At 33.4% G+C, this 144,179-nt stretch overlaps 11 protein-coding genes across 23 annotated transcripts in view; 5 read left to right on the forward strand and 6 right to left on the reverse strand.

Moving 5' to 3' along the window:
* Positions 1 to 280, forward strand: part of LOC120089107 — a 1,133-nt gene extending 853 nt beyond the window's left edge. The window contains exons 3-4 of the mRNA XM_039046530.1: positions 1 to 2; positions 101 to 280. The exon at positions 1 to 2 is cut by the window's left edge and continues 101 nt beyond it. Of these exons, the coding sequence (XP_038902458.1) occupies positions 1 to 2; positions 101 to 280 (182 nt within the window). The remainder of the gene's footprint in view (positions 3 to 100) is intronic.
* An 11,764-nt stretch (positions 281 to 12,044) lies between these two features.
* LOC120089496 lies at positions 12,045 to 16,766 on the forward strand. Of its 2 annotated transcripts, XM_039046984.1 has the most exons (5): positions 12,045 to 12,419; positions 12,985 to 13,116; positions 13,992 to 14,138; positions 15,459 to 15,670; positions 15,782 to 16,766. In XM_039046984.1, the coding sequence occupies exons 2-5, from the start codon at positions 12,993 to 12,995 to the stop codon at positions 16,592 to 16,594; spliced, it is 1,296 nt and encodes a 431-aa protein (XP_038902912.1). In that variant the 5' UTR covers positions 12,045 to 12,419; positions 12,985 to 12,992; the 3' UTR covers positions 16,595 to 16,766. The 2 variants fall into 2 exon arrangements, with proteins under 2 accessions (XP_038902912.1, XP_038902913.1); XM_039046985.1 differs by lacking the exons at positions 12,045 to 12,419; positions 12,985 to 13,116 and having other exon boundaries at positions 14,001 to 14,138; positions 15,259 to 15,670.
* A 3,188-nt stretch (positions 16,767 to 19,954) lies between these two features.
* Positions 19,955 to 20,618, forward strand: LOC120089108. The gene is made up of 3 exons (XM_039046531.1): positions 19,955 to 19,987; positions 20,069 to 20,179; positions 20,241 to 20,618. The coding sequence occupies exons 1-3, from the start codon at positions 19,955 to 19,957 to the stop codon at positions 20,616 to 20,618; spliced, it is 522 nt and encodes a 173-aa protein (XP_038902459.1).
* Positions 20,619 to 26,780: 6,162 nt separating this feature from the next.
* Positions 26,781 to 30,212, forward strand: LOC120087927 (pre-mRNA-splicing factor syf2). The gene is made up of 7 exons (XM_039044940.1): positions 26,781 to 26,935; positions 27,586 to 27,742; positions 28,006 to 28,217; positions 28,295 to 28,535; positions 29,026 to 29,162; positions 29,254 to 29,482; positions 29,927 to 30,212. Exons 2-6 carry the CDS (start codon positions 27,619 to 27,621, stop codon positions 29,479 to 29,481), a joined length of 942 nt encoding a protein of 313 aa, XP_038900868.1. The 5' UTR covers positions 26,781 to 26,935; positions 27,586 to 27,618; the 3' UTR covers position 29,482; positions 29,927 to 30,212.
* A 487-nt stretch (positions 30,213 to 30,699) lies between these two features.
* On the reverse strand, positions 30,700 to 36,065 carry LOC120087928 (probable aquaporin PIP2-8). The gene is given in 5 exon segments (XM_039044941.1): positions 30,700 to 31,082; positions 32,507 to 32,646; positions 32,719 to 32,988; positions 33,802 to 33,853; positions 33,855 to 36,065. Coding segments are annotated over 5 exon segments (834 nt in total). The 5' UTR covers positions 34,113 to 36,065; the 3' UTR covers positions 30,700 to 30,968.
* A 370-nt stretch (positions 36,066 to 36,435) lies between these two features.
* On the reverse strand, positions 36,436 to 43,826 carry LOC120087926 (heparan-alpha-glucosaminide N-acetyltransferase-like). 2 transcript variants are annotated; one of them, XR_005484726.1, is made up of 14 exons: positions 43,617 to 43,826; positions 43,115 to 43,252; positions 42,861 to 42,942; positions 42,266 to 42,342; positions 41,338 to 41,438; positions 40,822 to 40,948; positions 40,392 to 40,508; positions 40,221 to 40,306; positions 39,300 to 39,366; positions 39,013 to 39,091; positions 38,786 to 38,877; positions 37,960 to 38,103; positions 37,676 to 37,851; positions 36,436 to 37,335 (listed from the first exon to the last, which is right to left on the reverse strand). XR_005484726.1 is itself a non-coding variant. In XM_039044938.1 (13 exons), the coding sequence occupies exons 1-13, from the start codon at positions 43,722 to 43,724 to the stop codon at positions 37,813 to 37,815; spliced, it is 1,257 nt and encodes a 418-aa protein (XP_038900866.1). In that variant the 5' UTR covers positions 43,725 to 43,826; the 3' UTR covers positions 37,422 to 37,812. The 2 variants fall into 2 exon arrangements, 1 of the variants encoding a protein (XP_038900866.1); XM_039044938.1 differs by lacking the exon at positions 36,436 to 37,335 and having other exon boundaries at positions 37,422 to 37,851.
* Positions 43,827 to 58,301: 14,475 nt separating this feature from the next.
* Positions 58,302 to 62,804, forward strand: LOC120088271. The gene is made up of 2 exons (XM_039045451.1): positions 58,302 to 58,793; positions 61,862 to 62,804. Exons 1-2 carry the CDS (start codon positions 58,479 to 58,481, stop codon positions 62,699 to 62,701), a joined length of 1,155 nt encoding a protein of 384 aa, XP_038901379.1. The 5' UTR covers positions 58,302 to 58,478; the 3' UTR covers positions 62,702 to 62,804.
* A 437-nt stretch (positions 62,805 to 63,241) lies between these two features.
* Positions 63,242 to 67,253, reverse strand: LOC120088272 (CDP-diacylglycerol--inositol 3-phosphatidyltransferase 1). 4 transcript variants are annotated; one of them, XM_039045454.1, is made up of 13 exons: positions 67,023 to 67,253; positions 66,699 to 66,825; positions 66,423 to 66,553; positions 66,168 to 66,252; positions 66,014 to 66,063; positions 65,485 to 65,524; positions 65,269 to 65,313; positions 65,100 to 65,165; positions 64,879 to 64,993; positions 64,732 to 64,788; positions 64,549 to 64,647; positions 63,943 to 64,189; positions 63,242 to 63,512 (listed from the first exon to the last, which is right to left on the reverse strand). In XM_039045454.1, the coding sequence occupies exons 3-12, from the start codon at positions 66,487 to 66,489 to the stop codon at positions 63,959 to 63,961; spliced, it is 855 nt and encodes a 284-aa protein (XP_038901382.1). In that variant the 5' UTR covers positions 66,490 to 66,553; positions 66,699 to 66,825; positions 67,023 to 67,253; the 3' UTR covers positions 63,242 to 63,512; positions 63,943 to 63,958. The 4 variants fall into 4 exon arrangements, with proteins under 4 accessions (XP_038901382.1, XP_038901384.1, XP_038901383.1 ...); XM_039045456.1 differs by lacking the exon at positions 63,943 to 64,189 and having other exon boundaries at positions 63,330 to 63,512; positions 67,023 to 67,250; XM_039045457.1 differs by lacking the exon at positions 63,242 to 63,512 and having other exon boundaries at positions 63,990 to 64,172; positions 67,023 to 67,251.
* Positions 67,254 to 76,735: 9,482 nt separating this feature from the next.
* LOC120088701 (probable BOI-related E3 ubiquitin-protein ligase 3) lies at positions 76,736 to 78,207 on the reverse strand. Its single transcript, XM_039046124.1, has 2 exons — positions 77,650 to 78,207; positions 76,736 to 77,566 (listed from the first exon to the last, which is right to left on the reverse strand). The coding sequence occupies exons 1-2, from the start codon at positions 77,854 to 77,856 to the stop codon at positions 77,051 to 77,053; spliced, it is 723 nt and encodes a 240-aa protein (XP_038902052.1). The 5' UTR covers positions 77,857 to 78,207; the 3' UTR covers positions 76,736 to 77,050.
* A 47,712-nt stretch (positions 78,208 to 125,919) lies between these two features.
* On the reverse strand, positions 125,920 to 129,316 carry LOC120088627 (basic leucine zipper 19-like). 5 transcript variants are annotated; one of them, XR_005484992.1, is made up of 5 exons: positions 129,156 to 129,281; positions 128,855 to 128,939; positions 127,895 to 128,774; positions 126,720 to 126,852; positions 125,920 to 126,345 (listed from the first exon to the last, which is right to left on the reverse strand). XR_005484992.1 is itself a non-coding variant. In XM_039046041.1 (3 exons), exons 2-3 carry the CDS (start codon positions 128,673 to 128,675, stop codon positions 126,812 to 126,814), a joined length of 822 nt encoding a protein of 273 aa, XP_038901969.1. In that variant the 5' UTR covers positions 128,676 to 128,774; positions 129,156 to 129,316; the 3' UTR covers positions 125,920 to 126,811. The 5 variants fall into 5 exon arrangements, 2 of the variants coding, with proteins under 2 accessions (XP_038901969.1, XP_038901970.1); XR_005484990.1 differs by lacking the exon at positions 128,855 to 128,939 and having other exon boundaries at positions 129,156 to 129,316; XR_005484991.1 differs by lacking the exon at positions 129,156 to 129,281 and having other exon boundaries at positions 128,855 to 129,138.
* A 9,233-nt stretch (positions 129,317 to 138,549) lies between these two features.
* Positions 138,550 to 142,544, reverse strand: LOC120088712 (receptor-like cytosolic serine/threonine-protein kinase RBK2). 4 transcript variants are annotated; one of them, XM_039046141.1, is made up of 11 exons: positions 142,148 to 142,544; positions 141,525 to 141,838; positions 141,333 to 141,406; positions 141,125 to 141,243; positions 140,924 to 141,039; positions 140,310 to 140,810; positions 139,953 to 140,201; positions 139,709 to 139,872; positions 139,398 to 139,625; positions 139,153 to 139,302; positions 138,550 to 139,012 (listed from the first exon to the last, which is right to left on the reverse strand). In XM_039046141.1, the coding sequence occupies exons 2-11, from the start codon at positions 141,700 to 141,702 to the stop codon at positions 138,773 to 138,775; spliced, it is 2,019 nt and encodes a 672-aa protein (XP_038902069.1). In that variant the 5' UTR covers positions 141,703 to 141,838; positions 142,148 to 142,544; the 3' UTR covers positions 138,550 to 138,772. The 4 variants fall into 4 exon arrangements, with proteins under 4 accessions (XP_038902069.1, XP_038902070.1, XP_038902071.1 ...); XM_039046142.1 differs by having other exon boundaries at positions 141,525 to 141,874; XM_039046143.1 differs by lacking the exon at positions 140,310 to 140,810.
* Between the last annotated feature and the right edge of the window lie 1,635 nt (positions 142,545 to 144,179).

The raw sequence follows: 144,179 nt of genomic DNA on the forward strand, positions 1-144,179 counted from the left end.
AGGTTTACAAGTTTATTTTTCTTGCATATTTTATGGTGTTGGACATGGAGAAGGATTTTGAAATTCCTATCATGTTGGGGTGCCCATTCTTAGCCACTAGAGAGCTTTAATTGATGCCCAAAAAGGTGGATTAGCTTTGAGGGTGAATGATGAAAAGGTAGCCTTTAATATCTACAGGTCTTTGAAACACCATGATGAGGTTAGCTCTTGCAATATGATAAATGTGATTGATAGAACTGTTGAGGAACATGCTAATGTCTTACTTGCTAGAGATATTTAGAACAGAGCATTGTAGATTTTGGTTGTGATGATGCTGACATATGTTTAGATGACATTGCGTGGTATGCTAAATATTTAGATAGTCTACAAGTTTGTAGCTAAATGTATAAGCTCATGTCTCTTGAGTATTTGCATGTTGTGAGTGAGATAGAGAAATCTATTATGGATTTAAAGCAATTGCCTACTCATATGAAATATGAATTCTTAGATGGTTCTTCTTCTTTTCCTGTTATTATTTATGCTAATCTGAATGAATGTGAAGAAGAGAATTTATTAAGAGTGTTAAGGGACAATAAATCTGCTATTGGTTGGTCTATTGAGGATCTTAAGAGGGTTAGTCTATCAATATGTATGCACAGAATATTGATGGAAGATTCCTTTACTCCTTCAGTAAAACATCAAAGGAGACTAAATCCCACCATGAAGGATGTGGTTAAAAAGGAAGCTTTGAAACTTTTGAATACAGGGATTATTTGTGATATTTCTGACAGTTCTTGGGTGGGGCCTATGCAAGTTGTTCCTAAGAAAGGTGGTATGACTGTGATTAAGAATGATAAAAATGAATTCATAAATAATAGATTAGTGATATGATGACGTGTTTGTATCGATTATGGGAAGTTAAACAAAGCTACTAGAAAAGATCATGTTCCACTTCCAAGGCCCTTTGCCAAATACCTAGAGAAATGTGGAATCATCCCACAATACACTATGCGGGGCAAACTCAACATGAATGGTGTGGTAGAAAGACGAAATAGAACACTTAAGAATATGGTAAGAAGTATGATTAGCCATTCTTCTTTATCAGAATCTCTCTAAGGTGAGGCACTAAAGACTACAACATATATCCTCGATAGGGTACCTAGTAAAGCAATAGTTAACACCCTTTATGAACCGTGGACACGAAAGAAGCTTAGTATTAGGCATCTTCACATATGGGGTTGTCCAACTGAGGCTAGGCCTTACAGATCTAATAACGGAAAATTAGACTCAAGAACTATTAGCTACTATTTTGTTTAGTATTCTTAGCGCTCTCGGGGTTTCAAGTTTTATGATCCCACTTTTAGATCATTGTTTGAGACAGGAAATGCTAGATTCCTTGAGGATGTTGAGTTTGGGGGGAAGGTAACATAAGGAAAGTTGTCTTTGAAGAGGAATTAGTTTCTTTTCCTAATGTGGTTATAGATGATGCTCAGGCTCCAATTCCTGACATCACTATTGAACCAATTATAGATCAAGAAATATTGAAGTCCCCATTATTCAACTTGAGATTCAAACTCAACAACCTCAAGAAGTGTCATTAATGAAATCTACTAGAGAAAGAAGAAGTGCAATTCCAGATGATTATATTGTGTTTCTTCAAGAACATCAAGTGATGGAACACAAGACATACGCAGCGAAAAAAGGACCTAATTACACTCTAATTGCTTTTAATTAAAAGGAAATTAGTATGCAATTGAAGGAAAAAATAGTAAATTAAAAATTACCTTTGGAGCTCCCGAAAACCGCTTTTCCTCGATGAATCTCGACCCAAACTCTTCCGGACCACCACTAGAGTTGACCTACTATCCTCTGGACTCAGAACCGGATTGTAAGACCTGGTGGATGAAGAAACCGAGAGAGAGAAAGAGATGGAGAAATAAATGAAATTTTGGGTTAGGTTTGGGTTTTGAATTTGCTCCAAAGTAGTGATTTTTCCAGCCCAAATTTAGAAAACAATTTTGGAAAAATGGCCAAAAGTTTTTAATCCAAATTCAAAGCCCATATTTATAGAAAAAAGCCATGCAAAAATTGCATGAAATCAATTTATAAAAACCCAACATCTAGAATCCACTATCTAAGTGGGCTTAATGTTTCCACTATAAGCCAACACCTAACCCACTATTTTGTTAGTGGAATTATCCAGCAAAAGTTTGGATTTTCCAACTAACTTTAGTCAAAGGGCAAAATAGTCATTTTGTCAAAGTCAAACTTTGACCAAAAAGTTAACATTTTGACTTTTATGATTTTTTCTGTGTTGACTAATTTTGACCTCCTGAGCATGAATCCCCATTCATTTTCTCGAAATTCAAATCACATTTGAATATAAGATCGGTCAAAGTTTGACTTTTCAAAGTCAAAAGTCAACTCTTTGACTTTTTACATCTTTGACCATTTCCATTATTTTTGAGCTTCCGAATATAAACGTATTCATATTCTTGATATTTGAATCACATTTAAATATTAAAACTATATCTCTAAACTGAAAAACCCGACCACTATATCACATATATTTGTCGGTTTCTCTCTCTTCACCTAATTCGAATCATTCTATCATATTGTTCTAAGTTTATTCTATATGAGCTAGTAGAGGAACCTAATGGACCTATAGATCATGGACTCCAACGATTCAAGATTAGCTAGCTAAACTCTTTAGATGGAGCTAATCAACATTCATTAACTCACGGGTCATTCCATTATAGTCCCATAGTTGCATTCCCCTCACTATAGATATATTTGTATCCATATGATATAACTATGATTAATAAGTTAATCCTTCACAGGTTGTTTGTAATCTCGGCTGGTCATAAAAACTGTTTTACCCCCGAGACTACATCTTATTCCTTAAGTTCCACTAATCCTCTAATAAACAATTGGTTTAAGGTCCAACCTATAAGCCGAACCCCTCTCGGGCCAAGGAGAGGGTGGGGCCCCTTGTTTAAGACTTGGATTCAGTACTAAAGGGAACAACCTATCTACTATCCCTATAATAGGTAGGAGTGAATTCCGTCTTGCACCCTATGTTCCTAGCTATCCACCTGATCTTACCCCTGAAATAGGAGGCTTATTGAGCCAGCGATATTGAGTTGCCCTTACCTATGCAGATCTAAGGATAATTCCAAGTGAACAGGAGTTCATAGTTAGCTCAGGATTAAGATTAAGTTACCTAGGTCATCAATTAACGAAATAGCCAGTTTTATACATAAAACAGCGTTTAGAACGTAAAAAGTGACTATTTCATGGTTCAGTCTTATGTAAACTCTTTACATAGGATGCCCTCACTTTCATGTCTCCACATGAACGATTTAGGATCACATCGTTTGTACTAACTATAAAATGGGTCGCATCCATAGTGTCCCCAGAATAAGGCGTCCAACCTTATTCATATACTATAGACCATTTTGGCTATATATTTGAACTTGATTCACATTTATGTCACTACATAAAGTTCAAACTACGTTAAATAGCCTCAGGACCTTAGTTTATTGGATTCAAGATTACAATTTCAATAATAATTTTATCGAAAAACAAAACAGAATATATTTATTAATTTACAAACTACGAGTTTTAGGACATAAAATCCAACATCAGGATGATGTGGCATAATGGAAGATGATCCAATCAACTTCCAACAAGCTCTACAAAGTTCTAACTCTCAAAAGGAATAAATGTTGCGGAAGAGGAAATAAAGTCCATGAAAGACAATGACATATGGGAACTTGTCGAATTTCCATTAGGAGAGGAACTCATAGGTTGTAAATGGATATTTAAAACCAAAAGGGATTCACATGGCAAATATATAAGGCTCGTCTTGTTGCAAAGGGTTTTACTCAAAAGGAACACATTAATTACAAAGAGACCTTCTCTTCGATTTCATCGAAAGACTCTTTCAGGGTAATCATGAAACTGGTAGCTCATTTTAATTTAGAGCTACACCAAATGGATGTAAAAACTACATTTCTCAACAGGAACATTGATGAGACGATTTATATGGTGCAACCAGAGAACTTTGTGTCTGGTAATTCAAAGTCTATGGTGTGCAAATTAAAGAAATCTATCTACGGTCTCAAGCAAGCCTCTCGTCAATGGTATCAAAAATTCTATAAAGTTATTGCCTCCTTTGGTTTTGAGGTGAATATAGTGGAAGATTGTGTATATCACAAGTTCAGTGGGAGTAAATCAATCTTTCTGGTGTTATATATTTATGACATACTCATAGCAAGTAATGGTATAGGTTTATTGCATGACACTAATAGATTTCTCAAAAGAAATTTTGAGATGAAGGATCTTGGTGATGCTTCTTTTGTATTAGGAATTGAAATACTGTGAGATCATTCTCAAGGTATTTTGAGATTGTCACAAAAGAACTACATTGAAAATATTTTGAGTAGATTTGGCATGAAAGATTGTGTACCAGGAGATACCCCAGTCGCTAAAGGTGATAAATTTCATTTAGGTCAATGCCCCAAGACCAAAATCGAGACTAAGGAGATGCAGAAGGTTCCCTATGCATTGGTTGTTGGAAGTCTAATGTAAGCTCAAGTGTGTACGTGTCCAGATATTATGTTCATAGTTGGAGTGTTAGGCAGATATTTGAGCAACTTGGGGATGGATCATTGGAAAGCAGCCAAACGGGTTTTGAGGTGTTTATAGAGAACAAAAGATTATATGCTCACTTATCGGAGATCAGAAGTTTTGGAAATCATTGGATATTCTGATTTCGATTATGCAGGATGCCAAGACACTTTGTGATCCACTTCAGGTTATATCTTCATGTTGGCTAGAGGAGCTTTATCTTGGAAAAGTGTTAAACAAACACTTGTGGCTTCTTATACCATGGTTGCAGAGTTTATAGCATGTTATGAGGCATCCAATCATGGAATATGGTTGCAAAATTTTGTCACTAGGCTGCGGATAATGGTTGGCATAGAAAGACCACTAAAATTATTTTGTGATGATAAGTCGACAGTAATGTATTCCAACAACAATAGAAGCAATACAAAGTCAAAGCATGTAGACGTAAAGTTTCTGGTTGTTAAAGAAAAAGTTCAGAATGGTCAAATTTCGATAGAACATATAGGAACAAACTATATGGTGGTAGATCCATTGACAAAAAGGTTTACCATCTAAAGTTTTTCATGAGCATGTTGCTCGCATGGGTGTCAGTCACTATTCTGATTCCATGGTTTAGTGGGAGTTTGTTATTAAGGATATTCTTTGACCTTAATTTGTTTATTTTCTATATAGAATAAAGTTGATGGTTTAAGTTTTATTATCTGAACTTGTTTATTATGCATGTGATTTTGCAAATACGGTTTAGCATAAAGTTTTAAGAATGATCTCACTAAGGAATTTGAACCAGTTGCGAATAGGCATAATCTAGATCACTTTCTATGTAGTTTCCATGCTATCCATCCATATTTGATCTATGTCATTGAATATATTGGAATTGGTGATAAAGGAATGTCTAGTTACGAGGGTAGTGACAAAGTCGCCTTGATTTTTTGCTAATACAGGAGACGGGCCAGATTGAACTAAAGGAGAATTCTATTATTGAAATAACTTGTTTATGCACGCTTAATGTTTATATGATTTAATTATATTAGACACACAGACATAGTCCAAGTAGGAGATTGTTAAATATATTTAAATAATAATATGTTTAATTAAAGTATGTTCTATGTATGTGGATTAATAATTTATTATTTTATTAGATTGGGTCTAATTAATTAAGGCCCTAGATTCCTAATTGAGTATGGACTTAATGGATCTCATTCCTAGATAATTAGAATTTAATGGAAACCCTAATTAAATCCTAATTGAACTAGTATATAAATATACCTTAGACTATGGTCCCCAATATACCAAAACAATAAGCAATCAATCTTTCTTAAATCCCATCTAGAGAAATATCTAACTTAGGGCATTCAGATTTTTTGTTGAGGAAGACAATAGCCATTTAGACCCATTATCAATTTGGAGTCAATTTGGAGTCATTATCAATTCGTCAATAAAATCTGGTACAGATATATTTTTTACGCATGAATGATCCTAGAGATTATTTATTCAATATAGATATAAAGTAATTATGCTAACACAACCATCTTTAGCTCCTCCGTCGATGACCCTGCTTGAACCTCCACCCCGTCGAATTATGTGTTATCTCATCTTTCCTACACTCCATGATGATGGAGAATTTAATGTTCCTTCTGGACCTAACCATGGAGAGAATGAAAAAAAAATATTGGGTTGAGCCAATGTATAGAAAGATTTTAGCAAAATCTTTTCAAATTAAAGAATTGATTTAGATTTAAATTCGATTATTTTTGCTTAAATTAAAAATATATATATATATGAAGATAATGTGAATCTACATGTATTGGCTCTAAATTAGATATTATGGCTATCCAAATTTATCTAAATTTCTTTTAAAATTTGGTCAACATTCTAAGTTTTATCCTAAATTCAAATTATTCAATTTTAACTCTTTATCTTCATGTCAAAAATAACTTGTGAGTACAACTTCCAAATTCAAATTTTATCTCAAATTCAAATCATCTCAATTCGTTCTCGATTTAAATCAAGCAAATCAAATTGAAGATGAAATCTTAAATTTACCTCCAACCAAATTTAGCCACATTCCAATCTTTTTTAATCCAAATTCAAATCATTCATATTTTATCTTCAACAAATTCAAACTGAGGGTAAAATCTCTAGATCTATCTCAAATTAAAGTTTAGAATATAAGTTTTGGTCATAGTCCAAATTTCATCTCAATTTCAAGTCATCAAGCTTAGACTTTTGCACAATTAAAATTGAGGGTAAAATATCAATCTTATCTCAAATTAAAGTTTGGCCATAATCCAAATTTTATTCAAATTTCAAATCAAACTTATGTACTCAACTCATAGTTTGATTAATTTGATACATCAAATATAGTCAAAATCAAGAGTGAGTAAACTGTATTTTGATTCCAACTTTGTCTTTTTCGAGAGTCACTCACTCATACATGTGCATAAATCTTGAAAATAAAGCATTGGTTGAATGAGAAATTTTGGACCAATCACAAATTGCTATGTCATTTCTCAAAGTTAATGGCGAAATTATAAATAATTGAATTGAGACTAATCGAAAGTTGACATGTATTCCAAATTAAAGTTGAAGACATAGAAAAATTCTAATGATGCCATGTGTTCTCACTATGATCGTTGGATTGAATAAAATTAATTTGATCCAATATGATATTATTATTTGGGGTAAAGTCCAACTAAACTCAAAAATAGGCTTAATTTGACCCAATGGCAATTAAGACACAAAACCAACTAGTTGGGCCCAAGGGCCAGGTCCATGGACTAACCAAACCCAAGCCCACTAAAGAATCTATAAATAAAGTTCTCTTCATTTGTAGAGGCAAGAAAATTCACACTCCAGAGAGTCCAGAGAGAATTCTCTGCACACACAAGTATCCTGGAGATACAAAGTATCCAAGACTTTGGCTAAGTTTCTTCCAAGACTTTGACTTCAAGAACAACACGCGCTCCACTTCCTCAAGTCAAGCATATATATTCAACTGAGAGAAAGGATTAAGTACTAGAGATCGAACCACATTCATATCAAATCTACGTCAACACAAGTTCAACTCCACGAAACAAGTTTCTCTAAAAATCTTGTGCGAACGACTACCAAAAAGCTTGGAACAAGTCTGGTAAACCTAACAAAAGGTTGGGGATGTTTCATTTGTGGAGGCCCTCAAAGAGCCCGTGACTACCCAAATCAAGATAACAATAATAAAAGTTTCGTAAGGGAGCTGGAGCAGACAACCATAAAAACAAAGAAAATATCTTCTTTCTAAAGAGATTCTTTTCAAAACTATTATATGTCCAAGGTCCAATATTGAAAGAATTTTTTAGGTTTTCCTTAACTTTGTCCCTCAAACGAGTACCGACATAAGCATAACTATTAGATAATATATAATTAAATTAACCTTCACTCACTTGCTTAAGCTTTTGAGTCAATTGGTAATTTAAGATGACATCAGAGCAAGTAGTCCAGTGAGATCTTTTATTCAAACCCCCTGCAATTGTTGTTTTCTTCTCAATTAATATTCATTTTCACTTGTTGGATCTTCTTTGTATTTCAAATCCATAAGCGGGGAGAGTATTAGATGATATATAATTAAGTTTATTTTCACTTACTAACTTAAACTTTTGGGTCAATTGATGATTTAAGACATAACCCGACTAATATAAACTTGTACTATCAATTTAAATCCTAAATTTTCATTAGTAAACCAATTAGACATTTCAATGAGTGATTTGTATCTATTTTCATTTCATTTAAAACTACCTCAAAATCACTTAAATAATGTTGTTCTTCTCAAAAAAAATCAAAATTATTATGTAACATTTTCTTTACAAGTAGAGAAAAATAGTGGTAGTGAAGCAATGAAAAAACGTTAGCATCTATTTGATTCTCATTTTGTTTTCTAATTTATATTAATAATTGCTTCTATAGAAATCTTATATACATATGAAATTTAAACATTAATAGTTTTAAAATAAACTTCTAACTTTGAAGTTGATAGTACAAACACCATGTCAATTCATGAATTATGTTCATTTTGACATATAATCTCGAATAATAGTGGTATACTGGACTTTTTTTCCCCTAATTTCTTTTTACTGGTATATCAATTAATTAATCTTGATTAGAAAAGTGTTGCACAATAAATGTACGTTAAAAGTGAAAACTTCTTTTTTTTTCTCAACCAAATATGTAACAATCATAAATAAAAATTTGACTTTGGGACAATTATTTAATGAAGATGAATTAACACAATTGCTTGATTTCGTCACATTTCAAAAGATTAGTTAATTTTAGGGATGGGAGTAGGATGGATGCGTTGACAAATATTATATTTCGTTTTTTTAATTCAACGATTGTATGATGAGATTTGAAGTATGCTTTTTAAAATACTAATTAATATCTTATCCACTAAACTATGTTTGAATTTATTGATATTTCATCCTTTCAATCTTTTTTCATTTAGTGTTATATATCAACCTTTTTTTCCTTTCTAAATACGTTGGATTTGACACAATTTTAAATTAATTTTTTAACAATATTTTCCTATGGTTTGTTCTCTTTCAAACAAATTATCTTCTAAATCACCAACAAACCAAAATGTTTAAGTTCACAGGTTTTAATAAATTAAATTTTATAATGTGCTTCCCTTCACTCTTATAGTCCATTCATATGCATCATATGATAGTTTTCATTATTTTATTTTATTTTATAAGTTAAATTACATTATCGATCCATATAATTTGAAGTAAGTTAGAATTTAGTTTCTATAGTTTAATAAAATTCTTTTAAATAGTTTTTATTGTAAAGACTATTTATGCGGGGTTTATCAAAACCATAGAAATTATTTATAAGGTTTAACCAAATCGATTAAATTCTAACTTTTCAAATCATAGTGGACTAAATTTTAATTTTTTCTAAACTATAGGGATCAATTTTATAATTTAGTCTTTTTTTGGTTTAAAGTTTGCTTCTTGAGCTTTTTTTTTTTTTTTTTCTTTTTTAAATCTCTATGTTTGGAATTGGAGGGATTTAATATTTGTTAATAACTTTGATGTCATTTTAATTAGAGTTCTCTTTAATTTTCAAGCGGCCTTCTTGTATTTTTTGTCAAACACTAAGATAGCACCGCAATGAATTAAATGGAAGTACGTTTTTCTTTCCATATTTGCACAAAAGGTGTTCGAGTATTGAAATAGCAGCCTTTAGGTACCCATATTTTAATCTAATTACTCTTGAAGCCTTGGAGTTGGTGCACACACATAGAGGAAGTCCATAACAAAGGATAAATAGTGAATCGGAACATAATTCAAAATATATCATCGCCCAATAGATTAATTCAATCTTCAAATTTATTGAATAAAAAAAAATGATGAATTTGGTGTAAAAAACCACTTGTTGAATTTTAAGAAAAGAGTGATGAATTTAGTCGGAAAAAAATTATGAATGTAACAATCAGATTCAAAATATTAGTAGATACAATACAATATTAAAAAATTTGTAGATATAATAAAATTTAGATATAATTCCTTGAGTCTATCATTGATAGATTTTGCTATATTTGTAATTTTTTAAAAATATTATTATACACTTAACTATTAGACCTAAAAGTTCAACATGTTGCAATTTCCTAAAAAAATACTCAAAAAATTTCAAATTTATGTTTATTTGATCAATGATTTTTTTTTTTTAATATTTATAAAGTATTTAAACTTTCAATTTTATGTTTGATACATCCATAAATTTTCAATTTTATCTAATAACTTATTGACTTATTCAACATTTTTTTAAAAATAAAAATAAAAAGTGTAGGTTTCTATTAAACATCGAGTTCAATTTTAGGTCAAGTTTACCAATAAGTAATAAAAATTAATATAATTGTAATGGAACTTAATGATAGATCAATCGTCATGGGTCATAATCGCAAATGTAATTGGATTGTTTATTATCCGTTTACTTAAAATTATGAATTTTGTTATATTTACTGTTACATTTATCTTGGAGGGTAACGTAACAGTAAGGATGTCAAAATTCATATTTGCTTCTTTGGAATAGTAACAATAATGATACGACGTAATTTTTAGGCACATTTAGATTAAGTGTCCTCTGCTTGTCAATCAATTTACGTTTCTTGATTATGAGCCCTACTTCAGTATGAAGGTAGAATACAAGTAAACAACACCAAAGACAATCAAATATAACTCATTTTTTATATTACTATTGATTTATCATATTTTCATCGGATAAACGTGACCTTATATGGAAGAGATCAATTAACCTTTTAAAAAAATTGTCAAGATTTGAAATCGACTTCATGTACTTGTTACATAATTGAAAATGAGATTTCTAAAAGAACAAAAGCTTCAATTCAACCAAAGTTGACCATAACCCCACCCCACTGCAACCAATCGGAGACTATGAATAAATGGGGACAAAATTCCATTCCTGCGATGAGAATTTTCTAGAAATTGAAATTTTGAATAAGCCATCAAAAAGAAAAGGGAGAAAGAAGAAGAAACGTATAAAAAAAAAAAAAAAAAAAAAAAAGAGTTAAAATGGTAATTTCATAGGGTGATGACATCTACAAAATACCAAATTTCATTGATTTTGAAACTTAAAATCCAATTTTAAAAATTAATAGATTTTGACTCTTTGCTTACGTTAACACCATGAGAAATTATCACTTTAACTTCAATGCATATCTACATTCTTCTTTGTGTTTACAACTGCTCAATGCTCAATCTACAACAACAACAAAAATCTGCATTATTTATGCATTTGTCTTCTTCTTTCACTTATGCATTCTTGTTCTTCTCTTGCTTCTTTTTCTTCTGTTTCTTATTGGTTCTACGTCGTCATTGTCTTCTTTTTATTCTTCTTCTTCCATTTTTTTGTCTTCTTCTTTCTTCTACATCTTTTTCTTCCACTTTTTATGTGTTCTTCTTCTTCTCTTTTTATTCTTCTTCGTTCTCCAAATTTTTTTTCTCTTCCTTCTTCATTCTGTAGTTTTTTTTTTTCAAAGGAAAAATTACTCATCGCATCTGATGAGTAGCAACAGAAAGGAGCGAGAGACTAGAAGTGAACAAAGAAAAAAATTATAGTTGTGCCCGATGAGTAACAAAAAAAAGTAGGAAGTGAGAGGAATAAATGAGAAGTTAGAGCGAGAAGCATGAGCAAGAAATGAGAATTCGTTTGAGCGTCAGACTCTCAAGCACAATTTGGGGAAATGGTACTTTCACATGTGGCTGAGTAAGTAAAAAAAAATTTTTGATCAAATTTGAATCTTGAGCCAGATTTCATTTAGCTCTTAAAAAGAGCCCTTCTGTACAAAAACCCCACTTTTGGAGCCCTCTGTACAATTATTCCAAAGTTGAAGGGCATTAGTGAAAAAAATATTTCAAGAAATCAAATGGAGAAGTCAAACAATTTCCCTGAGTTGACTTCCATTATCAGACTGTACCAACAACCATATCGGAGGCGGACTAACTTTCCTCGCTTTCAATTTAATGGAGTTTCCACTTTCCACCCATAATTCCGACCAACTCTCCACAAGTGGAGGCTTCATCGCCTCTTCTTTTTGCTCTGGAAATTCTGTCGACAGACCTCATTTTCCTTTTTTTTTCCTTCTCATTATTGGATCAGATTTTCAACGGGCTACGAGAATCTCAGTGTTGGTAGGTAGGTTAGAGGAGCAAACACTTTGCGATATACAATTCCATTGGATTATAGCATCTCGAATTGTAACAATATCCCGTTGAAACAAGGAAGCCACCGCCATTCTAACAAATTTGATTAATCAGGTTCCTCGCTCTTCTCTAACCCTAAATTTTTTTTGTATTACTTACTGTTTTATTGGCTTAAGTTTTTTCTGCGTGTTGGTCTGCTCTACTGATGATTCATTTGGTTAGAAAATTATGGGAATGTCTTTTTTCTTGCGATTTTAAGGTCTTTGTTTGAAAATCTGTGGATTTTTGTACGGATGACCATTTTTTGGCCCTTTAAATGATCAGTGACACGCCTTGTATGAAATTTAACCTTTATTCTATGGATGACAATATCTATCACCATCTTCATTTTTCTCATTAGAGAAGAAAAATGAAGATTACTGTTGACATGGCTTGTGTTCAGGTTACAATATACATGGTCATCCTAAATGCAATACATTATAATAGGCAAGAGTGCACTTTAACTTAAGCATAAGGTTAGATTTCACACAGGCGATTCATTAATCATAAAAGCGCTCGTGAAAGGATCATGTGTACAAAAAACTCGATAATCTGGGAATGCAATGTTATTCAAGTCAAAGTAATGATCTAGAAATGGTCTTTTTTTTTCTTAAGATTGATCAATCTTTGGCTTCCACAGGATTTTCAATGGCTGGTAAAGGGAATGGAAGTTTAGATTGTAAACATGCTTCCAATCCTTACCATGTTTGCACTGAACACTGTCTTGAAAAGAAGGGTGAAAGCAAGAAGCAGATAGTTAGGAAGGATTCAGGTTCTTTAACTTTACTCTTTATTGATTCATTCACTGTCAGCTAATTTTCAAATATGAGTTTAAACTGTCTGGCTATGTTTCTGAACCTTGTAACATTTGACTATTGGGTTAGATTTACGTTGTTAAGAAGTCGAGACTATGTTTAATGCACGAGGACTTATTGCAGGCTGAAGATGATATAATATTAAATTTTCCTTCATCCATCAACTTAAGCTTTTAGCTCAATTTGTAGTTTAAGATGGTATCAGAGCAAATGGTATGGAAAGTCATGTGTCCAAACTTTAAATCCCTGCAATGTTATTTCCTCAATTTTCCTTCACCCATCAACTTAAGCTTTTGGGTCAATTGGTGATTTAAGATAGACTACAAAATTACTAATCCCCCAAGTTACATAACTTTGCTCACTTTCTATCTTGCATACTAACTTTTCTATATGATAAATCCACAAACCGAACTTCTGTTATTCATTTTTTGGCAATCTAAATATAGATTATTCAAACTTAGGTTTATGAATTTTTTTTTTTAAGTTCAACAACATCTAAGTGGCGAGGTTCAAACCTTTGATCATGTGGTCGAGGGTATATGCTCGGACTAGTTGAGCTTAAATCTAATATATATTAAAACTATTAGCCAAATGTTCACATATGATTTTATTTATCCATCTTTTTTAAATCAACCATTAACATCAACCGACAATTTGACTTGAAATTTTCTCGAGATGTCTCATTCCTAAATTTTGAACATATTTTGTTCTAAGAGAAATGACTTAATCATTGAGTTTCTTAAAAGATTCAATTTTAGGCGTGTTGTAAATTGATTTTCATCAAGTATGACTGAAGTGAAAATTATTTCTGTCTCAATCCCTCTTTATGAAGACGATGGTGCTCCGAAGCATGGTACAGAACGCAAAAAGACAGTTCGTTCAGATTGCACTAGTGGATCTAATCCTTACCATGACTGTGATGAATTCTGCTCCAGCATAACCACTCAATCTATTAGGCCAAAAGCAGAAAGGGATTCAGGTATTTTTCCTTGGCTTAGCTCTGTTTCTCCTAGGAAAAGGAACCTTGATAAATCATGATCATCACGAACAGTTTAGGAAAGTTATGCGGATTTGATAGGCAAGTAACAGTTCTTTTATTGTTAACTATATAAGTTTGAGAGATTAAGGTTCTATTTGGCATACTCTCTAGTTTAAGAATTTGTTCTTAAAATACTTTTAATTAAAATCTTTTAATTCTTTTATATTATAAACAGTGCTTTTACTGGCAAACTTGTTTGTTACATTACATTCAAAAGTGATTTTCTGAACTACAAATATGTTTTCTTACTACATATTTTAAAAATTTTTGGTAAATCACATTGAAAAGTCATTTTTGGATGATCATCTTGTGTTTCTTTGAAAAGAGTTTTCAAATTAGTTTATTAAGTGCTTTTTTATGTATCAACATTTCTTAAAAAGTACTTTTAGTTATCTAAAATTAATTAATAATTTATATTGTACACACTTTAAATTAGTTATTCCTCCAAAGACGCTGATACAAAAAGTGAGCCATTATAAAAGAAAAGAAAAAACCTTTTTTTAAAGCTGGTCCAGACACTCAATAACTATGAGTTGTAAGCAGATAGAAGGAAAGGAAAAGGGGGAAAAAAATTGGTCTCTAGGTTTTGGGTCTTGTTTCCATTTTGTCTCTAGGTTTCAAATGTTATACTTTTAGTCATTAAGTTTTGAGTTTGATTTCAATTTAGTCCCTAAGTTTCAACATCTTATAAATTTTACCCTTGAGGTTTGAGTTTTATTTCAATTTGATCCTTAAGTTTCAAGATTTACATATTTAACCTTGATTTTTCACTAAATACTCATTTTCAGTCTTTAGCGTTAGTGGCTATTAATTAAGTTCCACTATTTCTTCATCCCTATTAAAATTAATTTAAAAATTACACTTCATAATTATTATAAACTAATTTAATTGATAGACATTAATGTTGAAGATTGAAATGTGTATTTAGCGAAAAATTAAGGTTAAAATTGTAAATCTTGAAACTTAGGGCCCAAATTGAAATGAAATTCAAATTTTAAGAGTAAAATTGTAACATTTTAGAACTTAAGGATTAAATTGAAATCAACATTTTGAAATATAGGAACCAATCGGAAACTAACCCAAAATCTAGAGACTGAAGGTATTTTTTCCAGAAGAAAACAAGTGCACAGACCCAGTCAAATAAATAGAGGATGATCGAAATGAACTTGTTAAGATTGATGACGATGACAATAAGTAGCAGTTTGAGGTGACATCGTCAGAATGCCTGTCTATATCTGAATCTGCAGATGCATTTTTCAGCTGTAGGTTCAGGTGGAGCAAGGAAGGATTCCCAGCCAAAATCATCCCGAAAACTCGATGTTCCTTTGGCAAATGCTGTTTCATCTAAACCTCAAGCAACTAAAAAACCTGTTCTCCCAGATGAAAAAACTCGCTTCGGTGAAGACTCTTTGACGATTGAGGAGCAAAACAAGTTCTCAAAGTTGATTCTAGTTTCTGCAAATGCCTTGAAGGTCTCTTTCTGGCCCACAGATAAAAAAAACAGGAGAACACCTGGCTTTGTGCATCTTTTTCATAACGAATATATCTCCCATCTTACATATTTCCTGTATCTTTCATGGCAGGTTGAGGCTGATAATCTCCAAAAGCTCTGCAAAACCGACACTTCCTCATTTACTTCTGTGAAATCAAAAGAAGCCATTAATACAAGGCCTGAAATTTCTGAATTAGTACAAGATCCTTCAGTTCATGATGAGGAAGAAAGTGATCATAAAACTACTTCACCCAATATTACTAGCTTTCCTGTCCCCACTTTGGCTCTTAATCACAAAGGAGGTGACGAGGAAGAGGTTAAGTCTGTATCATCTGAACCCTCTGTACCTGTGGGAAAGTACTACATTAAAGCGAGTTTAGCTCCCATTCTGCAGTCAATCTTCAACAATCATGGAGACATAGCAGCTTCGTGTAAATTGGAATCGATTTCGATTCGTTCTTATTACCTCGAGTGTGTGTGCTATATCATTCATGAGTTGCAGGACACAAAATTCTCTCAGAAGGTGTCCAAGTCCAAAGTCAGAGAACTCTTGGCCATTCTCAATGATGTAGTGTCTTCAGAAATGAATGTTGGTTGGCTGCATAGTATACTCAATGATATTGCAGAAGCTGTTGAATCCAGCGGCCAACAATGGACTCTGGAGGTGGCCAAGGCTAATTGTGACCACGAGTTGGAACTGATTAAGAAAGAACTTGAATCTCGAATGCAGGATTTGACACAAAAAGAAAAGGAAATGAACGACGCAAAGGCAAAAGTTGCCGATACCAGAGCTCGGTTGAGTGAACTTGAGTTCAAATATTTTCATCTGAACAAGGAGATTTCATCTCTGCAGTTCAAGGTTAATGATTTAAAATGCAGTGATTTGATTGATAAACTTTTGTAAATTTTCTGGTACTGAATTATGATTTGCTGTCATTTAGAGATCATATGAAGCCTCTTGAGAGGCTCTTTTTAGGCAAGCTAGAAGAGAGAAATACTATCATACAGAAAGAAGTTGATGTAATGAATAAAAAGTATTAAGCTTTCATGGCAATAAATATCATTATAGTTGCATATATTTTGTTTTGCCCTATTTTCATTATACTTTTCCTTGGTTGCTCGTATTTTATTACTTTGTAGAGTTGAAAACTAGAGCATTTTCTCTAACTCTAAATTTTTTAAAATGTTATGAACTGTGCTAAATTGTTGTCTCTTTATAATCACCATTTTACTTTCTGACTATAATTTGTTAAAGTATAATGCTCATTTAAGATGAGAGTGTGAGTGGTGGTGAAAACTTGAAAGGTTTGAATGTCAATCGAACGGAACAAATCGGTTAAATTATCATTTTGATCCCTGACTTTAGGACTTGGTAAATTTAGTAACTATACTTTCAATAAATCTTAAATTTAGTGTATTAAAAAAAAATTAAAAAAATCAAAATTGGTCAAATAATAATATTAAGGCAAAAAAAATGCAATGTGTTGATGTCAAAATTCAGCCAGGAAAAACGCATTTGACCTTCACGTAGAAGAAGTGACCTGCAAAACAAGAAGAATCTGAGAATCGTTATGGTAATTGTCAGAACGTCTATAATACCTAAGTCAAGGCGTTCAAATTAAGGTTTAGGGATCAAATTAGATTAATTCTTAAGCTAAATGGGACATGCCATGCATTTAGCATGCCCTATTTATCAAGTGGGGAAGCTCGACCTTGGTCTTGGTTGAGGTCAAGAGGTCAATTTGGACTTTTGACCCAAACTCTCCTCCTGCCCAAGCCGAAATGGGTTAGTACATGCTAATAAATGCATGCGTTGTCCAACAAATGAAGGGGCTCAACCTCGATCGAGCAGGTGAGTTTGGACTTCTCTTCTCTTCTGCTCATGCTCAATTGAACTCTTGGGTATTTATCCATATCATAATATATAGACATGTTCCTAAAATTTAAAGTGAAAATACTAATAATGTAATAGGTAATAATTCTTTTAAGAAGCCAAACAATATTATTCTAGGGAAATTTGTACGGATGACCCAAAAATTGGACCCAAAATGTCAAATGATCCATTTTTTAAAAATAATGTCAATTGACCCTCTGCTGACATCATCGCCATACCAAATTACGTAAATTGCCCTTACACCGGCCTCACGAGGTAATTCTCACTCTCGTCTGATTATACGCTCTCGCTTTCACTTAAAATTCCCTAGTTTGATGTGATTGCTCGTCAGTGTAATGTTGATTTGACAATTTTCACGACGGAAGCCTCAAATCAAATCAATAATACCTAAACACAATACAATGGTGATTTTTTTAAACTCAAAACTCCATTTCAAAGGTGATTACTTCTCTGGTTTTCGACGGTGTTTTGTTGAACAAAGATTTTTTGAACGGGGATTTCCAAGACGAGACTTTCTTAGAAAGGAACAGTTTTTTCATAAAGGTGAATTATTTTGAGTCTGTTTAATTATTTTTGATGTGTTATTTCTGAAAAGGTAGCATTATGAAATTTTATATTGGGACAGAATAAGAAAGAGGAAGAGCAAGAGAGAGAGCGAGATTACGAGAGAGAGCGAGATTACGAGAGAGAGCGAGATTTTGTGAGAGTGAGATTTTGAGAGAGAGCAAGATTTTGAGATAAAGCGAGATTGAGAGAGCGAGAGCGAGATTTTGAGAAAGAGCGAGAGTATACTTCAATTGCTTGTACAACTTAATGACAAATATTCTCTTGCTTTGTAGGATGACAGAAAAGTATCTATTTATTCAATTTGGAGGTGATTGGGATGAGAATGAAAGTTCGTATATTGGGGGACAGTTGAAAGGAATTGTTGTGCCCCCTACATTGAATTATGAAGAACTTAAATCTCGCATTTACAGGGTTACAAAAGTCAGTCTTCAGAGTTTGATCTTATCCTGAAAATTAAATTTAATCTTTAATTTGAAACCCCTCCACAATACATAATAGATGATGATGATGTTCACTTCCTTCTTTTGCAAGAAGAGCTTAGTAGACTTCAGATAGCTGTAACGTTGAAGTCTAAACAGGACGAAATAGTTGGAATGGGGTTTAGAAATGTGAGTTATGATGATACAATTGTGGACAGACAATACGAGGAATCATATCAATTTCGTCAGGAAAAGGATGATATTCTATTGTCTACCAACACTGTACCATCAACATTCGATTATATGGATTGTAGTCCTTCAGTGGATGTGGATGTGAATGAGTAATCAGGAGGATTAAATAAAATAGATCGTGATCATGGAGATGTGCGTCGTTCTACAACAGCTTCAGTGGTTCCATCATCTGTGTCTTCAAGTCATAGGATAGAGTTGATTATGCCTGGCACCTCTTCATCTGGGACAGAGGATGTTAAAGTTGATCAACTATTTTTGAGCAAAAAGGACTTAAAAATGAGATTATCTATTCTGTCCATCAACAGAAATTTTGAATTTAAGGTCAGGAAATCAACCAAATCTCTGTTCACTGTCAAATGCATTGGGGAGACATGTAAGTGGAGCCTTCGTGCAGTCAAAATGGAAGGGTCTGATATATTCAAGATCACAAAGTACTGCAGTTCGCACACATGTTCCATAGGAATTTTGAATCACGACCATAGACAAGCAACTGCTATGGTTGTTGGTCAATTCATCAAAGATAAGTTCACGAGCATAGAACGTATTTATAAACCTTGTCATATCGTTGAGGATATGAGGAGAGATTATGGCGTGAACATAAGTTATGATAAAGCGTGGCGTGCAAGGGAAGCCACATATGATCTCACTAGAGGTATTCCAGAATACTCATACTCCATACTGCATGCTTATGTAGAAGCGCTAAAAATAGAGAATCCGAGTACAGTCTTTGAGATCGAACTTGAAGATGAGGTGCATTTCAAGTATATGTTTATGGCATTAGGGCCTTGTATTAGAGGTTTTACAAGCTGTCGGCCTTGTATTATTGTTGATGGGTCGCACTTGAAAGGAAAATACAAAGGCACCATGTTGGTTGCGATTTCTATGGACGGGAACAATCAATTTATACCCATCTGCATATGCACATTAGTGACAATGAAAACCGATCGATCTCATTGAACATGGTTATGTCAAACTTGAAATGTAGTATCGGAGAACTCGATAATCTGGTGTTTTTGTCTGATCGGATGGTATCTATCGGCAATTCTATTCGTCCATTTTTTCCCACAGCATTTCATGATTATGCACATGGCATATAAGAACAGATCTAGTTAGCAAACTTTAAGGATACGGCATGTTGTTGGGGATATTAGAGGATGCAGCAAGGGTATGTTCACATGACAGAGTCCCAGAAAAACTAGGACTCAACTCGTGCAGTTTATGAGATGTGTGTCATGAAATATTTTAGGAAAACATCGATCTTCAAAGGTGGAATGCGTCCATCGTTTCTACGACGGAGAAAATTACTGGGCATCGTCGAACGACAATTGCACCTCGAATTACTGTGAAACCCGAATTGGCAAGTGAGCCGATAAAGGACAGACCGATTACTCGGGTGTAAGCTTATTGATTGTTATCAGGTAACAGTGCGAGATAATCGATTGAACGGTATTGTCAATCTTCACACGAAGGAATGCACGTGTAAGGAATTCGACTCACTTGATATCTCGTGTTCCCATGCAATTGTTGCTGCAAAGGAAAGAAATATACTCATCCACAGTCTTTGCAGTCGATTTTATACAGTGGACTCTCTAATGACTGCATATGCGGAGCCTATAAATCCACTTGGCCACATATCTGAATGGAAAAAACCTTCTGGATACGTAGAAAAGATTATCTTTCCTCTGAAGTTTGTGCCACAAGTCGGGCGACGGAGAGTGAGAAGAATACCATCCATAGGAGAATTTCGTAGACAAATGAAATGTGGTCGGTGTGGGAATTATGGGCATAACCCCTAAATTGTATTGAACCGCTTACAACCATGTGACGTGCTGAAAATGCCAGAGACCGAGACATAAACACCCCTCATCCAGTTTAGTTATAAATACCATTGATCATTTTTTCATACGTCATACTTGTAACATACTTCATACTTTTTCATACTTCATACTTGTAACATTTCATACTTCATACTTTCACCTTGTAAACAAAAAACAATAACAAGCTGAAGTATTTATATAATAGTAATATTCATACTCTCTCAATCTTCATACTCTCTCCATCTTCATACTCTCTCAGTCTTCATACTTGTAACAAAAATGGATAACTTCATACTCTCTCAATCTTCATACTTGTAACAAAAATGGATAACTTCATACTCTCTCAATCTTCATATTTGTAACAAAAAACAATAACTTCATACTCTCTCAATCTTCATACTTGTAACAAAAGTAGATAACAAATACTCTCTCAATCTTCATACTTGTAACAAAAAACAATAACTTCATACTTTCTCAATCTTCATACTTGTAACAAAAATGGATAACAAGTACTCTCTCAATCTCGCCCTCTCTCATAATCTCGCTCTCTCTCACAATCTTGCTCTCTGTGAACATCTCGCTCTCTCTCACAATCTTGCTCTCTCTAAACATCTCGCTCTCTCTCACAATCTTGCTCTCTGTGAACATCTCGCTCTCTCTCACAATCTCGCTCTCTGTGAACATTTCGCTCTCTATGAATCTCACTCTCTCTCACAATCTCGCTCTCTCTCAATCTCGCTCTCTCTCACAATCTCGCTCTTTCTGATCGTAGTGGGAGCATGCGATGCTCGTCATTTAGTAGAAGGCACTAGACGATCGTTTAGTTACTACCTATGCGATCATGCGTATGCGATATGGAGGCGCTAGCTAAGCGATCGCTTAGGCGATAGTGCTTCGCGGCATCGTAGTCGCTTAGACGATCACGGAAGGCAAGCATTGTGCAGAGCGTGCTAAACGATCGTGTGCTTTAGGCTTCATTGCTTAGTAAAGGTACACGATCGTATACTAATAAATAAACGATCGTATAGTAAAGCTAAACGATCATTCAACTCTGGGAGCGCTGGTAAACGATAGAGCAAAGAGTTTGTTTTATCGTCTAGACGATCGCGGGGTGTTTTAAGGCAATTTTACCCGGTTCATCAACTCTTATTGCTTATACATGTGATGTATGGTACTTATATGCCAAAGTGTTTGTCATATAGTTAAAAATCTCTCTCTCTCACAATCTCGCTCTCTCTCACAATATCCTCTCTCTGAATCTCCATCTCTCTCACAATCTTGCTCTCTCTCAATCTCGCTCTCTCTCACAATCTCGCTCTTTCTGAATCTTGGTCTCTCTCAATCTCGCTCTCTCTCACAATCTCAATTATCCATTTTCTGATATTGAACCTTGAATCATATAATGTTCTAAGCTCAATTACGCATGTTCTAATAAAATTCTGATATTGAACTTTGAACTTGGAACTTATATAAAAAATACATGTTCAATTATACAATGAAAAGAGCAGTAGCTCCATTATACATAAAAAATGCATGTTCTGATAAAATTCTGATATTGAACTTTGAACTTTGAACTTTCATAAAAAAATATATGTTCAATTATACAATAAATGTTTTTACATAGTTAAAAAATAAATGAATGTTTTTACATACATAAAAAATAAATGAATGTTTTTACATACATAAAAAATACAATAAAAAATACATGTACTGTACATATAAAAAATATGGAGTGTTTTCCCATAGTTGACACGCTAATTGCATCCTATATTCACTCATTTTCTCATGAGTGATTACGGATGGATCAGCACCAGTCACCAGGTGTTCCAGTAGTTTGATTGTGAAGATGCCACAATCAAGCGACCCGTGTTGTATGTCAACGTTCATAGGTCGCGAGATTTTCCAACGGGCTGTGGAAAGGTCCGGCTTCGATCTATCCACGTCACAGTAGTGAAGTATGGATGATACTGTGACCGTCAATGGCTCTAGCTGATTCACCAGCTTTTTCATTGGTGTGTATGACAGAAGTGAATCAAACACGAATATGTGGCCTCTATTAATGTCCATTACAAGGACCATCCAGTGGTCACTGATATTCATCGCCGTATAAACGAATTCCACATCTACCCATTTGACATCGAATTTACTGGTGACATAGTCTTTATACGTGTCTTCGTCTTCCCATGCTAGGGCAGCCTCCAGAAATGACTTATTCTTTATTTGTTTAAATACCCCGCCACGAGCATTAAGGTGACTCTATCAAATAAAATGAGAAGTTAAGTAAAGAAGTAAAGACCAGAAAACTTAACGAAATGAGAAGTTAAGAAACGAAATATCAAAATTTACCATTACACCACTTAGCAAGATGGTGAACTTGTGCATGCACATGTCGGGCCAGATATAAAATTTATCTTTCATAAAATAAAATAAAATATTTATGGTCTGCACGAAAAATTAATATGTAAATAAAAGTACAAGATAGCCAACATGTAAAGACGTAAAGACTAGGACATTTACATCGCACTCGACCAACGAATTCGGGGTAATCAATTCCTTGAAGAATTGCTTGGCGTGTGGTTTAAAAGAGTTCTCTCGAACCTCGTTGTCCGTATTGTTGTCCGAGATCCAGTCCATCATTTTTGTCAGGATATTGTGTGGAACATCGTGTGCTACATTATATGTGACGATCGATCTGGATATTGACGTAGCTACATCTGGGAGAGGATGTTTAACCACACTTTTCTTCTTTACTTAGGCTAGGGGTGTATATTTATCAACAGGCTTTCTCTTACGACTAATTCTTCGAGATTCCTACATAAACAGATAACAAAACGTTACTCATCAAGAAATATAAAAATATAAACAAAGATTACTGATCAATAAATTACTCATTAGTGGAACTTCTTCTGTGGTCATAACAATCCCAGAAGTGTCGGCCTCTGGGATGCCAGATATGTCAGCCTCTGTATGTGGCAAGGTGAGTAAGACAGACATGTCGGGCTCTGTTTGTTTGACGTCGGCCTGTATAAGTTCGACATCAATTGGTGATGTCGTGGTAGTGGTGGTATCGGGCTGTACAATGGGGGTGGGAGTAGGTGAAATGGTGGTATCGGGCTGTAGAAGGGGGATGGGGATGGGAGTGTCAGAGGCAATCGCAGTCATATCGGGATCCCGAGATGGGATGGGTGACCTGGTCGTCTCCTTATTCACCGTGGAACCCTTCAATTAGTAAAGTAAAATGATGAGTTCACGAACATGTAAAACTAAACACATAAAGACATAAAATGATGCAAACCTTGCACATAGACTGCAATAATGACAGGATGGCCGACAATTACCCTTTTATGTCAGTCATGTTTTCCTCCATACTAGATACACGACTATATAAACCCGATATACGGACATCGAACCTAGATAGTGAGCTGTCAATGGACCGCAAGTACGAATAAATAGACTGCTTGGGATTGGCTCCCTCCCTGCGGCGAGCAGCACACTCAGGACACTCCTCATCCACATCTCGCTCTCTACCGGAGCCGCAAGATAGACATCAAGTTGGTTCAACTCGTCCTCCTCACGTACGTCCCACATCATATCATGGAACATATCATCACTAGGTGTGTATGTCCCTCCTTCTACCCTTCCATATTCAGCATCCACGTGCTTAGAATGCTCAGGTTCATCCCCTCCCTCCACCCTGACAACCTCATCATTGTCATCTCCACGATGATCATCACCGTCACTTTCACTTTCAAGACTACCCCCCTCACTCGTCGACCTATTTCCACTTTCAGAACTATCATCATCCGTACCTAGCTCAAATATAGGTCGTCGTTCCACTGGGGTATCCCGCATTTGACATGGCAGTGCTTTCTTTAACTTTTATTTGCATTAACAACCCAGTAAAGTGTTAGTGTCAATTTAACAACCAGATAAACATATTATGCATAGAGTAAACGCACATTGTTAGACTTGAATATCTCTCTCTCGAGTACTTTGAAGGACACTGAGTGGGAGCATGACCATCGTAATATGAGAGGCAAGGCCACCTTGCTCCTTCGCTTCGCAATGTTCCCAGCTATCGATGAAGCTAGAATCTCGTACGTCCATTCCTAAATAAAATTTAAAATATATTAAGAACAATAGTAATGTTAGATCAAACAATAAGATTAGTATATTAATTAAATTTACTTGGAACGCTTGTGAAAATCCACGTAAGGAGTACTTCACAACGTAGTTTTTATTTGCTTTGACCCTCATCTTGTATAGACTGCTCTTAGAAACTCAATGCGTAATCTTAGCAATCAATGTGTATTCCTGAATAATCTCATTTTTCAATTATTCAACCATTTCATTTTACCAAGTTCAATGTTACTCAGATTAGTCAACATTTAGAAGCACATATTCCGCCAGGGGGACGATTGGGGCGTGGACATAAAGGTCTTTATGACACAATCAATAATTCGCTTCATTTTCAATTAGGTCTTGCTTTAACCTCTTTCAATGCAGTCTTTAAGGCATCCAATGTCCTCTCCCAAATAATGGTACCCCAATCAAGACTATTGTAATACTCTAAGTTTTGAACGTCCTTGAAACCTTTGAGGTCGATTGCATTTTTCTGTTTATTTTTCCCCATCATTGCGACCTCAGTATAGTAAACTAGGTTGATCTTCACAGCATTATCATCATTTTCAAACTCTAAATCCTTGTATTTTTCTTCAAGTTGACGGTGGTGTAAAGTGTCCTTCATCACTCGATTACCAAAATACTTGATAGCAAGTTTATATGAGGACTGCTAGTTCCAATCAACTCGTGTTGGGGATTGCCACAAACCAGTCATCAACAAAAAGTCATCCTTCGAAAAAGTGACAACCTTCCCACAGACAGAGAATGACATTGAGTCTAATCTTGTCCTCTTCACTTCTCTAAGCAACATGTGATGGATAATTAGGCTGTTAAACACCATGTCAACGTCTACAAATCGCCCAAAAACTATTATTTTGAACATGTCCAACTGTGTTGGCATGAGCTTCTCTTTCACAATCTTGTTTGCATTAACAATGTGGGCCAAGCTGGTTACTTGACCGGAAAATCGGTCGGCTTCGACTATTCTGAAACGTGTAGCCATCTTAAATCACTCCTGCATGAAATAAAAATTCAACCAATAAGCTCCTTAAAAAAAATGTAAAACAACATTCTGTTTAAATCTCGCTGGATTCGCTCTCGCTAGACCCGTTCTCGCTAGACTCGCTCTCGCTGGTGTCGCTCTCTCCGGTGTCGCTCTCTCTGGTATCGCTCTCTCTAGTGTCGCTCTATCAGGTGTCGCTCTCACTTATCTCCTTCACATTCTCTTTTTTTACTCGTCTTCAACCACATAACACATCGAAAACCAGAAAAACAAACAAGAAAATCATAGGTTCACTTATCTCGCTCAACGCATCTCTTCGATGTCGCTCTACCGATTTCACTCTCACTTATCTCGCTCACAGGCTCTTTTTTACTCGTCTTCAAACCACATAACACATCGAAAACCAAAAAATAAACAAAAAAAAAAAACCATATCAATGTATTTCTAAACCCAGAATGACCCACAAAGCCTCATACCGATTAGTGTAAGACATTTTCAGGCACATATTGAAAGATTTACCGATCAGATTCATTTTTCGGCGGGCCAGTAGAATCGTTTGCAAAGCCATAAATAGTTTTTTTCGTTTATGAGCGATACGAAGTCTTTAGCTTTGGAAAATTTGAATGAAGAATAGTTTTTAGTTTTGGTGGGTTCTCAGTAAAAAGGTTATGAAGACGAGGAAATAAGGGCAATTTACTATAATTTGGTTATGACGATTGATGTAAGCAGATGGCCAATTGACATTATTTTTTAAAAATCGGTCATTTGACATTTTGATCCAATTTTTTGGGTCATCCATACAAATTTTCCAATATTCTATTAGATTAAATTTAAGATTTATTAAAATTTAGAAAATACAGACTAATATTGAAATGGAATTCAAATACATGGACCATACTTTTAAAAAACAATCAATATATATAATATATATAATTATAATATATATATATATATATATATAACCGACCGAAAAAAAAAAAAAAAAAAAAAGAAGAAGAAAGTAGAATTGATTTTCATTACTTTTAATATAAAGGAGTTGATAAAAGATTATAGTTATTATTTTTATTTTTGGAGAAATTTTTTGCAATTCTTCTCCGTTCTTCCCAAATCGCGAAGAGAATCTGTTCCCTTCTTCTTCGTGTTCTAACCCACGCGGAAACCTAGCTTTCAGGTTACAGTTCTGTAGCTCTCTTTTACCATCACGGGTTCTTTTATTAATTTACTCATTGGTTCGTAATGCTTTGATTTCGCTTGAATTTCGGTTTGACATCGCAAGATTTGACTGGAAGTAAGTGGTTGTTTTTCATGCTGCTGTTTATTGTTTTTTCTTGCTTTATCTCTTTTCGAGAATACGAACGAGAAAAAGGATTGTTGTTTCCCCCATTTATTGGGTGGGTTTTTTGGATGTTATAGTGGACTCAATGGTGTGTTATGTTGCTGTTCTTGGCTTTTTTTACCCAGGAATTGATTGTTATAGTTGGCGCAGGAATTGATTGTGCTTCTTGAATCACTCTTGCAACATTCAAAAGACAGATATTTAAAAAAAATCAATTTTCTGTCGATAAACTTTGCGGCTCATCGTATATCCTGAGAATGTTGAGGATTATCGTTGGCGTTGGTTTCGATAAATTCGGTTGATTTAACAAGATTCAGTTGGAAATTTGAATGTTTTTACTCGTTTGATTGATCATGTAACCTTTGTATCCAATGATAGCCTTTTACAGTTGTTTTTTGTTTATGGGTGATGAGTCCAGAATTTTTTTTTTTTTTTTTCTTTTTAAGATTTTTAAGCTCTGTTTAATTATGACTCTGTATTTGCAGTGTGTTACTGGTGTAAGAGAAGTTGTTGCAGAGATGTCTGATGAAGGAAGAGTACACCCTGATTGTAGGAATGCTTCTAATCCTTATCATGAATGTAGCGAGTACTGCTTTAAAGTAATAGCTGAAGTCAAAGCCCGGAGTCAGAAAAATGAACCAGGTCTTTTGGCATGCTACAATTTCCTTGCAATTACCTTGAGCATCATAACTTTCTCTAATTGTAGCCGACAGTTTCATCCCACTATTTATCATTTCTTCAAATTATTAATGCTCTCTTGAATTTACTTATTTCTTCTACATTGCTCACAGTTGGCTTTATAAATTGATTAATCATCATTGATTCCGTCCACCTTCCAATTTTGGATGATATCATTATGTCCCTTTGTCTTATTTAAGTTCTTTTCTTGTGAATTTCGATCACAGTTCCTACTTTATCAGAAGCTGTTCAAGCTGGTCATAGTGGTTCTTCCAATTTTGTGCCTCCTGATGAGTATGAAGATCTTCATGATGAAAAGCCTGATGAAGGGCACAGTGATGGTGATATTGACAAATTTAGTGGCGAGGAGAATGTGGAAGGAGACTTCACAAAACTCACGGGGAGGAAAAAGAAATTGTTTGAAATTAGGCTTAAGATGGTAATTTTTTACATCTTTTAAAAAGTAAACCAATTACTATCTAGTATCAGGTCATTACATATGGATGATGGATGCAGAATGAGGCACGGAAAGCTAATCAAACAGCAATTGCTGCTGAAAAAAAGAAAATGGAACCTCCATCAGAATCAAGAGGCATTTCTAAACAAAAGTGGCTTGAGGATCGAAAGAAGAAAATTGGGAAGCTTTTGGATGCAAATGGCTTGGATATGACAAAAGCATATATGTTAGATACACAAGAGGCAGCAGAGGCCAAATATAAGAAATGGGAGAAGGATCCAGCTCCCTATGGGTGGGATGGTGAGTCTATATCTGTATTCTGTACTATAAATTTTATAATTCCTATTGAGCAATTCTTGTGCACATGGGCTCTTTGAATACGTGCAGCTGACCTATGTTCCCCTGTGACATAAAATTATACTAAGCTGGTTTTAGCTTGCGTGTGTGTGTTTGTGTGTAGACAGATGCATTTTTGAATAATTTGACAAGGTTCTCTATTATGTTGGTTGATGATGGAAACATGATCTGATTCTAGGATATAAATATTATGCGGCAAGATGAGATGTGAAGGATGTTTGCATGCCCCTGCCCTTATTGTTGTGAACTCTTATCATTGCTGATATCTTCTTTCTTGTTCATGTAGTATGTTATTTTATGGCCGTAGTCTCCCGTGTTTCTCTCTGTATAGAGCCATTTAAATTGATTGTTTAATTTTGTTGTATTTCATTTATTTTTTGTTAATATGTTAACGCTTATCTTAAGAAAAGCTAAACTGCGTTGGTTTTAACAGTCTTTAACCAGAAAACATTGTATAATGCATACAAAAAGAGGACGAAGAATGTAAATGTCGACCTTGAGGAATATAATAAAATGAAAGAATCTGATCCTGAGTTCTACCGTGAGGCTTCAAGTCTTCAGTATGGAAAGGTAATGTTAGTTCCACTGTAGAATTTTGAGTCTCGACCATATCTGCAATTATTAGATTTCTGAGGATGTATCTTTTCCCATTACTTTGCAGGCACCTAAGATTTCAGAGGATAAGATTGATAACATGGTGAAAGAACTCAAGGACCGAGATGAGAAGCGAAAATCATTTAGTCGTAGGAGGAAGTTCCATGAAGACAAGGATATTGATTCTATCAACGACCGCAATGAGCATTTCAACAAAAAGATTGAGCGAGCCTTTGGTAGATACACTCTGGAGATCAAAAACAATCTTGAACGAGGAACTGCATTACCTGATTAAGGTATTGTTTAGAAGAGGCTCTGGTTCATAAGTCAAGTCATTTTCTATATGCAACTTTTCTTTTCTCTCTCCATATGCATGATGCATGTTTTCCTTTTTTTGTTGTTTGCCATTCTCTGCTAAAAATGTGCTTCTTTTGAGTAATTCTTGGGTACAACCTAAGTTACACCATCTCCATGTATCCCTTTCAATTACAAAGGAAAAAATATTTTAAAAAAGAAAAGGTTTGCCATGTGCCAACTTGTGATTAGGCATTGGATGAGATGCATAAAGATGGGTGCTATCGCATGTTTTTACCCTTCCCCCCTTTCTCTGTTGCTTGTCATGAGGAGAGAACAAAATGTGTCTTTCATGCTCATTGTTCGACTGAAATTACATTTTTCTTTCTAATCATGGCTTCTTTTGCGTGATTGAATTTTATATTCTTTTGTTCTTTTTTCTGTAGGATTCTCGGGGAAGTTTGGAATCCAAGTAGTTGGGAGTATTTAACGCTTTTCTCCTTAAATTTCGAAAAGAAGTTATCCTGTAAAAGATTTCTAGCAAAGCTACAGAATTCTCCTTTCAAGTGAGAAAAGAGATTAAAGGTCACATCTCTTAGATATGTGTAATGTACCATGTAGCAATATATTTGACAAAAGCAACTCACTTGATTGAGGTTGTTTCACTGTGAATACCTTGTTTCAACAAGTACGAATTACCCCAAATCCAAACAAAGGCTATCATTTTTTCCATTTCTTTCTCCTTCCCGAAGATGGTACAAGGACGAATTAGTTTGACTCCCAACTTTTTTAGTTTTGAAGCAATGCTTATTGGAGTTCCAAAGACCCGAATGCTGTTCTCGCAGGCCAGCAGCTGCAGCTCACAATTCCGTTTCATCAAGGTATGAGTTAGTTTTCTTTCTAAGGCAACTTGGGCTTCCACGACAGCGAAGAAATACTTCATAGATTTGGTAAGCTTGTTTATAAATCCTGTATTCACTCGCACACTCTTGAGATTAGTTAGTTATGTCGTTCATCCTTCTTGAAATTGCATTTTTGTTTGTTCTTTTCTATGTTGGTTTTTTAGGCCTTCTTGACCTCACAAGAAATACAACTAAACACAATGCTTTTGGGTACCACTACTTCATTGTTTGCAACCTATTACCGCACTTACTTTTCAAGCAAGACCACTTCACTAGTTTAAAAGTCCTTTAGAAAAAATGAAAACCCACTTTTTTTGTCCTTAAAATTTGGACAGAAAGTCAACTTCGTCTTTCAATTCTGAAGTTTTTAGGAATACTCAAAATTTGATATTTACATTTAGTTACTATTTAACTAGAATTGATGGAATAGAGAGAGAGAGAAAGAGAGAGATTGGTTTTATGCTTATGAATAGGAATGAAAACAAAGAACATCCTATCCTATTTAATCAAAACTATAGGCCACAAATAAGCAAAATTAGGAGGCTTCAAAACTTGAGAAAAAACGAAAGAAAAGGATGGACGTTTGTTAAGCAGAAGGGTTGCTGCGGAAGGATCGAAGAACCTTGACAGCCGACGCTCTGAGGACGTATTGATTGTACGCCGCCGCCGCCCCAACAAATGGCCCAACCCAAAATATCCACTGCCACAACACACACAAACACCCCATTATATTAGATAATATCCCTACGTTAAATTATTTATTTTTCAATGTTCTCATCTTTAAAAACCAAAACAAGCTGTTAAAATTAGGGATTGTTCATAAGTTAGGTTGGGTAGAGTTGAAACATTTTAAGATCCAATTCAATCATTCGGTCGGTAAGTTTCTTCATTATAAACCCCGCTTGTTAAATAACAAACTTAATTTAATTGAACCATAAAATATTTGGATTTGATTGGTTTCAGTTGTTCTAAGTCATTCATTAAATTTTTTTTATTTTATATATTGAATTAAGTTTACCAACTCAATTTCAATTTATATTATAAATTCTAAAAAATTTAAAATTAAAATACCAATTTGATCTCTGTACTTTGTCATGTACTTTCAATTGTTTAATTTTAATCTTCATATTTTCATTAAATTTTAGATTTAATTTCCACTAGTTTATTGTTGATTTTTAATTTTTTTTTTTTTGTCATCTATATTACTATAAATTTTGAAAAATATTCAACTATATTGTGGTTTATTCTTTGGATGAAATTATCATGGTGACTATTTAACTAATTTCGATAAAAATTAAATTTGAGGGATTGAATTTAAAATTTATTGAAAGCGTAGAGACAAATTGAACAATTAAAAGTACAAAAACTAAAATTGAATAAATTTTGAAATATAGAGATTGAAATAGTATTTTAACATAATTATTATGATTTTTTTCTTTTCAAAATGTTTAAAAAATTATTTTTAAGAGTCATTAAAAAATGATCATGATATAAAATGAATTAAATATATGTAGAATTGTAATAAAAAAAACATACTTTTTTAAATTAATAATAAGTTCGGGTAGGTTTGAATTATTTAAGTGAATCCATGAACCAACTAAATCCTTAAAATTTTGGATAATTGTTTTAATGGGTAAAACCGTTGAAAATATTTTCAAGTATAGTTCAATGACTTCTATATTGTAGTCTAGACGATAATATTTTGCTATATTTATAAATAAGTTGTTGACTCATTTTTCTTTATTTGAAAACAATTATAAAATTTTTATTGTTCTAAACTCAACCAAATTGTTCTGATCTTATTAGGTTCATGAGTTCATTGGGTTCATCGAATTTTTTTTTACCATCCCTAATTAAACCGGTCCTATGATGAAAGTTAAAATTTTATTTTCAGAAGAAAAAAACTCAGGTGTAACCGAACTACATCTATCTCTTGTGCAATCTGATCAACATCCAATGACATGGTACTAGTGGTACAATATTTTTTTAAATATTTTTTTTATAATTTTTGTTGTGTGAGTAAAAGAAATGAGGAGTATGGGAAGAGCAGGAAATTTTTTAATAGCTTAAAACACTTAAAAAAAATAGAAAAAGCTTTTTTAAGCAAGCCGAAAGTTTTCTTACATGTTGACTCCAAACTCTTCTATTGTTGAACATGACGGCAGCGCCCAAGCTCCGAGCAGGGTTGATGCTGGTGCCAGTGATCGGATTCGTAGCTAGATGCACAACGAAGACTGCAAGTCCGATGGGCATGGAGCCAAAACCTGAACTCAAAATCATACATTTATGAAGCATGGCCAAAATTTCAAATTTTAGAGAATAAATGTGAAGGAAACAGAGGGTTACAGGAACATGGGAGTCGCGGGCGTTTCTTTTTGGGTCAGTGGCGGAGAATACAGTGTAAACCAGTAGAAAAGTGCCGATGATCTCGACAAGGTTGGCTCCGCCGCCGTTGTTCTTATAGTCATGCCTCATGAGAGCTTTGACCAATGCAACACCGGCAACCGCTCCCAGACATTGCGCTGCCATGTAGGCCACCGCGCAAATCAGCGACACCCTTCGGGCCAATGGCATCCCGAACTTGATGGCGGGGTTGATATGGCCCCCTCAAAATCAAAATCATGAAGTAAAATCTAAATTTAATTTTAACGGAAACTTTAGTATTTAGAACTAAATTGAAATTATTTTTAAGCACTAAATGTAAGAGACCAAATAAAAATTAAACCCAAAACTTATCGTCCATTTGATAATTAATTTATTTTTTATTTTTAGTTTTCAGAAATGGTAACAACCAAACATCACCCATCCTTTATACATTCAACTCACATTACACATAAAAAAATATTTAAAATATTCTAAAAAGGGAGTAGAAAGAATTTACCATATGACAAATTATGATTAAACAATTTATTGGGATGCATATAGATAGGTACTATCCAATATACTCATATTTTTCTTTAAATTTTAAGCCTACAAACATTTCTCATCTCTTTAAATGTCTGGTTTTCTTGTCTATTTTTTACCCAATTTTAAAAAATCAAACTAAAGTTTGAACATTAAGAGGAAAAAAAAATTAAAAACTTGTTTTTGTTTTTTAAATTTGGCTAAGAATTCAACTCTTATACTCCAGAAAGGCAACCTATTATAAAAAAAGTGAGGAAATGGACTTAAATTTTAAAAACCAAAAACAAAAAAGCAACATATTTACCAATCGGAACCTTAGAGACCAAAAAAATTATTTTTTTCCCATTAAGAATAGAGGAAAATACATTTTTTTGTCTTTAAATTTTAGATTTAATTGTCATTTCACCACTAAATTTTAAATATTACACATTTAGTCTTTTCAAAGCTTGGAAGCTTGAAAATATTATCATTTTATGGTTGAAATTTGAGTAGTGGCGTAGGGGAGGAGATTGTACCTGAAATACCGGCGGTGCAGTAAACAAGGACGAAGATGACAGCGCCGAAGGCCCCATGCTATGCCCAAAACCCCAACGTCAGAGCAGGGCCCTGTTGTTTGTGCATTGTTGTTTCCGATGACAGTGGCTACTGTGATATAAAGGAAAAGTAGTGTTGCCATCAACTCTGCAATTACAGCTCTGTAAAACGACCATTTCTTCAACTCTGAAAATCCCATCAATGGAGCTGCTGGTGGATCCACATAGTCCTTCCTCTGCTCCTCGTTATTGTTCTCCCCCTCTCCGGTCAGTCCTTCCTTTGAACCAGACATTATTAACTTGATTCTTTTACTTAACTTCTTCTCACAGCTACCTATCTCAATAATGCTTTGGTATTTAAATTAAAGAGCTTTCAGGTTACACAGAGAAGATAGAGAATTTGAAAGCCTTTTAGGGTCTCTGTGTCACTCATCTACAAAGGTACTATGTATCTTTGGTGTCTTTTTCTAACTCTCTCTTTCTCTCGACATTGTCCACTTACATTTTCGTTCTCTTGTGGGTTTGTACTTTAGAGAGAATGCATACTTGTTGGCGCGCAGATTCCTTGGTGCCGGAAGAGAACTCGTGCCAAATCGAGTATATTTTGATGTCTAAGTTAGTTTAAGAATATTTGATTTCATTGTGCACACGAAATGTTGCTTAACCTTTGAGGTATTGAAATAAGATTATTTATAGAATTCATGGTCTTAAATTCACTTGAGATATGTGCAATGTTCGCAGCGTTAGCATAAATGTGGTTATCGAAATTGTAGGATCTTTGATCCGCTCATTTTTCTTGAAGTGAAACCAAACCGACTGGATTAGACCAACTTATTTCTCTTTTGAGACTCGCAGAATTTACTTGGATCTAAGCCCCCGCCCATGGTCCTAGACCTTGCCTAGGAGAATCAGACCTATCGATGATAAACAAAAAAAAAGGTAATACATGACTATCATTTAAATCATAAATATTGTAATATAATGCCTCTGGGTACCTGCTAACAATCATTTGATATAAACTGGGGAAGCATCATTTATTGTTTCTCTTTCATGACATCATTTTTACACGGTCCTTCCATTTTGGGATTCCGATTTCTCTCATCGGTTGATAAGTGCTATAAATGAGGAGTTAATTGTACCGGTTTCTGTTTACATAAATTCTCTTTTTTTAAAGAGTAATAAAACATTAATATCACAAAGGTGAGTTAAATCCCATTTTGAGTTTAAGATTTAGGTCAATCTATTAAATTTCTCATACATCAAGATTTTTTAGGCAAGATTCAAAGTTCATGGACGGGTCCAGACCTAAGGAAAATCAAGAAGTGGCATGGGAGAACATGCATCTCAAAAAAGAGTTAGAATCTCATATTCTAGACCAATAAGCCAAGTCAAGAAATATATACCATTTGAAAAATAACCACCATAAACTATCCTAAAGTCATCATAGTTACACGTAACCATAGGCGACTATTAGAAAAAAGGCATTCTAATAGTCCCATTTGACGATCCCAAAGGGAAAGTAGGTAATCTCCAAAGGTGAGTCTTGACCTTACTCTTTTCGTGTTTAATTAGCTAAACTATATACTTCTGTACCGCATCAAAATTGGTAGGCTCAACACCACATCTATGCGAAGATCTCTCACGCAGATTAGGTTGGAAAGTGAAACCAAACCAAAAAAAGCAAACTAGAAGTCGTGCCTATAAAAACCCACGACAACGATAAACACGTGCAAGATTTGAGTGCCACCGCTATACATTAGCTAGAGTACCAAATATTTAAATTCTGATACACCAAATTACTGAAAGTAAGTGCATGTTTTTTTTTAATTCTCTTAAATAACTTGTTTCATGCACATAGACATAGGTTGTGCTCAATCGACAAGAAGTTAAAATAAAAAGTATGGGCATATTTTATTTGGAAATTGAAAAGTTATTCTCGGGATAAAGAAAGAAATCAAGAGGCAAAATAAATTTTGGACGCTTCAACCCAGTTTTGGTAACAATTCCATTTTTTATTTTTAAATTGTGATAACAATTTTAATTAATCTAAATGAGATTTCAACGACAAACTTCTTGATCACTAATATATTTGATATTTGTATATCAATTGAATTATACTCCTTTTGATAAATTATGATAATAATTTCATTTTAATTTTTAATTTTCACAGTTTAAGTTTTGTTTATCTCCATTTTTTTACTATATATTAAAGTACTTTTTAATTAAAATTCAAAAAAGAAAAAACACATCTCTTTCAAAACTAGATTTTAATTTTTAAAACTTGATCCAGTTTTTGAAAATATAATAAAAGAGGATAAAAAGAAAAATCTCACAAGTGAAAAATAAAGAAACAAAGAAACTTAGTCTCCCTTTCATCATTATTTTATTTTTTGTTTTTTTCTGAAAATTAAACCTATAAACACTATTTTCACTTTCAAATTTCTTCCTTTGTTATCATTTCTTCACCAATAGTTAAAAAATCAAGCCAAATTTTAAGAACCGAAAAAATAGATTTCAAAAAATTGTTTTTGTTTTTAGAATTTGACTAAAAAATTAACTATTGTACTTAACAAATATGTAAATTAGTGTAAGAAATGTGAATGAAAAAAAAAAAACAAAATTAATTTTAAAAAAAAAAAACCAAAAAATCAAATAATTACCCTCAGACCCTTAATAATTAAATAATTTAGAACAGAGAATGAAATTAGTGATGTTTAGGATTGGAAGGTTAGGGGAATTGAGCCACGTTTTAGGGAAGAGTGTGTGCTGGAAAATGATGATCCTTCCATTTGGACAAATGTCAGATCATACTTCTTTCTCAGCTGCCACACATCATCCACACGTACTAAAATTCCTCCGCCATTTTGGAAGAATAGCAAAATATCCAAACCTTGTTCTACTTCTATAAACCCAGATTAAAATATTGAGGTAGATATAAATTGATATTTTAATTTACAGATAAGATGAATATCAAAATATCTAAACTTTATTCTAAAAGAAGGAAGAAAGTTCCAATGATTTGAATAGTAACACCAATAAAAAGTTAGATTTTGGCCAAATATTTAAAGAGATGAATCAGAAAGGAATAAGAAGAATAGGAGTGAGTTCCTACTCTAAAAATGGGCAGGAAGTAAGGAGATCCCATTAATGTTATCACTTTAATTTTAAATTGTCTCAATTAAAAATATTTTTAAAATCAGGTGTGCTAATTTTATTTAAAATTTTTATTTTTTGTATTTTCTACATTGACAATGGAAAAAAGAGAATGAGTGATACAAAAGATTGAGAGAATCCTCTTGTAGTTGGGATCAAAGAGTTAATTCTATGTGATTTGTAACAATTATTCATAAAGTGTATTTTTTTTTTGTGGGTTGTAGTTTTTCTTTCGAAGTTCCACGCAAATTCTTGTGTTTTCTAGTTTTGTCCTTGTTATTCCTTATTATTTTTAATTTCTCAATTCTTTTTTTTTTTTGCTTATACCTGGGATGATAGTGAGAAGTTTTTTCCAAACACAACCTGCCATTCAAAAGAGGTTTTAGATTCAGTTCCATGAAATTTAAACAATAGGATTGCATGCAACTTAATCAGAATAAGCAATGAACTTTTCTCACAAATATAGACAAATTTTCATTATAAACAATTGAACACCCATCAAATGTTCAATCTCCAAAGTCAAAAAACTTGTTGGCTAATAAAGGTTTGCCTTCAAATTTCTACATGGGGGGAGTAATAAAAAATTCTCAGTTCTAGGAGTTGCACACATAGAATACAACAAATACAATATTAGTCAGGCAAATGTCTGCAATAAACATATATAAAATACATGCTAACACTAAAAATCAAGTGATGTTCTTACCCGGTAAGAGTTCTGTTACCATCTTACTCAACTTTTGCTCAATATTTGCTGTGTAATTTCGAATATGGTGGACAGACCCGAGCCCTATGATCTTACTGATGAGTGAATTATTTATCCCCCAGCAAGTTAGCAGTTGTTCAACTTTGAGCTTTGACACGACTAACTATCCAGTGCACCTGTAAAAGTTCAAGCCCAACAAGATTGAACTGAGTCTCCATTATTGTGAGAAATAATAGACTTACCAGTTCCCACCAAAAAAAAACAGCTCAATTGTTAGTGCTTACGATGTTATTTTTAGGAGATTTCCAGTAGAATCCTTGGAGGCCAGTAACTAGTATGTTAGAGATTACTAAAACATAAATACTCAAAGCATGCTTCCCCATCCATTCCAGAACACATGTCAAGCGTCGATAGCCGTGGATATCCACCTATAGAAATTAAGAGATATTCAGACCTTAGTTGTCCATTTCTTTTGGTTGAAAAAAAATCATAGGATGGAATTTAACTTTGAGGAAAAATGGTGGAAAGCTGTTCTTTATTCGATGCCGCTGATATTATTATTATTAGGCTAAATCATAGAAAACACTTGTTTTAAATACATTCTTGAACTTACGTAAGTTTCGTTAATAGTCTTAAACTTTCAGAAAAGAGCATTTTTTTTAAAACGGAAACAACAAATTTCATTGATGAAATAAAAGAGATTAATGCTCGAATTACAATGAGACATAATAAGTAAAGGAAGATAGGATGAAGCGAGATCAATATTATAACTTTTTAAGGTTAAAAGATACTCTTACCGTTAGTACAATGAAAATCGTTAATATCTCATTTTAAAAATAATACTGAACATTCAAAAGTTGCATTAATACCCTTAATCTTTAAAACAAAAGATAAAAAGTGACGATTCATCGTTTTGCTAAGTTTTGAGGGGGGATTTTGATTTAGAGATTCGATGGGAGTTTACGTTTAACTTGAAGTTCTTGATCTATTTGGTTTCGAAGAAAATTGTTGTAAGAATCGGAAAAATGAGAGAAAAAAATATGAGTGTGTTCTTTCTTCCATTGCGATAGTTTAATCTTCAATCCAAAATCTCAAAGTTGATGAACTCACCAAGATATATAGAGCACAAAAGATTATTCCTGCTGACGCTGAAGTAATTAACATATAGCTGACCGTGTAGAGGGATTTATTTACAGGGACACCTGAAGGACAATTCCAAGACAAGAATCAATTTCAAAATCAATATTGTAAAAGATTGTGTTACATAACCAGTGATCAGGCCAACAATTTTAGCCTAGTTAATAGGATGATAGATACGTGTTCATTAAACAATGTACCTATAAAGACGAGGAATATTCCGAGAGCCACAATCTTAAGTGAGAGTAAGAACCAGCTTTTGGTGCGACTTTTGTGATCCTGGAAAATATTTAGTGAGCAAATTTTGACAGAAACAAGGTCATCAAAGAAAAGCAGCAAAGAATGGACAAACTGCTTTTCCTCAGATTTATATCAGAAACAAAATATCCACTATACAAAATTTTCCTTTGAGAGAAGTAAATTGGATGAAATGTGAACTTTCTAATCAGAGTAATGAGTAATATGCTAAGTTATTGCTCAATCTCACCTGTGCTTTGGCAAGAAAGTGACCATACTGAAGTCCTATTATGCATGCCACTGTAGCTGTTAAAGAGCTGAAAACATTTGCAACAGTAAAATCACTCTTCTGAACTAATATGTAATTAACGAATGGAAGGAATGAACATAAAATAAAAGGTGTTGCTAAATCCCCATCCTTCATTTTCTTTATTTATAGAAAGGTGACCAGAGAAGAGGGAAGTAAACACAATGGAAATATTTCAAAACTGAGGAAATGACGACAAACAGAAAGAAGATTGATCAAGGATCAACCAAAAGAGAAAATGGATCTGGAAAATAGTGATTGTGGTTTATTGGTCTTTATCTGCACTATAGATCAAGGATATGCAAAAAGAAATACATGCGTTTCACTAACTAGCACATTATGATTTTAGAAATTAAATCTTAGTTCAACATTATGCAGACAGAATGCTAAGGACAAGTAGAAGTATTTAAATGTCTGGTTGCAAGTTCTGTCTCTTTATTTGAGAAAAGAAGAAATATATTAATAGATTAAAAAAAAATACAAACAAGAGACCAGAAGATGAGAAATCAGGTAATAACAGTAATTCATAAAGAAAAAAATATCATCTTGAATTCAACAAAGCATAAGAAATGCAAATGCCACAATCTAAAGATTTCACAAGTTACAATTTGTAAGGGGTTAAACTTTATCGCATACATCCCAATGTCATATTTGTCCTAAAATTTATGGTATTCTCTCAAACAAGCGGGCTAAAGTAAAACGGAAGATGCACATTTAACAAAGCATTTTTCTCCTCACCAACCTTTCCACAAAACATCTCATCCAAAGAAAGAGTGCACATCCCTTGAAAAAGTCCCGCATGAATCAAAATGAATGCATAAATCTTTATAAATACAGTTTACTGAAAGAAGCATAGATCTTCACCTTAAAAGACCTTCAGGCTCAAAAGGAGCATGACACCATGAAGGTGAAGTCTCAGGAAATTGACCGCTGGAAGAAATATTGCACTCCTTCAAACCACATTCTTCATTAGGGCTGATCAAAATGCACAACAATGGTGAACATTACAAGATCAAAAAACCGAATCACTGATACCTTTAGATTTCTGTAGACAGGTTTAGTATACAAATGATGAATACCAAGGACATAACGATCAATCATGCCAGCAGAATTACAAGCAGGCCCCAGATCACCTTGAAGAGAACAATTCACCTATAACGAGAATGGTCATTTTTTCAGCGTAAGTTATGGCCTAAAGCTCTTTCTTTCTTTTATCGAATAAAGGACATTGTAGTTCGGCACCCTATAGATTTGAGGCTAAAGCAACTGGTACATTGTTGGAAGTCGAAACTTGCACGGGCATCATTCCAAATGTAAGTACATCGGCATTTTAATTTTAAACTCACCTTTTTCACACTAAATCATGAAGATCGGTTTGTCTCATTTTCTAAATAGAAAATAATGGATATTAAAAATAAAGCTACAAGAAAAAAGAACAAGAACGCGATACTAAGCATTTCCTTACCATGTAAACATAGCTTCCATTTGGTGGAAGTGAAGAGCTCGTGGCTGATATTTGAAAGTCCCAATCCGGAACATATAAACCATACGACAGTCCCATATACAATGACAACAGAAAAAATATAATACACCTGCAGATTTAAATATAAAAAATGTAATAAATAGAGAAGTTCATACATTCTTATAAATGCTTATTGTTAATGGTAATTTCAATGACCGATAACATAGTTTGATAAACCATTAACATCAAATTTAGGAAACTCTCACTTTTACTCAATATCTGCATCCGTTGAACACTCTTGGCAAAATTTTGCAACTAAAATCATGTATACAAATATATAAAGAGGAGGTCATATCTAGTAAAAGATTAAAAATCAAATCAAATCAAATCAAATAAGAGCATTTCTTGACAGCATTTTAAACCTCAAAAAAGAATGAAATTGATATTTATATAATAACCTCTTGATATTATGCTTATGCATATGAAATATGAATAATGGTGCCAAAATCATGTCCTTACCAATGCCAACTGAAACTCTTAGTTTGTTGAGCTTCTTCACGTTTAGAACGAGTTAGCCAAATCTCACATAGTGCAGCAACCAAGTATCCAATAGATATTCTCTGCAATAAATCAAAATAGATATAAAACATGATTTTATACGTAAAAGGAGGAAGAAAAGTTATTTAGTCCAAATCCCTGCCTATAAATTTAAATATTAGGTCATTTTTAAAATCTAGCTTGGAAGCCATTTGCACTATCCTGCAAGTATTCAGAGGAAGAGCAAATCATATAGTTCAAAATCCAAATCCTCTTCCATTCATCCGGTTATGTAACTAAAACCCTATCATTATGTACTCTGGTTAGAATAAACTTAGACCATTATTATAAAAGATGCTCAGACATCAAATGATATGAAAATCCAAGTGGCTTGGGACTAGGAACCCTTGAGATATGTATACCTCTAATTTCCAAGCACTAAAACCCCTAAATCTATACGATTTCAACCCTAAAGATTTGGTTAAACACGGATGTTTAAAGATCAAAGTTCTTGAAACAAGAAACAAGTTCCTTGGCTCAAGGTTTGAACACTTCACAAGATAAAATGATCAGTCCTATTCTTGGTATGCAACTCAAAACATGAATTGCAAAATCAAAGAAGTGTTCTCGGCTAAATTTGAAAGAAAAAACGTATAGGCTAAAACTCAAGTCATTGTTACTATGGTGACAAGGGTTTGATATCCTTCCAACTAACCCTAAATGCCACATCATCAACTAGGGAAAAAAGGACAAAAAATACCCCTACTGTGCTTTGAGAAACAATAAAATTGAAAAGCAATAAAATGACTAAGAGTACTCAAATAAAAAGTGAATCATAAGTTGAAGGCCATGGGCATTTCATATCAATTGTAGCAATTGGCCAAAGAAACAGAGTGACGAATTGAAACACCTGCAAAATGCCAAGCCACCTAATCCTTTCCATATCAACGCCATATGTCAAAGATGTTATTCCATGAAAGTAACCACCTGGAATAATTTGGAAATATAATGATTCATCGTATGCAATCAATGTAGAAAATCTGAACCACAGTACATCACTAAGTACAACTTGACACTCAAATAAAAAGTAAATCATAACTTAGAGGGTGTTTGGGCTACCAACTTGAAGTTGGTGGAGTGAGCTATCTATGTTTGGAGCACCAATTATAATAGTTGATGTTTCCAACTATTATAATTTACAATTAGCTACAGTATTACTATTTCAAATCCCTCTTTACTACAATGTTTACTATTTGTTACGGTATTTACTATTTCCTACTCATCCTCTCTTTCTCTTTTTGCTAAAGTGTCTACTATTTTCTACTCAGACTAAAATAGTCTGCACGCCAAACACAAATTATTATAACCTATAGACTATTATAACCCACAGATTATAATAACCAACCCAACGCCCCAAACACTCCCTTAGTTCATATGCGATTACATTTCCATAATGTAATGAATATCAAAATATTCGGTGCAAGAGTTACCAGCAATAACTTTACCTTGAAGAAGAACTCCAAGGAGAAAGAGATACAGGCCCCTGCATGTTGCATTCCTCGCAGCGGTCACTTTACTTTTTACGTCCTATATTAAGCAATTCTTTATGTTAAAAAAATCCCGGTAAATTTAACAAAAACAGGAGAAACCATGATTCGGCTGCAGAAATTTTGTTTCCAGACGTAGAAAAGGGCAGTAGCTAGTTGAATGACGAAATCAACAAGAGGCCAAAAGTTCTTGGTTGAATTCGTTCACTTACTTTATAAACAAGTGCAACCGAAACTCCCGCAATAAATAGAAACCAAGGCATCACAAAATCAGCCAGATGAAGTCCATTCCATGGCGAATGAGCGATAATTGGTAAAAACGAGCCACCGTAGTCCACGAAGATCATCATCTGGATATACGCGGCACGGAATTCAATCAAATAATCAATCATCAAGAATTTAGCAGGTAGTAACAAATTTTACTTTGCTCGCTAAACTGAACAGCTGAAGAAATGATATTGTCAAAATGTCATTCAAGTAAAACTCAAAAGCCGAACTAACAGAAGGTACAAGAAAATAAGGATTTCTCTACGCGAGCTCCAAACTAATCAATTGCATTCGTTTCGACATAAGAGTAAGATTCAGCTTCGACTAGATCCATTTTTATCTCTAGCGTTCTTTCTGTTAACCAAAACACAACCCTAGGCAAAGAAAGAGATGCATTCAGCGGGTTTAGTGAGTCAAAAGATCCAGAGAGAAAAGGAGAGAACTAACAAAGACGCTGAGGCCGCGAAAGACGTCGAGTGAGACAACTCGCGGAGCCTTGCCACTGGACTCCGGCAACTCCTGTTGATTCTCGAGCAGCGGTCGAGAATCGGCCATTGATTCCGGCGAAAACGGCTGAAGGAAGGGAAAATGATCAAATTGACCAAAGTAACTGTAAAGCCATGGTTTGGTAAAGAATATGCTCCGCTATAAACGCAGTTGCCCGAAGTCATTATTTATGCAGTGCTGTTTTTTCATTGGCTGGAAACAGAATCGGACAGAAACCAAGTGCGTAAATCAAAATATTAATTTATTTTACAGATTTTTTATAATAAAAGATTCAATTTCTTATTTTTTATAATTATTTTTTAAATTAGAAATTGCACTTTCATGCATTCTTCTTTATATTGTGGTATTAAAAATAAGTATTACAGCTCATCCAAAACATGGAGTTTTATCCGGTCGAAATCAATTCATGTGCCTTTGCAAAAACAAGAAATCAAATGTTATCTTTCAATACTATTTTAAAAATGTGTTTGTGAAATATTTTAGTTTTGATTGGGTGGATACAAAATCGTCAAAGGTATGAGACTTTATATCTTGGAGGAAGAGGTAAAGAATTCATCAATATAGGTCTTGAATGCACATCTTAACGACAGATGGTTCGATGAGACGATCTTTTTAATTTAAACTTGTGGCTTTCCCAATGATTTATATAGTCAACCATGAGCTCACTTTTTCATTGTTTTATGTTGTGAGCCTTATCATACTTACTACTCTTCTTCTATTGTAGAAGTAATTTAGAAAGTCTATTTCGAGTTGTTCCCAACTGTTAATTGACTCATACTCCATGTCAGTATACCATTTAAAAATGTTTTCTTCCAATGTTTGAATGAACTTTTTGATAGATAAGTCTTCTTGTGTATCGATATTATCACATGTTTCGATGAAATGGCAACACACTACTTTGAAAATTGTCGTTCCCATTAAACTGTTGAAACTTGGGTGCTTGCTATCTAATTGACATTCTTACATTGTCAATACTTTGTGTATATGGTTTAGAATTCAAGAGAAAACTTTGAGAAGGATCACCATATTGACCTTTTGATGGAGTTTGTGGTCATGTCCTTTAGTTATTGGACAGCAACGAAACAATTGAAATTGAAAATAGCAGTTGGCTTTTTTTTATTATTATTTGCAAGATATAGTCTTTCATTTGTCATATTATTATTGACAACAAGCGTCTAGCTTGATTCGATAACATCACAATTTTCCATGTGATTATTTAAAGATGTGATGTCATAATCTCTATCTTCAATTGTCGTCATCAACATATTAACCTTCTTTTTCAGTCTAACCATCATTTCTTCACATGTACCTATATCTACCGACGACCGAAATGTGTGTGGATGAAAAATAATTCATAATATTCAAGTTATAGTTCAAGCATACATTGTTAGCAAGTAGTAATATAGAAGTATTCTGATGTAACTAGAAGACTTACTTCTTTAATTAGCTATAGTTAGTTTGTTAGTTTTGACTTTAACTATAGTTAGTTTGTTAGTTTTGAACAAACTTGTAATATTTCTCTATAAATAAAGCCTCTTCCCTCATTTTGAGGAGAGATTCATTGATTCAAAATATTAGATTTTTGGTTTCACACCAAAATTGGTATCAGAGCACTCCAAGATTTGGGAACCGATGGCGGGAAGGAGAGCCTATCAACTCCTTTGGCGGGAAGGAGAGCACATCAACCAATCGAAGGAGATGTACACGGGAAAGAACAAGAGGTGGAAGATACTCCCACCCTCTCTCCAAGAATCTCAACCCGACGCTTGTTGTTCGTTGAGAACTCATTAGAGGGAATTCATGGCACCTTAACAAACCTTCAAGAAAGCATGAAAACCCTTGCTAAAAAAGTTGAAATGCTTGCAACCGCACCTCAAAATCGAGAGAATATTCAACCAGTTGATCAATAATGGGGAGGAAGAGGAAGAAGAGGCGGCAACGGACAAGACATGGCCAAAACCAACAAGAAATATTTCAAGAAAGGCATCCAAGAATTCAAAGACAGCACCATGAAAATCTAAGAAGATAACTAATTGGCCAAGAAAGATATCAAGAAAACCAAGATTAGGATTCATCTAATGAATATGATCAAGAAGAAGAATTCTTTGTGCCAAGAAGAGGAAGGGGCGAGAGACGTAAGGACAATGATTTCAAGATGAAAATTTACTTGCCAAGTTACAATGGGAAGCGAGACATTGAAGCATTTCTTGATTGGATCAAGAACACAAAATATTTCTTCACATATATGAACACTCCCAAGCACAAGAAAGTGCATCTCGTGGCATTAAAGTTAAAAGTTGGTGCCTCGGCTTGGTGGGATCAACTTGAGATCAATCGAAGAAGAATTGGCAGAAGACCAATTTATTCGTGGGAGAATATGAAAAGGTTAATGAAGGAACGCTTCCTACCTTCTAATTACGAACAAACTTGTATCGTCAATATCAAAATTATAAACAAGGAGGACGATCAGTGGCTGATTACATTGAAGAATTCTATCGACTAGGAGCAAGAACAAACTTTATGGAGAGTGAGCAACATTTGATTGCAAGATTTATTGGAGGTTTACGCATGGATATCAAAGAAAAGGTAAAACTACAACCTTTCCACTCTTTTACTAAAGCTATCTCTTTTGCTGAAACTGTGGAGGAGATGAACGAAATCTGAGTCAATAATTCATCAAGAAGGTCCGCTTGGGAAGCCTCCACAAGCAAAAGGGTTAGTGTTGCAAGTAAAGCACCAAATCCTCCAAATCCACCAGCCTTGACCAAAGACAAAGATAAAGAAAATTAAGAAGGAAGTGAAGAGAAGAAGACCGAGACCACATTCAAGAAGAGAGCTCGAAATCCCTACAATAGGTCTTCTTTGGGCAAATTCTTTTGATGTGGCCAAGCTGCTCATTTATCTAATGCATGCCCCTAACGAAAAACAGTAGCTTACATAGAAGAGGAAGAAGAAATGATGGCTGAAAACAGTGAAAGATGAGGAAGTCGAGTTCATTGAATCAGATGATGGTGATAGACTCTTTTGTGTTCTCCAAAGAATGTTAATAACTCCTAAAGAGGATTTGAACCCCCAAAGACATTGTCTTTTCAAAACAAGGTGTACAATCAACAACAAGGTATGCAATGTCATCATAGATAGTGGAAGTAACGAGAATTTTGTCTCCAAAAAGCTAGTGGCGGCTCTAAATATCAAAGTGAAGACTCATCCAAACCCATACAAGATAGCATGGGTAAAGAAGGGTGGCGAGGCACAAGTAAGTGAAATTTGCATCATTCCCCTTTCAATTGGTAATAACTACAAGGACCAAATAGTATGCGATGTATTGGAAACGGACGTATGTCACATATTGTTAGGGAGACCATGGCAATATGATACTCAAACCTTACACAAAGGGAGAGAGAATACATAAGAGTTTAATTGGATGGGCAAGAAAGTGGTCTTACTTCCACTAAACAAGAAGAATGATAAAGACGTAAAGGTGAAAAAGGAAGACAACAACCACTTGTTTATAACAAAGTAGAAAAACTTTGATGAAAGAAAAAGAAGAAGATATATTAGGACTTGTTGTTGTTGATAAGTTCGAGGAAATACAAGAGAATGGGAACCCTTCGGTGATACAAGAATTGTTTGATGAATTCCCCCTCCTTAAAGGAAAACCCGAGGGACCGCCCCCATTGAGAAATATTCAATACCACATTGACCTAATCCCGGAAACTACACTACCAAACTTGCCTCACTATAGAATGAGTCCTAAGAAATACGAAATCTTTCATCAACACATCGAGGAGTTACTTAACAAAGGGCACATTCAACCAAGTTTAAGCCCGTGTGCAGTCCCGACCCTACTAACTCCAAAGAAAGATGGAAGCTGGAGAATGTGTGTAGACAGTAGAGCCATTAATCGAATCACCGTGAAATACCGTTTTCCAATCCCTCGTATAAGTGATCTACTTGACCAACTTGAAGGAGCATTGATATTTTCTAAGGTGGATTTGAAGAGTGGATACCACCAAATAAGAATACGACTGGGTGATGAATAGAAGACGACTTTTAAGACCAATGAAGGATTGTTCGAATGGCTAGCCATGTCCTTTGGGCTATCAAATGCTCCAAGCACTTTCACGAGACTCATGAATCAAGTACTTCATCATTTCCTTAACAAATTTATCGTAGTGTATTTTGACGATATTTTGGTGTATAGCAGGAACATTGAGGAGTATTTACAGCACCTTCAAAGCCTTTTTCAAGCATTAACAACTGACGAGTTCTATATCAATCATAAGAAATGTCTTTTTCTAGTAAAGGAAATTACATTTCTTGGCTTCTTAATTGGTCACAGTCAAATTAAAGTTGATCTAAAGAAGATTGAAGCTATTACCCAATGGCCAACTCCATGTTCGATAAAAGACATTTAAGCCTTCCTTGGTTTGGCTTCATTTTAAAGAAAATTTATCAAGGATTTCAGCTCTATCGTAGCACCTATTACTAATTGTCTAAAGAAAGGCAGTTTCCATTGGGGAGAGAAATAACACAGTAGCTTTGAATGTATCAAAGGAAAGTTGAGTTTCAGCCCTGTTCTTAAGCTACCATACTTCTCTTTACCATTTGAAGTAGCCGTGGATGCCTGTGGAGTGGGCATTGGAGGTGTATTATCACAACAAGGGCACCCTATTGAGTTCTTTAATGAAAAACTCAGTAATTCATGGCAGAACTGGAGTACTTATGAACAAAAATTGTATGCCTTTGTTAGAGCTTTGAAACTATGGGAGCACTATCTTCTTTCTAAAGAATTTATCTTGTTGGCGGATCACTTTTCGTTGAAGTACCTACAATCTCAAAAGAATATCAGTCGTATGCACGCACGGTGTATTTCCTTCATTCAAAGGTTTGACTTTGTGATCAAACACCAATCAGGCAAGGAGAATAAAGTAGCTGATACTCTAAGTCGAAAGAACTCTCTCCTTACTATCTTAGCCACCGAAGTAACTATTTTCGCTCATCTCCCATGCTTATATAAAGAAGATGTTGATTTTGCTGAGATATGGTACAATTACACCCACTTTATAAAGACTAATGATTTTCATATAGTGGATGGTTTCTTATTCAAAGGAGAGTAATTGTGTATTCCACACACTTCCGTTCGAGAAGCTCTTCTAAAAGAAGCACACTCGGGAGGATTGGCTGGACATTTTGGTCAAAATAAAATTTTTGAACTAGTGACTGCTCGATTTTATTGGCCACAAATTCGGAAGGACACAAATAACTTTGTTAAGAGATGTTCTATTTTTCAAAAAGCAAAAGGCACAAGCACTAATGTGGGTCTATATTCACCATTACCTATTCCCACAACCATTTGGGAATACTTATCAGCTGACTTTGTACTTGGTCTTCCAAAAACCCAATGAGGGTATGATGTAGTAATGGTGATAGTGGACCGTTTCAGTAAAATGACTCACTTTCTTTCTTGCAAAAAGACAAATGATACAGTTTATATAGCCAATCTCTTATTTAAAGAGATTGTTCAACTTCATGGAGTGCCCAAGTTCGTTGTATCTGATAGGGATGTCAAATTCCTTAGCCATTTTTGGCATACACTATGGAAGAAGTTTGATACAACATTGAAATTTAGCACTACCTCACACCCTCAAACTGATGGGCAGACAGAAGTTACCAACAGAATATTGGAAAATCTTATACGTTGTCTAAGTAACTCAAAGCTGAAACAATGGGATTTGTCCCTTGCTAGCAAAGTTTTCCTTTAATAATATGAAGAATAGATTAACAGGAAGATGCCCCTTTGAAGTTGTATATACCAGAACTCCAAGACCAACTTTTGACCTTGCTAACTTGCCTTCTATATTGGATGTTAGCATTGAGGCTGAAAGTATGGCTGAAAGAATTCAAAAGCTTCATCAAGAAGTCCATGATCATTTGGAGAAAACTACCTTGTCTTACAAAGAAGCTAGAGACAAGTCTAGAAGATAAGTTAATTTTGAGGTAGGAAACCTAGTAATGATCCACCTACGCAAAGCTCGATTTCCTACTGGTACGTACAACAAATTGAAAGATAGACAACTTGGACCATTTCAAGTATTAGAGAAATATGGCACCAATGTATACCGCATTGAATTACCAACAGATTTGCACATTAATCTAGTATTCAACGTGGCTGACTTAAAGCCTTATTTTGCTCCGGACAGCTTCCATTTAGCATCCTAATTGCCTCACGAATGAGTCCAATCTTGAGGGGTGGATTTGATGTAACTATAAGCCTTACTTCTTTAATTAGCTATAGTTAGTTTGTTAGTTTTGACTTTAACTTTAGTTAGTTTGTTGGTTTTGAACAAACTTGTAATCTTTATCTATAAATAAAGTCTTTTCCCTCATTTTGAGGAGATATTCATTCATTCAAAATATTAGATTTTTTGTTTCACACCATATTCCAAGTATCATTTTTCCATGAGTCTATTTGTGTAATTCAATTCCTTTTAGAAAGTGCTCTTCGATATAAACCAAGTGGTAATCATTAATGAATGGTTTTGGGTGGTTTACAAATAATAAATATATACAATGATAAGAAATAGGGAATTCAAGGCAAACTTCATCCTGCGAATAAACTGCCTTAAGTTATCTGGTCCGATTATAATCACATCAACCTGCTTATAAGCTCAAAACAACTTCTATTCATCCATGTTTTTAAGTACCGTTAGAAGCCTAAGTAATTAGTCCTATATTTCTATAGCTAATTAATGATTTTTAAGAGCTTAGCTACTATACAAATTTTAATAATTCCATAAAGTAAAGACACATCTTCTTTAGGACAAGATTTATTACCCTGCCTTAATTAATAAACTATCGGATAATATAATATTTTATTTTGATTATATTCACAGGATTATTTTATAGTTTCCAAATTCCCTAAATTATTTCGAAAGAAAGCATTTAAAAAAATTGAATAGGATTGGAACAAACTTTCTTTGAAGTTTAAAGAATAATTTTTGGAAAATTTGTACGGATGACCCAACAATTGAGCCCAAAATGTCAAATGACCCTTTTTAAAAAAATAATGTCAATTGACCCTCTGCTGACGTCATCGCCCTATCAAATTACTTAATTTGCCCTTACTTCGTCTTCTTACCTTTTTGCTGAGAAAACCCACCAAAACTAAACTATTATTCATTCAAATTTTCCAAGGCTGACGACTGTATTGCTCATAAACGAAAAAAAACTATTTCCGGCTTGCAAACGATTCTACTTCCTGCTTTCAATCAAATCTTATCGATAAATCTTTCTTTCAATATGGTTTTGTTTGTTTGTTTTTTTGGTTTTGGATGTGTTCTGTAGTTGAAGATGAGTAGAAAGAGTTTGTGAGCGAGATAAGTGAACCTATGGTTTTTTTGTTTGTTTTTCTGGTTTTCGATGTGTTATGTGGTTGAAGACGAGTAAAAAGAGAGAATGTGAGGGAGATAAAGGAAAGAGACACCGGAGAGAGCGACATCAGAGAGAGCAAGATTGTGAGAGAGAGCGACATCGGAGAGAGCGACACCAGCGAGAGAGATTCTAGCGAGAGCGATGCCAGCGATAGCCATTCTAGCGAGAGCGATGCCAGTGAATCCATTCTAACAGAATGTTTTTTTACATTTTTTTTTCTGAAGGAGTTTATTGATTGAATTTTTTAATAAATGCAGGAGTGATTTAAGATGGCTACACATTTCAGAATAGCTAAAGGTGATAGATTTCCCAATTAAGTAATCAGCTTGACCCACATTGCCAATGCAAACAAGATTGTCAAAGAAAAGCTCACGCCAACGCAGTTGGCCATGTCCAAGAGAACAGTTTTTGGGCGATTTGTTGACGTTGATATGGTGTTCAATAGCTCAATTGTCCATCACATGTTGCTCAGATAAGTGAAGAGGACAAAATCAGACTCAATGACATTCGCTGTCTGTGGGAAGCTTGTCACCTTTTCGAAGGATGATTTTTTGGATGCAATTAGGATGCAATTAGCATGTCAGCTATGGGCAAACACTCCATATTTTTTATATGTAACATTGTATTTTTTATTCTTTGTAAAAATATTAATTTATTTTTTATGTATGTAAAAACATTCATTTATTTTTTATGTATGTAAAAACATTCATTGTATAATTGAACATATATTTTTTATGAAAGTTCAAAGTTCAAAGTTCAAAGTTTAGTATCAGAATTTTATTAGAACACCTGGCTATTGCTCTTTTCATTGTATAATTGAATTTTATCAGTATTAGAACAGAGCACATCCAAAACCAATTATACAACACATCCAATTGAAAGAACATTCATTGTTTAATCTTTGTTTATTATCTATTTTGTTTCAAGAATGTGTTCTGTAAAAACATTCATTGTATAATTGGTTTTGGATGTGTTCTGCTACTGCCCTTATCAGTATCAGAATTTTATCAGAACATGTAAGTTCAAAGTTCAAAGTTCAACATCATAATTTTATCAGAACATGCATAATTGAGCTTAGAACATTATATGGTTCAAGTTTCAAAGTTCAAAGATTGAGAGAGCGAGAGGTTGAGAGAGAGCGAGATTTAGAGAGCAAGATGTTCAGAGAGAGCGAGATTGTGAGAGATTATGAAGTCATTGTTTTTTGTTACATGTATGAAGATTGAGAGAGTATTTGTTATCCACTTTTGTTACAAGTATGAAGTTATTGTTTTTTGTTTTCAGTATGAAGATTGAGAGAGTATGAAGTTATCCATTTTTGTTACAAGTATGAAGACTGAGAGAGTATGGCAATGGAGAGAGTATGAAGATTGAGAGAGTGAATATTGCTATTATATAAATACTCCAGCTTGTTATTGTTTTTTGTTTACAAGATGAAAGTATGAAGTATCAAATGTTATAAGTATGAAGTATGAAAAACAATGAAGTATGTTACAAGTATGAAAAAGTATGAAGTATGTTACAAGTATGACATATGAAAAATTGGTCAATGGTATTTATAACTAAACTGGATGAGGGGTGTTTGTGTCTCGGTCTCTGGCATTTTCGGCACGTCACACAGTTGTAAGCGGTTCAGTACAATTTTGGCGGTTATGTCCATAATTCTTACACCGACCACACTTTATTTGTCTGCGAAATTCTCCTCACTCTTCATCGCCCAGCTCGTGGCACAAACTTCAGAGGAAGGATAATCTTTTCTACATATCCAGAAGGTTTTTTCCATTCAGATATGTGGCCAAGTGGATTTATAGGCTCTACATACACAGTCATTAGAGAGTCCATTGTATAAAATCGACTACAAAGACAGTGGATGGGTATATTTCTTTCCTTGGCAACAACAATTACATGGGAATACGGGATACTAAGTGATTGGAATTCCCTACACGTGCATTCCTTCGTGTGAAGATTTACAATACCGTCCAATCGATTATCTCGCATGTGTACCCGATAACAATCAATACGCTCCACCCAATATCGTCTGCCCTTATCAGCTTCACTTGCCAATTGGATTTCATAGTAGTCAGAGTGCAATGTCGTTCGAGATGCCCAGTAATTCCTCCGTTCATAGAACCACGATTGAAGCATTCCTCTAACATGTTCAATCAAGCATACTATGGGCATCAGTCGATACTCTTTAGTTAAGGAATTGAAACACTCTGTACTGTTGGATGTCATGTTATTGTATCTTCGTTTTATTTGGTAAACCCGTGCCCACCTTTGAAGACCGATGTCTTCTAAATATTTTGTGACAGTACTGTCTCTAAAACTACGGAGTTCATCCTATTTTGTCTGGAACTCTATCATACGAAATGGCCTTACTGCATTTCTAAATATCCCAACAACCGTGCTATCCTTAAAGTTTGTAATTATATCCTACAGTACTGTCTCTAAAACTACGGAGTTCATCCTATTTTGTTTGGAACTCTATCATACGAAATGGCCTTACTGCATTTCTAAATATCCCAACAACCGTGCTATCCTTAAAGTTTGTAATTATATCCTGTTCTATATGCCATGTGCATAATCCATGAAATGCTATGGGAAAAAATGCACGAATAGAGGTGCCAAGCATAATCAACTCTGTCCTATGACTTGAAGACACAGATGGTGAACCCACTGAAGCTGTTGTAGAACGATGCACATCTCCATGATCACGATCCATTTCATTCAATCCAACTGGTTGCTCATTCACATCCACATCCACTGAAGGACCACAATCCATATAATCGAATGTTGATGATACAATGTTGGTAGACAGTGGAATATCAGTGTTGGTAGACAATGGAATATCATCTTGACCCAATGAAGTTGATACGATTCCTCGTATTGTCTGTCCACAGTCGTATCATCATGACTCACATCTCCAAACCCCATTCCAACCCTTTCATCCTGTTTAGACTTCAACGTTACAACTATCTGAAGTCTACTAACCTCTTCTCGCAAAAGAAAGAACTCAAGATCATCATCATCCGTTATGCATTGTGGAGAGACTTCAAAATTAAGATTATATTTAACTTTCAGGATAAGATCAAACTCTGAAGAACTGATTTTTGTAGCCCTGTAAATGCGAGATTTAAGTTCTTCATAATTCACTGTAGGGGGCACAACGATTCCTTTCAACTGTCCCCCAATATACGAACTTTCATTCTCATCCCAAGCACCTCTAAATCGAATAAATATACACTTTCCTATCATCCTACAAAGCAAGAGAACATTTGTCATTAAGCTGTACAAGCAATTGAAGTGTACTCTCGCTCTCTCAATCTCGCTCTCGCTCTCAAAATCTCTCTCTCTCAAAATCTCGCTCTCTCTCATAATCTCGCTCTCTCTCTTACTCTTCCTCTTTCTTACTAGCCCAATACAAAATTTCGTAGAAATAACACATAAAAAATAATTAAACAGACTCAAAATAATAATGTTTCACCTTTCTAAAAAAGTTGTTCTGTTCCTTGCTGAGAAAGCCTCGTCTTAGATATCCCCGTTCGAAAAATCTCCGTTCAACAAAACACCGTCGAAAACCAGAGAAGTAATCAACTTTGAAATGGAGTTTAGAGTTCAAAGAAATCACCATTGTATTGTGTTTAGGTATTATTGATTTGATTTGAGGCTTCCATCGTGACATTTTGTCAAATCAATAATACATTGACAAATAATCACATCAACCAGGGAATTTCAAGCGAGAGCAAGAGAGAGAGTGAGAGTGTGTCATTAGACAATAGCGAGATTTACCTCGTGCGTGAGACCGGTGTACGGGCAAATTAAGTAATTTGGTATGGCGATGATGTCAGCAGAGGGTCAATTGACATTATTTTTTAAAAATTGTCATTTGACATTTTGGATCCAATTTTTGAATCTTCCGTACAAATTTCTCAATATCTTGAATAGTTGAGTCAAGAGAAAAGAAAAGTAAAAGATACGATCCAATCCATGTAGTATATGCATGTACAAGTGTGAAGAGTTGTTGGGGCCGAGGCTGCGTGTGGCGCGCGCGGGAATGCGCGAGGTTGGAGCGTGGCGGAGCGAGGGCCACCGCGCGCGCGGGGGCCGTAGAATTCGCGGCTCCACCAAACCACTACATTGTGGACTAAACTTAACCCATTACCTTTAATATAAATAACTTTATCCATTTTTTTCAAACGTCACAATCAACAACTTCAAAGTTTCCCATATGTCACATTCTGCCGCCCTATTAATATTAAATTTCCTATCTTCTCTAACCAAACTTTTCTTTATAATTTTCTTATCTCACAATTAATTGTATAAATGTATACATTTTTTAATATTAGATTTTACCAAATTTTGATTAAAAGTGTATATTTTAACTAGTTGAGTTATAACTTATACTCAGTTGACAGACTCTCGACTAAGATACCAAAGATCCAAATTCTTTCCTCCTACATTTTATTGAACTCTTAAGAAAATATCATCATAAATCCTATTGTAGAAATTAGTAAAGATGATTATTTCAATGTTGCATTAGCCAAAAGTAAACATGAGATAACAAATCTACTTTCAGTGAGATGACCTTTAGACAAAGACACGTGTGTAAGACGTGCACCAAATTCACATTGGTCTATATCCTCACTCCCTCCAAAACATGGGTACCCTTAAACCCAAACCTACCAAGGTTGGAGTACAAAAGATAGCCGTCTTTTTCAAAATTATCCAATATGGGATTCTCCAACCAAGGACGATTCCCTCTTTTTTTTAAAAAAAAAAATAATAATAAATTTTCACCAACACTTATAGATCTAAATCATACATATAATATACAAAAATAATATCTATATATTTGATATCTTTCTTTTTAAATGGGATCTCAATTCCAACCATGATTTCATTTAATATCTTATAACTAAAATCCTTTTTTTTTTTTCAATTTACTTCCTCGAAGCCTTGTTTATAGATCTATGGTCGTGAGAATCTAGGCATTAACTATACTTTGAAATTTTGATTACTTGAATTTTCTTAGTTAAATAATAATATTTGTGTTATTATTATTTTTGTGTAGGCATCAAATAGATTAAACGTCTCTCTATCTTATGACTTTGATCTTTAATAAAAAAAAAAAAAAAGGTCTTTTTAAATATATAAAAAATATATATTTACACTCTATATTAAAAAGTTCTACAAATACATGTACTTTTAAACTTTGGACTATAATAAAATCTTACTAGTTAAAATTAAAATAATATTTACAATATTAAATAAAAATTAATCATGTTAAATTAATCACGGTTTTAATTTAAAAACTAGCCACTATTCTTAAAATATTAAAACAATAAAAAAAGAATAATTTTCGAATAAAATTTATTTTTTTTAAAGCTATATTTTAAATTTTTTTAAAATATATGTGTTAAACTACATAACAGGTGCAACTCACACTAATGATTTATAGTATATAGTAAATGAAAGAACTACATTCACTTACAAACACAAAAGAAGAACAAAGATTTTTTTCTTGATGAGAGAAAGTATGGTACTTAAATAATCAATACAAGATCGACGTGGATTGATTTGAGGGAAAAAATGTTTTTAAAAAAATTCATTTTTATTTGAACACTTTTGATAAAAATTGGTTAAAATATACTTCAATTCTATACTCACAATCGCAAACGAAGATTTTACCTATTTTTTTAAGTAGGAGAAAGATATTGTCATGTGTATCATTATTATTTTAGGTTTTTTTTTTTTTTTTTTTTACAATATGTAAGGTGGAATAATCGAACCTCTGATTTCAAGGTTGATACATAAACATTATGTCAATTAAATTATCTTGATTTTGATTTTTTTTTTTTTTTTTTTTTTGAGAAGATTACTTTTTAATTATCTTAAATTTGACCGTTTAATTATCATCTATTAAATCTTGTTCTTTCATTTAAATATATATATATATATATATATATATATATATATATATAAAATCTTCTCAGTATTTAGTTGTTTTGATTTACTATTTTTAATTAAACTATAATTTGGGAAGGACATTTTAATCCATTGAATTATCTCCAATTTATCGTTTGATCATTCATGTGATAAAAAAAGTTATTTTGTAAAATTTCAAAACCACCGTTTAAATAAAGCCATTTAGTTCTCTGACTCAATCCAATTCATACAGACTATCATTTTCTAAATCTTAGAATTGAAAAATTACAAGATTGTGAAATCTACTAAATTGATAGGGCCTCTTTTGGTAGATAATTTGAAAACAAATAAATTAATAAAAATATATTTATACTTCATTTTTTTTTTAATATGTATTTAGTAATGGATTCAAAGATTAAATTTTAATTTAAAGAATTGTTTAAAATTTGTTTGATACTATTTATAAATCATTAGTGGTAGGTATCCACTAATATTTTCACTAGTATTTCGTTGATAATAAATTATTATCAATTTATTAATGAATATTATTTTTGTTAAAAAAATTATATAATAAAATTTATAATACATTACATAATACATATTGTATTTTTTTTAGAAAAAAATGAAGTGAATTTATGATATGATGTATTATATTTCTAAATGTTTAATATTTGAACAACAAAAATATAAAATTGTTGTATTTAGAATTTTCACTGTTTGAATCAATCCGAAAATAGTTGTTAGTAACAGAATTAGGGTTGTCATAAAATATAATCTAGATTTTCTATTGAATATCAATCCTAATTTTTCCACGGAATAATATTTAGATACAATCTAAGCAACACTCATCTTTCTACACCCCTTTAATCGAATAGAAAAAAAAAATAAAAGAAAACAAAATTTGTCACATAACAAAATGTGGTTGAACTAGGTGGACTATTATAGCTCAAGATGCATCAAGTATTTTTTTTTTATTTAAAAAAATTTATTTTAAAATATAAGAAAATGAGACCACTTATTTACAAATATAACAAAATTTTATTGTCTATCAATATCCGTGACAAATGACATTTTGTTATATTTGAAAATATTTTTAGTAGTTTTATCCTTTATAATATAATTATTAAAAATATATATATTCTTTTTAAAAATATGTTGTACTTTTTTTTTTCTTTTGGTAATTTTTCGAATTTTATCTTATTTTAGGTTAAAATGATTTAAACAACAAAGTTCATAACTATGGAAATCAAAGTGACATACAAAAACAAAGGAAAGATTCAAGATTAGATAACATGATTAAACAGAAAACTATGAGTGAATTAATGGGATCGCCATCTCCAATTCTTCTAGCTTTAGCAGTCTGAGCGACAACTTTATCTTCTCAAATCCTCTTCTCCACTTTGCTAAATCTTTACCTCACACCCAGAGACTCCTGCAGAAGCCATGGACAGGCTTCTGTATTCTTCTTCTCCAACCCCTTTAAAACCCCATCTTAAGCAGCGCTTTCCTCTTCTTCCTCGACTCGGTCGCATTGACTCATCAAAGTTCCATTTCCCCTCATCAACCCGTTCCGAGTTTGCTGGACTCAATTCGTTCTCTTCCAGAAACGAAAACCCAATTCTATCTTCTTCTTCTCCTCCTTCTCCTCTGCCTATTTCTTCCAATACTTTGCTATCTCTGACTGTTTCTCGAGATGGGTCGGCGCCGAAACCTCATTTTCTTCAGCAGATTGAAGTTTCTCCCTCAGGTGAACGAAAGGTATGTCGACAAATTTAGTCCATGGGTTTGTTTTCGAGACATTGTTGCTTATGAAGCATTTGATTATAATTGCAATTAACATGATCTATTTCTGCGTTGTTTGATGAACTCTCTGTGTCTGGACTGCTGGTTAGCAAACTGATTGATGAGCAACGTAATTTTTGTCCTTATTAAGAGCACAGGAAAGGGGAAAAGAGAATGGGGCTTATAGTAGTTTTCTTATGATTCCATGAGGTCAAAATGGAACTGCTTTTTCCAGGAGTTTGGTTTTATCTTGGCTCCTCAGAGGAGCCTCCTCCATCCGCCTCTTAGAGAGAAGGGTTGCTTTCTTTGGGAAGCTGGGGTGTGTGTCTATTATGTGGGTGTTATGGAGAGAGAGAAATAACAGAGTGTTATACTGGTATTGTTGGTTAAGACTATTTCCATTGAAATTGGTATCATTCTGGATGTCACGTTGAAGTAGTAATTTTTAGTTTTGTTGCTAACAAAACCAAACTTGAAGGACTAATGGATGGATTCTTCGTACTTGGGATACCCGCGAATCAAATTTGGGAGGATTTTAGTTAGTGGATTGTTGCTTCACCTCCAAACTTACATTTGCACCCTCTTGCTTCTAGCCACAAGGAAAACACGTGTTAGTCTTAACCTTAGAACTTGAATTTTTAAGGCTGATGAACGATAGCGAAATACTGAAATGGGATGATTCAATTGGGCATCAATTAGGAGAGCTGCAACTTTGATCAAACTTGGATTCTACACTATGGAAGCTGGAAGTAGATGAATTCTCTTGCAAATCTTTTTTTGATTATATGACCCTACATCTCTTTCATAGGTAAAGCAAACGAATGATTTGGAAATTCGGAAAATAGATACCAACATGACAAATCCAAGAGAGATATCCCAAGTTTTATCACAAACCGTGCCAAAGTGAGAATGTCATTGTCATGCAAATCAAAAAGCTCATCTGGAAATCCAATGTGCCCAAGAAATCCACTTGGTCCATGATCTTCCAGTAAATAAATACTTACAAAAGAAAGTCCACTCGGAGATATCTCAACTTGACAATATTAATGTATTCCATGAAGGAGTAGTAAATCTAGGAAAAGTCTGGACGACCTATTTGCTCCACTATAGAGATTTGGGGACTGAAGTATCCCTTATTTTGTATTCCTATTCCACAAAGTTCAAACAAAGTAAAACAATCATAATGCATTCCGTCTTGGCCAATTGGAGGGAAAAGAAAAGGGAAAAAATTGTGAGTGATTGAATAGATAGGGGAAAACTATAAAACTCACCTGCAATTTGGATCTTATTAAATTTTCCTCAGAAATAAGTTTTCTGGGAGTTTCTTCCAATGGAGTAATTTCATGGGATATTTACATGGCATGAGAGTCTGGGGAAGAACAACCAATCAAAGTGAAGGCTAAACAAAAGCCAAGTGTGGAACTTCCCATACTCTTTAACTTCACTTTCAGGGGCACTACTAAATCTTTAATATGTAGAGATCTAGAGCTGATCTGTATTCAATTCATTCATCAATGCTCTCAACATCTTTTAGGCTTCTTCAAGTGGAAAAGGTTTGGTTTCTATCAGGAACTATTTTCAAATGCAATTTGGGTTTGGTAAAAGTTAGAAGTAAGATTAGAACTAAAGGAGATGGGTTATGATTATTACCGTGGGAGGGTTGTTGATAAGGTAGCATGTCAGCAAGTGTTCTTCACAAGGCGTGCGCCTTAAAGGGAAAGTTCTCTGAGTGTGTGTGTGTGTTTTAAAAAAATATTTTAATTTTTAACTTCGTTGTTGGATTTTAAATCTTAAATCTTATTATTCCTTCATTCCCTCCACTGGATTATGACACAACCCCCCAACCCCAACTCCCAAGGTAAGGAAGATGAAAAAAGAGGACAAGGTCAAAATTGCAGATATATTGCTCTGACTACCAGTAATCAATTTTTACTAAATTCACTTTCCCTCGTTGAGTGCCTAAGAAGCATGGACACAGACACGACACGATACGGCACGACAATACGCCAATTTAAAAAATACTAGGACACTGATACGTCGGGGATAAAGTTTTTATTATTACTTTTTAAGGATACGTATAAATTTAACATAAAATACTAAATGCACTCTACTAAAAGAAACATAAAATGTTAAGTTAATTAACAATTATAAGAGATGAAACATTTAGGTTACTAAATTCAGTTTTTTATGTTTATGATTTTTTTTCTTTGGTTAAAAAAATGGGTTTTCCTACATATAATTACTGATTCGGACTTTAAATTTAGGGCCAACATGAAAGGTTGGACCATTTTCTCTTTGAAAAAAAATTTCCAGGCGTGTCTGGGAAGTGTCCTAAACCCACGTGTCTGAAATTAAAAATAAATAAATAAATAAAAATAGGACACGTAAATTTGTGTCTTGCACATGTGTCCAACGTGTCCGCGTCCGACACGGACACTCTGCCTAAAATGGAGTGTGCATGCTTCATAGTTGAGTGCAATAATTTGATGAACAATGTGGGGATATAGTCTTTATGTTAATTGCTCTATCCTTTAGTGAGCCGCAACGTTTGGACAGGTTTCATTTTAGCTTCTTTTATAGTTTTGGAAATTATTCCTAAACTTTGAAATGACATCATTTTATGATAGAATTTGGATAGGAACACACCAACATCTTCTGGATTTTAATCTAATGCCCTTTTGGTTCATTTTCTTGTACTTTTTCTGTTTAATTTATGGTATTGATTATCAATTTATGGTGGGGATAAGATGCTTATTAAGCTTAGCATGACTTCTTCCACTAAACTCTTCCATGTCAGTTTGCAGTCCAATGATAGTACATATTTGGTTTGCTCTATCATCTATTTTATTGTCAGCCTGGGATCTTATTACTGTTTTGTTTTATTGGCTTGCAGAGGACTAGCTTAATTCTAATGCATCATACTTTAAATTGTGATAGTTTGTTTCAGGAGTTTTGACTCAGCTACTGTATTTATGTGTCAATTATCAGTATTATTACCATTTTAGTTTGGAAGCTTACTGAGTTTTCATATCACAAAATTTTAGGCAAAAACTACCTGGACATTAATGGCACTCTGTATTGCTATTCTGGTCTTGATCCAACCAGTTTTTGCACCTTCAGCTTTAGCGTCCTTCCACTCGGCAGCTACGACTGGGGGTCCATCTGCTGCCACCGTTGGGGGAAGATTTTTCCAGTCTGAACTATTGAGCAGTGCTTGGACTGGTTTCTTTGCCGGATGTTTACACACGTTATCGGGGCCGGACCATCTTGCTGCATTGGCTCCTCTTTCCATTGGGCGTACTCGCATGGAAAGTGCTGTTGTTGGAGCTCTTTGGGGCTGTGGCCATGATGCAGGTCAGGTTATCTTCGGGCTCATATTTCTCCTATTGAAAGACCGCCTTCATATTGAAATTATTCGTACGTGGGGGACAAGAGTTGTCGGTATTACTCTGCTTGTAATCGGTGCACTAGGTATAAGGGAGGCTTCGGAGGTTCCTACTCCTTGCGTCGCCCTAGACAATGGCGAGTGTGATGTTAGTATTTATGAAGCATTAGAGAATCCAACAGGAGGCAAGAAGAAGATAGGTTTTGCAACTTTCGCAACGGGTATTGTCCACGGGCTACAACCAGATGCATTGATGATGATACTACCTGCACTTGCACTGCCCTCTCGAGTGGCTGGAGCTGCATTTCTTGTGATGTTTTTGGTAGGTACTGTAGTTGCAATGGGAAGTTATACAGTGTTCATAGGTTCTTGTACTCAGGCATTAAAGGAGAGAGTGCCCAGGATTACTGAGAAGCTCACATGGGCTGCTTCCTCTATAGCAATTGCTCTTGGATTTGCCATTCTCATCAGTCAGTATTTTGGGTTTAGCCTTTACTAAATTTCATCATTTTGACACTTTTCTTGCTTCCTTGTCATTGTTAGAAGAATATGCTAGTAATAAAAGGTTTGTTTATTATGCTTATAGCAAAATTTTCTCGAGCGCCCCTTCTATTAGCAAAATTCTGCATTCTCAAGTTTCATGTCAAATTCGCTTTTAATAGAAATGTAAGAGAAATCATTCTTCAATTTATTGAAAATCTGGAATTCATTCTGGACTCGCTCAAATTATCAAGTGAGAATGACTTTGCAAAAATGTTTTCCATAGTATTCCAAAATTGAAGTTTAAATTAAGGTGGTTAATTTGGTAAAGTTAGAATTTAGCCCTTATAATTTTAAAAATTAGAATTTAGTCCTTATCATTTATGAAATTTTATCAAATCAAACCATAGAAAAAAATATTTATTTTTTTTCCAAATTACAGGAAGTGAATTTGCAATTTAATCTTAAATTAATTTTGACTAACTTAATGCTGGACTGCTCATTGTTAGTAATAAGAAATGAAATGCCAATATTCGGGAGGATGATACAAGATTACTAGAAAGTATAATTTCCCAATTTCTATATGGTAGCAACCAACCAAGAGGGAACAATTTCTAAAAAGTAAAACGCAAATAGTTTATAGATCATATACGAGGAGAAACAGCTGCATCAATTATTTTCAAAATAAATATGATTTTAAACTACAAAATATTTGACATGGGAGCAAGACAGGAGTGTTTTACTGAAACAAATTTTACAAAGGTCTCTCATCATGGCTTCTGTTTTTTGTTGGTATCGTGAAGCACACAAACATCTGCCGCCGTCTTCATCTGAAACAGGCAACACGGTTGATATTAGAACTGGGAGATGCTACTTCTTAGCGAACGATGTTTATGCACGCCCTCAACTTAACATTGGACTAACTTCTCATACCTTATGCACCACAGACATTAGACGATAATGATATCCTTTTAACTCTTATACTATCAATCAAAAAGTCAATGTGATGGGAAGGAAAACACAGCGAGGTCTACGGTTAAAACAAAATAGGAGCGGAGAGGAAGGTTGTGGCAGGGTGTGCGACAGTGGTGAATAGAGGCAGCGGCAAGAGAGGCATGAGTGGATTTGAACAAGGGGTTGAACAGTACACAAAGTGATAATAGTAGATTTCATAAAACGAGCATTGTCCATTAGACATGTACTAAACGAAACCTTATTCATACAGTATGAATATGCATAAAAGTGAGAAACTTCCCTTACGATTGTTCTATGTGCTTCAGAAGTGAGGAAACTCTCTCCCACCTAATACTTCATCATGACTTGACTTTGCGGCTAGTGTGTAGAATCTCTTCGGTTGGCTTGGCAGGGGTGTAAACCAAAGTTGGTGCCTGGCGGATAGGTTAATCGCTGAAGTTCTTTTTGGGTGGTTCTTCAGAGACAAAGCAAGAGTTCTATGGATGAATACTGTCAGAGCTATACCGTTGGCTTCTCTGAAAGGAAAGGAATTCTAAAGTTTTCTCAGACAAGAAGTCTTCATTTTCTTTCTTTTTTTTTTTTAATTTTTTTATAGCATACAAAATCTACTTGGAGATCTCTGCATTGGTTTTTTCTTCTTATAATTAGTCCATTGATGGCATCATCTTTTAATCGAAAGGTCATCTTGTAATCCTTCCCTTGAAAAAGGGATGCCTCATCCAGTTATCCCTTTGCCCCTAGGTTGTTTTTGTTGGCTATAGCCTTTTGAATGAATTATCTTAGTTTCTTACCATCATCATCATCATCAAAAATTAAAAAGGGAAGCATTCATGCGGAGACACTGTAGAATTTAGCCTTTTACAACGAGGTAAAGATAGCTATATGAGTTACCTGTATGACATTAACAGCTTGCTTCACTGCCCATCCAAACAAGCTAATTACGACCAAAAGTGAGAGGAATGATTTTTGTTGTATTGAGTGTAATATAACCTGAAAAAGGTAGCAAGTTCAAACCACTGGGAATTGCCCTACCAACATCATGAAATTAAGACACTAACAACAAGCTATACTTACATCCATCAAATTCTCATTTTGTGTCTCCGCAAGAAGAAATAGAATGATGTAAAGAACCTGGAGATGGAAAATGGGGATCGAGAACAGGTGGTGGCTCACCAATGGGTATTTAAAATAGAGTAATCAAACAACAGAATTTCAAATTACCTCGCATGACACACAACAGTAAGCCATAAATGTCCTATTTCCATAATATGCCTTAAACAGCCAATTGGTGCTGTCTTTGACATCTTTATGACTGGCTTTGCCTATCAGAAAGGTACTGAGGTAATAGTAAACCAAAAAAATTCAGAGATGCCGCAATATAATTGTGCACAGTGAAGGAAAAAATGAACACATGATCAAGCAAAATAAAAGAAATATGATACCTGTACATTTGAAGCCAGTGGCTAGCAATATCCAAGGCAAGCAATGATACGAAAATCAAACCAGGCCTGCATTACAACCATCGAGTACATTATAATATTTGCTACTTTTTAGTCATTCAAAAAATCACTTGGAACAAGTAAACATATTATACACATATATAATCCTTACCTGTATACTTGGGATAGAATTACTAGTAGACAAGCAGTGCTAATCCTGTGATACAGCAGATTCTGATCAAAATTGTCAATCAAGGGCAAGGTTGTATGCCCTGAAGGGCTTGATATCAATATAAAGTTGTAATAACAAGCACAAAAAATCCAGTAGTATACTAAATTTCCATATTTTAGACGCCGATATAGATATAAAGGTTAAAGAAGATTGTACCGGTCTGTTACCATGTCCAGCACAGCCCCAAACGTGGAAACTGAATCATTAAAAAAAAAAACATTACATTTTACAGATAATTGTCCAACTTAAACAACTATCAGAGGTCAAGTTATTGAAAGCACTTGAAGCACCCTTTCAATACAAATGTACATAGGTTAGTCAAGGGCTCTCCAATATAATTTTCTTCCAAAAAAACATAAATAGTTCAATACCAGAATAAGTCAAACTGGGAAGTCATTAACCACAGGTTATTCTTTCACTTAGTTCAATTAAAGTACTTAACACTGGGTATCACGGAATTATAAACATTTAATTTTCTTCAACCTTAAGAATTTTCACATTACAGATTGACAGAAAAATAAAAAAGGATAACCAAAAGAGAATGAAGAAAACCATAACAGTCAAGATGAATATTGGCTATAAACATTTATGATAAAAACCAGAGAATTGCATCTAATGTATACGTTTCCACGAGTATTTCCTCGTATGTGCATATAGCAGGCAAAAACAAAAATAGGGTAAGTACCTTGATTGAATTTGCGAGCACACCAACCATCTATACCATCGCATACAAAGCTGAAAACATGAATTTTCAGTCAAAAAAACATGTCCAGTTTCCCACCTTTTGAATTAAGATATTACTGGAAAAGAAATGGGAATCTGGGAAATTAAGCACCCACCTGACAAAATAGAGGACTGAGAAGATTATTTTATTTGAGAAGCATAGAGCAAAGGCAACAATGTTCATGAGTACCCTTATATAACCTGCATTTCAGTTCAGAAATCATTTTAAAAAATCGTGTATGTGTCCACCTTCAGAAATTAAGTAGACTTCTCGAGAAGAAGCAGGACATTCAAGAGACAAATTTTCTTCCCACAGACAAATGGGTTTTAGCGCTAAAACTGATTGAAACAAGAGAAACTTGAATACCCACCAATAATATTGGGAACGTAAAGGTACACAGACAATTTACTTTGTTTCCGCACCAACTTATCAGCCATGGAAGCTTCTCAAAGACTTCAAAACTGAGTCAAATGAACTGCTCACGAAATCAATTTATACCTCCTGCATCCATCGCATATTTCCAAGATTAAGTATAAAGCCAAATCCGCACAAAAAACGGAAACAAAACTAATCCAATTAATCAAGAAAACGTTCAGTGAATCTAACAAGGAAGCAAAAGAAGGATAGAAGGGTTGAGAGAAAGAACCTGAAGGGAAAACGGCTGGTCCGGGTGCGCAGATCAAAAACCCTTGGCTGGCTGGCTGGCTGGCTACCCTTTTATCGATGATTTATTCGGATTCTTTGCATAACAGTGGAGCAAAGAAACGGAATAACTGCAATGTGAAAGCAAAGACAGAGGATTAAAATAAAATAGAGCTTGAAGAAAGATCGTGGGCCAAATGGGGCCCATCCAAATTAGGAATCTGGGCCGGGAACAGGGGGGAAGTGATGAAATTAGGAGGAAGAAGAGGGAATGATGATGAATGAGGGCTTAAATCAAAGGAATTAGAGATGAGAAGTTGAATCGTACCAGTCGGAAGAGGAGAAAGGAGAGAATCAATGAGGAAAGAAGCTGAAAAACAGAGAACGGAGAGATGGAAATGGTGGTGGAGAAATGGAGGAGACCAACTTGATGAGAACGTCAGAACTCAGAAGTCGGGCTCCAATGGCGGAATTTTGCATATGAGAAAGCTGGAATCTGACACGATGAGTACAGAGAAAGGGACTGAAATCAAACTCAAAATTAGGGCTACTGTTGATTAAGTTTTTTATTATTATTATTACTACTACTACTTATTCTTTTTTACAAAATTAATAATGATAATAATAATATAATTTATAATCTTAAAACTCTATGATTGTATTCGAACTTAGTGGTGTACATGGGTTGGGTTAAGAGATTTTTTTGGACCAATCAAAAAATTCGGATTAATCGGATTGGCAACCTAAATGATCCAAATAAAGATGTATATGATTTATAATATTTATAAGTTATAANCAACCCGACCATAAAACTGACCCAACCTGACACATACAATTTCGGTTGGGTAGTCCGAATTCTTCGGGTCATTTGAATACCCTATTTGAGACTCCATGATGTCGAAGGAAATATAAATTTTGAAGAAAAAAATGGATACAAACTATTATAATTGATTAATAAATTTTTTATTATAGCTTGATTGGATTGTTGTTGATCATATTTATTCATCATTTCTACAAAAGTAAGGTATATATTGCAAATATTTGTATAAATGTTGAAGTTTAAAAAAGAAATAGAAAAATAGTTACAAAATAATAAGTTTAGGAATAATTTGAAGTGACATGTGAAAATGAAATTTGTGGATAGTTAAAAAAAAAAAAAAAAAAAACTTAGATCAATTCAATTTTAAGGGGAAATTATGTGAAAATTTAAAGGAAAAAAAGTTTGAAGGAGGTTAAATATAAATATAGGTTTTTTTTGTTGTTTTTTTTTTTCCAAATTAAATATCTTTAGGGAAAAGAGTTTTGATTGAAAATAAAGCTAAAAATAGATAAAAGTTAGAAATTAGAAAAAGTAGCACATTGAAAAAACATCATCATTTATTGGAAAGGACATTGGTGTGTAAAATTATATAATTGTATGTAATTAGAACCATAAAATGAAAAACTTGAATGCGCTAACATAGCTAATTTTAAAAAAATCATAATTTTATTGAAATTCGAAATTCATCTAAACAAATGAATAAACAGAATAAAAAGTTTCTTGATATAGAGAAAAAACGAAATTTTTCCTACTTAAATTTCAAGATTTTGATAGAAATTTTCCACCATGGTTGTATCAACTAAGATCATGAATTAATAATAATCGCTAAAGAGAGCATAACTTAACTGACATCTATATGTGTTTGTGACAAAAAAGTCTATGGTTCAAATCTACTAACCCTATTGAACTGAAAAAATGGATTAATCATAATCAGATCCATTAAAACATTGCATTAGTGATCCATTTATGTGAAACTTGTAATTATATCCAATAAATATTTCAATTTTCATAAATTAACTAGTTTAGATGATTTATTAAAATTATCTTTCATCAATTCTTACATGTATAGTATCATTCGAATGTCATATTAATGACTAAATATGACCATTCCAACAAATTAAATTTCGGTTGATGAGCAAATAAATTTATGGCAATGGTTTGATTAAATTTCACCAAAGATAATATTAATAAAATATAACAAGACTATAGAAAAAGTGAAATGATGATAAACGAAGTTTAAGATGTTGAAATTGATATTGACATTTTAATCAACGTTATTAAACAAAAAAAAATGTTGATTTCTACGAGTGTTTTTCTAAATGAAAAATTTATAAAAATATGTTAAATCAAAATTGAATTATTTTTTCTTTAAAAGTCTAAATTGTTTATAAATATTATTATTAATATTTTCCATCTTTCTTTGATATTTTTATCGATATTTATTTTTAGACTAATTGATTTTGTGTTTTAATTTTCTTGTTTTTGAAAACTGCATTTTTTCTTTCGTGGTATCTTACTATGATTTTTCATTTCTTAAAAAGAAAATTATTTGAATTATTAATCACAATCTAAATTAAAAATAATTTTTAAACTTGGCATAAAATGTTTTAGAAAATAGATTTGGAAAAAAAAAACAAAAACAAAGTCATGAGTGGAGCTAGTATTTATATTATTATTATTATTATTTTTAATAAAAGACAACAAGTCAAATAGTTATAGACCTTCACCCTTAGCCTTCTAATTTATGAAAATTGTTTTTTGATTCTTACGTTTTCTTTATTATAGTTTTCACCCCCTCTTAAGAAAACATTTGGATTTTTGGTAAATTTTGACTTTGATTTTAACACAAAGAAACTCTACCGAAAAGTCATGTTTATAAAAGTTGAAATCCTTGGCCCTAAACTTTGGATTTTGTTATATTTTGATATCTAAATTTTAAATAATAATAGGATTAAAACAAACACTTTTAAAAGTTCAGGGACTAAAATAGATACTTTGAAAATTTATGGACTAAAATAGAACAAGATTCAAAGATCATGAACCAAAATAAAATTTAAATCTATTTATAAATTTAAATTCCAAAAACCAAAAATAGTGGATTGTGTTTAATGGAACCTTAAACATTAAAAATGTATTTTAACCATATACTCAATTTTTTTTTTAAATTTTATATACAACTTCAATATATATATATATATATATATAGTTCGAGATTAAAAAGATTTGAATCTTTTAACTTCTTGGAAAAGGTATATTATATTTGTCTAAATCAGTTAGACTATGTTCAAGTTAGCATAAGATTTCTAATGGGTTCTTAAAATTTCAATATTGTGTTTAAAGATTTTTAAATACAATACACCTCATATTTAATAATTTTTTAGAAACTGCAAACGCATTAGACGATAAAAAATTTAGGATCTAAATTCAATTTTATATCTAATAGATTGATTAACTTTTTCAATAATGAATATATCAAGTATTAGACAATTTTATAAAGTAGGATGAAGGATGAATATGAAAATTTATCTAGCATTCTCCAAATTGTCTAAATATTATTTTAATTATAAACTTTCTGTATTTAAACTCACAATCATACTTTATTAAATTTATATATTTAAAAGTATATAAATAATTTTAAATATGAAAAATAACTTTTAGCTAGTTAAGCTAGTTATGTGTATTTAAAAGTATACAAAACGTTCTCATGACTAGGTGAAAGTAAATCCAAAATTTAATGACTAAACTTATAATTTAATGGACAGTTTGGTTGAGGGAAAAAAGGGTGGGAATGAGAATGGACTTACAAAGTTCATGTTTGGTTGGTGAGTTTTGTTTATTTATCTTAGAAAAGGTAATTCCTAGGTATCTTTTACCCACACAAATGAAGGAATTGAATACCCATTGAGAAGTGTGGGTTTTCATGTCTTCCCTTTCTACCAGAATTTCCTTCCAGCCGTGAAAATTCATCTCTCTGCTTTGAATGCCGCCCATCTCTCTGCTTCGGTGTTGCTGTCTCTCTTTCTCTCTTCTCGTCGACGCGATTTTCTGCTTCCCTCTTGGTACTTACATTCTTTCCATCTCCATTTATGTCTTTTTTCTCACTTCAGTTTATGTCTTTATTCAACCTCCCGCCTATTGGTACTTCAATCTCCCGTCATTACATTCTTTTTTTAGTGTTGTTTATTTATGTCTTTCAATTTTCTACTGTCTATTGGTACTGATTTATCTTTTTTCCTCTATTTATTGATTTTCTGTTCCATTTATCTCTTCTTTTTTCAGAGAATAATTCTTTTTTCCGAATGTGATAACCATTGTTCAATTTATGATAAATCATTCTGATGTTATTAATAATCATTCTAATGTGGTTATCAATATGATAACCACATTTTTTAGGAATACAGAATGTAGAATATATTTTTTTCTGTTCCATTTATCTCAACTACTCCATTCGGAAAAAAGAATATGATAACCATTGTTCCCTATTTAAGATGTGGGGAAGACGACTATGATAACCACACTTTTGTTATATGGGATTTTTCTGTTCCCACAAAAATATCATTCACTTTTGTAATCAAACTATTATCATTTCTCTCTATTATCATTATTTCTTTGTAATCAAACTATTACTTTAGGCAAATTCTCTTTTGTAATCAGATCCCGTCTTCACACATGTTTCTCTATTCCAAATGTGGGAATTTTTTCTGAAACTCAGTCATTAAAGCCAAAGCCAAAATTCTCTTGATGAAGGATATTGACATTCTCTCTTAATTTTTTCTTTCAATTATATTGTCCTAATATCATTCTCTTAGCTTCTCATTTTATCTATGTTGTCATAATATAATTATTGCATAGCTTTCATTGGTTTATTTGGTGGAGTTTGTTCGATTTCTTATCTAATTCGGTTGGGTTTTGGTTTTGTGAAATTTAAGATATGTTTGATGGGTTATTTGATTTTACCTTTTTTTCTGACTTTTCTTAATTGTTCAAATTGAAGTAACTAGGATCCTATTCATTCTTCACGTTTTTTTTTGTTCTCTTTTGATGTATTGAATGAGTTGATTTGCTACATTGTGATTTATTTCTAAGAATTATTTATTATAATTAACTAATGATGGGATAAAACATTTCGTTTATCATGCAGATATGAATGACATATATTCAGCTACTGAACAACAAATTCTTATTGTCTTGTTGTCATATTTAGAGATAATAAAGTAAGCAATGAAAATATCTTTTCTATTGGTGGTAATACTATTGTATAAAGGACAAACACGTGACAAAATTATGAGTGGAAGTTCTTTCTATAAGCATCGAATTAGACAACTAAACTTTTTTCGTCTAATACATGAGAGTGATTTAGCATGTTTCGAGACAACACGAATGAATAGGAGATGTTTTACTATATTATGTCATATGCTTAAAACAATTGGCAAATTAAGAGGCACGACACATGTAGAAGTTGAGGAGATGGTTGCAATATTTTTACATATCCTTGCACATGACGTTAAAAATAGAGTTATATGTCGATATTTTGTACGTTTAGGAGAAACAATTAATAGACATTTTAATATAGTTTTGAGCTCTGTGATACGACTACATGAGTTATTACTTAAACATCCTGAGCCTGTTCCTGCCAACTACTTGGATGAAAAATGGAAGTGGTTTAAGGTAATTTTTGTTTTATAGTTTTGCTCATGTTTAAATATTAGTAGATGGTTTAATTAATTTAGAGTCTTCTTTGTATGTAGAATTGTCTAGATGCACTAGATGGAACCTATATTAAAGTCAATGTGGGTATTCTCGATAGACCTAGGTATCGAACCAGGAAGAATGAAATTGCTACTAATGTCCTAGGAGTTTGCTCCCAAGATATGCAATTTATCTATGTTTTACCTGGATGGGAAGGTTTAATTCTGACCCAAGATTTTTACGAGATGCTATATCTAGAGGAATGGATTAAAGATTCCAAAAGGTAACATGTATGATATTAGGATTGGTATGTAGTTTGGATTAGAAACACTTTGTACATACATTCTCAAGTATTCAGTTGGTGTATTTAGGTTGTTACTATCTATATGATGCTGGCTATACAAATGGTGAAGGATTTTTGGCTCCTTACAGAGGACAACGATATCATTCAAAAGATTGGATGCAAGGATACCAACCAAGAACTCCAGCTGAATTTTTTAATATGAAGCATTCATCTGCAAGGAATGTAATAGAACGGGTATTTGGCCTACTAAAAGGTCGATGGGCTATTCTTTGAGGGAAATCTTACTATCCAGTAAAAGTTCAATGTCGCATTATTACAGCTTGTTGTCTCATTCATAATCTTATAAGAAGAGAAATGCCTGTAGATCCGTTAGAAGAAGATGAAATTGGAGACACTCATTCAAGTACTTTTGACATGGATAGTGATTGAATAACACATGTTGAGAGTTCAAATGAATGGACAAATTGGAGAGATAACTTAGCAATTGAGATGTTTGAGAAGTGGAGGGGCATTAGATATTAATACTAGGATGTATTATTATGATGTAAACATGCACCTTGTTATAAGCTTTTATGAAACATTATGAACTACTATATTGCTACTTACTTCATAATTATGATATGTGATGTAATAGAACGAGCATTTGGGCTATTAAAAGGTCCAGCTGACATGTTTGAAGTAGAAGAACGAGAAATGGACAACAATGATTTTTGGAGAGAAATGGATGGTTTTTATGTGCCTGATTCACCAATAGTTGGAGGGGAAGAAGTGGATGGACCTACCTCAATGAGTGAAGCGGTAACAAATATATAATCTAATGCACACACATCAAATAGGTCTAGTAAGAAAAAAGCAAGAAGTATGGACCCATTGGTGACGACAGTGAATGGTCTTGAGAATGTTATGAGCAATCATCTTTCAAGCGCTAATGATAACATTCAAGAAATTGCTATGTTTTATCGACAAGTAGCTGAACAAGAGTCTACAAGAGAAGCACGTTGAAACTCATTAGTTAGTGAAATAGAAAGGTAGATGGATTAAGTGTTTGACAAAGGGTGAGAGCGGGTGAGATTATCACTAAAGACCAATCTCAGATTGATTATTTCTTTAATCTTCCACATGATGAAAGATATGAATTCATAATGGAGGTTTTGCAAGAAGACGTTCATTCTTAAACTGTGGGAATATCGTAGTATCTTATATGTAATAGGAGACTTTATAACATGTTATACATGGGCAATTATGTATATATATATATATATATTTTGGTGCTCTTATCAAATGATGCGTACTCCTTATTTTGAGCTAGCATGTTAGTGCTTGCTAAGTATCTTCATTTTGAATGAATGTTACATTGTACTTTTGTTTGTAACTACGAATATTGACATAATATAAATGCTTATTTTGTCTACGTTTAGTATTTTTACTTTGATATTGGTTATATAGCATTTGGTAGCAGAGCTAAGTGATCGTGTAGCCGGATAAGCGATCGCGGGGTCTTCGTGGGCGATCGTTTAGTGTTACTCAGCGATCGTGTAGCCGAGCTCAACGATCGTATAGCATTTGGTGGGCGATCGTATAGCATTTTGTTACTCAGCGACCGTGTAGTCGAGCTCAGCGATTGGTGTAGCATTTGATAAGCGATCGTATAACATTTGGTAAGCAAGCCTATAACACTGGGTAGGTGTTCGTATAGCATTTTGTTACTCGACGATCGTGTAGTCGAGCTCAGCTATTGTGTAGCATTTGGTAGGCGATCGTATAGAATTGGGTAGACGATCGTATAACAATTTATTACTCAACGATCGTGTAGCAGAGCTAAGCGATCGTGTAACCGAGCTCAGCGATCATGTAGCATTTGGTAGGCGATCGTGTAACCGAGCTCAGCGATCATGTAGCATTTAGTAGGCGATCGTATAGCATTGAGTAGGCGATCGTATAGCATTGGGTAGGTGATCATATAACATTTTGTTACTCGACGTTCGTGTAGCAGAGTTAAGTGATCGTTTAGCCGAGCTCAACGATCATGTAACATTTGGTAGGCGATCGTATAGCATTTTGTTATTCAGCGATTGTGAAGCGGAGCTTAACGATCATGTAGATAATTTAACCGATCGTATAGTATTTTGTAAACGATCGTTTGGATTTTTTTTCACAATCTCAATTTTTTTAACTAACCCAAACCAGTTGGGTTGCTCGGTTTTTTCGAGTCTTCGATTTTTTTAAACACCCCTAATTCCCATGCAACACCAAACACATTTCCTACACAACCAAACATAGTTATCTTTAATTCCCACACATACTATTCCTAGACATTGTTTTCCATGCACAACCAAGCATAGTCATCTTTGATTCCCAGTAATTTTATTCTCAGACATATAATTACCAGATATCCTTAATTTCTGGGCATTGAGAAAATTTCAATCCAAACGGCCCCTAATAGTGTTATTCATATAAATATAATTATAAGACTTGGGTTTGCAAGTCCAACTAGTGAGATGCACCTAATCACATACAACTAATTTTAATATACTGGAAAACAAACTTTTTTTTTAAAAAAAAAAAACTGCCACGTAACAAAGTTTCATTAGTGTGCAGTTGAAATGTAGAACGATGGATGCGACTATTAAGTTTTTTCTCATAAGTTTTTTTCTCGTAAGTCAAATTGTGGAGTAATAATTTAACATCAATCTTATAATAGGTACGAGAATGGTACTAGATACAATGTTATATTACACTAATGGAGGGATTTGACAAACTACTTTGCCTTGCACCTAGGACTTTGTGTCTTATTGATGTCACATATCTTCTCTAAGTTTATTTTTCCTAGGCCCACCACCATGAAGACTAGTATGAATTGCTTTCTAGTCTCATCTAGGCTAAACTCTTTCTAATAGATTTCGGCCACATTTACCTTGAAAAAAATATAATAAGCCAATGATAATGTGAAAAATGGACTCTATTAGGACTTTAGTGTTTACTTGTGTTCTACATCTTATTGACACATGAGGTACACTTCCAAATTTATAATAAAAAACACAAACGGATTGACAAGCGAAGTATGCTGAATCTAATTGCGTTCCGAAAATTACGTCGAACCGTTAGGATGATTATTATTATTATTGTTTCAAAGCAAAAATTATGAATTTTGACACATTTACTGTTATCAATACTGTTACTATTTGACCATTAAAAATAACGGTAACTGTAAATGTGACCAAATTTATAACTTTAAGTAAACGCAATCAAAACAATCCAATTACATTTGTGATTCAACCTTATTATAATTTCATTACATCTACATTCATTTTGGCTTAGTGTAATTTTTAGCCTAGGTTTTCTTTTCAAATTTTATTATTCAAAAAGTTCACCTTTTCCCAACTTTTTAAAAATGCACTTTGGATTCCATGTCATAATTTTAAGAATAAAAATTGAAAACAAATTTTATTAAGGTTTCAAGATTATTTTTTTAAAAAATTGGATAGCATAATAAATAAATTTAAAAAATAATTTTATTTTTAATAAATAAATAAATAAGTTTTTTTAATACCTTTTCGGTTGCTAAATTTTGAGATTGATTTTCATTTAGTCCCAATTTTTAACTTTTAAAATGTTATACATTATTCAGTCTTTGAATTCAATTTCAATTTGATCCATATATTTCAAAATTAATTTTCACTTATTTTTTAAAAAAGATTATTTTTTCACTAATTCAATGTTAATGTCCATTCATTAATTTAAAAAAAGTAAAAAAATATATTATAANATATTGGATTAGGAGATGGAGAGATTTGAACCTCTAATCCGTAGTAAACTATGCTAAATATACACCTTACTCTTACCTTACTATCCAACTAAAGAAACATATTTAAAAAAAAAAAAAAAAAAAAACTAAAGAAATATAACAAAATGACAAAGTTCGTTATGAGTTTAAATCCTATTTTAATTATAAAACCTTCCATATTTAAAACACACCATCATACTTTTAAATATCACTAAAAAAAATCATACACTTAAATATTAATAATTTCGTTCTTACATTTACCTAAATCAAATTTGTTATCAAATGACCTAAGATTTCTGCTGATATATGCAAACAAATTTAAGAATCAAGACATTTTAAGGAAGAAAACAAAATTTAAATCTAATTTGGAATTAACTGAACATTATTTTCATGATTTAGTATTATTATTATTATTATATACTAAAAGTCATAAATCTGGTTGTGAAATAAAGGCAATTCATAAAAAGAAAACAGCAATGGAATCGAGTCAAATCAGCCGACCTGCAGCAAAATCTAAAAATGGAGTAAGCTAAGCAGAAGTAACAAACAAAACGAAGAATAATCCATCAAGGTTTATTGGATTCTTTTCTGTATAGTTTGATTTCCAAAAAAAATCAATTACTGGTGTTCATCAATGAAAAATAAAAAAAATGGAAAAAGGAAGGAAAAAAGGGATAAAATTCGAAAATCCTACCGAAAAAGTGAGACGGTTTCTTTTCATATTTGTTTTCAACTTCAACTTTTTCCCGGAAAATTTGCCTAGAAAATCACAGCCTCGATGCTGGCTTTCTTCGTCGTGTTGCAGACGGGGCAAAACTCGAGAGTACTTTCGCATGGCTTACACGAACAGAGGTGCCTGCAAGGCAACAACAGCACGCACGAAATCCGAGAGTTACAGATTTGGCAAATCATCATCATCTTCTTCGTCTTCCTCTTTTTTCCGTAATCAATGGCGTCGTCTTCTCCGTCTCTGTTGTTGTTGTTGTTTGACTCCGCATCGTTCGCGCACGATGAAAGCCTTTCTCTGATTTGATTGAGTGCGTGACTAAGCGATGCTACCATTGCTTGATTCTCTTGTACGGCTCTCTTCCGTTCTTGATTCTCCATTTGTAATCTCGTCAATAATTGTTCGAGATGGATTTTTCTCACGTTCGCATTAGCGATTTCTTCATCTTTCTGCTGAAACAGAACGCGCGTTCTGGTTTCGATCTGGTTCAATAACACTCCGATTTCTTGATTTATTTTGTGGTGCAGAAGTACTCTGAATCTTTCACTCTGTTACAGTAGAGAAATCGAAACACTCAAGAACAAAATATCAACAACATAACTAATTCACAGAGAGAAATCGAAGTAAAGACCTGCAATCGAATTAAGCGATCGATCTGATCCGTCGACATCTCCGGCAAGAAAGAGAGAGTGTGAAGATCGTCAGAACTGGACTGAGCGTTTCCTGGTTGAAGAGGATGATGATTAGGATGAAATAATTGATGAAACTGATCAGCAGGAGTAGAATCGGAGGGAAGAAGGCCAAAATTCCGGCGCTGTAACTGCAATTGAATGGCCATTTTTGTGGTGGTTGAGTAATTGTTCGAAAACAGAAATCAAAACGGCAAAAGAAAAAGAAGAAAACGAAATTACGCGGCGTTCCCGCTTTCAAAAACGCAAATGGGCGGAATCCTTGCCTGCTCTGCATACAACAAAGAAGAAAGGAAAGAACTCAAGAATCCATAGAGTGGTTGTTCTTACGAAATCATATAATGTTCCCAAGGATGATAACAAAAGATACTGCCTCTCCTATGCTGTGTGGATATATATATATATATATAATTTAAAAAAAAAAATAGGAGAGAGAAAGAGGGGGTTTCTCTCTCTAAAATGGGAGTTTAATAAGGGAGGCTGTAAACACCGAGGAGTGCATGCAGATATGGTGAGTAAACAATCCGGTGGGTCAGATATTTAAAGTGGACATACTTTTCTTTTTCTTTTTCTTTTTCTTTTTAAAAAAATTATTTTATAAGTTTACAAAAGAATATTGGATTTAATTTATTTTTTTAAAGTATTTAAGACATATTTAGTAGACCCAACTAAGATTCAATACAAGAGAGTTGCATTGAAGGCCCGACTGGTTGGCCTTGGCCTCGGGCCCGAGGTCGAGGCAGACCCTTTCCCAATATCTAATAGGGCATATTTTACACATGTCTCGATCCAAAGTAACATTTTAGGTTGAAGATATAGCCTAAGGAAGATGCTCGACCTCGGATCCGAGGCCAAGGCCAACCCAAGCCAAACATGAAAATGGGAGCACCTCTTGGCCCGGTTGGTTATCTGATTATCCTTAGACAACTCAGAAATCTAGAGAATACGCTAGGTCAATTTTCTCTATAAATATATCATTTTAACTTCATATGAGATAACTTGAATCTTACTCCCAAACTCTCTAGTTTCCACATTCTTTCACTCTTTGACTTAAGCATCAAAGTGTGTATGGCAAACACTACATCAGTGGACCACACGTATGAGGAATTTTTCTCTTTTCCATGCCACATTTTTCTCTCCTTTAAACAAATCAATTGCTAGTGTCACATCAAGGTCATGCGCGTTCTCCTATGTCCAAAGTTTGGCATCAATAATAGGGCTTAAGTTTTAAAAACCAAGAACTTACCATGTTTGTTAATAATTTTTTGTCTCTATTTTGGAATTTATGTTTGTTTCTTTTCAAATTTTTCAATTGCAATTTTTATTTTTTTATTTAAAAAACATTTGAATTTTAGTCGAGTTTTAAAATAAAAAAAAACAAGTTTTTGAAAATATTAATAGAAAATAGATAACAAAAATGTGTGGGTGAAGGTAATGTTCTATCAACTGAAATTTCGAAAACCAAATAATTATCAAATAATATTTAAATAATTATGAAATGGAGCCTAAATTAAAATTTAAAAGATATTATGGATATAATGGATAATTAAAACTAAATTTAATTATTTTATAAAAATTATGAAACGAAGGAAATTGAATTGATTCACGGATAAATTTACCAGGGATGATCGTGGGAACTGATCAAACGTGTTTTGATTTTAACGTTCATAAATCTTCTGTTTTCTCCTTCAAAAAGAAAATTAAAAATAAATATTCTGTTTTTAAAGTTTAAGAAAAACATGGCCCACTTGGTAATCATTTAGTCCTAATTTAGTAATCATTGTATTATTTATTTTTGTTTTTAAAAATTAAGTATAAGAATACTACTTTTACCTCCAAATTTATTCTTTTGCTATCTACTTTTCATTCATGGTTTTAAAAAACCAAACCAAATTTTGAGAACTAAAAAAAAGTAACTTTTAAAAAGTATCTTTTATTTTTGGAATTTGGCTAAAAACTCAACCATTGTACTTAATAAAGATGCAAAATACGATAAGAAATGTGGATAAAATATGTTTAATTTTAAAAAACAAAAACAAAAAACCAAATGGATACCAAACGAGGTCTTAGTTTTTTTATTTTTGATTTTTGAAAATTGAGTTTATAGACACTACTTCCACTTTCGAATTTTCTAATTTGTTATCTACTTTTTATTAATGGTTTAAAAAATTAAGTCAAATTTTGAAAAAAGAATAGTTTTTAAAATTTTGTTTTTGCTTTTGAAATTAAGAATTTTGCAGGTAAGAAAGATACAAATCATTGTAAAAAAATTGGGAATAAAATATTTTCAAAAAATAAAAAATAAAAAATAAAATAGTTACCAAATATATATAATTTTCATTTTTTATTTGTGTTAATATTCTATCAACAAGATTTAGATTAATAATATCGTAAAAATCTCTCCAATATGATGTATGGAATTTCAAAGTATCAACTTTTATATATACAAATTTGCAAAGGCTAAATATAAATTATTCATGTGTTATATTTGAATAAATAACGTTTCCAACTAATATTATGTAAATTAAATTATAGAAAATACTCATAAACTTTTCTACTTTAAGAAGTTCCAATAATATATTTAACCGTTAAGAAATCTTCTAACTTAAGTATATATTTTGTTTAAAAAAATACATCTATATTTTCAAAAGTTTTGTCAATAAATCTTTAAACTTAAAAATATTCTTGTGACCCGACTTTCTGATATTTCTGACTGAGGTCATTATAGAAAATAAGATAATTTAATTTTTAGTGTGATTTTATTGAGCATGAAGTGAAGTATGAGCACCCATTTATAATAGGGTGGATAGAAGAAGATACACTAATCTTTCCTGAATATTAGTAAAATATATAACAAGATAAAACAATTGAATAATCTAAATAAAATAAAAAATTTCGGAATAAATTAAACATTGTCAAGTCCATTCAAACCAAGAAATTGTAATGAATAGCAATAAATAAATAAATAAATAAATATATATAATATATATATATATATATATATAAATATATTATATATATATATTATAATATATTTACAATTCTAACAATAATTTTCTAAAATTCTAAATATCACAAAAAATTTAAATCTGATTCCCGTTTATTTTAATGCTCCAATTTTACCTCTTTTGTGTATCGGTAGGTATATCAGATATGCATTATATATTTGGTATATCAGTCAACTGATAATCCTTTATTTTTGGTATATCAATTAACTTATATACTTTATGTAAAGTATACCATCCACGCAATTGATATATCATGATTTAATTGTGTCATGGTGAAAATTGTTTTTTGTTTCATTAATGGAGTCATTTTCATTCAATTAGTTCGATTCTGATTATTTGATTTACATTTTGGTATTAGTTTATTATGTTTTCAAATTTTCATTTTTTTTTGATAGTTTATCTTATGTTAGTTTAAGTTATGTGTCAACTAATATAATAAATACAAAGTATATCAATTAATTTGTTATGTTTTTGAAACACTAATATGGTTTTCATGGCATGTAAGTTACACTTAATTTGGTATACCAATTATAGAATGCATATACTTCATATTTCGTATATAAGTAGATTGATACATACAAAATATGAAGCATACAATTCAAAATGAAATAATTAAAGTGTAATATTTGTATTTCAACTTTATATTATTACTAATTCAAAATGCATTTCAAATATATCATTAGTGTATTAATAATATCTCATAATTCATTCAAAATGCAATACTAAGTATTACATTGGTGTATCAGTAATTTACCAATACTCATGCAAAATTCATCTAAAACTTAAGAGTAGCATATCATTAGTATATGCTAGTAGTCATTAATAATCATTTTCAAGTATATCATTGTTGTTTCATTAGTATATTAATCTTCTTAAAAATAGTATATCAAAGTAGATAACCACTCGTCTTAAATTTAATCTTGAGTGTAACAACAATGTATCAATATTTATCAACGTATGTTCATCATGTTTACCGACAAGACGAATTGAACCATTATAAGTTGGTGATGATATATTAGAAAAATAATATACTTTTAAACAAATGAATAAGGATTAAAATTAAATCCACGAATAATAAAAATTCATGAACACTTGTTGACTAATAATTTTGGTATAATGAATGAAATTTGGTATATCGATTACAGATTGACTTACCAAATATAAAGTATATTAGTTGACTAGTATACCAAATTTAAAGTATATTAGTTAACTGATAACCAAATATAAAGTATATCATATATACTACTGATATATATATGCTGATACACTAAATTGGGTAAAATTGGAATAATAAATAACAAAAATTAAATCTAATATTTTTTTTCTATATTTTTAAAGATAAAAAAACCATTGCTAAATTTACTATTTTTAAATTTTAATATATATATTTTTTGTTATTCTTTCAACTACACCTTAATATAAGGCCAAGACAAAAATTTAATTTAGGATTCTTAAACTTTAATTTAAAAAGAATGATTTAAATTTAAGACTTCTAAACTCAATTATTTTCATTAAAATATTCAAACCAACTCGAAAATATCACATTAAGTGAAAGTGGTAACACAAGTCTCATGACAACACTAACAAAATTTCTCATCTTGCACTTGGTACATTCTTTCCCTTACCTAATTATTTTTAAAGAAAAGAATGAATATTTAAAATACTCAATAAATAACTTTAATAAAAATCATGAGTTTGAAAATCATTAAAGTTAGTAGGACCTAAAAATTAGTTAAATCTAACTAAATCTATGTCATGTATCATTCCAAGCTTATTATGTCGTGTAGTATTCTCGGCTAATGGTGTAATGTGTCATTCCAAACTAAGCAGGATGTTACAAAAACCATGTATTAGTAACCATTTTTAAAAATATTCCTATACTTTAAAAGTGGTATTAATATCTTTATTCTCTATCTTAAAAAAAAATCCTTATCCTCTAAAAAAAAGGCTTAAAATACTCCCATTGGTATATGGGACAAAAATTGTTAATGTATCACCTTCCCTCTATATTTCCTCTCCCACATTTCAATTCCCTCTATATTTCCTCTCCCACATTTCAATTTAAAAACAACTCGATAGTTTAAATTTTTCCTTATATATACTCATTTTTCTCCATTATGTTCAATTCTTACACCAATTTCTCAACAACTAAAGAGTAACAAAAGTTCAAGTTAAAGTATAAAATCCAACAAAAATCCCAAGATAATAAGTTTCCCTCAGAACTTAGCAAAACGATGAGGAATATCTTCTAATCACAATAAGTAGACTAACTTGAATTGTAAAATGGACCAAAAAGTCTTCATCAATACACATTTGGCAATGCACATGTTTTATTTCTTCTCCCTCTCTCTTCGTTGTCCTCAAAATTATGACCCAAATTCTCAATGTTTCTCTCTTTTTGTATATTCGACTCAAATGGTGTATTAACTCATACCCAACTACTGATAAAATTATTAAAACATTTAAGTCCAAGGGTCCCTGATATGAAAATCCTAGAATTTGAAAATTAGGAAATCAATTTTTGAACCCTAAAATAAAATTCTAAAATCCCCAATCAATTGGACAATAATTCAAAGGGAAGGATTAAATTTTGGACTATCTTTTGATCGAAGACAAATAAATAAGGAGAACTAGTTCTTTACCCCAAATTCGAGCATTCCACAAGCAAGATGATCAGACTTACCTAAATATTCTTGACATGCAATATTTATTCAAGAATTGCAAAATATGGCGACAAGACTCTATCATCTACCAAGGAACTTTCATTCAGATAACACCATAAAACTAATTTAGTGGAGTAAACTAAAACTAACTTAGTAGAGTAAACTAACTTAGTTTGAGGATGACATGTAGTGAAGTAAACTAACTTAGTACCAAGCTTTCCCCAAAGTACTTTCCAAAAATGACTTAAAAATTTCACATCTCTATCACTAAAAATGCTTCTAGAAATGCCGTGCAATTTAACCACATCCTTAAAGAACATATCAACCATATGTTTAGCATCATTAGTTTTATTACATGCAATGAAATGTGTCATTTTGCCAAACCGGTCAACTACCATAAAAATGCTATCCTTTCCTCTCTTAGATCGAGGTAACCCAAGCACAATCTATTGAAGTATCTAACCATGATCCAGTAGGAGTTGATAAATGTAGATATTGGTGTCCTAAATCTCTCTTGTATTCTCGTAGTTTGTAAACATTATATAAAAAAATTATTATTAATAAAATAATTGTTATTTTATGAGCATAGACTCAATCTAATAAATTAAGATCTTAGGTTATTTTATGTAATTTAAACATGTATGTAGAGACATACAGGTGGATCATGTTTAAATGATAACCTAAACGGTTTGTACTAAATGGATAATGTTGGGTACCTCATCTTGGTGACACTATGGATACGACCCGTTTTGTAGATGTTACAAGTACTATAAAGTGCTACAAATAATCTAATCCTAATAATTCACGTGGAGACATATGAGCGAGGGTATCCTATACAAAAAGTTTGTATAAGACTGGACCACGAAATGCTTATTCTCATTATATAACACCATTAATAATAGAGACTTACATTTTACTAGGATGACCATAGGTGACATGACCTAAATCCTGAGTGAATTGTGAACTCCTGCCTATAAAGGTGGTCCTTTGATTTGTATAGGTGAGAGTGACCAGATTGCCAATTCAATATACCTACCATTTGGGAGATTCGTCTGATTAGGGAGTTGGGAACACAACTACACAAGATATAATTCACTCTTTCCCTAATATCGGGGTAAGTAGATAAAAGTGCTCTCTTAAGGACTGATTCCGAGGCTTGAACAAGGAGGCCACACACTCTCTTGGCCCGAGAGGGATTCTGTCTCTTATACACATCTAGATGTGTATAAGAGACAGGTACTAGGGTTTTCCACGTAACAAGTGTGTGTCATTTTTTCTTCTCTTTACTTTTCATCATATTTATATATTATATTTAATTTAATTTTGAATTAATTAAATGAGGGAGTTATGAAAATAACTCTTTCCCTACTTTTACATTCCATCACTTATGGTGTTGAGAAAGGTTACAAGGGATTGGTCCCTGGCTTGTATTTTGACGAAAAAAGGAGAAAGAAAATCTCTCTGGGTTCTCTCTGAAAAAACTGCCGAATAACATAGAAGAAAAAGTGTTTTTCTTCTTCCTCTCATCCTCTCCTCCCTCTTCCAAAAGAAGCAGAACCCACCACTCTTGCCAAATTCTCCTCCCAAGAGAATATAAAAAATCCTCAAGTGGTGGTGTCTTCATTTGGGATCTCAGTTCTTGGATATCGAATTGGAAGATCAAAACGTCCGTGACCGGATCGAGGGACTACGCAAAGAATTTTTGCCTTCAAGGGTAAATTTCTTTATGAAGGAACTCTGTTTACAGAGGATCTTTGAGCGGAAGCGGATCGTCCAAATCCCATTGTGATTGAACTCAAATATTTACAGTCAAACAGAACAAATTATGCATAAATCTTAAATTACAACATGCTTTTGAAATAAAAACAAAAGATAGGAGATTATACCTTTGAAGAACTGTTCTTCAAGTTAATCCTTCGATCGTTCACGAACGTGTCGAACAATACGATCTCCCTCGAACAACAATAAGCAGCAACTCCATCTCCAAACCAAATAGGACACTACCACTTCAATATCTTGGTATTCTCGGTGTGAGAATCCAGGAGTGGTGGCTTCTGGCTAATTTTGGTTAGAGAGGATTTTTTGTGTGGAAGGAGGAAGACGATCAAGATGGAAATTACATTGTCGTGTAGACGAACTAGTCTATCAGATAGACTTCCTACTCGATCGTTTAGTCTCTCAAGTGATTGTATAGTAACTTGATTGCTAATGCCTTGTCTCTCGTTTACTTGTCTTTGGAATAATTAAAACAATTTCATTTATCCCAATTTGCCATAAAACTAAATAACTACCCACTAAGTGTGGTTATGGAGAAAAAGAAGTTAATTATCAAATAATTAATAAAAATAAATCAATATGATAACCAACTTATCATATTATATTTACAACCTATAGTTTTAATATTGCATCATATACAATATATAAACCATAGTTCTTTTTCTCTATTTTATGACATTTAATATAAATCATATTTATATTAAATTTAACAACTATGAATCTAATTCATAGAAAATATATTTGAATCATATTCAAATATTTTTCTTCCAATTAGATAATAATGTATCAAATACATTATATCAATTATATCATATATAATTGAATTAATTTAATTATATTATATAAATCAAATTCCCTCCTATTAATTTGAACATTTCAAATTAACCCAAAAACTGATTCTCAACTTGAATCCATTGAGCTACCAAATGGGACCTTATGGACTTGTAGCTTAAAGCTCCAACGGTACGTGAATAGCTGACTAAACTCTTTAATCACATTATCCACCATCCATTAACTATCAGACACTGCACTAAAGACCGACAGCTGTACTCTTCGCACTACAGATATATTTCTGTGTCCATTGAATATAACCAAACAATAGTATGATGACCCTTCACAAATCGCTCGCAAGTACAACTGAGCCAAATTATCGTTTTGCCCCTGTAGTTACATCTAACTCCTTAAGTACCACTAATCCCTCTAATGAACAATACATCATAGTTCCACTATGACTAAACCCCTCTCGAGCCAAGAGATGGTGTGATGCCACATTGTTCAAGACCCGAAATCAACCTTTAAGGGAACAATTTATCATACAAACTAAGTCTAGGTGTTTAACCAAGTATAACATTTATATTTGGGTTTAACCTACGATGTCTAAGTGATAAACCAATTTATTACCTCACATCACTTATGCATGCTCAAGAATCGGCTAAAATCCCCAGGTAGTAAGTGTTCCGTAAACTGTCAACTTAAATACCTCCAACCTTAAATAGGATTAAGCCCAGGTGAGTTTGTAACCATAGTTTTACAAGATAACGACCTATTTAAACTATTTAAAACAAGTTTTATTGTTAACCCTAGGTGAGTATGCATCTTATCTTTATTATAGATTTTAAATGTCTAATCCATTTTATAACACTTTATAAAACTATAGACATGTTAATCAATCCATAACATTGGCCAAGCAAATATCAATTTAATATAACAAATTATATTAAACACATGAAACCCTAAATCATGCATACTATATATTATAACAAATTATAACTTACTTTCAATGCATGATAAATGCTTCCTATGGTGGGATTTTAAATCTACATGTCATACTTTTTGTACATACAAGATTTAATTTAATTATAACATACATCAAATGCATAAATAATTAGACATACATTGATATGGACTAGTTTTGGCATCCTAAACAAGAAAAAAAGCTACTTATTACAAGAATAATAATAAAAAAAGCAAGTCTTGAACCGACACTAGACTGCTTGAATTGACCTGAATCGGCTCCAAATCGCTCAAACCGAACCTCTAATGCATCACCAACCGAACTAGAATAAACTAGCGTGTGCGTTTTGGGCTTGATGAAGAATAGCGTTGCAACGTTGTTTAAGAAGCGTTGCAACGCTGTGAAGGCAGTGGCTTGAAATCCCAATTTCTGCTGCTGAATTTGCTTCCAATCTTCTTCAATTACAACCTAATTGTAACTCGATTGACTCTAACAAATTTACAAACTCTTAATCACATATTAAGGCCTATAAACAAAGAGCCAATTACAACATTTGCAACAGAATTAAAGAGAAATCTAATGCCAAAACTGAAAAATATCCATATCAGCACCCACTTCATACAACCTATGAAAAACACCCACCAAGCTAAAATTAACGTAAATTGAGTGCTTAAATCATGCTCTGTTATCAATTGATCTATTAACAATCAACGTGCGAAAGCAGTTAGGATCTTAAGCACTTTAACTACATCAATTTTAACTAACAAGCATGCATGACCAGAAAAATAGGGTTTCAATATATACCTTTGTAGAACTCTAATTTGCTCCAATCTACTGCTCAATTCTCATCTCCAATGGCTTGTAGACCACCACAAGATCTTCCTTACTATCATCTGGCCTTAGATTGGATTGTGGGATCCAAAATGAGAGTGAATTTTTAGGGAAAACTTTGAGAGTTTTGAGTTTTTGGTGATAGGATTTTAGAAAGCTAATTTTCTTCAAATTCTCTTCAAATCAGTTGAGTTTCATCATCCTCTTCAGCTGATTTCTCTTCCATTTTTTATAGAAGAAAACCATGAAACTTAATTACGTGTGAGATTGACACAAAATCCACTCAATTTAATGGAATTTGTAGGTGTTTAAAGTGGGAAAAACCACTATAAAAAAGATTTTAAAATAGAATTTCAAACAAACAAAAAAAAAAAATTCAATTTTCAATTTTAAAATTAATTTCAAATTTAAAATGAAAAAATAATTTTATAAAATATACTTTAATAATTAATATTTAAATAAAATTAATTATAACAATTAATTTTAAACCATTAATTAAACAATTTTAATTAATTTAATTAATTTAATATCAAATATTAGATTAATTAAACATCAATTCTTAACATAAATCCATATTCATATTTTAATATTTAAATCATATTTAAATATTTTTCAATTCTCCAATCTCGTTCAATTCGATAACTAACGTATAATTATATCGCATATAATTAACAATTCCCGTAATTCAAATGTGAACGTTTGAAATTCTCTCATCACATTATTCTAGGGTTTAGTCCATTTATGAGTTAGTAGAGAGACCTAATGGACCTACAGATCATGAGCTTCAACGAACCGAGATTAATTGGTTAAAATCTTTTAATTGAATTAACCAACAATTGTTAACTATCGGGTCATTCCACTAAAGCCCAGTAGTTGCACTCTCCTCACTGTAGATATATTTTTGTCCACTTAATTTAACCATGATTAGTAAGTCGATCCTTCATAGGATGTTCATATTTACAGTTGGGTTAAAATTACCATTTCACCTTTGTAATACATCTTGCTCCTTAAGTCTCCACTGTACCACTAATGAATAATTAGTTTATTGTTCTGCCAATAAATCAAATCCCTCTTAGTCATAGAGAGGGCAAGACCTCTTGTCAAGACTAGGAGTTAGTACTTAAGGAAACAACTTATCTGCTCACCCTGAAATTGGGTAGGAGTGAATTCCATCATGCAGGACTATATTCTCAACTATTTACCAAGTTTTACCATCAATATGGGAGGCTTATTGAGTGGCGATGTTGAGCCACTCTCACCGTTGTACATTAAAGGATAATCACGAATAAATAGGAGTTCGTAGTTAGCTCAGGACTGAGATTGAGTTACCTTAGGTCATCGAGTTGAAATAGTTAGTTTTAACAGTAAATGGTATTATAAAAAAAAGTGACTATTTAGTGGTTCGGTCTGATGCAAACATTTTTTACATAGGATGCCTCCACTCGTATGTCTCCATATGAATGATTTCGGGATCACATCGTTTGTGTCAAATACAAAGCAGTTCATATCCATAGTGTCCCCAAGATAAGGTACCCAACCTTATTCTTATATGTGTAGATTGTTTTGGCTATATACTCAAACTTGTTCCTCTTTTATGTCTCTACATAAAATTTAAGTATTTATGCTATAGCTAGGGGTTCGTTAGTTTATCAGATTTAGGTTTTACAAATGCAATTTACATGTTCAATGACAACTTTATTGAATAAAACTTAATAACAATTTTATTTCAAACAGAGTATGTTTAAAGATTGCAAACTGCGAGTTTTAGGATATGCAATCCAACATTGATACCATGGGTGCCTTGGATTTCTCTATGGTCTTGTTGGAAAGGAGAATGAGAGAGCGCCTAGCTACTGCATTGAGCCCATTATTACCATGGGTTTTGTTCCATCTTCCACGTCTTCATGGGACTTAGCTACTAGGGCATTTAGCTTCATCCTATTAGAATAATCCTTGTCCAGTGTGGCCCTCCACAAAAGAAACATGGTTTAGATTTCTTGAACTTGAAGGGATTACCTTCGCTCGGGTTTGTAACTTTCCCATCCTTCTCTCCATTTTTGGAACTTCCCTTAGCTTTACGACCGTGATCCTCCTTAGACTCCGACACTTCCCCTTCATTCTTCTTAGATCTCTTCTCCTTAGTTGAGTAATCTGTGAGCATCTCAACGGTAGCAATGGCATTATCGAGCATTTTCACATTACGTCGATCAAGCTCGATCCTCACCCAATATTTAAGACCATCCTTGAAATGAAAGAGTGTGTCTTTTTTGGATAGTTCATCTATCTTGAGCATAAAGGTTGTAAATTTCTTTTGTATAATCGAGAATGCTATCGGTTTGGGCGTCTTAGTTTTCCTTTTACCTCCATGTCGGCAAAGTAGGGAACAAAATGCTTTCAGAGTCTTGACTTGAATTGTTCACAAGTTCGCAAATTGCATTGGTCCCGCTCGCATTCTGCATGCTTCCTACACCACCAAAACTGTGCCGCATCATGTAGGAAGTTGGGTTGTTCACCTTCTTTAATTTTCGATCGTGTTTATAATGATGAAGGATCATGAGAATGAATGATTGTGATGGTAAATGATAAGGATATATAGTCTCTCTTGGTATGCAAAAGAGTTTATGCGTTGGACTGATGATATGCGTGCACACCTTACTAATGCATACAAGTCTTCTTAATCTAGATTGCTAGACTCAAGTATAAATCTAACTTAAATGTCCTGGTAAGTCCAGGGTCAAATGAAGGGATTTTAGAGTATACTAATGTAGGGCTGACCTTTGAATCTATTGCAGAGGGTTCCTAATTGCTTGATAAGCGTTGGTTATTTACACTAACTACTGGCGCATATGCAAGATGATATAGGAGTTTAGAGAGGGAAGAAGGGTTCGTGGATGAATGACATAAGCATAGATAATATGCATTGATTTCCTAGTGGGAACAACAAGCCTATATGAGCACAATGACAATGAATATGAAGATGGTATGGATGTTTGCTAAAATCTAAGTGTATGTGTGATGCATTGGAAAAATATTCTTTAATTCATGTTCAACATCTCTTGATGTGGATGCCACACTTAATCCTATCTCTAGGGTGCGTGTGTTAGTTACAAAGAACATACAAAAGACATGGACAATTTTATCTCTAAAATTACTTCATGCCCTAGCTTGATGTATTCAACAATGAATTACTCTCTCAGATGACTTACTTGCTTTTTCACTTCAATCATCTGATCAAGTAGATTCAAGCATAAACTTTATGCATTCATCAAGCCAGAAAGTTCACAAACACAAATAACTTAGAAAATAAATAGATGGAGGTGTGGAGAATGGTCGAAAATGAGATTGAATTAAAGATATAAGTTTTGATACAAACCATCTTAATTCAATCAAGTGAATGGTAAATGAGAATGCAAAGAAAAAGGAAGAAGCCAAGCCGCAAAGTTCAAGCTCTTGTCCTCTTTGGCTTCTTTAATGCTTGTTGTGGCCAACTTGATGGAGGAGTTAAAGGAGATGTCTCTATCGAGCTTTTCTCTAACAACACCTCGTTGTCATTGGTGGAAAATGGTGTTCATCCCTTCTATTCCTTGCTTGCAGATGGTAGAGGTGAAGAATGACTAACTACTTGCTGACTGACTACTATCTAACTGTCTAACTCTTTCTTTTGCAGGTAGCTTCCCTTTATATAGACAATCACTTAGTCACTTGGTGATGTGATTGCATTAAATTTCATAACCTAAGACAGTCATCTACCATTCTACTTCGATCATATGCCATCAATCAGATGCCTATGCCTACAAGTTGATGATTTGACGTGGATTGCACAAGCCAAATGTATCTTCCATGTGTCGAGTAGTTAGGATGTGTACCCCTTGATGTCTACAACTAGTAGATTTTTCTGATTCCTACATTAAAAATGTGTTAATGAAGTAGTTTTTTCACTTAAAGGATACTTTTGTATGAGTTGATCACATATATAGAATTTCATGCGTTTTCCTTTAACAAGAGTGCATTTACAACACTAATAATCCTAATTATTCCAACTTTGAGAGAAAAATTACTTGTATTCCTACAAGTTATCACACCCCTAAATTTTGAACAATGCTCGTCCTCGAGCATTCCTAAAATAATTCCTTAATATACTCTCATGGTCTTAACGCATTAGTTCCACCTCTCATTATGTCCTTTAACCTACATGTTTGAGATTGAAATCTAAAATATGAGTTTGTTCCCTTCCTAAAGAAATATATACTTGATCTCTTATGCCGCAAGCACATTCTTTAAAAATTCTTTTGCTTTCTAAAACATTTCCATCTTTTAAGTTCAGTAATGCGTTTGAAGGTTTTCTTGTTACAAAAATCCTCACAGGAGCATGTTTTTATTGAGAATTACCCATGCGTCGATTTAGGTAACTCGCCTTCATTTTAGCTTGCCCCCCACGGGTGCCATGCGGACATCCAACTACGAGTAAGTACCATTCCCAATCTTAACTCATATCAAGCTGGGTTTTCGCTTGTGCTTTGATAGTGGAGTTTTCTATTATGTCAAATATATATATATATTGAAAAATTAGATGAAATTATGAAGATTTTTGCAAACGAGAACGCATTAACTCGAACCTCCCCACCCTTAAATTTTGGAGGTCAACAAGGTCCTCATTGCTGAAAAAGAGCTACAAAAATGCCTTAGAAATTTGAAAAAGAGGTTTGAGGTGAGGCTTTCACACATGGGAAATAAAAAATATGTTTCATTTGGTGAGGTTTTTAGACTTAGATTTCTAATCCCTATCTAAACATGTAAGGTATCAGACATTAGTGTCATCATCGAGGTATCAAAGTACGCTGCAAGACACAAGAATAAGGATCAAGGAAATATGAAAGGAATACTAAAGAAAAACGTGAGGATCAAAGTGTTGTAAATTTCATTCATTGGAAAAGATTTATACATGAAATTTTAACATAGATAAATGCATACAGAAGTTACAAAAAAAAAAAAAAAAAAAAAAGGGAGAGAGAATGAATTCAAAAGGCCAACACCTTCAAATTTTTTTTGCAAGGTCTTCATCCATGAATCTAAAGAGATTGGTCAAGTATTGTGGCAATGAAGGTAGGGCGAACATTCCCATCAAGACTTGGTTGATATGTTGCATTGTAAAATTGAACTGGTCTTGACTCCTTTGCATCTGCTAACACATGTTATCCTTTAGAACAATGTTTTGGCATTGTAGAGTCGCAAATTACAGCTGAAGGGCGTCCATGGATGCAGCCAGGGGCCTGATTTATGCTTGGATGAACTGTTTGAACTCATCCATGTTGGCTTATGTGGTAGAAGGTGTGGGTGCGTTAGACTGGAGCGGTTGTTGCTTATGAATCTCCTTAATTGGGCTATTAGTGGTGTGAACGTTGCTTGTTCCCAACACAGTTGGCTCATAGATGATTGTTGGAGGGTCAAAAATAAGAGGTAAGGGAGAATGAGGAGGGGAATGCAGAGGACTTTCTGTTTCGCCAATTTGGTCACTATGTGTTTCATCGTGGTGACTTGGATCAATTGGTTCATTAACAAGAGATGTGAGGGTTGAGAGGCTTAAAGGTTGAAGGGGTAGGTTGAGGTCCACAAGGTTGGTGTCCTCGTATCCTAATGTAATCTCAGCTTTTGATTCTTGCTCATCAGATGAAGCTTCATTACTTGGTTCGTCATTAGAATTCCCAACATGTCTCTTCTTTGTTTCGTGCTTTGAAGGTCGAGGCCTTGAAGTCTTAGGCTTGGGAGGCAAGTCAGGCAGATTAGGTGAGCCTCGTAGTAGACACCTTATGAGCTTTATATCCATTAGCCCATCAACCTCTTTAAAGTCATCCCTCAGTGGGATGCCAATGCATTCGCATAACGCACATACGAGCCATAGAAAGTATAGTTGCCCACGAGGCTTCCCCTCGATAGCTTTGATTTGATCAACAATGAGCTTTCCCACTCAAGAGGTATGCATTGCATTATGGAGTAGACAACCAATATCATTCTCGCGATACAGTTCCATCATGCATTGTTGGCATGATTCTATTCTTTATTGAGTACAACCATAGGTTGGCGTCAGGGAGAAGGTTCGTAGAAGCCATGGTCATCTTGCCTGTTCTAGAAATGTGCCATGATCTCCCTGGCTTGACTACTACTCGTACTGCATCGTCCAATTGGTTCGAAATTGGTTGTTTAATGATATGGTTACCTTTAACATTTGAATTTTTTGGTGCGTCGAGCACTTCATTGATGACTTTGGAAGAGAAGTGAACAACACAATCTTCCACCAACGTCGCGTCCTTTACTTCATCGAATTCACTACTATAGAACGTGCGGACAAGGTGGGGCCAGACTCTTGATGGGCCGACATAGAGTCGACACTAGCCCATTATGCCGATGGTATTTGTAATGTAATCTTGCAGGGGATTGCATTCTGGGAAAAATACCTTCTTTACAAGTATGTCGGCGAATTGTCGCTTTCTTCCCTTTATAAGCATGGGTGATGTAGATGCCACCCTCTTTCCCTTCTCCTTTTTCTTATGCCTCTTAAGCCAACACCATTGTCTCCTTCTCCAGTTCTATTTGGACAATGATTTTCCTTTGTCCATGTTTTGCAGGTTTATACTCTTCTAGGCTTGGGTGACGTAGAATCGGTCCAAAGACCTCTTGCTCGTCTCTTTGAGCAAGCTTGCTGAGGTTTGGTTGTGTAGTTGGTTCCAACATAGGATTGTTGGAACTTGAAGGATCAACGAATGGTGGTAATGATGTAACATGAGGTGGGTCGGATGGTGTATGCAGCGAATTGGGTGAGGATATGGGAGAAAGAGGGGCCACTTCAATGGGGAAAATGGTGGGTAAGGGTTCAATGGCTAAGGGTACTGCCGAACGCACAACAGGCGATGGTGCTATGCTAAGGTGTTCAAGGATGGGGTCATGCATCTGTACGTTGGGTGTGATGCTTGGAATGGTTGGTGGAAGAGCTGGCTTTTTGTAACGCTTCATGATAGCTGATTTGGTAGGCTCTTTCGTCGTAGGCTACTGCATCGATTTGGAGGGAGTTGTGGACTTGGGATTTTTTGCTTTCGAGGAGATGGAAGGTTTGGGTTTTGAGAGGGTTTTGGAGGGTGGACGATTTTTAAGGAGTTTTTTCTAGCTTTGTTTGGGTCGAGGGATTATTTTGGACAGTGGCTCTCCCGGAAAAAGACGACATGGTTTATTTCTTGATAGAGGAAGTAGGTTTTGACAGTAGAGATGAAGATGAAGGTGGGGGAGGAGAAACAGACAGAGAGAAGAACGAGTTAAATAACAAAACTATTTGACCAATGAAAAGTTCTTTCTTACCGATGCTTTTGTCATGCCAACGCTTGGTCTTTTCTGTTGCGAAATCGACAATTAAAGAACAAACAAAAAAAAAGGAACGTAGAGATAGAGAAGACTGACACACAGATATATGTGGTTCACTAACAGTGTGTTAGCTACGTCCACGGGCAGAGGGAGAACAATATTATTTGAGAGAATGTTTTCAGAAATTATATCAAAACGACGCCTCTAGGGTTAGAGAATTTATATAGCACACTACTCTAAACCCTAGGATCATAATCGTACTTGGTTGTTTGAAGCGCCAGCAAACAGATTTAAGGCATTTTAACAAATCTCCACCTTGACTTGAATTATCTCCTAGATAACAGATGTACCAAATGCAACATAAATCAATATCGTCATACGTACCCATACTTCTCCCTCATGCCTCAAAGTGTCTCACAAAGGGGACCACTAACAAGGCAAGACATTCAACAAGTCCAAACAATATTGGAACTTTCCTTGTGTAACCGGTTTGGTGAACATATCAGCAGGGTTATCAGCAGTACCAATTTTCATCATTTTAACTCTCTGTTCACCTCTTAAGAAGTGATATCTTACATCTATGTGCTTAGTTCTCTCATAATGAACTTGATCCTTGGCTAGGCATATTACACTCAAACTATCACAATATACAATAGCTTGGTCATGATGCAAACCAAAATCACCAACTAACCCCCTCAGCCATATTCCCTCTTTAGCAGCTTATGTAAAAACCAAGTACTATGCTTCAGTAATAGACAAAGTAACTGTAGGATTTAAGGTTGCCTTCCAACTAACAACAGAACCACCCAGAGTCAACACATAGCTAGTCATAGACCTCCTACTGTCAACATCTCTAGCATAGTCAGAATCAGAATAACTGGTCACCAAACACTCTGTGCAATTCCCATAAACAAGACCAACATCAGATGTACCTCTAAGGTAACGGAAAATCCTTTTAACGGCTTGCCAATGCTCCTTCCCAGGTTGACCCATGAACCTGCTAACAACACTAATAGCATGGGCAAGATCAGGCCTAGTATAGACCATAGCATACATCAAACTTCCCACTGCACTAGCATAAGGAACTCGAGACATGTACTCCTTCTCAGCTTCAGATTGTGGTGAAAGCACAGNAAACTTCCCACTGCACTAGCATAAGGAACTCGAGACATGTACTCCTTCTCAGCTTCAGATTGTGGTGAAAGCACAGATGACAAACGAGCATTTACAGCACTAGAAGTATTTATAGGCTGAGCTGATGACATACCAAACCTAGACAATATTTTCTGAATATATCCTTTCTGTGACAAGAAGAGCTTATTCTTATCTCTGTCCCTATAAATCTCCATACCCAGAATTTTCTGAGCAGAACCCAAATCCTTCATATCAAACTCAACACTGAGAAGATTCTTCAATTTCAGAATATCAGACTTGGACTTTGCAACTATGAGCATATCATCTACATATAAAAGTAGATAAATCATCGAACCATCATCAGCTTTGTTGTGATATACACAATAATCATACGGACTCCTGTTATAGCCAAGTCCAATCATATAGTTGTCAAATCGTTTGTACCACTGCCTTGGAGACTGCTTTAACCTATACAAAGATTTCTTTAACTTGCAAACATAATCTTCTTTACCTGGACACTGGAACCCATTTGGTTGGGTCATATAAATCTCTTCCTCCAATTCTCCATGTAAGAAAGCTGTCTTCACATCTAGTTGTTCAAGTTCCAAATTCTGATGTGCTACTATAGCTAGTAACACCTTGATAGAAGTATGTTTGACTACTGGTGAGAAGATCTCATTATAATCAACTTATTCCCTTTGTGTGAACCCTCTAACAACAGCTCGAGCTTTATATTTAATGCCCTCTGAAGGTGATATTCCTTCCTTTTTCTTGAAGACCCATTTACAAGTGACAATTTTTCTCTCCTTTGGTCGTTTAACTAATTCCCAAGTCTGATTTTTGTCAAGAGATTCCATCTCATCCTCCATAGTAGCAAGCCATTGAGTAGACTCACCATATGACACAACTTCTCTATAGGTGGATGGCTCATGAGGATCCACCTCTTCAGCAACCTGCAATGCAAAAGTAACCATATCTTTAAAACCATACCTCATAAGAGGTCCAACATCAACTCTTCTAGCTCTATCACGAGCTATGCTCGATTGATCTACTCGTGATCTAGAATTCTCAGGCAAAGCAACTTCTGACGTTCTAGGCACATTAATTTCTGGTTGCACATCAGTTTTTGTAGTAACGTGTTGATCTTCTCCACCTTGATGTTGTAATTCATTCATAGCTGAAGTGAATTCTATCTCCATATGTTTATCAACACTACTACTTTCTCCCACATCAGTAGATGTCACAAAAGGCTTTACAGTTGAGTTAAGCATGGAATTTTCATCAAATATCATAGCCTTACTAAGTATGACTCTATTCTCAGAAGGTAACCAATCTCTATATCCCTTAACTCCATCCTCAAAACCCACAAATATATCCTTTTTAGCTCTCGGTTATAATTTACCCTCATTAACATGATAGTAGACAGTACAACTAAAAACTTTTAATAAAGAATAATCTGCAGGCTTACCAGACCACACCTTGTAAGGTGTTTTACAATCAATAGCTGTATGAGGTCCACGATTGATCAAATAACATGATGTATTTACTGTTTTTGCCCAAAACCTTCTTGTCAACCCTGCATTAGGGAGCATGCATCTTGTTCTCTCCAACGACGTCTGATTCATACGTTCCGCAACCCCATTTTGCTGTGGAGTAGTGTGATGGCGAACAATCCCCTCATCTTTACAGAACTCATTAAATTTAGATCCACAGAATTCCAAACCATTATCAGATCGCAACCTTTTGATCTTCTTCCCAGTTTGATTTTCAATCAATATCTTCCACTGCTTGAAATTCTTGAAAGCTTCACTTTTATGTTTCATCATAAAAACCCAAGTCATTCTTGAGTAATCATCAATTATAGACAAAAAATACCTACTACCTCCAATAGATTCAACTTTGAAAGGTCCCCAACAGTCTGAATGAATATAATCAAGTGCCCCTTTTGTACGATGAACACCTCTTGGAAACTTGCTGCGATGAAGCTTCCCAAATACACAATGTTCACAAAATTCAAAATCCTGCATCTTGTGCCCACAAAAAAGATCTCTTTTTGACAGAATTTGCATCCCTTTTTCACTCATATGACCAAGTCTCATATGCCATAGCTTAGTCATATTATCCTTGTGAACGACATACGATGCAACAACAACATAACCTTTTATCGTGAAACCTAATAGAAAATACAGTATTCCACACTTTATGCCTTTTAGAACTACCTCAGAACCTTTATAAACATACATTGCTCCACCTTTACCTTCAAAACTGTAACCCTTGCTATCGAGTACACTAAAGGATATCAAACTCTTCTTCATTAGTGGAACATGCCTAACCTTTTTTAAAGTGTAGAAGGCACCATTATGTGTTCGTATCTTGATTGAGCCGATTCCAACTATATTTTACACCGCACCATTAGCCATGCTAACATTCCCTCCATCTATTTGCTGATAGGTTGAGAACACTCTCTATTTGGGCACATATGATAAGATGCCTAAGAATCAAGAACCCACACATCATCAGAATGTGAATGTTCATTCACAACTAAAGCTAGATATCCTTCAGAATCGATCTCGACTTCTTCAGAATCAATCTCAACTTGTGCAACAGAGGCAAATGCTTCCCTTTTGTCACTCTTTTCCTTCTTTTCCTGATTCCTTTTTATTTTACGATATTTGGTTTTCCAATGCCCCTTTTCTTTACAGTAGTTACAAATATCATCTAACCTAGAACCCTTTGACTTTGAAAACCTTTTATTCTGGTTCGACTTCTGCTTACCAGAATTCCTATGTCCTTTGCTTCTTGTAATAGCTAACCCTCATGCCTGACTTTCTGTAACTAAACTTCCCGCATTCTAACGGTCATCTCTCATATGCAACGCGGACTTTGTATCTTCTAAGGTCAGTTTCTTTCCTTCCAATATACGAGCCAACGAAAGTCTCATACGACGACGGCAAAGATGTCAATAGAATTAGGGCAGCATCTTCATCATCAACCTTAATCTCTACATTACGCAGATCTAATAAAATTTTATTTAATTGATCAAGATGGTCTCGTAGAGACATACCTTCCTGCATACATAGATGATACAAACGCTTCTTCATAAACAACTTCTTGGTTAAAGATTTCGTCATGTAAAGACTTTCCAACTTCAACCAAAGACCAGCGGCAGTTTCTTCATTTGCGACCTCGATGATGACGTCATCAGCCAAACATAGCATGATCGTCGATTGAGCCTTCTCCTCAAGAGTCTGCCACTCTTCATCATCCACGACAGCCTTCTTTGACTTATCCGTCAGCGGCACCAACAGCCCCTGCTGCTTTAGCAGGGATCACATCTTGATCTGCCATAAACCAAAACTGTTCCTCCCGGTAAATTTGTCGATCTTTATGTTCACGCCAAACATCTTCAATTTTCGAATAAATGCGGAATTTCGAAGAAAAAAAAACCCTAACAAGGCTCTGATACCAGTTTTTTGTGAAACCGACAATTAAAAAACACAAAAAAGGAACGTAAAGATAGAGAAGATCGATACACAGATATGTGATTCACTAACAGTGTGTTAGCTACGTCCACGGGCAGTGGGAGAACAATATTATTTGAGAAAATATTTTCAGAAATTACATCAAAACGGTGCCTCTAGGGTTAGAGAGTTTATATAGCGCACTACTCTAAACCCTAGGGTCATAATCGTACTTGGTTGTTTGAAGCGCCAGCAAACAGATTCCAGGAATTTCAACATTTTCTTTGTATATCTTCGCGTTCTCATATGCATTTAGTCACCATTCGTCCAACTCGTTGAGTTGCAGCTTTCGATGCTCTCTCATGACTTCCAAGTCTAAATTCAGCTTTTTAACTGCCCAATACTCTTTGTGCTCTAATTATAACGGTAAGTGGTATGCTTTTCTAAACACTAAGGCATACGAAGCCTATTGCCGTTTTAAATGCAGTCTGGTATGCCCAAAGTGCTTTATCCAATTCTTGCACCCAGTCCCTTCTCAACACATTGACTACTTTTTCCAAGATTGTCTTTGTTGGGGTTGATGCTTTAAATCTCGTAGGGTCCTGTAGTTTGTAAACACATGTATGAACAAACTTTTTGTGATGTAATAATATGAGATATTTTATTCACTACGGTCTATAAAATATGAGATATTTTAGTTGCATTAACCACAAACCAATAAACTAAGATCCTTGGTGATAATCTAAATGGTTTGTAGACATACAAGTGGATCGTGCTTTAAGTGATAATCTAAATGGTCTGTAGTATATGGATAAAGGAGGGAAAACTTATCCTGGTGATGCTACAAGTGTGACCCGCTTTGTAGATATTACTAGTGTTATAAAGTGCTACAAATGGTTTGATCCTGACCATTCGTGTATTAAACATGCGAGCGGGGATGTTCTATACAAAAGAGTTTGTATAAGACCGGACCATGAAATGTTTAGTCTCGTTATATAATGTCGTCCATGACAGAGACTTTCATTTCACTAGGATGACCATGACTTTAATCTTGAGTGAGTTGGGAACTCCTGTCTATAAGGGCAGTCCTTTGATTTGTATGGGCGCGAGTGGCCAGATCGCCGACTCAAACCTACCACTTTGGGGATACGTCTGATTGGGGAGTTGGGAACTCAGCTACACAAGACGGAATTCACTTCTTCCCCGAAGCAAAGGTAAGTAGATAAATTTCCCCCTTAAGGGCTGATTTCGAGGTTTGAACAATGTGGTGCCACACCTTCTCTTGGCTCGAGAAGGGTTTACTCATAGTGGAACTATGATGTATTGTTCATTAGAGGAATCAGTGGTACTTAAGGAGTTAGATGTAACTACAGGGGCAAAACGGTAAATTGGCCCAGTTGTACTTACGAGCGATTTGTGAAGGTTCATCGTACTGTTGATTGGTTATATCCGATGGACACAGAAATATATATGTAGTGCGAAAAGTACAACTGTCGGTCTTTAGTGGAATGCCCAACAGTTAACGGATGGTGGATATCGTGATTAAAGAGTTTAATCAGTTATTCACGTACCGTTGGAGCTTCAAGCTATAGGTCTATAAGGTCCCCTTGGTAACTCAATAGATTAATTTTGAGAATTAGTTTATGGGTAGGTTTGAAGTGTTAAAATTAATAAAAGGGAATTTGATTATATATGATATAGTTAAATTGAATCAATTATATATGATATAATTGATTTGATGTATTAGATATAGTAATTGGAGGAATTAATATAAATATGATTTATATTAAATGCCAAAACAGAGAAAAGGAACTATGGTTTATATATTACATATGATGTGATATTAAAACTATAGGTTATAAATATAATATGATAAATTAGTTATTATATTTATTTATAACAAAACAATTATGAGATAATTGTTGTTGGTTATCTTTTTCTCTATTAACCGAATGAGTGGGAAGTTTTAATCGATTTTGATAACTAATGGATAAAATGAAAAATGTTTTCATTTTTTCACAATCAATCGTGCATAAGGCAGATAGTTATACGATAGCCTTGAGAAAGAAAAAGATCAAGCATCAAGTGTTTGCTAGATGATAGTTCCTCGTTGCTCAACGATCGAGTATCCAAGTCTAAAAGATAGGCTTCTTGATTCTCCCACTTACTCGATCGTTTACTCAATTGTATAGTTCCTCATTCCCTCTACCAAATCTATATAGAGCCCATACCTCATGGATTCTCACATCGAGAATACCAAGGTATCCTCTTGGTAGTGTCGAGTTTGTTGTTCAAGGGTCGAGGATTGAGTGTTACTCGATTGTGTTCGAGGATATTCCAAAGGCGTTGAGTTCGTATTGTTGGGTGCCTTGCTGGTGTTGATCGAGGGAGTACTAGAAGAAAAGTTCTTCAAAGGTATGATTCACTCGATCCTTTTGTTTTTAGTCTTTAAAGTATGTTGTAATTTACTTGATGCATAATTGTCCCATGTTAGATTGTGAAATGTTGATGTTCTTTCATAATAAGATTTGGAACAAATTGCTTCCGCTCATTGGTTCTCTTTGTTACAGTCTTGATTTCTCTGTTAGAAATTTCAACTTGCCCATTCATTTATGGGTGATAAGCGGTAGTCACCTTGTGCCTGACATTGTATTTAACAAGTAATTTAGAAATAATGCGGTTAATGAAATGCATACCTTTGTCACTGATTAACACTCTAGATGTCTCAAAGCGTGTGAAGATGTACTTCATCAGGAATTTTGAAACGGTTGCCGCATCATTCTTTGCACAAGTTATTGCTACCAAAATATATTGCTGACCACATGAGGGAGGAAATGACCCCATGAAGTCAATGCCTCAAACATCAAAGAGTTCCACTTCAAGTATGTTGTTAAGGGGCATTGCGTTTCTTGCTAAAATATTACCCATGAGTTTGCATGGGTCACATTTTAGTACATATTCTCGTGCGTCTTTGAATAGAGTGGGCAAAAAGTACCCACTTTGAAGGACCCTTGTGATAGAACAGTAAAGTTCTATTGCGGAAGCAGGGATCATTCTCATTTTTAATTTTCACATAACAAAATTTTATAAAACATAATTATGCAAATTACAGAAGCTTTATAGTATGCAAGAGAAGGAAAAAATAAATTAGGGTTTAGGAAAGACTTTTGAAGAATTGGAATCTTCTTCACAAAATCCCCTCTAAAAAAACGATCACAAACAATCACAATTATGAATATCCAAAGATGACACCACCAAGCGAAGCCCTCTGTATTCTCTTTTGGGTAGAGAATCCTCAGGAGTTGTGTGAGCTCTGAGATTTTGGAATAGCGAGAGAGATTGAGAGGAGAAGAGAGGTTTGTGGGAAAGCTTACAAAGAGATCACCAAAAAACAGCACAGTGCATCACCTATAACAAGTCCTCTGTAAATAAGAGAGAATTTGGAGGGGGGGGGGGGGAGGGAGGAAACAAAGGCAGTTATTTCCCTCCCTTTATAATAACTAACTTATTATATATATATAATTATATGTTATATCATATATAACACATAACCGATAGTTTTAGTTCTCTCATTAATGCATGGTATTTAATATAAATCTCATTTATACTCAAATTTCATTATATGACTCCAATTCACATAATTAACATTTGAATTATATTCAAATATTTATTTCTGTTGGAGTATATCAGCAAGTAGCGAAAGCAACAAAGATCAATAAGCATTCTAATCCATTAATTTTGGTAGTAACTAACGCATGCTCATACAATAACAAGAGGGTTTCAAGCCATACCTTTGTAGAACTTCTTGAAATTTTGATTCTCAGCTGCAAACTGTTGGGAATATCCTAGAACTCGCAGTTCGTGTTAAATATTTTATTTTATCAATAACAATGACTTGTTGATTTTGCATCTTATTATGAAAATCCAATAAACGCATCCTTGGCTATAATCTGAATGCTGTAACTTTATGTAGTGACATAAACAGGATCGAGTTGACAGTATATAGCCTAAATGGTCTAATAAGTATATGGATGAAATTGGGTATCTCATCCTGGTAACACTATTGGATGCGGCCCATTCTGTAGTTGTTACAAGAAGTTGTAAGGTGCTACAAATGATGTGATCCACAAATCGTTCATGTTGAGTCATGAGAATGGGGGCATCCTATGCAATGAGTTTGCATATAGACTGGACCACGAAAATAGTCACCTTTTTTTTTATAACGATCGTTTACTGTTAAAACTGACTATTTTATTTATTATATAACCTAGCTTAACTGGATCTTAATTCTGAGCTAGCTATGAACTCCTGTTTGTTTGGGATTATCCTTTAATCTGTAAACGGCGAGAATAGTCCAACAACACTGCTCAATAAGCTTACCATTTTTGGGATAAGACCGGATGAATAGCTGGGGACATAGCCTTGCAAGATGAATAGCTGCTCAATAAGCTTAACATAGGTTGTTCTTTTAAGTACTGACTTCAGGTCTTGAACAATCGGGGCCCAGCCTTCTCATGATAGAGAAAGGATTTGATTCATAGAGATTATGAATCAGAATTGTTCCTTAGAGGATCAGTAGGAACTTAAGGAACAAGATGTAGTCACCGGGGTAAAACGATATTTTTGACCGAGCTGTGATTATGAGCAACCTGTAAAGGACCGACTTACTGATTATGGTTATTAAGTGGACATAATATATCTACAGTGAGGGGAGTTCAACTATGGGCTATAGTGGAGTGTCCCATTAGTTAACGAATATGGGTTAGATCGAACTAATGAGTTTAGCTAATTAATCTTGAATCGTTGAAGCCCATGATCTGTAGGTCCGTGAGGTCCCCCTACTAGCTCGTAAATAGATAAGCTTTAGGGTAGCTTAAGAAATTAATTTGAAACGTTCAAATTAAAGGGAACAAGAGAATAAATATTTAAATATATAAAGATGATTATTGTGCAAAAAATTAATTTAATATTTGATATTAAATTAATTTATCAAATTAATTTAAGAAAATCAAATTTTGAATTAAAATGGTTGAACTCATTTTATGTTTTAAAAAGAAAATGGAAATTCGTTTGCATGTTGCACAAAATGGAAAATGGGTTTTCTCCATTACCATCATCTTTATGCTCACACAAAATGCATTATCTTCTCTACTTTGATTCTCCAAGCATGAGCTGTAAGCCATGCACTCCATCTCTTTGTATGTTCATCTATTATATATAAAGAAAAGTGGAGTTGTTGGAGAAGAGGAGAATACAGAATTTGAGAGAAAATTTTCTAAAGAATAAGTTGTCTTCTTCAGTCGGGCTGCTGTGAGTTTTTTCTGGTTTCTTCACATCTTCAAGCTGTTCTTAAGTCCCACAACTCTACCTAAAGTTCTAAGAGCATAGTAGGGAAGACTTTGAGGTGGTTCACGTTGATAACAAGTGAAGACAGCAGCTGAACAGACGTTTTCTTGGAGAGTTCATCAAAGGTATGTTCTGAAAACCCATTTTTTAAGAAGAGCATGCTTTAGTTTTTGCCAAATTTAGTGAATTAGAATGCTTATGAATTCTTGATACGTCCGTTGCTGTTGTTTAACTCTTTCACAAACTTCTCTTCCAAGAGATTTCATTTTGTGTTTTTCAAACTTTTCAATTTTTACCAAATGATTTCAAAAAATTGAAAATTTTACTAATTTTGCAAAATTAATTTCATAAATTAATTTTCCAATAAAATCAATAAATAATTATTTAAACAATTTAATTAATTTAATATCAAATATTAAATTAATTTCACCCACCTTCATATATTTAAATCATATTGAAATATTTATTAATTCTCCTATTCCGTTTAATTATTAAAATTAAACGTGTAATTATATCTCATATAATTGTTAATTCCCTTAATTCTAATTTCAACGTTTCAAATTAACTTATCACGCTACTCTAAAGCTAATCCATTTATGAGCTAGTAGGGGGACCTTGCGGACCAACAGATCATGGGCTCCGACAATCCAAGATTAATTGGTTAAACTCATTATCCCTAATTAACCCCCATTCGTTAACTAATGGGTCATTCCACTAAAGTGCATAGTTGAACTCCCCTCACTGTAGATATATTATGTCCACTCGATATAACCATAATTAGTAAGTTAACCCTTCACAGGTTGTTCATAAAAACGGCTGGGTTAAAAGTCTGTTTTACCCCCGAGATTACCTCTTGTTCCTTAAGTCCCACTGATTTTCTAATGAACAATTGATTTGTGATCCAATCAACAAACTGAGTCCCTCTCCGGCCAATGAGAGGGTGAGGCCCCTTGTTCAAGACCCGGAGTCAGTACTTAAGGGAACAACCTCTCTACTATCCCTAAAAGTGGTTAGGAGTGAATTCCTTCTTGCACCCCATGTCCCTAGCTATCTACCTAGTCATACCTCTGAAATGGAGGTTTATTTAGCCAGTGTTGTTGAGCCAACTCTCACTTTTGCAAATCTATGGATAATCCCGAATAAACCGAAGTTCATAGTTAGCTCAGGATTAAGGTCAAGTTACCTTGATCATCGCTTTGAAATAGTCAGTCTTAAACAGTAAACAACATATAAAGTAAGAGTGACTGATTTCTGGTCTAATCTTGTACAAACCTATTTGCACAGGATGCCCCCACTCCTCATGTCATAACATGTAAGAATAAGGATAACTTCATTTGTAGCACTTTACAACTCTTTGTAACAACTAAAGAGTAGGTCGCATTCAATAGTGTTACCAGAATAAGGCACCCAACCTTATTTATATACTAAAGATCATTTTAACTATTTACTCGACGAACTAGAAAGCGGGCCATATTCGTAGTGTTACCAAGATAAGGTATCCAGTCTTATCCATCTACTACAGACCATTTAGGTTATCACTTAAACATGATCTACCTGTATGTCTTTACATACATATTTAATCTACAAAAGATGACCTCAGATGTTAGTTTTTTTTTATTTTGCAGGTTAATTCTACTAAATGTCATTTATTGGTTTTGTGGGTTAATGCTACTAAATGTTGAATAAAACATCTCATGTTTTATTAAATAAATAAAATGTTTGTACATTACAATTATAAACAACAGGACCCACGAGATTTAGGGCATCAACCCCAACAATTTGCAGCGGTTCTTTGCCCTCCGTAGTGACCTCCATAGAAGGAGTCATGACATTTAGATAATATGTGTTGTACCTCAACTTCGGGGATACACCAATGCATGATAAGATTTGGGCCTTGCTTGTAGAGGAACGAATCATCCCAAAAGTAAAATTTGTTGTCATGCAAGAGCCGATTTCTCTGTTGGGCGTACAACTCTTCGGGAAACTGTTTTGTGGTTAAGTAATTGACGATATCAGCATACCATGATTCCCAATCTTCAACTTTAAGCAGGCGTTTGTCAATAAATGTGTCTTCAATTTTAGCCATCCCCAATTGTATTTCCTTGTTCTCCAATCGTGATAGGTGGTCAACGAATGAGTCTGGGCTTTGAATCCTTTTTATCCATCAAGAACTTAATAGCGGAGTGATCAGTGTAAATGGTTGCACTGACATACCAACCAGATAAGCTCGAAAATTTTCAATCGCAAACACTACTGTCGGCATTTCCTTCTCAGTAGTTGTATAGTGTTCTTGAGATTCATTGAGTGTCTTAGACGCATAAGAAATAAGATGTACAAGGCTTTCCCTCTTTTGGCCTAGCATCGCTCTAACTTCCATGTTGTTGGCATTGCACATTAAGATGAAAGGTTGTGTCCAATCGAGAGCTATCAATATAGGTGTTGTCATTAACGCGTACTTTAAAGTCTCAAACGCCTGTTGGCAATCTTCATCGAAAACATAGGGCCTATTCAATTCCAATAACACACTCATTAGACGTGCGATTATGGAAAAACCTTTGACAAATCTTCTATAGATACCTGGCCACTCTCACCCATACAAATCAAAGGATTACCCTTATATGCAGGAGTTCACAACTCACCCAGCATTCAGGTCATGTTACCTATGGTCATCCTGGTGAAATATAAGTCTCTATTATGAACGACATTATATAATGACACTAAACATTTCATGGTATGGTCTTATACAAACTTCTTTGTATAGAATATCTCCGCTCACATGTCTCCACATGAATGATCAAGATTAGATTATTTATAGCACTTTATAACAATTGTAACACCTACAAAATGAGCCATACTCATAGCGTCACCAGGATAAGGTATCCAACCTTATCCATCTACTACAGACCATTTAGGTTATCACTTAAACATGATCCACCAGTATGTCTCTACATACATGTTTAAGCTACAAGATAACCCTGGATGTTAGTTTATTGGTTTGATATTAATGCAACTAATTTTAAAATAAAACGTCACATATTTTATTACATAAATAAAATGTTTGTACATTACAATTACAAACTATAGGACCCTACGAGATTTTTGGCATCAACCCCAAAAATTTCCCACTTGACCTAAAGCTAGTGGGGTGCACAGTGTAAAAGTCAAACTATAAAACAAAGTACACAAATCAATAAACTAGGGCACAAAGTGCCTAATATAAATCTCCCACTTACCATAGTTGTGAGGGCCTTTGTAAACAGATCAACAACATTGTGCTCCAAAACTATCTGTGTGACAATCATGTCTCCTTGATGCACAATTTCTCGGATGAGATGATAATTTTTCTCAATGTGTTTGTCGCGCTTATGACTTCTAGACTCTCTGGAATTAGCCTCAGCACCACTATTATCACAATAAAGTATGATGGGCTTTGGCATGTCTGAAACAACTTCCAAATCTGTCAAGAATTTCCTTAGCCAAATAGCTTCCTTAGTAGCTTCACAAGCCATTACATACTCGGCCTCCATAATGGAGTCAGCAATGCACCCTTGTTTGGTGCTTCTCCATACTACTTGCCCTCTGTTAAAAGTAAACACTGATCCTGATGTGGATTTCCTAGAATCCTTATTAGTTTGAAAATCAGAGTCCATGTAACCAGTAAGGATCATATCCTTAGCCAAATAGCTTCCTTAGCAGCTTTACAAAGTGCCCAATATAAATCTCCCACTTACCATAGTCGTGAAGGCCTTTGTAAACAAATCAACAACATTGTGCTCCAAAACTATCTGTGTGACAATCATGTCTCCTTGATGCACAATCTCTCGAATGAGATGATAATTTTCCTCGATGTGTTTGTCGCGCTTATGACTTCTAGGCTCTCTGGAATTAGCCTCAGCACCACTATTATCACAATAAAGTATGATGGGCTTTGACATGTCTGAAACAACTTCCAGATCTGTCAAGAATTTCCTTAGCCAAATAGTTTCCTTAGCAGCTTCACAAGCCGTTACATACTCGGCCTCCATAATGGAGTCAACAATACACCCTTGTTTGGTGCTTCTCCATACTACTTGCCCTCTGTTAAAAGTAAACACTGATCCTGGTGTGGATTTCCTAGAATCCTTATTAATTTGAAAATTAGAGTCCGTGTAACCAGTAAGGATCAGATCCTTAGAATCTTACACGAGCATGTAGTTCCTCATTCTTCGTAGATACTTGAGGATATTTTTAACGGTGGTCCAATGATCAAATCTTGGATTAGATTAATATCTATTGATTATCCCTACCACATAGCAGATGTCAGGTCGTGTACAGAATATCGCATACATAAGGCTGCCAACAGCCGATGTATGGGGGATTCGTCTCATTTCCTTAACCTCTCGAGGTGTCTTAGGACACTATTCCCTAGACAATATCACTCCATACCTGAAAGCAGTAAGCCTCTCTTGAAGTTCTACATCGAATACTGGCAAGTATCTTGTCAATATACGATGCTTGAGACAGAGTTAGCATTTTGTTCTTTCGATCTCGAAAGATCTGAATTTCCAAAACAAACTGAGCCTCTCCTAAATCTTTCATTTAGAATTGGGTCCTAGCCAATTCTTAACTTCAGTAAGTAGACCTACATCATTCCCAATGAGTAGGATATCATCTATATATGACACTAAGAGAGCTATTAAATTGTTAATGATCCTCTTGTATACACAAGACTCGTCAATATTTTGATCAAAGACATAAGATTTGATCGTAGTATCAAACCTTATGTTCCAAGATCGAGAAGCTTTCTTTAGACCATAAATGGACTGATTAAGCCTGCAAACCTTTTGCTCTTGATCTTGGGTTATGAATCCATCGGGCTATTCCATATAAATGGTCTCCTCAAGATTGTCATTTAGAAAAGTAGTCTTGACGTCCATTTTCCAAAGCTCATAGTCATAATATGAGGCAATGGACAGGAGGATTCTAATAGACTTCAGCATGGCAACAGGTAAGAAAGTCTCCTCATAGTCGACTCCTTCAACCTGGGTATAACCCTTTGCCACCATTCTAGCCTTGAAGGTTTGTACCTTCCCATCAGCACCCCATTTTCACTTGTAAATCCATTTGCAACCTATAGGTTTTACCCCATCAGGTTGATTTAAAAGAATCCCATACTGAATTGAAATACATTGACTCCATCTTAAGATCCATAGCTTTGATCCACTTATCTTTGTCAACATCCTCCATTTCCTTTTTTTAAGACAATGGATCCTCAACATCTCCGTCAGCTACCATAGCAAAGATTTTAGTTTAACCCATGTAACGTACATGTGGGTTCGCCGCCCTCCCACTGCGTCGAGGTTCCCTCAAAACTTGAGGTGGATTTGACCTACTAGATTATCCAACTTCGAAAACTCTTATTGAGGTGTTGGGTTCTTCAACAACTTTTGTTGAAGGTTCAGTAGTTTCTTCGAAAAGTTCATTCAACACAGTTTTACTACTAGGCTTGTGCTCCCTTATGTGGCCTTCTTCAAGAAAAGTAGCGTTTGTCGATACAAACACTTTATTTATTTTTTTGGTCAAAGAATTAACTACCTCTCATTCCTTTGGGGTAGCCTACAAATACGCACAATTTTGAACGAGATTCCAGTTTCTTAGGATTAGCCTCAAACACATGTGTTGGGCAACCCCAGATTCAGAAATGACGTAAACTAGCTTTACGACCATTCCATAACTCTGCAGGGGTTCAAGTAACACTCTTGGATGGAACACAATTCAAAATATATACTACAATCTAAACTACATAACCCCAAAACAAGTCAGGTAAGAAAGCATAACTCATCATAGACCGAACCATATTCAATAGGGCTCGATTTCTCCTTTCTGGTAATCATTCTGCTGAGGTGTACCAGGTGCTGAGAGTTGGGATACAATTTTATGTTCTATCAAATAGTTTTGGAATGTCAGATCCATAAACTCTCCACCTCGATCAAATCAAAATGTTTTTATTGTTTTACTTAATGCATTTTCAACTTCAACCAAATTATTTTTGAACTTTTCAAAAGATTCAGACTTATGTTGCATTAAATAAACGTACATATCTTGAATAACCATCAGTAAAAGTGATGAAATATTCACAACCTCCCCTAGCTTTTACATTCATCGGACCATAAAAGTCTAAATGTACCAGCTCTAGAGGATCTTTGACCCTGTGACCTTTTCCAATAAAAGGTCTTTTAGTTATTTTGCCTAGGCAAGATTCAAACATTAGTAAAAAAAAAAAAAAAAAAATCTAACTCGCTTAGAAGTCCATTTTTCACTAATTTCTCAATCTTATTGGGCATTTTCTTTAGGAGAAATTTTAAGTCTTTTATGTTGAGTTACCGTAGTTTTAAACATTTCAGTGTTTTAGAGTGCTTTAGTTGCTAACGATCTTAGCATATAAAGGTTGTTTTCTAGTTTCGCAGAACAAATATCAATACCATTTTTGGAAATAAAACTTTATTTACAATAAAGTTGATATAGTACGATTGTTTAAGCAAATACTTTACAGAAATTAGGTTCCTTTTTAAACCAGGAACTACATATACATTTTCTAATAAAATGAATTTATTTTGTAAAGTCAACTGGAGACCTCCCCCTGCCAGAGCCGAGACGATGTGCCCAATTCCAACCCGCATCATCATCTCACCAGCATCAAGTTTCCATCAGGAACCAATTCCTTGAAATGAAGAACAAACGTAGTTAGTGGTGCAATAATCTATAATCCAGGTAGAATCATCATTCTCCACTAAACATGTTTCCAATACAAGCAAATCACATTTACCTTGCTTGACCTTCTTCTTTTCTGCCAAGTACTTGGGCCGGTTTCTCTTCCAATGCCCATATTGATTGCAATGGAAACTTATTCCCTTTGCAGTCTTGGCTTTCTTTTGAGCAGCGGCCAGTGGGTTAGCTTTCCCTTTTCCACCTTTCTTTTTCTTCCACTTTTTATTGCCGAAGGAAGAAGGTGCAAACTTTGTCCTAAAGGTCGAACCTCTATGGAACTTCTTAAAGGATGAAGCAACATTTGTTTCACCCTTATGTCCCTTCCTTTTCATCAAGGACTAGAAGATCTGTACCTTGTTGAAGAGAGTGGTTAGGTTGTAGTCAATCCTGTTCAAAACAGTATTACTACGGAAGTGAAGAAAACTTTCAGGTAAAGATTCCAAAATGAAGCTAACTTGGTTGGCTTCATCAATGACTAACCCATTCATCTCTGCCACGTTGAAGTGGACCATCATGTTGAGAACGTGTTCTCGAACAGATGCCCCTTCTTTTATATGGGCATTGAAGATATGTTTGAGAGCGTCATGCCTGAGCTGTGTAGATGATTGTCCAAACATTCCCTTCAGGAACTTCATAGTCTCACGAGCTGTGAGAATTGGCTCATGCTTCTTGGCCGAGACTTTAGAAAGACTAGCCAAGATATATGCTCGCGCCCTTTCGTTTGCATGTGTTCAACGTTCATATACTTCTCGAACATTTCAAGCAGCATTTGCAACTGAAATGGGAGGACAGTCCTCCACCAAGATAAAACAAAGGTCATCGATGATTAAAATTGTGTTGATCATGTTTTTCCATGAAATGTAGTTTTCACTCGTTAAATTTTAGCCAGCGAGTAGATTTAATGTCGTGGAAGTCATAGTGAAAAACGTTTGCTGAAACCATACAAAATATTTATTATTAGTTTATTTGCATTAAACTACTAAGACAACCAATAAGTTTTAGCGAAATAGTCTAATGTACCCTAAGTGATATCTATGTTGCAAGAATATTTCAGTGAGGCAGGACAAAAGTTACCATAGGGTGATCAAGTACCCCTTCACTGAAATGAAACATTCTCAACCATTAGACAGAAACAACACATTTTCATTGTAACTAACAGTCACTATTGTACGGTCCAGAATTTGTTAACTTGCTTAGAAATTCTTATAAATGTAACCCCTCATTTTAGGTTTTAGAGTTCCATCCCAATGAGCCAACCGTAGGAAAAAATCGATTGGGACATGAAACTAAAGAAACCCTATCCAATTTTGGAGATCGAAGAAAGTGTCATACAAAAATGCCATCCTTTAGGGGGATACCCACGGTGCCACGAGGCCATGCATGAAACATTACTTCAACCTAATGGGAGAGACTGAGGGATGTGTTGTCGCACGTCCTGCTCCCACTTACAATAAACACTCTTTGAATTATTGATTTTAATTCTAATTTCATTTGGTATAACAATTATAAAGAAATGAAATAATTAAAACCATAGATTGCATGCATTGACATACTTTAGTAATATATAATATTTATAAATTAACCTAAAGTAGTGTCATGCTTCATGCAATTTCATTTCTTTACTAACAAATATAACAATTATATGACAAAGTAATGAAACATATTATAGCATACAACTAAACATACATCGAACCATATATTATAACAATTATAATATAAATGATGCATGAATATGCTATAAATGTATGTATGCATATATTATAACTTTTATATTATATGATGCATGAAATTAAATGCATAACCTATGGTGGGATTTTATACTATATGACATACTTTATGGCATATAAATATAAATAGTATTCATACATCACATGTATAAAAAAAATAATAATAATAACGGACTGGGATTAGACACCTAAAAGGAAATTTAAATCTAACTATTACAAACAAATGTCCATCCAGTTCAAAACAGATGAACCAGGCCTTGAACTGCTTGAACCATATCGTAAACGGCTCGAACCAGCCATGAACCAATCTAGAAGAACCCAACCAACTCGAACTGGAGAGACTGCGAACCGAATCGGACCAGTAGACCACGAACCGTGTCGGATTAGAATTGGACCATGCGTCATCTTCGTCTCGGAGCATCGTGACGCTGTGCCCTAGCATCACAACGCTACGGAGATGACCTTTATCCTCTGCATCATAACGTCATGTCGCTAGGGCACAACGTTACAACGCTATTGTACAGTCACCCACTCTACAGTTTCAAACTTCTTCAAAACACCTCCGATTTTGGCCCTGTTTCCACCAGATCGCGTTCGAGAACAACACAAGAATCAAGAACTAAAATACATACTCGAATGATTGTTTATGACCCAAAATATGGGCCTTACAACACAAAATTGTAAACCAAAGCAAAGAAATCTATACTACCTAATCCTGTAAACATCCATTAATTGTAAATCCCATTCAATACAACACATCACATGAAAAAATTGAATGCAGTAACTCACCAAAACTGTAAAATTTATGCTGAAATTTTTTGGAAAATTTAGGCCATTAAAACACCACTCTAATACCAATTGAAGGATCCTAATGAAGGGTCCTTGAGCGGAAGTAACGAATCGTCCCAATTCCCAAAGTTTTACAGAACACAGTTTTACAAAGAAAATAAAACAAATCATGCATTTAATTCAAAAAATACAACACACATACAAAAGAAAGAATTAGGGTTTCATAAACCTTTACCTTTGAAGACCTTCTTCACATAAAATCCATTTTTTGTGCAAATCACGAACGACAACCAAAAATGTCAATTGAAACACCATCAATTGGAGACCTCGGTATTCTTAGGTAGAGAACCCAAGAGGTGTGGGCTCTGATGAATTTCGATTGAGAAGGAAAAGAGAAAAAATGAGAGGAATGAGGAAAGGTTTCTTCTCTAGGATGTCTAAATTACATAAAACTTCTATGAGAATTGTTACAGGAACAAGAAAACTACTACAAAAACTACCTATCCCATTCATGTAAAAGTGGAGAGAAAAGAGGGGAAAGTAGTTACAACTTCCTCCCTTAATTAATTTAAATTAATTTTAAATTAATATGATTAATTAATTTAATTTGATTTAATATATATTACTATGATAACTAACTTATCATATAATATATATTAAACCATATGTTATATCAAATATAACACATAACCTATAATTTTAATATTGTATCATATACAATATAACCTAAAGTTTCTGTTCTCCCACTAAGGCATTTAATATAAATCACATTTACATAAAATTTAATTATATGAATCCAATTCATGTTCAAATATTTATTTAGTATAGTTATCTAATGTTATATTATTATTATGATAATATAAATATTATATTTAAATTTCAAATTTGATTATTTATTGGGAAAGATAATTAAAATGTTTAAATTAAATATTTAAATTGAGATTATATATGTGAATAATTTGATTTATATTTATTTCTTTCTACTAAAAAATTTTAATTAGATTTTTTAGGCCAAAATTTGAGTAATTTATCTTTAAATTCAAATTGTCATGTAAAATTAACCATAAAAACCAATTTAGTGATAAAGTTAATTATTTAATTACAATTTGCTCATATTAGTGATTTAAATCAATTGACTTTTTACGAAAAAAAAAATGTAACGAGGAAAGATTTTCCACGGGGAACCCGATCCCCGCAAATTCCCCATGGGGAATCCCCACCCCGATCCTTGTGGGAAATTTCACGGAGATGAGGAATGAAATGGGGAGCAGGGATAGGGATGGGGAATGACATCCCTGGTCCTGCCTCGCCTCGTGGACATCTCTAGCGATCTGGCCACTCTCACCCATACAAATCAAAAGACCGCCCTCATAGGTAGGAGCTTACAGCTCACTCAAGATTCAGGTCATATTACCTATGGTCATCTTGGTGAGATGTAAGTCTCTATTATGAACGGCGTTATATAATAAGACTAAACATTTCGTGGTTCGGTCTTATACAAACTCCTTTGTATAGAATATCCCCACTCACATGTCTGCATATGAATAATCAGGATCAGATCATTTGTAGCACTTTACAACAATTGTAACACCTACAAAGCGGGCCATACTTGTAGTGACACCAGGATAAGGTATCCAGCCTTATTCATTTACTACAGACCATTTAGGTTATCACTTAAACGTGATCCACCCATATATCTCTACATACATGTTTAAGCTACAAAATAATTATGGATGTTAGTTTATTGGTTTGTGGTTAATGCAACTAATTTTGAAATAAAACATCACATATTTTATTATATAAATAAAATATTTGTACATTACAATTATAAACTATAGGACCCTACGAGATTTAGGGCATCAACCCCAACACTTAGTTTATTAGATTTAGGTTCTTTCTAAAACGAAATGAGCAATTCATATATTCAATAACAACTTTATTGAATAAACCTCTATAACATCTTTATTGATAATAGAATAAGTTTATTGTTTACAAACCACAAGTTTTAGGACATAAAATCCAACAAACTCCCACTTAAACTAAAACTCCAATGGTAACACATATATATACATAATGTTGAGTTATTGAGTTTTGAAAAGAAAATCAATAAACTAAGACATCACATACCCATGGTTTGTCTTCACTAGGCATCATATACCTATGGGTTTTTCTCCCATTTGCCCTAGATTATACATCCCGTAGTCCTAGACTCACTAGGTGAGCCCCAAATACTTAATCGTAAGGATCTTTGTAAACTGATCAACATATAGTAGACTTCTAACTTTCAAAATATAGGGAATGTATCTTATATCATCAACTCCTTGAGGTGTGTTAGAACATTGCTCCTATGATCATTCATTGCCTAATTGTAGGTCAATGGATTCTCGATGCCATCATCAAGTATTGATGACATGAATTTCTGATAAACCCATGTTACGGTCAGGCTGTCACACAACCCTTCCACTATGTTGAAGCACTCTCAACTCTTGAGAAAGATGCATCTGACTAGTTCTAACAACTCTTATTATAGGACCAGTTTAATCAATAACACTTTTATGGAAACTTTGACACAATACTAGCTTATCACAAGATTGATGATCTCTCACGAGGTCTTCTTTGAAATTAGTATTTGTTGATACAAATACTTTATTTTCTTCTGCATTGAAAAAAGGATTCAGCTTTTGGGTAGCCTACGGATAGGTATACTTTTGAAGAACATTTCAATTCCTTAGGGTTTTGCATCAATACATGTGCTAATTGTCCCAAAATTCTGAAATAACGTAAACAACTTTTACAACCTCTCCATAACTCATATGGAGGTTTTTCCTCTTAATGAAAACTATGTTAAAAAAGTATTTAGCAGTCTCTACTGGATATCCCCAAAACTAACTAGGCAACTGAGCATAGCTCACTTATCAATCGAACCATGTCTAACAGGGTTCTGTTTGTTTTTTCCGATACACCATTCCGCTGAATGCACCAAGTGCAGAGAGTTATGACTTGTTCTATCAAATAGTCTTGGAATCTCAAGTATATATACTCTCCATCTCGATCTGATCGAAATGCCTTAAATATTTTACCTAACAAGTTCTCAACTTCAGCCTTATACTGTAATGACTCGACCTTTCAAGTACTTAGACAAGTTACAACATAATGCACATGCTCATTCAAACATTTTGACCGTCATAACTTTAGTTTGGTGAAAACATAAAATACCATTTTAAATTGAAATGTTAATTCAATATTAGCCCAATAATCAAAATATTTAGTTGGGATCCCAAATAAAATGTTTAAAAAGAAAATCAAAATAGTAATAATAATCTAAAACTAATCCATAAAAGCATGTCAAACTCAGATAAAATGAAAAAAAAAAAAAGATATATGAAACAAAATATGAACTGTGCGAAAGTGTTTTCTATTGTCCCATATGGCTCTATCTCGGGTCTCTTCTATCCCTCGTCGGTCCATTCCTGTTGTTGCCTGAAAAACATAAGAGAAACAATGATGAGTATCATTACCCAGTAAGTGACCCGCTACCGGGCCTTCTAGGTTACCTGTTAGCTAGTTTATTTAGGCATCGATATACACCCATATCAATTCAGTCATAGCAAACCAAAAGGGTCACCTATCAGTCATAAATGTGATCCTGAAGGAACACACATCAGGCATAATATGTAATCCGAAGGTATACAAATTAGTCGTAAACACGAACCTGAAGAAACATGCATTAGTCATAGTGTGAAACCCGAAGGTACACAAATCAGTCGTAAATATGAACCCGAAGGAACATGTATCAATCATAATATGTAACCCAAAGGTACACGAATCAGTCGTAAACATGAACCCAAAGGAACATACATCAGACATAGTGTATAACCTGAAAGTACACAAATCAGTCATAAATGTGCACATATACAGCAAAAATGTACATCTGCCCAGATAAGAAAAACTAACAAGAAGCCTATAACTTAGCATGCATCAGTTTTCATATAAACTCATGTGTTTATATTTTACAGTCGTTTATCTTAGAGGTAAAATTTTCAGTAAATCCTCAATCAATAGTACATTCATCATGGTCAAAATAGTCCACTACAATCAGTCAATGTCATTAGATCATGTGATTCAATCAGTCATAGATTATCAGTTCAAACAGTCTAGATTAAACAGTCAAATCAATCTCAACAGTCTCAAGAAAAAGTCCAAGTGGTAGAAACGACTGGTTCAAAGGCGAACTAGTAGAAAGTCACTTACCTAAAATTGCAAGTCCAAATATTGTTCTCCAAGCAAACAATCGATAACCAACTAAAGAATGCGAATAGAACCTACAATGCAAAACCCAAATTTTTAACCAATCTAAAGGAGTCCAAATTTCATTCATCAATTCCCGTAAACAACTCTAGATAACTTATTCAAAGCGAAACTTGATCAACAACAAAAAAATGAATTGAGTTTATAACATGATATATTGTACTTCTAAATATTCTATCTTTCTTTAATATAATTATTTTAAAATTTAAAACTCAAAATTTGGATACAATGAATACATAAAAATATTGTTTCAGAATAATACTTATACTATCAATCTCGAAGTCAGAATCTCCACTCCATATATTGTAAAGGAAAACAAAATAAATATAAATAAATCACTAAATACTGGGCTGAACCCATCCTAAAAATTAATAATAATTAATTGATTGATTGGTTGATTAATAGGCTAAACTAGGGATATTCGTGGAATCATGGGTTGAGTTGGATCGGGTTGAAGCACTTTTTAGACCCAACCTAGTTGTTCGGATTGTAAATTTATTTAACGCAAATAATCCTTATTAAATAATGAGTTCAACCTAACCCAACAATAAAACATTTGGTTTGGGTTGGTTCGGGTTAGTCAGATGATTCATTTAAATGTTTGTTCTAAAATAAGTAAATATGTTAATATGTAAATTGTCTTTAATTATTTTCATATATTGAATTAAGATTAATAACTCAATTTCAATTTATATTATAAAATTTTTCTTCTAAAGCGCTTAAAAGTAATTTTTAGGAAATTTTAGAGAATAAATTAACCAAAACAATCATGAAATATAATATATATATATATATATATATATATATATATTATATATATATATATATATATATATATATATATATATATCACAAGTGAAAACGACATACTTTTTAAGGTTGTTTTCAAACAAAGAAATATGAGCCAACTTATTTACAAATATAGCAAAATTTTACTGTCTAGTGATAGAAGTCTATCATGATCTATCGTGGTATATCACTGATAGACATTGAAATTTTGCTATATTTGAAAATATTTTCAACAGTTTTATTATTTAAAACAATTACTCTATTTTTTTAAATTAATAATAAATTCGGGTTTGTTTGGGTTATTTTAGGTGAACTCATGAACCAATCTAATCTAAAAAAATTTCATTTATTTGAACTAACTCAACAATAAATGAGTTGATAACCCAACCCATATGGTATGAATTGGATTGAATTGATCGGATTTTTTTAACACTCTTAGGCTAAACCCAACACCTTTACTATGACCAAAACATATGAAAAATAAATAAAGAGTACGTTTGGGTTCACAACGATGGAAATCATGTCAAACCCACCTTAAAAACGAGATTAGACACAACAATTTTGCAGTTCATTCTCAATTAAAAGAAGAAAATCGTGTACTCTCTCAACCACATGGTCCCCTACATCATAAAAAAATAATAATAAATAAATAAAGAAGTCCACATAAGTTGTTGGGGGAGCCCTCCTCGGACATCTTCGGGCACCCTTAGAGGACCCACTTTTTTGGTCTTGCCTCGTTTTCTTAGTTGACCTATGTGAGAGAATTCATCTCGATGTGATGTCGTGTCGACCTCTGATCCTTAAATTAGTAGCATATAATTCAGCTAATCATGGGGAGAAAAGATAGAATTCTCCTTTAAAGTTTACTTACTTCCTTTTCCCCTTTGGAGTTGTCGAATTAGGTTATTTATAATGTTCTTCTTGTCTATAGTCACGTACAATGCGGTCAATGTATGGAGGACTACGAACCTCGAGGTTGCAAAGTGTCAAATCAAGCTCGATCGTGTCAGTTATTTCTTTATTAGTATATTTTTCTTTAGTTCAGTTCGTCGACTGGAAATCCAAGGGTCTAAATTTTTTTTTATTTTGAGATACACGTTTTTCTATTTTGTCTCCCAATTTTCTTTGGACTTGGACTTGCCTATGAACTTTTGACATTGCTTAGAACAATCTTCAACATGAATGATACTTTAGTCTCTAACATATAGATCTACGAGGTTCAAGTTCATATGATCAATGTTTGAACTATATAAAAAAAAGTGATGTTCCATTCACTTAATCAATAAATATTTAATGTCATGATAGGATTGGGAATAGCTCCCAAAGTCTTTCTTGGCAACTTCCAAACTTCTTGTGCTGTTTAAACAAAGAAATTAAAAGACCTTTGGGAAAGAGGGCATAAACTTGTTCCCATTGTAGAGGACAATCCCACCAAATAAGTAGGCCTTTGCCTAATGCAAAATTACCAATTGCTTGTGTTCTTTAAAGCTAGCGTTGTCCACTTGGGTTTTGAAAGATATTAAAACGTTTTACTTTTGTGCCCTTTTTCTTTTGGCCTTCCCTTTGTTTTTGTTTCCATTTGCTTAGCAGCCCTATGTCACTATTGTGTGATTTTGATGCCTATGAATAAGAAATTCATTGAATTGATTGTACGTATCCACCAATTTTGTCCTTTTAATTTGCTTTATCTCGAATGATATGCTTATTGATCTATTCGATGATTTATTTATTTTATTGTTATATCTTGAATTGATTGCATGTATCCACTCATTTCGGCAAATTCCAATGAAAACTAGTTTCGACAACTAATTTCGATGACTAACTCTGATGACCAATTCCAACGAAAAACTTCAGTAAAGACCACCTTCGATTTCGAATTTTCAACTCTAGTGGTCAACTTTGATGATCACTCTGATGGTTAACAACAACGATGACCATCTCCAACCCCCAATTTCAATGACAACCACCTCCGATAACTAGCTTTGCGACTCTCTTTGACGGCTAACTCCGACAATCACCTCTGACAACCCGTTCATAGTGTTTAATAGTCTTCTTTTTAAGTAACTTGACATTAATAGATACACTTTTTCTAAAAAAAGGAAAAAAAATAATAGAAACACTTTGAGTTTAGCAAATCAAACAAATATGTGTATAAAAACACTTTTTAGACCAACTTGTGTAACATTTTGAAACATACAAGTCAAATGAAGACTAGAACCAAAACCTATTGACCAAAAAGATGTTTTTCATTTTCTTTTTTCATACTATTTTTTTATGTGGTTGACAAAATATAATATTAAGATACCATTACTTGTATAATAAAAAGGTAGTAGAAAAAAACATAAACCCAAATTTAAATAATCTACCCTTCAACTACAGACTACTATAACTCAAACTAAAATAGTTTACAATTTAAACACAAATTATTATAACCTAGAGTCTTTTAGTCTGCATCCAAAATATATGTTATTATAATAACCAATTCAATACTTCAAACCCGTAGATTTTTTATGTTAGTTAAGCGATGTTAACTCAATTTTTAATTACCTCCAATCTCATCAAATTTATCCCTAAACTTGAACAAGTGGGGCACTTTTCTATTTAAGTAGTTATGTTGCATCATCCATAAACTAAGTTCAACATAAAGAAAAAGGTAAATATCTTTTTCTTTTTTTTAAAAAAAAATAATAATTTAAGAGAGTCAAGTCCCACAAATCAATCTACGAGGTCATGTTCTAATAAATTAGAACAAAAAATTAACTCCCATATAAAAATCTCCCAAAAACTGATTTTATCTCGTTTTGAAACCTAGTTTTTAATTTAAGATTTAAATGAATGACTTTAGTTGCTTGAGATTTGAAAATACAATTTATGATTGGGGTATTTTAGTCCTTTAATAAAATCAATTTATATTAAGGTTGTTTTCAAACATAACAAAACGTAAATATAACAAAATGTCATTATTCATCTGTAATTAGACACTGATAGATTATCATCATTTATCATTGATAGACACTGATAAATATCTATCAATGTCTATTAGTGTCTATCACTGATAGACGGTGACATTCTGTTATATCTGTTTAGCAGTTTATCATTAACAATTTTCCTTTATATCACGTTTTTGCAATTTTTTCAAACACAATTAAAATTTGCTAATTATCTTGTTAATCCAAACTTAAAACTATTTGTTCCAAAGAAAAGGAACATAAGAAAAAGTCTTAACCCTAAACTGATTATCTTTGAAGTCTCACCAATTTGCACACACGCTGCCAAATTTTGTTATACTATTATTATTTTGAGCAATATCATTCAAGCAAATAAGTTAAATTGTTTTAATGAAATTAAAAAATTTAAACATATTCGACAAATCAATAAACAATATACTAGAGGTGTTCAAGTAACTCGATATCCCGAACAATCCGAACAACTCGAACTACCTAACCCAAAATATAAGGGTTGAGTTGGGTTAATTTTGTTTTTGGGTTGGGTTGGGTTAAACTTTTTCTATTTTTGTTGGGTTGAGTTGGGTCGTGGGTTGGCTAAAAAAGATTAGGGTTGACCCAACCCAACCCGAGTTTTATATATATAAATAAAATATACTATATATATTTCTCTTTGTTTAAAATTTGATGACATTGTATTGATTAATTTGTGAATTTTAAATATATAGTTTTTAAAATTGTTATGATATTTGTCTTTATTTGAAGTTTGCAATAAATATCTTAGATATTTGGTATTTAGCATTTGAATTTTATGAGATTTTAGTTATTATTCATGTGTTGTATATAAATTTACATATTTTTAATTAAAAAGAAAAAAAACAAATTATAACCCGACAACTCAACCCAACCCGAATTTTAGGTTGGGTTAGGTTAAAGACTTTATTTTGGTTTTTTGGGTTGCCAACCCAACCAACCTGAATTTTCGGGCTGGTCCAAAAAACCCCTTCAACTCAATCCAACCCAACTTATGTACACCCCTACAATATACCAAACATCCTATCAAAAGTTGATAATTCGAGCTTAGATCATGTTTACTTCATTGTAAATGTAATCCATCGATAGTAATCAATAGTGGGCCCCATTTAATTATGTTTGTGATTGTTTACTAACATTCTGTAATCATAATGAAATGTGGGCTCACGTGGGGTAGGACTCATACCTCTTTTTTACTAACTTTTCGTCATTTACCCTTTTTATTAAGTTTTCCTATGCTAATAAACAACACTAATAAAAATTTTCACTATTAGTAAACATAATCAAAGAATTTCATTCCCTTTGAAATTACAACTCATATACAAATGTAAACTCATTACCTCGCAACATTACCATGGTTGAATTAGGAAGAAAAAAAACTGAAAATGAATGTTGACAGCTACATTCCACATGCCAAAAATGGAGACCAATACAAAATAACGTAACTGAAAGACAGCTCCAATCAAATGAAAAAAGAGGTATGTTTTATGGACGAACAAAAAGAGCACATTTGAGTCTGAATCTGTTACACAAATTTCAGAAGTTTTAACTAATCACACACTTTCTTCTTTGGTTAAAAAGAAATCTTACCACTTACGTCTAAAATGTTGAGCTCCTTATTTAACGAAATTATCGATAAAATATTGATGTCAATAGATATTTTGAGAAATTATATAAAAACAATCAATAAATTTTTTTAAATATTTAGTAGAATTTTTTACGATATAATGATATCTTGATGTCAAACATATAAAAATATGAAAATGTCAATAGAACCGTCTACATGTCCATGAAAATTAGAAAATTATCCAAGATAGCCCTTTCTAATTTTCACATTACAAAAACAACACACTTTTTAAAAATTTGTTAAAAGAGTTTATCTCGGGCCTTCTCGAGTGAGATCGACCCTAGGATTAAATTTGAAACGTTAAAAATTCAAATTATCCAACCAATTTGAAATGACAAAAATACCCTTGCTTGAAAAAATCCTTCATATAAACGGAAACCATTCCAGCTTCTCACTTCACCCAAGATTTCCTGCATTTGCTTTGAAATTTTCCTTGTCTCCATGATTATTTTCATCCTTAAACTTCGTTATTGTAGAGGTATTCCACTATTTCCTTCGTTTTTTCTACTATTTCAACTTATATTAGCGTTTAGTTAGGGTTTTAGTGTCTACCTAAGATATATGTGAAATTTGGGTTGTATATTTTTTCTCTTTAAATATTTGGGCCTTTTTTTGTGTATCTTGTTTGTATTTGATGATTTTCTGGATACTTCATCCTATCTCGAGTGAAATATATTTGCATCTCGATCGAGATTGGATGAAATAATCCCGAGATCTATTGAATGTATCCCAAGATTGAGTGAACTATTGAGTTTTGGACTTTTGTATATGATCTCGGGGTTAATGTGGTCCAAGATTGACCCCAAAATTTTGTACAAAATGTGACCAAAAACCCTAATCACGTGGCATGCCGGTGTAAATGGTCTGAATTCTTCATAATTTGTACACAATCTCAGACGAGTTTTACCTTGAGATTTAAGATAGATTCCAAATATAATGTTTTTCATTTTTTTTTGTTGTTTTATCTAATTGATTGTTGAGTTCAATTTCTGGTCTATAGTCTGTGTGACAGATGACATTGGTACCTAAGATATTATAATAATATAATATTATTATTTCAGAAGGCATATTTGTAAAATTACTTTTTGATTAATGAATAGTACACGTGGACAGTTGTTTACTATCAAAATTCTAATGCCATCCTAGGGCTAATCTCGCTCGAGAAGGCCGGAAATACTCTTTTAATGAGTTTACAAAATGCTTCTTTCTTTTCTTCTTCTTTTTTTTTTTTTTTTTGGTTGTAATGTGAAAACTATTTTAGACAATTTCCCACGAAAATTCAATACCATGATTACGATGTACGGGACAAAAAAAATGCTTTAACACTATAGTTATGTTGATGTAATTATTTTTTCTAAAGTAATTGTTTATACATGTTTATATATATTTAATAAAAGAAGAAAAAAAATACTACTTCCATTAAAAATAGAGCAATACAGTCGGAACTTAAATATATATATATACAGACAATATAAGGAACAATAGGAATATGCCCTTGGAAATTATAAAAATGCCACATAATTTGTAAAAGTAGAAGAGACAAAAAAGAGAATAATTTGAAAATCTCTAGAAAAGAAAGTGGAGACTAGAAAGCAAATGATATCTCTATCCCTGATATTCCTCAAAATAGTTTCTCCACCATTTGAAAATATTCTTTTATTGAACTTTCTAAACAGAAAATAGCATTCATTCAAACAACTTTTACTTTGATTTTAAAAATACAAAGTCCTCCACAATACCATGAAAAGTCCAATCATACTAAATAAAAAAGTCTAAAGTCATCAAATAAGATACAAATGTCAACCACTAACAAGTAACAGAGACGATGTAAATCATCAATGTTTCATAAACATTTGTATATTTGGACTTCTTAACTCAACATAACTTTAACTAAGTTAGACTTTGTTGGTCGTCAAAAAGTTTAGTGAAGACGAAAAAGATTCTTAAAAACAAAGGGGAAGATTATGATCTTCCATATTTCATTAAAATGGCTGGTTAAACAACATATGTGACAGAAGTTCTCAGATTTTCATTTGCAATTTGCATATTGAAAATCTCCATGGTAATACAAAAGATTCACATTTCACAAACAAACAACATAATCAAAGCCTTATATTCTAAATTATATCTCCTCTAAAACTTACCTCTTTGTTCAGATTTAGGACATACCCACAAAATCTAGTGGAAGTGAGCATCAGAGACCTCAAAAGTACAGCCACAAGCATTTTTCACCAATAATGGTGAACCCCACTTGGTCGACACCGATGACTCAGAATGCAAGTAAACAAAAGTCCTCTGGCACATTGAATGGAAAATCTAAGTTTCCTTGAGGTGTTTTGACATGGCTCGGGTCCTGAAATCCCACCATTCTGTAATTCCAATAATCCATGAAATTTCTTAGCTTAGAAAGAGGAAAAGTTTGCTAAAACCGCCAACAATATCCTCATAAACTCGCCAAAATGAGCATAACTCAATTGGAACAGTACTTGTACTATCAATCTCAATGTTAGAGGTTCGGTTCCCCCACCCCACATATTGTTTAAAAAAAAAAAAAAAACCCAGAAACCCTCAGCTGATATATGTGTGGCGTGGCTATCCTAAACTATGAAGGTTGATAATTCTACATAGTCATTTTCTAGCTTCTTAAAAGCATGCTTATGCATCTGAATTACTTTCTCATTCAACATACATGGTCATCTCAAACAACCTAGAAAGAGGGTGAATGGGTTGCGGAAGAGAAAACCTGAAAGACAATGTTGATGCGGCATTGAACAGAACAGGAACGGATGTGGCAGGCTTATATACACAAAATGATGCATATACTACTATCCGAGATCAGCTCTTCCCATTTTTCGTCGTCTTACAGACCCCTCCTCCTAATTGAACCGTGAGCATCATATAAAGAGTTGTTAGTAGCTGAAGACAAAAAGAGGCAAGTCCTCGAGTTGTATCAAACTCTTAAAAATCTTAAGTAAATGTAAAGAAAGGGAAAAAAAACAAAGGAAAAGAAGGAAAGACAACAGAGAAGACAACTCATTTTGTTTTACTGATGGTCACTGACATATGCCAAAAATTTGCATATAATTTTACACCCCAAAGGAAAATGAGAGTTTACAAATCTCGTATCAGATGATGAGAAGTTGATTTGACAGCTGCAAATGAATAAATTTAATCCAAACATCCAACAAATGAAAGTTGGGCAATCAGCAAGAGCCTTGCAAGCAAAATATGAAAAAAAACCTAAGACGGTAGAGAGATCTTCGAGTGCCAGTCAGATTTTGCTTCAAAAGGCAACATCAAGTTCAGACTTTTATAAGACATAACTTGGATAGAGTCTTTCATATACACCTGAAGTTAAGATGTGATTATATACACATGTAATACATTAAGTGAAAAAAAAAAAAAAAAGTAAAGTATGGGAGATTGCTCCATCTAGATACTTTATCCATAAATTATCCAGTACTAAAATCTCCTAGCAATTATGATAAAATCGATCATTCATCAAATGTATTTTATTGCAACATTTATGCATCCCAATATAAAACAGGACCATGCAACAAATCAACTCAACATGAAGATCTTTACGACATCTACATGATACTAATATGCAATGGAAATTATGCATGTGCACAGTGAGCACAGAGCAAACTATTCTTTCGCCTTTTACTAATATGCAACAGAAATCAAATGTCTAATAGACCATTTTCTCCAACTGCAGTGCTTATTTTTGTTCAGTTCTCAAAAAATAAAGAGCATGATCTGGATCAAGCCTCAGTGTCATAACAAGTTGAGAAGGAAAAGATAAAAAAGGCCACAAAGTATAGTAAGTCAGAAACACTGATACCGATCAACTGAACTACCATACACTGCACCAATCATAAAACTAAAAAGATTAAAAGTTAAGTGCTCTGGTTTTACCTTTCTTCGGATTTAATTCTGAGCAATTAACGTCGGAAATTGTGTTCCCTAGTCCACGGTCAGGAAGTTCCTTTGCTCCTGTGTTTTGATTTGCCAAGCACCGAAGATTTTCAAAGTCACACGCACTAAAACTTTGCCCATTCAACGAAACGCTCTCTCCACTTTTTCCATCGTCCCCTGGATGAAGGCAATATGCCTGATCATTGCATTGCACATTACATGGATTTATCATGTAACTACCAGGCACATTTTGATTGGGCAGATTTGAATTGGCTGGTTTCTGATATGGAAAGCTTCCAATCTCCCCTTCAATTCTTCCCCGAATATCCACAAGCAAACATTTGAGCCTGGAAATCTCAGCCTCCAATGCAGCCTGACCTTGCAATCTCTTCAACAGTTGCTGATTCAGGGCCCTCAATCTCACAACTTCATCTTCCAATGATGCAGCCCTCGCCTTTTTCTTCTCCCGGTATTTACGAACTGCTTCGCGGTTACCTAGCGGACGCTTCTTATTCTTTTTATCCACAGACTCCGCCGTGTCATCAGTGGAAACCTTTTCGTCAGTGGGGGAAGAGACGATTTTCGTATGGACATGAAAACAGGTGTGTGTATGTGAATAATCAGGACCAGGAGGGTTGCAAGTATGAGCGTGTGTGCAAGCATGAGTGTCCTTTAGAATTTCATCAAAGAAGCTATCCATTGAGCAACTGCTCGGAAGCTCAACCGCGTTCGAACTAGAAAACACTTCCAGGTTTGAGGATTCAAGCTCCCCGTCTTCCATTAAAGATATCGCAGCCTAGGCAGCTAGAGAACCACTTGAAAAACAACTTGAAGACAGCAACTCCAAGAAGAAACTACAGTTATGACTCAAACCCAGATCCTAAACAATTAGATAAACAAGAATTCAGCACAATTCAACAACAAAAACCATCAAAAAAGCATCATGAATGAATTTCTCACCTAAGATGGGGATTTCTAGGTCACCCACCTGGAAAATTTCACACCCTTCAGGAACACTAATTTCCTCTACAGCAAGAACAACATGCTGACAAGTAGTAACAACAAAACCCTCAAATGAATCAAACACCCAGTTGCAAATTTCATTTCATAATTATTAAGAGAACAATGAAAGATCATAAGAAAGAAAGAAAACCCAACAAGCAAAACCTAAAACCCAATCAAGAAATGACAAGTAAACGGTAAAGAATCATAAGGGGAATCGGCAATCAGAAAGAAAGAAACAGAGAATAGGATACAAAACCTTTAGAGAGATGCCGAGAAGAGCGAATATAGGGGAGGAGTGAGCAAAAACTTTTCCGTGGCTGAAAAGTCAAGGAATTGGGGACGCGAGTGTCAATGAAGGCCATTTATAGGTAGGGGGAGAACATAGATGTAAAATGGAAGAGGTTCGTGGGAGAATCTAGCTTCGTGTTCTTACGACCATTTATCATTGTGGGTCCAATCATAATTTATAACCCCACCAAACAAAACTGATCCTTTTTTGTTTTTGGTTCATACCATCTTTCTTTTTCCTTTTCAAAATCAAATCTTTTCTGCTTCTTCAAATACTGTTCAATTATAAATTCAAGATCTCTTCACACTCTCTTTTTCAAACAGCAATTTTTTTTTTTTTTTTAATTTCCTGAGTTTATAAATTTGGTGGATCTTTCAATCGAAAGTATATATATCTTATGCTCAAGTTGACAATGATGAAAGATTCAAGATGAGTTGTTTGATTTTCATGCTATTTAATGATGTTCGTGTGATTGAGATGGACAGAATCATTTAAATCTCAATTCTAGTGAATTTTCACATTTCATTCTATTGAGATAAGAACTAGAATTTCTACATAGAATTGGCAAAGATTAAATTCAGGTGTGGAATAATTTCAGGTACATAATATAATATATTCAAGGCAAAGAGGTGATGGAAAAATTTTCAAATATTATGAGAGTATGGTTGTTTCGTTGTTCACACTATAAGTTTATTTTATAAATACTAGTAGATCTCATATTAATATAAATAGCCCTCATTTTATTTTTAAAAGTATTGATGGACCAATTTTTTTTTTAAGGGAATGTGAAATGTATTTCCCATCTTCGTTTAGCAAACAGGAATAAAAAATCTTACTACCTCCCCTATTTTCCACCTCGTTAAAGTCATCCTTGCCAAAGAAATTAGCACCTTTTATTCTATTTTGTTTCTAGAAATAGAGAATTAAATAGGTCGGGGGAATCACTGATTTGCAGATTCTTTTTAAGAAAAATTTTTATAGATAGAAAAAATGTCAAATTATTTACAAAAATATTGATAGACATTGAGGGAGCGTTTGAGGCAAGGAGTTGGTCATTATAGTTCTAAGTTATTATAGTTGGATTATAATAGTTTGTGTTTGGGGTGTAGATTATTTTTAGTTTGGATTATAATAGTTTATATTTGAAGTGTAAATTATTTTAGTTTGAGAAAGAAATAGTAAACACTGTAGCAAAGAATAAAAAAATGATGAATGTAAAATAATAAAAACTGTAGCAATTAGTAAATACTATAACAAATTGGGGTTTTGAAATAGTGTTGATTATAGCTAATTGGGGAATACAAAATAGTATTTATTGTCGCAAGAGATGGTTATTATAGTTTTAGGATAGTTTTTGCCTCAAACACATTTTGTGTTGGGAATGTCCTAAAACTCGCAGTTTGTAAGTTTTGTTAACATATTCTATTTATCAATAAAAATATTGTTTATTGAGTATTTTATTCAATAAATTGTTATTGATATTGCATTCTATTATAAAAGTTCAATAAACGAATCCATACTATAATATGAATACTTTAACTTTATATGGCAATATAAAAGAGGATCAAGTTTTAGTATATAGCAAAAATGGTTTATAAGTACATGGATGAGATTGGGTACCTCATCCTGGTGATACTATTAGATACGGTCCATTTTGTATACTGATACAAATGATGCGATCTCAAAATCATTCATGTAGAAATATGTGAGTGGAGGCATCCTATGCAATGAGTTTGCATAAAACTGGACCTCAAAGTAGTCATTTTTCTTTATAACGACCGTTTGCTATTAAAACTGACTATTTCAAATTCAATGACCTAGGGTAACTTAATCTTAATCCTGAACTAACTATGAACTCCTGTTTATTCAGGATTATCCTTTGATTTACATAGGTGAGAGTAGTCCAACAACATTGTTCAATAAGCCTCCCATTTTGGGGATAAGACTAGATAAATAACTAGGGACATAGTTCTGCAAGATAAAATTCACTCCTACCCGATTTAGGGTTAGCAGATAGGTTCGCTGATTCTTGATCTTGAACAACGGGGCCCCGCCCTCTCACGGTTGAGAGGGTCGTGGTTTATAAGTTGGAATATAAACTAATTGTAGATGCTACAAGTGTTGTAAAGTGCTACAAATGGTCTGATCCTGATCATTCATGTGGAGACATGCAAGTAGGGGTATTCTATATAAAGAGTTTATATAAGACTAGACCATGAAATGATTAGTCTCTTTATATAATGTCGTTCATAATTGAGACTTACATTTCACTAGGATGACCATAGGTGACATGACCTTAATCTTGAGTGAGTTAAGAACTCCTACTCATGAGGACGGTCCTTTGATTTGTATGGGTGAGAGTGGTCAGATTGCCAACTCAGCAAGCCTACCATTTGATTCGTCTGATTGGGGAGCTGGAAACTCAGATACATAAGACAGAATTCACTCCTTCCTCGAAGCAGGGATAAGTAAATAAATTACTTCCTTAAGGACTGATTCTGGGTCTTGAACATAGAGGCCACACCCTCTCTTGGGAAGAGAGGACTAATTATAGTAGGACTATGACTTGTTGTTTATTAGAGGAATTAGTGGTACTTAAGGAATTAGATATAACTGTAGGAGCAAAACGATAAATTAGCCCAGTTGTACTTACAAGAGATTTGTGAAGGGTCATCGCACTGTTGATTGGTTATATCCAATGGACACAAAAATATATCTGTAGTGCGAATAGTGCAACTATCGATATTTAATGGAGTGATCAACAATTAACGGATGGATGGATCTCGTGATTAAAGAGTTTAGTCAGTTATTCACATACCATTGAAGCTTCAAGCTACAGGTCCATAAGGTCCCCTTGGTAGCTCAATGGGTTCAAGTTGAGAATCAGATTTTGGGTTAGTTTGAAGTATTCAAACTAACAAGAGGAAATTTGATTATATATAATATAATTAAATTGATTCAATTATATGTGATATAATTGATATGATATATTTGATACATTATTAATTGGAGGAATTAATATAGATATGATTTATACTATAAAATAGAAAAAGAACTATAGTTTATATGTTTCATGTGATGAAATATTAAAACTATAGGTTATAAATATAATATGATAAGTTGGTTATTGTATGTATTTATAATATATTAATTATGTGATAATTAATTAATTTTTTTCTATAATAACCGAATTGAGTGGGAGGTTATTGACAGTTTTATGGTAACTGTGAGATAAAAAGAATTTTTTTTTCCAAGTCGGATGGTTGATTCATTATATTGTTTCACAAAAGAAAAGACTATCGAGTAAAATAGTTTTACTAAACGATAGCATCTCACAGCGTACACGATCGAGTATCGAGTTTACTATACGATAGTTACTCGTTTACTCGTTGCTACATGATCAAGTAGCAAGTCTATACGATAGGCTTCTTTTACTAAACGATCGAGTATCTAGTCTATACGATAGACTTCATCCATCTCCGACTTATTCGATCGTCTACCTCCTTCATCCCTCAATCCAAAGTCACACAGAGCCCACAGCTCCTAGATTCTCACACCGAGAATACCAAGGTAACTCTTGTGGTGGTGTTTTAGTTCCATTCTTGCTACTGGATCGAGGTGAACTCGATTATGATCGAGGTTCATCCAGTCATTCGTTGAGATCGAGTTCTGATCATTATATTCGAGTTCGTGTTGTTGAATGAGTTGCTGAACAATCGAGGGATACTTGAAGAAAGGTTCTTCGAAGGTTTGCATACTTTATCCCTTGTTTAAGTAAATAAGCATGCTTATAATTTATAGTTTATGCATAATCTGTTCTTTTAGGCTGTATTTGTTTGTGTTATTTCTCAATGAAATTTGGAACAATTTGCTTTCGCTCATTAGTTCTCGATTTAGAGTTCCTTCAACAACCACTTCTCTCTCTCAATTACCTAGGGTTTCAGAATTGGGGAAGAAGAAGGCAGACATCTGCCTTTTGTGTGATCTAGTTTTTATACTAGATCTCCTGACGGTCCTCGATAGTCGTCGGGACATCCGTAGGAACTCCCGACGAATAAATAACTCGTCAAGAGTTACTATAACTCCCGACGAGTAATGTTCCACCGTTGGGAGATAATTCCAATCTCCTGACAAATAGTATACATCGTCGGAAGTTCTTTCTAACTCCCAATGTGTCTCTTACGTCATCGGGAGAGACCCTATCTTCCAACAATCGATCTCCTGACGACTGATTTACGCATCGGGAGAGCCTTTTTTCTTGTAGTGACAAACTTTATCAAAGATAGACTTGTATCAGTTTCTATCATTGATAAACACTGATAGACTTCTACCAGTGTTTATCAGTGATAGACTTGTATTAGTTTCTATCATTGATAGATGCTGATAGACTTCTATCAACAATGTTTATCATAACTATCTGAAAGTAACAAAATTTTCCAATAACAATGTCTAGTGTATGTGATAGATAATGATAGTATTTTATCACTTGTCTCCATTGTCTATGATTTCATCTATTTACTATTTTAGAACTAGCAACAAAACTACAAAAAACTATTATCACTTGGTCTATAATTTGATCTTCCATTGTCTATTATTGTCATTCTAATTAACATTTTTGATTAACTAGCAACAAAACTATAAATAAAGAAGAAGAAGAAGATTTATAATTGAAGAAAGAGGAGGAAAACAGGAACAAGGAGAATAGGAAGAAGGAGAAGCCGGAAGATGCAGAAGGAGAAAATAATTAAATTTTGCTACTTGTGTAAATATTTTTCCTTATTTTTGAAATTTTTGAAATTTTTTTTAAAGTTGAGTCAAAATTTTAAAAAATAACATTTATATGTTTTATTTTAGGATAATTGTTTTAAATGACAAATGGTTGGAAATATTTTTAAATATAGCAAAATTTCATTGTCTATCGATGATAGACACTAATAGACATCTATCAATGCTGATCACTGATAGATAATGATATTTTTCTATATTTAAAAACAGTTTGTTGTATTTCACTTTTGAATTTTAAATTTTATTGTGTAGTTTTTTTTTAATAGATTTGAAGTGTAGAATTACGTTAAAAAGAAAAAAACTTTGATGAGTATTTCATGATATAAATTCATTTTGCTTTTGTTAAATTGAAAATATATTATAAAGTGTAGAGATTTGCCCTAATATTTATTTAATAACTAAAACTATTTTTATAGCTTACAAATATATCATCAATCATATTTTAAAAAATAAAGTCTCATTTGGTAACCATTTTAATTTTTGAAAATTAAGCTTATAAACACTACTTCCACTCTAAATTTCTTCATTTGTCATCCACTTTTCACCAATAGTTTAAAAAACTAAGCAAAAATTTGAGAACTAAAAAACATAACTTTCAAAGAGTTATTTTTATTTTTGAAATTTGGCTAAAAATTTAACCATTGTAATTAAGAAAGATGCAAATTATGGTAAGAAACATAGATGAAATAGACTTAATTTTCAAAAACAAAAATTAAAAATCAAATTGTTACCAAATGAGACCGAAATTAACTTGAAATCCATTTTCAAGACCTATTACTAAATACATATTTGACTGCACTGAAAACCTGAAATACAAATCTAGCTTTAAATTGAATTTCTTATTTTGAAATTTATATTTTCGTATCACTAAATATATCTGTCCTAAATTTTCATCTTATTCTTGAATATTAAAAGAAAAAACAACGACAAATACTCTTTCTTGTGATATGTTTCAGATGAACTCCAAAAAGATAATTTCATAAATATATACTGATAAATAGATTTATCTTTGCCTTGCTTAAATCATATAATTTTTTAAATAAAATTAAATTCTTGTCAACTGGAAGGATTCATATTTGTAATATAAAAATTTAGATGTCAAGTTGGTACAATAGGCACAAACCATGCCATTTTAGTTATTTTATGAATTCTACATCTGCATAACCAATTAGAATTTTGTTGACACATTTTTTTCCCAAAAAAAAAAGTAATTAGACTTCTCCATATTTAATATATTAATAAAATAAATAAATTTGACTTCCAACAACTAGAAATTTGAACAAAAATTAAATTTATAGTTACTATATTGTAGTTAAAAAAAACATGAATTCTTTAGCCAAAATTTAAAAAGAAAAAATTAGTTTTCAAAATTTGGCATTCATTTTTAAAAACATTGATAAAAAGGTAGATAATAAAATAAGACATTTAGAGGTGAAAATAGTATTTATAAGTTTAATTTTTAGAGACAAATATTATATATATAATTTTCTGTTTTTAAAAAACAAAAAGTGTGCATATTTGATATGAAAATTTTCACAGATAAAAAAAAGTCAAAATATTTACAGAAATAGAAAAAAAAAATTAATAGACATCGATAGATTTCTATCGACCTCTATCAAAGAATATTAAAATTTTGTTATTTTGTGTAAATAATTTCACTTATTTTTTTATTTTTAAAAATCCCTCTATTTGATAATTATTTTTTACTTTCAATTTTCTAAAACGAAAAATTAAAGTTGTATTTGATAACGATGTATTTATATTAAAAGTGTTACAATTTCAATCTTGTAATAAGTCCTCACTCCAAACATGATGCATTTTATCGAAGTATAAAACATTTGTACAGTATGAAATTGATAGAATTTTAGAAAAACGAGATTAGAGCTATTTTTTTAACTGAGATTTATAAATTTTAACCAATTCAATGGTTAATTTGTGCGTCAATTTTTTTTAAAAAAGAAAATCTTATTCAATGAAATTAACAAATTTATGAACATCTTTACATTCTTTTATATAATTAGTGGGAAAATCAACAAAAATGAACCAATGATAAATTTGTAATACTTATCTAAGTCTTGGTACGTTTAAATGAAATTGAAAGTTTAAGATCCAATATGACTAAAATTTGAAGGCCTCATTTGATAACAATTTCGTTCATAATTTTTTATTTTTGAAAATTGTGCTTGTTTTTCCAAAATTTTTTACTTAAGATTTTCATATTTGTTTATATAAACATTTGAATTCTTAGACAATTTCCAAAACATAAACAATTTTTTTAAAACAATTTTTTTTTAGTTTTCAAAATCTATCTCTAATTTTGAAAACATTACTAACATAGCTTAAATAAAGTAGTTTTACAAGTTGATAGATAGTAATGATGCTTATAAGTTTAATTTTAAAAAGACGTTTGGTTACCTACGGAGCCTAAATAAGAAATATTTTCAAATATAAGAAAACGAGTCGACTTACTCAAAAAATGTAGTAAAATATCACGGTCTAATGTTTAAAAATATTTCCAACAGTTTTATCATTTAAAACAATTACCTATCTTAAATTATTATTTTATTTATTCGAAAATTTCAACACATAATAAACTATCCAATGTGGCGAGAAATTGTAAATATGGTCCATTTACTCATTTTAGTTTTTTTTTCCAAAAAGGAAAAAAAAAAAGAAAAAAAAACTTGAATTCTTTCACCAAAATTTAAAAATAAAAGCTAATTTTTAAAAATTATATATATTTTTTTCAAAATTTGGCTTAGTTTTTTTTTAAAAAATTGATAAAAAAAAAAAAAATAGATAACAAAGTAAGACATTTAGAGATGCAAATAGTGTTTGTGGGATCTATTTTTAAAGACAAAAAACGAAAAACTATTTTTCATTTTTTGTTTTTAAAAACAAAAGTATGCATATTCAATAACTATTTTTTATAAACAAGTTTTCTAAAACTATTTTTTTAGTTTTCAAAATCTAACTTTAATTTTGAAAACATTACTAACAGGACCTAAATAAAGCAGTTTTATAAGTTGATAGATAGTAATGATATTTATAGGTTTAATTTTAAAAAAGTATTTGGTTACCTAAAAGAGTCTAAATAAGGGATATTTTCAAATATTAGAAAATAAGTCGACTTACTAAAAAAATGTAGTAAAATATAACTGTCTATCACTTATAGACAATGGTTTTTTTGCTATATTTAAAAATATTTTCAACAGTTTTATTATTTAAAATAATTACACATCTTAAATAATTCTTTTATTTATTCAAAATTTTCAACCCATAATAAACTATCCAATATGGCAAGAAATTGTAAATATAGTCCATTTGCTGATTTGAGTTTTTTTTGTTAAAAAAGAATAAAATAAAAAAAAAATAAAAACTTCAATTCTTTAGCCAAAATTTAAAAATAAAAGCTAGTTTTTAAAAGTTAATTTTTTTCTCCAAAATTTGGCTTAGGGTTTTAAAACAATGGTAAAAGATAGATAACAAAGTAAGACATTTAGAAGTGAGAATAGTATTTATGACTTAATTTTTAAAGGTAAAAAATAAAAAACTATTTTTCATTTTTTGTTTTTAAAAACAAAAGTTTGCATATTTGATAACTATTTTTTACTTTCGGTTTTCTAAACCAAAAAAATTAAAGTCATGTTTAAAAACGATGTATCTGTATTAAAAGTGTTAACAGTTTCAATCATGTAATAACTTCACGCTCCAAACTGTATGCGGTTTTATTGAAGTATAAAACATTTGTACAATATATTGATAAAATTTTAGAAAACGAGATTAGAGCTATTTTTCTATTGAGATTTATAAATTTTAACCAATTTATTCAATTGTTAATTTGTGCGTCAAACTTTTTTTTTTTTTTTTTTAAAAAAAAGAAAATTTTATTCAATGAAATTAAAGAATTTATGAACATTTTTACATTCTTTTACATCATTAGTGGAAATACCAACAAAAATTGAACAAATATACAATTTGTAATACTTATTTAAGTTCATAGTACATTTTAATGAGATTGAAAGTTTAAGATTTAATATGTCTAAAACTTGAAGGCCTCATTTTATAATCATTTCATTCTTAGTTTTTTATTTTTGAAAATTGTGCTTGTTTCTCAAAATTTTTTACCTATGGTTTTCATATTTTTTATATAAACATTTGAATTCTTAGACAATTTCCAAAAACATAAACAAGTTTTTGAAAACTACCATTTTTAGTCTTCAATTTTTTTTTAAAAAAAATTTGAAGTGTGACTTTGATTTTGAAAACATTACTTACAGAGCCTAAAGAAAGTAGTTTTATAAGTTGATAGATAGTAATGATATTTATAGGTTTAAATTTAAAAAAAATCATTTGATTATCTAACATGGCCTAAATAAGAGATATTTTCAAATATAAGAAAATGAGAAGTTACTAACAAATGTAGCAGAATATCATTGTCTATAAGAGATAGACAGTGACTTTTTGCTATATTTAAAAATATTTTCAGCAGTTTTATCATTTAAAATAATTACCCGTCTAAATAATTCTTTTAATTTATTCGAAATTATTAACCCATTATAAACTATCCAATATGGCAAGAAATTGTAAATATGGTCCATTTACTGATTTAATTGCCCTTACAACCAAAGAAAAGAAACTGAAATATTTACAAGCCTGTCAGAAATCACCACATTAAAGGGTGCATAAGTTATATTCATTGTACAGTTTTAATTTTTATCACAATTTTTTATTCTATAGATTTGGCTAATTTACAGTCTAAGATAAGGGGAAACTGACACATATCTCTAAAGAAGAAGCTAGTTGAAGCTGGAGGATCTGCTCCATCTTTCTTTGAAATAATCTTCCAATGCAACCCTTTTTGTCTGTTCCACACTGCTAAATGAGTTCCCACCATCATCAACACCAAGCAATGCAAGGCTTAAATGCAGTTCAGAACTTGAATTTGGATACACTTCATCATCTCCATTCTCCACACTTTGTGAATCCTCCATAGGGAGGCTTTCGGTATCGCTTTCCCCTCTAAGAATCTTCAATATCTGGAACAAACACCGTTCACAAACATCTTTGATTGATACAAGTAATGAGCAAACGATCTTACTTGAACAGAATATGTTCTTTAGGTTTCACCATAGTCTCCTTGAGTTTTAAGGAAGAAGTATAATGTTCAATGGAATACCTGACTAATTCTAGGACGGAGTCGAGATGCCCTCGTGATGCAAAGGGTTGCTGCAAGAACCATTCTCTGCAACTGTTCCTCATCGAATTTTCCATCCAAATTTGGATCAACTATATCCTTTACATTGCCACTCTCTATGATTGGCTTAGCCTGATGTAAAATGATAAATGTTCTTCATCTTTGCATGCATAGAGTATCAAAAAAAACATTTAAATTGTAGGCAGTACTTTTGATAGAAGTCTTACCCACATAACCAAGCTCTGTTGCTCTTTAGAAGTTTCGGCGCTGATTGCTCTTCGTCCCGATAACAATTCAAGTAGAACTATACCAAAGGCATACACATCAATTTTATTGCTCATCTTTCCATACATGAAATATTCTGGAGCAAGATATCCAAATGTTCCGACAACATCAGCTTCAATCTGAAAGGACGATTCTGTTGGTCCCCATATAGCAAGCCCAAAATCTGATAACTGTTATATAGACACTACCCTCAGTTAGGAATAAATGAGAAAAATTCAAAGTCTCATCCGAGGAAGATATTCTAACTAATTACCTTTGGTTCGAGTTCATCAGTGAGCAGAATGTTCGATGTCTTAACATCTCGATGCACAACAGGTCGGGGACATTCGTCGTGCAGGTAGGTTAGCACTTCCGCAGTTCCAATAGCCAACCTGACTCTTACCTCCCATGAAAGTATGTTTTTTCCTTTGTTCGAATCTAAATATCATATAATTTTATTATCAGCATACTCAGAGTAATTTAGATTGTAGAAGAAAATTATGATATTTAAGCCGTACCAAATAAATTTTCCTCTAAACTTCCTTTGGAAAAGAAATCATAAACAGAGATCAATGTATTGTCTACAACACAGATACCGAGAAAGGGAGTTATATTTCTGTGATGTAATGAGGATATAATGTCAACTTCCTGAGAAAATTCGTTCCACGCCTGTTTGGATGAGTTCATTACTTTAACTGCTACCAGCTTTCCATCTGGGAGAATTCCTTTGTATACTTGATTGCAACCCCCTTTCCCAATCAGGTTTTCTGTAAAGAAAAAATAAATTCATGAGACATGGACCAAAGATATACTTTACCTCAGAAAGGTGAGAAAACGAATGTATGATCAATTCATAGCAAGGATTAACTTGAAACCTGAAGAAAAATGAGAAGTTGAAATTTTCAGCACGTCAGGACTAAACCATTTATAATTAGTTGAGTTAGTTTTCAGGAAATCCTCCAAGTCTTCTGGTGGTTCAGAAAAGGAAGATAAACTGCCTTTAGCTCTCTCATCCACAAAACAAGGGATCTCGCTTTTTGATGGATCATTTCCTTTTGTGCTTAAACTTTGATATGGGGAGCGATCGGGTAAGTTCATCACCCATTGCACTACAGACATGTTATGTACACATGGGGTTTGCGAAATCCTTGGAGTCGTTCGGAGCAATGGCCAACCAAGCCCCCGCTCGGAATGCTCCATCTTCATTGGAGGATCTGGTTTGGAACAATTTCTTTTACTTTCAAGGACAACTCCATGAACTTCATCCTTCAAGTCTTCACTACCAACCCCATACGAAACAGATTTCTCAGTCTCAGAGCCATCAAAATCAGATTGACTAGCCTGACTAAAACTTGGTTTTGGGTCTAGGTTCAAGCCTGCCGCATTACAGTCAAATATATAACTCTACTTTTTCTTTTTTCCTTTTTCAGGAAAAAAAAAAAAAAAAAAATCAATCTACCAATGAATGGTCTTATAGAGAATACCAAACCTGGTAGTTGATCATTGGTAAATCTTCTGAAGATAATTTTGCCATTGTTGAGAGCCAAGACATCGGTGGTTGGAGGCAGTCGCTTAACAAAGTATCTAGTTGTTGAAGACCAACCCCTGCAAATGGTTTCTATTAAGACCAAATAACAAAACAAAAAAGAGGCAACTACCTAATGACTTGACTTTTCAGTGGCTTCCCTACCCAAGATTAGATGGTTTGCTTGTTCCCAAAACCACAGCCCCGGCTGCATAGCTTTTTGCCTGTCTGACCAGAGTCTTCTTAACCGAACTTCCAGTCAATATGAGAGCAACAAGAGCTACCTAATACCCAAATCCAAAGATAATAACCATTACAAAAAATTTCAATTCATCCATTGCATCCATAAAGGGCAACAAATTCCAAACCGAACCTTGTTTACATCACAAAGGCTTTTGTATCCTTCTAAGAATTCATCAAATAAGGGCTTATCTTTTGATGCACGGTCTGTTGGACAGGAGGGAAAAATCATATTCCGAAACTATACATCATAAAAGTAACCATCCCATGTAAAAGAGTTGAAACCAAAGATTGAGGATTGAAGAAAGAAAGAAAGAAAACGCACCAGAACTTTGACAAACATGGATTACAATGACACAATCCCCAGGATCAGCAACTTTAACAATCGCCCAATTGAGCAGGTCTCTACTATCCCCATTTATCCTAATCCCCACTAACACATTCTTCTTCTTCTTCTTCTTTTCCTTTTCAATAGCCTCAGAATCGTCCTGATCAACTGTCATTTCGTTTCCTCCAAATCAATCTCCTATAATCTCCAAAACCCCACAGATTTTGAATCTTCTTCAATTTGCAGGGCTTCAGCAGGTAACCTCTGATTAAGAGACTCCCCACTTTTTAAACCCTCCACCATTTCACTCTCTACCACCAAAATCAATCCACAAAAGATTCAGAAACCTAATTCCACCCATGAAAAAAAAAAAAAAAAAAAAAAAAAAAAAAAAAAAAAAAAAAAAAAAAAAAGCATACAACTTGTATGCAGACTGCGAGTATTTAAAAACAAGCAGCAACCCATTAACGCATCAAAAAGCAACCATTAAACAAGAAATCAAAACCCCACTACTTTAAAAAAGGAAAAGAAAAAACCCAAATGAGAAATTACGACAATAATTTCAATTAGAATACTCAAATAAAGCAGAAGATAAATGCTAGCCGACAAATGGGTTGTACCTAAAACTTGTAGCGGTTCGTCGTCCAAACTCAGCATGTTTTTAAATACCTATTTAGCGGATTAATCAAATCGAACCCCTTAAATAAACCTACTGCGACCAAATAATGGGAAGAATCAGAGAAACGATAAGGAAATTTGAAAAGGAAGGAAAAATAGGGCAGAAAAATTGTCGTAAAAGACAATAATTTTGGGTAGGGTGACGTCAAACATGGATGAAAGAAAAGGGGTTTGAGTGATTTTTTGTATAAATTAGTTGAGGAAAGGAAAAGGGAAGAAGAAGAAGAAGATGGAGTTAGGGAAAAGGAAATGTCGGCAAGAGAGAGAAACAGAGAGAGTTGCAGAGAATTTTTGAAGGAAGTGAAAAAGAAGATGGGTATTATGATTTTGTTTTCTTGATTCCTTGCAATTTTTTATTTTTATTTTAATTTTTTGACGACAGTTAAAAGGGAAACCGGAAGTTTTCGCGGGAAACCTATGGTATCCGGTAGTTTTGCGTGGTTAGCTAAAAGCGGACTTCAAGTTTCACCGGCTGTTGCGGGTTGCCATACCTGACCGTTGCCCGTACTACATGCAAACAAGATCGTCAAGGAAAAGTGTGCGTGTTTTTTTTTTATTATTTTTTTAAAAAAAATGATTTTACTGGATTTTTAAAATGAAATATTGTTTTAAATAACAAAACTACTTAAAATATTTTCAAATATAGCAAAATACCACAATCTTCAATGATAAACATTGATAGATGTCTATTAGTATCTATTAGTGATAAATGATAAAGTGTCTATCATTGATAGATAGTAACATTTTGTTATATTTATAAAAAAAAAAAATTGCTCATTTTTCTACATTTAAAAACTTCAATTTTTAAAAGTAATTTAATAATTATGGAATAAATCACAAAAAAAGTTTGTTTAACTAAAATAAAAAATCCAATCACATAACCGAAATGAGTATAGTCCAACTGATATAAAACTTGTGAAATCGACCTCAAGGTTAAAGTTTTGATTTCCACTCTATGTATTGTCAACAAAAAAATTCTTAGCATATAAGCAGCCAAAAGATATAGTACGACTCTATAAACTTTCGTTTTTGTGGCTATTTAGTTTCCGAACATTAAAAAGTATCTAGTAGGTATTTGAACTTTTAAGACTATGTATATTTGATCCCGAATTTTTAAAAATGACTAATAAATTTTAAAAAAAAATTAGATTTGACGATTTTACTAGATATAGAATTGAAATTTTTGATGATCCTTCATACACGAAGTTGAAAATTTAAGAGCTAAACCTACAATCTATGAAGCACAGACACAGATATGGTTACACGATATGGATATGATCAGATACGACGATTCGTCAGTTTCTAAAAAACTAAGCTATGTCGTCTATGGATACGTCATTTTTTTAATATATATTTCTAAAAAAACGAGGATACTGATATATTGAAGTTACATTTTCTTTTTCTTAAAAAAATATAGGATATGGATAAATTTAGTATACAAGTTAATAAAAATAACATAAAATAGAATACAAACACTAAAATACAATACAAAAAAACAACATTTAAGATATTGAAGTACAATAGTTAATAAAATGCAATAAAAAAATGACTCATATACAAAGAAGAAGAAGAAGATTAAAGGGAGAAGTATGAAGATAAACAAATAACTTCTTCATTGAATTGTTGAAGATATCCAAATGGTTTATATTTTGGTGGACTTTGTAGGGACTCAAATGTGAAGATGAAGATTAGATGATTCTAGAATTTGGTCTTTTATTTATTTTTTTCCTTTTAGTTTTGAACTCGAGTAGTGAGTTTTTTTAAATATGTTGTCTAGTTTTAGATTGGAAAAGATTAGATGAGTTGCTTGTCTTTTTTCTTTAAAAAAAATGTACGTGTAAAAATAGATACATTAAATCGCGTGTCAGATACGTATCTGTGAAGTACTGGAGGTATCGGTATCTGATACGTGTCTGCTACAGATTCTTTGTCTCCCATGAAGTATTTGTGCTTCATAACCTATAATTTAACGTT

This window comes from Benincasa hispida, chromosome 10, assembly GCF_009727055.1.
Source record: "Benincasa hispida cultivar B227 chromosome 10, ASM972705v1, whole genome shotgun sequence".
Taxonomy (NCBI): Eukaryota; Viridiplantae; Streptophyta; class Magnoliopsida; order Cucurbitales; family Cucurbitaceae; genus Benincasa; species Benincasa hispida.

Bases quoted from the DNA above. Each gene is read 5' to 3' on its own strand.
- LOC120088712 (XM_039046141.1), bottom strand. From the start codon at position 141,702: ATGACAGTTGATCAGGACGATTCTGAGGCTATTGAAAAGGAAAAGAAG. The intron at 139,626-139,708 runs GTAATTAGTTAG...TCTATATAACAG, and splicing joins CTGATGAACTCGAACCAAAG to TTATCAGATTTTGGGCTTGC. The intron at 139,303-139,397 runs GTAAGACTTCTA...ATTTTACATCAG, and splicing joins AACAGAGCTTGGTTATGTGG to GCTAAGCCAATCATAGAGAG.
- LOC120088272 (XM_039045454.1), bottom strand. From the start codon at position 66,489: ATGGCTGATAAGTTGGTGCGGAAACAAAGTAAATTGTCTGTGTACCTT. The intron at 65,525-66,013 runs GTACTTACCCTA...TTAATGATTCAG, and splicing joins TGCTCGCAAATTCAATCAAG to TTTCCACGTTTGGGGCTGTG. The intron at 64,190-64,548 runs GTAACTCATATA...AGAAAACTTTAG, and splicing joins AAGCTGTTAATGTCATACAG to AATTCCTTTCCTTTCAGAGA.
- LOC120089496 (XM_039046984.1), top strand. From the start codon at position 12,993: ATGGCTGGTAAAGGGAATGGAAGTTTAGATTGTAAACATGCTTCCAAT. The intron at 13,117-13,991 runs GTTCTTTAACTT...CTCTTTATGAAG, and splicing joins GATAGTTAGGAAGGATTCAG to ACGATGGTGCTCCGAAGCAT. The intron at 14,139-15,458 runs GTATTTTTCCTT...TGCATTTTTCAG, and splicing joins AAAAGCAGAAAGGGATTCAG to CTGTAGGTTCAGGTGGAGCA.
- LOC120087926 (XM_039044938.1), bottom strand. From the start codon at position 43,724: ATGGCCGATTCTCGACCGCTGCTCGAGAATCAACAGGAGTTGCCGGAG. The intron at 39,367-40,220 runs GTGAAGATCTAT...AAATGTTTTCAG, and splicing joins GAGCCTGAAGGTCTTTTAAG to CTCTTTAACAGCTACAGTGG. The intron at 38,104-38,785 runs GTGAGTTCATCA...TAATTTCTATAG, and splicing joins TTTGTGCTCTATATATCTTG to GTGGATATCCACGGCTATCG.
- LOC120088271 (XM_039045451.1), top strand. From the start codon at position 58,479: ATGGACAGGCTTCTGTATTCTTCTTCTCCAACCCCTTTAAAACCCCAT. The intron at 58,794-61,861 runs GTATGTCGACAA...ACAAAATTTTAG, and splicing joins CTCCCTCAGGTGAACGAAAG to GCAAAAACTACCTGGACATT.
- LOC120089108 (XM_039046531.1), top strand. From the start codon at position 19,955: ATGTTGTTGGGGATATTAGAGGATGCAGCAAGG. The intron at 19,988-20,068 runs GTATGTTCACAT...GAAATATTTTAG, and splicing joins TATTAGAGGATGCAGCAAGG to GAAAACATCGATCTTCAAAG. The intron at 20,180-20,240 runs GCAAGTGAGCCG...GATTGTTATCAG, and splicing joins TTACTGTGAAACCCGAATTG to GTAACAGTGCGAGATAATCG.
- LOC120087927 (XM_039044940.1), top strand. From the start codon at position 27,619: ATGTCTGATGAAGGAAGAGTACACCCTGATTGTAGGAATGCTTCTAAT. The intron at 27,743-28,005 runs GTCTTTTGGCAT...TTTCGATCACAG, and splicing joins GAGTCAGAAAAATGAACCAG to TTCCTACTTTATCAGAAGCT. The intron at 28,218-28,294 runs GTAATTTTTTAC...TGATGGATGCAG, and splicing joins TTGAAATTAGGCTTAAGATG to AATGAGGCACGGAAAGCTAA.
- LOC120088701 (XM_039046124.1), bottom strand. From the start codon at position 77,856: ATGGCCATTCAATTGCAGTTACAGCGCCGGAATTTTGGCCTTCTTCCC. The intron at 77,567-77,649 runs GTCTTTACTTCG...CTACTGTAACAG, and splicing joins ATCGCTTAATTCGATTGCAG to AGTGAAAGATTCAGAGTACT.
- LOC120088627 (XM_039046041.1), bottom strand. From the start codon at position 128,675: ATGGAAGACGGGGAGCTTGAATCCTCAAACCTGGAAGTGTTTTCTAGT. The intron at 126,853-127,894 runs GTAAAACCAGAG...CGGTTCAATTAG, and splicing joins AGAATTAAATCCGAAGAAAG to GAGGAGGGGTCTGTAAGACG.